This window comes from Diabrotica undecimpunctata, chromosome 8 (assembly GCF_040954645.1).
Source record: "Diabrotica undecimpunctata isolate CICGRU chromosome 8, icDiaUnde3, whole genome shotgun sequence".
NCBI lineage: Eukaryota > Metazoa > Arthropoda > Insecta > Coleoptera > Chrysomelidae > Diabrotica > Diabrotica undecimpunctata.
In genome coordinates, this window is record NC_092810.1 from 18,375,212 (window position 1) to 18,497,107 (window position 121,896).

At 33.0% G+C, this 121,896-nt stretch overlaps 3 protein-coding genes across 6 annotated transcripts; 2 read left to right on the forward strand and 1 right to left on the reverse strand.

Annotated features, from left to right (window-relative positions):
- The first annotated feature begins 20,688 nt into the window (after positions 1 to 20,688).
- On the forward strand, positions 20,689 to 40,962 carry WDR79 (Telomerase Cajal body protein 1 homolog). 2 transcript variants are annotated; one of them, XR_011951588.1, is made up of 6 exons: positions 20,689 to 21,318; positions 24,009 to 24,286; positions 34,699 to 34,871; positions 34,955 to 35,119; positions 40,487 to 40,631; positions 40,689 to 40,828. XR_011951588.1 is itself a non-coding variant. In XM_072539776.1 (5 exons), the coding sequence occupies exons 1-5, from the start codon at positions 20,951 to 20,953 to the stop codon at positions 40,902 to 40,904; spliced, it is 1,200 nt and encodes a 399-aa protein (XP_072395877.1). In that variant the 5' UTR covers positions 20,690 to 20,950; the 3' UTR covers positions 40,905 to 40,962. The 2 variants fall into 2 exon arrangements, 1 of the variants encoding a protein (XP_072395877.1); XM_072539776.1 differs by lacking the exon at positions 40,487 to 40,631 and having other exon boundaries at positions 20,690 to 21,318; positions 40,689 to 40,962.
- Positions 40,963 to 47,777: 6,815 nt separating this feature from the next.
- Positions 47,778 to 84,869, reverse strand: bel (ATP-dependent RNA helicase bel). Its single transcript, XM_072539777.1, has 8 exons — positions 84,529 to 84,869; positions 74,067 to 74,443; positions 70,703 to 71,048; positions 64,377 to 64,714; positions 62,485 to 62,839; positions 62,043 to 62,386; positions 61,641 to 61,954; positions 47,778 to 57,210 (listed from the first exon to the last, which is right to left on the reverse strand). The coding sequence occupies exons 1-8, from the start codon at positions 84,571 to 84,573 to the stop codon at positions 57,119 to 57,121; spliced, it is 2,211 nt and encodes a 736-aa protein (XP_072395878.1). The 5' UTR covers positions 84,574 to 84,869; the 3' UTR covers positions 47,778 to 57,118.
- Positions 84,870 to 85,397: 528 nt separating this feature from the next.
- LOC140447241 (uncharacterized) lies at positions 85,398 to 121,491 on the forward strand. Of its 3 annotated transcripts, none has more exons than XM_072539780.1 (3): positions 85,398 to 85,667; positions 93,104 to 93,265; positions 120,496 to 121,491. In XM_072539780.1, exons 1-3 carry the CDS (start codon positions 85,580 to 85,582, stop codon positions 120,606 to 120,608), a joined length of 363 nt encoding a protein of 120 aa, XP_072395881.1. In that variant the 5' UTR covers positions 85,398 to 85,579; the 3' UTR covers positions 120,609 to 121,491. The 3 variants fall into 3 exon arrangements, with proteins under 3 accessions (XP_072395881.1, XP_072395879.1, XP_072395880.1); XM_072539778.1 differs by lacking the exon at positions 120,496 to 121,491 and adding an exon at positions 96,262 to 96,563; XM_072539779.1 differs by lacking the exon at positions 120,496 to 121,491 and adding an exon at positions 96,262 to 96,563 and having other exon boundaries at positions 85,398 to 85,541.
- Positions 121,492 to 121,896: the final 405 nt, after the last annotated feature.

Here is a 121,896-nt window from a genome sequence, read left to right on the forward strand (position 1 = left end):
ATCTGAGAACTTGAGAAGAACAAGTAGCAAATTTTATGTAAGAAATGTGCACCGGCTTGACTCTAGAACCGGAATTGACGCCAATATATCCGATTAAAGGATGTTTAAATGATGAACAAATATTAAAAAAAATTATAGTTTTTTCCATTTTTCGGCCAAACGGTGCATTTTCTCATAGGGGTATGTATATCTTTTTTGAATCAGTACGTCAGGCTTAATTGAAATAAATTAAATTTGGAACGAAATACAAAGTTTTTATTTTCACGAAATTTGCAAGACATGTAGACCTCCAATTGGAATTTTTTCTCACGAACCGTAAGACGTAGAAAAAATCTGAGTACTTGAGAAGAACAAGTAGCAAATTTTATGTAGGAAAAGTGCACCGGTTTGACTCTAGGACCGAAATTGACACCAATATGCCCGATTATTGAATTTTGAAAAAAATCCAAGGGTACCCCCTTTAAACATTTTTGGGCAAATTCCAATTTTAGGAAATTGTTTTTTTAATGTTAATATATACACTAGGTCTAACTTATTCCAAATATGTGTTTTTTTTCTATCCCCTACCCACAGTTTGGCAAAAATAATGGAAAAATCGAATTAAAAATTTTCAGTTTTTTCCATTTTCCGGCCAAACGGTGCATTTTCTCATAAGGGTATGTATATCTTTTTTAAATCAGTACGTCAGGCTTAATAGAAATAAATTAAATTTGGAACGAAATACAAAGTTTTTATTTTCACGAAATTTGCAAGACATGTAGACCTCCAATTGGAATTTTTTCTCACGAACCGTAAGACGTAGAAAAAATCTGAGAACTTGAGAAGAACAAGTAGCAAATTTTATGTAAGAAATGTGCACCGGTTTGACTCTAGGACCGGAATTGACGCCAATATATCCGATTAAAGGATGTTTAAATGATGAACAAATATTACAAAAAATTATAGTTTTTTCCATTTTCCGGCCAAACGGTGCATTTTCTCATAGGGGTATGTATATCTTTTTTGAATCAGTACGTCAGGCTTAATCGAAATAAATTAAATTTGGAACGAAATACAAAGTTTTTATTTTCACGAAATTTGCAAGACATGTAGACCTCCAATTGGAATTTTTTCTCACGAACCGTAATACGTTGAAAAAATCTGAGAACTTGAGAAGAACAAGTAGCAAATTTTATGTAAGAAATGTGCACCGGCTTGACTCTAGAACCGGAATTGACGCCAATATATCCGATTAAAGGATGTTTAAATGATGAACAAATATTAAAAAAAATTATAGTTTTTTCCATTTTTCGGCCAAACGGTGCATTTTCTCATAGGGGTATGTATATCTTTTTTGAATCAGTACGTCAGGCTTAATTGAAATAAATTAAATTTGGAACGAAATACAAAGTTTTTATTTTCACGAAATTTGCAAGACATGTAGGCCTCCAATTGGAATTTTTTCTCACGAACCGTAAGACGTAGAAAAAATCTGAGTACTTGAGAAGAACAAGTAGCAAATTTTATGTAGGAAAAGTGCACCGGTTTGACTCTAGGACCGAAATTGACACCAATATGCCCGATTATTGAATTTTGAAAAAAATCCAAGGGTACCCCCTTTAAACATTTTTGGGCAAATTCCAATTTTAGGAAATTGTTTTTTTAATGTTAATATATACACTAGGTCTAACTTATTCCAAATATGTGTTTTTTTTCTATCCCCTACCCACAGTTTGGCAAAAATAATGGAAAAATCGAATTAAAAATTTTCAGTTTTTTCCATTTTCCGGCCAAACGGTGCATTTTCTCATAAGGGTATGTATATCTTTTTTAAATCAGTACGTCAGGCTTAATAGAAATAAATTAAATTTGGAACGAAATACAAAGTTTTTATTTTCACGAAATTTGCAAGACATGTAGACCTCCAATTGGAATTTTTTCTCACGAACCGTAAGACGTAGAAAAAATCTGAGAACTTGAGAAGAACAAGTAGCAAATTTTATGTAAGAAATGTGCCCGGTTTGACTCTAGGACCGGAATTGACGCCAATATATCCGATTAAAGGATGTTTAAATGATGAACAAATATTACAAAAAATTATAGTTTTTTCCATTTTCCGGCCAAACGGTGCATTTTCTCATAGGGGTATGTATATCTTTTTTGAATCAGTACATCAGGCTTAATCGAAATAAATTAAATTTGGAACGAAATACAAAGTTTTTATTTTCACGAAATTTGCAAGACATGTAGACCTCCAATTGGAATTTTTTCTCACGAACCGTAAGACGTAGAAAAAATCTGAGAACTTGAGAAGAACAAGTAGCAAATTTTATGTAAGAAATGTGCACCGGTTTGACTCTAGGACCGAAATTGACACCAATATGCACGATTATTGAATTTTGAAAAAAATCCAAGGGTACCCCCTTTAAACATTTTTGGGCAAATTCCAATTTTAGGAAATTGTTTTTTTTAATGTTAATATATACACTAGGTCTAACTTATTCCAAATATGTGTTTTTTTTCTATCCCCTACCCACAGTTTGGCAAAAATAATGGAAAAATCGAATTAAAAATTTTCAGTTTTTTCCATTTTCCGGCCAAACGGTGCATTTTCTCATAAGGGTATGTATATCTTTTTTGAATCAGTACGTCAGGCTTAATAGAAATAAATTAAATTTGGAACGAAATACAAAGTTTTTATTTTCACGAAATTTGCAAGACATGTAGACCTCCAATTGGAATTTTTTCTCACGAACCGTAAGATGTAGAAAAAATCTGAGAACTTGAGAAGAAGAAGTAGCAAATTTTATGTAAGAAATGTGCACCGGTTTGACTCTAGGACCGGAATTGACGCCAATATATCCGATTAAAGGATGTTTAAATGATGAACAAATATTACAAAAAATTATAGTTTTTTTCCATTTTCCGGCCAAACGGTGCATTTTCTCATAGGGGTATGTATATCTTTTTTGAATCAGTACGTCAGGCTTAATCGAAATAAATTAAATTTGGAACGAAATACAAAGTTTTTATTTTCACGAAATTTGCAAGACATGTAGACCTCCAATTGGAATTTTTTCTCACGAACCGTAAGACGTAGAAAAAATCTGAGTACTTGAGAAGAACAAGTAGCAAATTTTATGTAGGAAAAGTGCACCGGTTTGACTCTAGGACCGAAATTGACACCAATATGCCCGATTATTGAATTTTGAAAAAAATCCAAGGGTACCCCCTTTAAACATTTTTGGGCAAATTCCAATTTTAGGAAATTGTTTTTTTAATGTTAATATATACACTAGGTCTAACTTATTCCAAATATGTGTTTTTTTTCTATCCCCTACCCACAGTTTGGCAAAAATAATGGAAAAATCGAATTAAAAATTTTCAGTTTTTTCCATTTTCCGGCCAAACGGTGCATTTTCTCATAAGGGTATGTATATCTTTTTTAAATCAGTACGTCAGGCTTAATAGAAATAAATTAAATTTGGAACGAAATACAAAGTTTTTATTTTCACGAAATTTGCAAGACATGTAGACCTCCAATTGGAATTTTTTCTCACGAACCGTAAGACGTAGAAAAAATCTGAGAACTTGAGAAGAACAAGTAGCAAATTTTATGTAAGAAATGTGCACCGGTTTGACTCTAGGACCGGAATTGACGCCAATATATCCGATTAAAGGATGTTTAAATGATGAACAAATATTACAAAAAATTATAGTTTTTTCCATTTTCCGGCCAAACGGTGCATTTTCTCATAGGGGTATGTATATCTTTTTTGAATCAGTACGTCAGGCTTAATCGAAATAAATTAAATTTGGAACGAAATACAAAGTTTTTATTTTCACGAAATTTGCAAGACATGTAGACCTCCAATTGGAATTTTTTCTCACGAACCGTAATACGTAGAAAAAATCTGAGAACTTGAGAAGAACAAGTAGCAAATTTTATGTAAGAAATGTGCACCGGCTTGACTCTAGAACCGGAATTGACGCCAATATATCCGATTAAAGGATGTTTAAATGATGAACAAATATTAAAAAAAATTATAGTTTTTTCCATTTTTCGGCCAAACGGTGCATTTTCTCATAGGGGTATGTATATCTTTTTTGAATCAGTACGTCAGGCTTAATTGAAATAAATTAAATTTGGAACGAAATACAAAGTTTTTATTTTCACGAAATTTGCAAGACATGTAGACCTCCAATTGGAATTTTTTCTCACGAACCGTAAGACGTAGAAAAAATCTGAGTACTTGAGAAGAACAAGTAGCAAATTTTATGTAGGAAAAGTGCACCGGTTTGACTCTAGGACCGAAATTGACACCAATATGCCCGATTATTGAATTTTGAAAAAAATCCAAGGGTACCCCCTTTAAACATTTTTGGGCAAATTCCAATTTTAGGAAATTGTTTTTTTAATGTTAATATATACACTAGGTCTAACTTATTCCAAATATGTGTTTTTTTTCTATCCCCTACCCACAGTTTGGCAAAAATAATGGAAAAATCGAATTAAAAATTTTCAGTTTTTTCCATTTTCCGGCCAAACGGTGCATTTTCTCATAAGGGTATGTATATCTTTTTTAAATCAGTACGTCAGGCTTAATAGAAATAAATTAAATTTGGAACGAAATACAAAGTTTTTATTTTCACGAAATTTGCAAGACATGTAGACCTCCAATTGGAATTTTTTCTCACGAACCGTAAGACGTAGAAAAAATCTGAGAACTTGAGAAGAACAAGTAGCAAATTTTATGTAAGAAATGTGCCCGGTTTGACTCTAGGACCGGAATTGACGCCAATATATCCGATTAAAGGATGTTTAAATGATGAACAAATATTACAAAAAATTATAGTTTTTTCCATTTTCCGGCCAAACGGTGCATTTTCTCATAGGGGTATGTATATCTTTTTTGAATCAGTACGTCAGGCTTAATCGAAATAAATTAAATTTGGAACGAAATACAAAGTTTTTATTTTCACGAAATTTGCAAGACATGTAGACCTCCAATTGGAATTTTTTCTCACGAACCGTAAGACGTAGAAAAAATCTGAGAACTTGAGAAGAACAAGTAGCAAATTTTATGTAGGAAAAGTGCACTGGTTTGACTCTAGGACCGAAATTGACGCCAATATGCCCGATTATTGAATTTTGAAAAAAATCCAAGGGTACCCCCTTTAAACATTTTTGGGCAAATTCCAATTTTAGGAAATTGTTTTTTTAATGTTAATATATACACTAGGTCTAACTTATTCCAAATATGTGTTTTTTTTTCTATCCCCTACCCACAGTTTGGCAAAAATAATGGAAAAATCGAATTAAAAATTTTCAGTTTTTTCCATTTTCCGGCCAAACGGTGCATTTTCTCATAAGGGTATGTATATCTTTTTTGAATCAGTACGTCAGGCTTAATAGAAATAAATTAAATTTGGAACGAAATACAAAGTTTTTATTTTCACGAAATTTGCAAGACATGTAGACCTCCAATTGGAATTTTTTCTCACGAACCGTAAGACGTAGAAAAAATCTGAGAACTTGAGAAGAACAAGTAGTAAATTTTATGTAAGAAATGTGCACCGGTTTGACTCTAGGGCCGGAATTGACGCCAATATATCCGATTAAAGGATGTTTAAATGATGAACAAATATTACAAAAAATTATAGTTTTTTCCATTTTCCGGCCAAACGGTGCATTTTCTCATAAGGGTATGTATATCTTTTTTAAATCAGTACGTCAGGCTTAATCGAAATAAATTAAATTTGGAACGAAATACAAAGTTTTTATTTTCACGAAATTTGCAAGACATGTAGACCTCCAATTGGAATTTTTGCTCACGAACCGTAAGACGTAGAAAAAATCTGAGTACTTAAGAAGAACAAGTAGCAAATTTTATGTAGGAAAAGTGCACCGGTTTGACTCTAGGACCGAAATTGACACCAATATGCCCGATTATTGAATTTTGAAAAAAATCCAAGGGTACCCCCTTTAAACATTTTTGGGCAAATTCCAATTTTAGGAAATTGTTTTTTTAATGTTAATATATACACTAGGTCTAACTTATTCCAAATATGTGTTTTTTTTCTATCCCCTACCCACAGTTTGGCAAAAATAATGGAAAAATCGAATTAAAAATTTTCAGTTTTTTCCATTTTCCGGCCAAACGGTGCATTTTCTCATAAGGGTATGTATATCTTTTTTGAATCAGTACGTCAGGCTTAATAGAAATAAATTAAATTTGGAACGAAATACAAAGTTTTTATTTTCACGAAATTTGCAAGACATGTAGACCTCCAATTGGAATTTTTGCTCATGAACCGTAAGACGTAGAAAAAATCTGAGTACTTAAGAAGAACAAGTAGCAAATTTTATGTAGGAAAAGTGCACCGGTTTGACTCTAGGACCGAAATTGACACCAATATGCCCGATTATTGAATTTTGAAAAAAATCCAAGGGTACCCCCTTTAAACATTTTTGGGCAAATTCCAATTTTAGGAAATTGTTTTTTTAATGTTAATATATACACTAGGTCTAACTTATTCCAAATATGTGTTTTTTTTCTATCCCCTACCCACAGTTTGGCAAAAATAATGGAAAAATCGAATTAAAAATTTTCAGTTTTTTCCATTTTCCGGCCAAACGGTGCATTTTCTCATAAGGGTATGTATATCTTTTTTAAATCAGTACGTCAGGCTTAATAGAAATAAATTAAATTTGGAACGAAATACAAAGTTTTTATTTTCACGAAATTTGCAAGACATGTAGACCTCCAATTGGAATTTTTTCTCACGAACCGTAAGACGTAGAAAAAATCTGAGAACTTGAGAAGAACAAGTAGTAAATTTTATGTAAGAAATGTGCACCGGTTTGACTCTAGGGCCGGAATTGACGCCAATATATCCGATTAAAGGATGTTTAAATGATGAACAAATATTACAAAAAATTATAGTTTTTTCCATTTTCCGGCCAAACGGTGCATTTTCTCATAAGGGTATGTATATCTTTTTTAAATCAGTACGTCAGGCTTAATCGAAATAAATTAAATTTGGAACGAAATACAAAGTTTTTATTTTCACGAAATTTGCAAGACATGTAGACCTCCAATTGGAATTTTTGCTCACGAACCGTAAGACGTAGAAAAAATCTGAGTACTTAAGAAGAACAAGTAGCAAATTTTATGTAGGAAAAGTGCACCGGTTTGACTCTAGGACCGAAATTGACACCAATATGCCCGATTATTGAATTTTGAAAAAAATCCAAGGGTACCCCCTTTAAACATTTTTGGGCAAATTCCAATTTTAGGAAATTGTTTTTTTAATGTTAATATATACACTAGGTCTAACTTATTCCAAATATGTGTTTTTTTTCTATCCCCTACCCACAGTTTGGCAAAAATAATGGAAAAATCGAATTAAAAATTTTCAGTTTTTTCCATTTTCCGGCCAAACGGTGCATTTTCTCATAAGGGTATGTATATCTTTTTTGAATCAGTACGTCAGGCTTAATAGAAATAAATTAAATTTGGAACGAAATACAAAGTTTTTATTTTCACGAAATTTGCAAGACATGTAGACCTCCAATTGGAATTTTTGCTCATGAACCGTAAGACGTAGAAAAAATCTGAGTACTTAAGAAGAACAAGTAGCAAATTTTATGTAGGAAAAGTGCACCGGTTTGACTCTAGGACCGAAATTGACACCAATATGCCCGATTATTGAATTTTGAAAAAAATCCAAGGGTACCCCCTTTAAACATTTTTGGGCAAATTCCAATTTTAGGAAATTGTTTTTTTAATGTTAATATATACACTAGGTCTAACTTATTCCAAATATGTGTTTTTTTTCTATCCCCTACCCACAGTTTGGCAAAAATAATGGAAAAATCGAATTAAAAATTTTCAGTTTTTTCCATTTTCCGGCCAAACGGTGCATTTTCTCATAAGGGTATGTATATCTTTTTTAAATCAGTACGTCAGGCTTAATAGAAATAAATTAAATTTGGAACGAAATACAAAGTTTTTATTTTCACGAAATTTGCAAGACATGTAGACCTCCAATTGGAATTTTTTCTCACGAACCGTAAGACGTAGAAAAAATCTGAGAACTTGAGAAGAACAAGTAGCAAATTTTATGTAAGAAATGTTCACCGGTTTGACTCTAGGACCGGAATTGACGCCAATATATCCGATTAAAAGATGTTTAAATGATGAACAAATATTACAAAAAATTATAGTTTTTTCCATTTTCCGGCCAAACGGTGCATTTTCTCATAGGGGTATGTATATCTTTTTTGAATCAGCGCGTCAGGCTTAATCGAAATAAATTAAATTTGGAACGAAATACAAAGTTTTTATTTTTACGAAATTTGCAAGACATGTAGACCTCCAATTGGAATTTTTTCTCACGAACCGTAAGACGTAGAAAAAATCTGAGAACTTGAGAAGAACAAGTAGCAAATTTTATGTAAGAAATGTGCACCGGTTTGACTCTAGGACCGAAATTGACACCAATATGCCCGATTATTGAATTTTGAAAAAAATCCAAGGGTACCCCCTTTAAACATTTTTGGGCAAATTCCAATTTTAGGAAATTGTTTTTTTAATGTTAATATATACACTAGGTCTAACTTATTCCAAATATGTGTTTTTTTTCTATCCCCTACCCACAGTTTGGCAAAAATAATGGAAAAATCGAATTAAAAATTTTCAGTTTTTTCCATTTTCCGGCCAAACGGTGCATTTTCTCATAAGGGTATGTATATCTTTTTTAAATCAGTACGTCAGGCTTAATAGAAATAAATTAAATTTGGAACGAAATACAAAGTTTTTATTTTCACGAAATTTGCAAGACATGTAGACCTCCAATTGGAATTTTTGCTCATGAACCGTAAGACGTAGAAAAAATCTGAGTACTTAAGAAGAACAAGTAGCAAATTTTATGTAAGAAATGTGCACCGGTTTGACTCTAGGACCGGAATTGACGCCAATATATCCGATTAAAGGATGTTTAAATGATGAACAAATATTACAAAAAATTATAGTTTTTTCCATTTTCCGGCCAAACGGTGCATTTTCTCATAGGGGTATGTATATCTTTTTTGAATCAGTACGTCAGGCTTAATCGAAATAAATTAAATTTGGAACGAAATACAAAGTTTTTATTTTCACGAAATTTGCAAGACATGTAGACCTCCAATTGGAATTTTTTCTCACGAACCGTAATACGTAGAAAAAATCTGAGAACTTGAGAAGAACAAGTAGCAAATTTTATGTAAGAAATGTGCACCGGCTTGACTCTAGAACCGGAATTGACGCCAATATATCCGATTAAAGGATGTTTAAATGATGAACAAATATTAAAAAAAATTATAGTTTTTTCCATTTTTCGGCCAAACGGTGCATTTTCTCATAGGGGTATGTATATCTTTTTTGAATCAGTACGTCAGGCTTAATTGAAATAAATTAAATTTGGAACGAAATACAAAGTTTTTATTTTCACGAAATTTGCAAGACATGTAGACCTCCAATTGGAATTTTTTCTCACGAACCGTAAGACGTAGAAAAAATCTGAGTACTTGAGAAGAACAAGTAGCAAATTTTATGTAGGAAAAGTGCACCGGTTTGACTCTAGGACCGAAATTGACACCAATATGCCCGATTATTGAATTTTGAAAAAAATCCAAGGGTACCCCCTTTAAACATTTTTGGGCAAATTCCAATTTTAGGAAATTGTTTTTTTAATGTTAATATATACACTAGGTCTAACTTATTCCAAATATGTGTTTTTTTTCTATCCCCTACCCACAGTTTGGCAAAAATAATGGAAAAATCGAATTAAAAATTTTCAGTTTTTTCCATTTTCCGGCCAAACGGTGCATTTTCTCATAAGGGTATGTATATCTTTTTTAAATCAGTACGTCAGGCTTAATAGAAATAAATTAAATTTGGAACGAAATACAAAGTTTTTATTTTCACGAAATTTGCAAGACATGTAGACCTCCAATTGGAATTTTTTCTCACGAACCGTAAGACGTAGAAAAAATCTGAGAACTTGAGAAGAACAAGTAGCAAATTTTATGTAAGAAATGTGCCCGGTTTGACTCTAGGACCGGAATTGACGCCAATATATCCGATTAAAGGATGTTTAAATGATGAACAAATATTACAAAAAATTATAGTTTTTTCCATTTTCCGGCCAAACGGTGCATTTTCTCATAGGGGTATGTATATCTTTTTTGAATCAGTACGTCAGGCTTAATCGAAATAAATTAAATTTGGAACGAAATACAAAGTTTTTATTTTCACGAAATTTGCAAGACATGTAGACCTCCAATTGGAATTTTTTCTCACGAACCGTAAGACGTAGAAAAAATCTGAGAACTTGAGAAGAACAAGTAGCAAATTTTATGTAAGAAATGTGCACCGGTTTGACTCTAGGACCGGAATTGACGCCAATATATCCGATTAAAGGATGTTTAAATGATGAACAAATATTACAAAAAATTATAGTTTTTTCCATTTTCCGGCCAAACGGTGCATTTTCTCATAGGGGTATGTATATCTTTTTTGAATCAGTACGTCAGGCTTAATCGAAATAAATTAAATTTGGAACGAAATACAAAGTTTTTATTTTCACGAAATTTGCAAGACATGTAGACCTCCAATTGGAATTTTTTCTCACGAACCGTAATACGTAGAAAAAATCTGAGAACTTGAGAAGAACAAGTAGCAAATTTTATGTAAGAAATGTGCACCGGCTTGACTCTAGAACCGGAATTGACGCCAATATATCCGATTAAAGGATGTTTAAATGATGAACAAATATTAAAAAAAATTATAGTTTTTTCCATTTTTCGGCCAAACGGTGCATTTTCTCATAGGGGTATGTATATCTTTTTTGAATCAGTACGTCAGGCTTAATTGAAATAAATTAAATTTGGAACGAAATACAAAGTTTTTATTTTCACGAAATTTGCAAGACATGTAGACCTCCAATTGGAATTTTTTCTCACGAACCGTAAGACGTAGAAAAAATCTGAGTACTTGAGAAGAACAAGTAGCAAATTTTATGTAGGAAAAGTGCACCGGTTTGACTCTAGGACCGAAATTGACACCAATATGCCCGATTATTGAATTTTGAAAAAAATCCAAGGGTACCCCCTTTAAACATTTTTGGGCAAATTCCAATTTTAGGAAATTGTTTTTTTAATGTTAATATATACACTAGGTCTAACTTATTCCAAATATGTGTTTTTTTTCTATCCCCTACCCACAGTTTGGCAAAAATAATGGAAAAATCGAATTAAAAATTTTCAGTTTTTTCCATTTTCCGGCCAAACGGTGCATTTTCTCATAAGGGTATGTATATCTTTTTTAAATCAGTACGTCAGGCTTAATAGAAATAAATTAAATTTGGAACGAAATACAAAGTTTTTATTTTCACGAAATTTGCAAGACATGTAGACCTCCAATTGGAATTTTTTCTCACGAACCGTAAGACGTAGAAAAAATCTGAGAACTTGAGAAGAACAAGTAGCAAATTTTATGTAAGAAATGTGCCCGGTTTGACTCTAGGACCGGAATTGACGCCAATATATCCGATTAAAGGATGTTTAAATGATGAACAAATATTACAAAAAATTATAGTTTTTTCCATTTTCCGGCCAAACGGTGCATTTTCTCATAGGGGTATGTATATCTTTTTTGAATCAGTACGTCAGGCTTAATCGAAATAAATTAAATTTGGAACGAAATACAAAGTTTTTATTTTCACGAAATTTGCAAGACATGTAGACCTCCAATTGGAATTTTTTCTCACGAACCGTAAGACGTAGAAAAAATCTGAGAACTTGAGAAGAACAAGTAGCAAATTTTATGTAAGAAATGTGCACCGGTTTGACTCTAGGACCGGAATTGACGCCAATATATCCGATTAAAGGATGTTTAAATGATGAACAAATATTACAAAAAATTATAGTTTTTTCCATTTTCCGGCCAAACGGTGCATTTTCTCATAGGGGTATGTATATCTTTTTTGAATCAGTACGTCAGGCTTAATCGAAATAAATTAAATTTGGAACGAAATACAAAGTTTTTATTTTCACGAAATTTGCAAGACATGTAGACCTCCAATTGGAATTTTTTCTCACGAACCGTAAGACGTAGAAGAAATCTGAGCACTTGAGAAGAACAAGTAGCAAATTTTATGTAGGAAAAGTGCACCGGTTTGACTCTAGGACCGAAATTGTCGCTAATATATCCGATTAAAGGATGTTTAAATGATGAACAAATAATACAAAAAATTATAGTTTTTTCCATTTTCCGGCCAAACGGTGCATTTTCTCATTGGGGTATGTATATCTTTTTTGAATCAGTACGTCAGGCTTAATCGAAATAAATTAAATTTGGAGCGAAATACAAAGTTTTTATTTTCACGAAATTTGCAAGACTTGTAGACCTCCAATTGGAATTTTTTCTCACGAACCGTACGACGTAGAAGAAATCTGAGTACTTGAGAAGAACAAGTAGCAAATTTTATGTAGGAAAAGTGCACTGGTTTGACTCTAGGACCGAAATTGACGCCAATATGCCCGATTATTGAATTTTGAAAAAAATCCAAGGGTACCCCCTTTAAACATTTTTGGGCAAATTCCAATTTTAGGAAATTGTTTTTTTAATGTTAATATATACACTAGGTCTAACTTATTCCAAATATGTGTTTTTTTTTCTATCCCCTACCCACAGTTTGGCAAAAATAATGGAAAAATCGAATTAAAAATTTTCAGTTTTTTCCATTTTCCGGCCAAACGGTGCATTTTCTCATAAGGGTATGTATATCTTTTTTGAATCAGTACGTCAGGCTTAATAGAAATAAATTAAATTTGGAACGAAATACAAAGTTTTTATTTTCACGAAATTTGCAAGACATGTAGACCTCCAATTGGAATTTTTTCTCACGAACCGTAAGACGTAGAAAAAATCTGAGAACTTGAGAAGAACAAGTAGTAAATTTTATGTAAGAAATGTGCACCGGTTTGACTCTAGGGCCGGAATTGACGCCAATATATCCGATTAAAGGATGTTTAAATGATGAACAAATATTACAAAAAATTATAGTTTTTTCCATTTTCCGGCCAAACGGTGCATTTTCTCATAAGGGTATGTATATCTTTTTTAAATCAGTACGTCAGGCTTAATCGAAATAAATTAAATTTGGAACGAAATACAAAGTTTTTATTTTCACGAAATTTGCAAGACATGTAGACCTCCAATTGGAATTTTTGCTCACGAACCGTAAGACGTAGAAAAAATCTGAGTACTTAAGAAGAACAAGTAGCAAATTTTATGTAGGAAAAGTGCACCGGTTTGACTCTAGGACCGAAATTGACACCAATATGCCCGATTATTGAATTTTGAAAAAAATCCAAGGGTACCCCCTTTAAACATTTTTGGGCAAATTCCAATTTTAGGAAATTGTTTTTTTAATGTTAATATATACACTAGGTCTAACTTATTCCAAATATGTGTTTTTTTTCTATCCCCTACCCACAGTTTGGCAAAAATAATGGAAAAATCGAATTAAAAATTTTCAGTTTTTTCCATTTTCCGGCCAAACGGTGCATTTTCTCATAAGGGTATGTATATCTTTTTTGAATCAGTACGTCAGGCTTAATAGAAATAAATTAAATTTGGAACGAAATACAAAGTTTTTATTTTCACGAAATTTGCAAGACATGTAGACCTCCAATTGGAATTTTTGCTCATGAACCGTAAGACGTAGAAAAAATCTGAGTACTTAAGAAGAACAAGTAGCAAATTTTATGTAGGAAAAGTGCACCGGTTTGACTCTAGGACCGAAATTGACACCAATATGCCCGATTATTGAATTTTGAAAAAAATCCAAGGGTACCCCCTTTAAACATTTTTGGGCAAATTCCAATTTTAGGAAATTGTTTTTTTAATGTTAATATATACACTAGGTCTAACTTATTCCAAATATGTGTTTTTTTTCTATCCCCTACCCACAGTTTGGCAAAAATAATGGAAAAATCGAATTAAAAATTTTCAGTTTTTTCCATTTTCCGGCCAAACGGTGCATTTTCTCATAAGGGTATGTATATCTTTTTTAAATCAGTACGTCAGGCTTAATAGAAATAAATTAAATTTGGAACGAAATACAAAGTTTTTATTTTCACGAAATTTGCAAGACATGTAGACCTCCAATTGGAATTTTTTCTCACGAACCGTAAGACGTAGAAAAAATCTGAGAACTTGAGAAGACCAAGTAGCAAATTTTATGTAAGAAATGTTCACCGGTTTGACTCTAGGACCGGAATTGACGCCAATATATCCGATTAAAAGATGTTTAAATGATGAACAAATATTACAAAAAATTATAGTTTTTTCCATTTTCCGGCCAAACGGTGCATTTTCTCATAGGGGTATGTATATCTTTTTTGAATCAGCGCGTCAGGCTTAATCGAAATAAATTAAATTTGGAACGAAATACAAAGTTTTTATTTTTACGAAATTTGCAAGACATGTAGACCTCCAATTGGAATTTTTTCTCACGAACCGTAAGACGTAGAAAAAATCTGAGAACTTGAGAAGAACAAGTAGCAAATTTTATGTAAGAAATGTGCACCGGTTTGACTCTAGGACCGAAATTGACACCAATATGCCCGATTATTGAATTTTGAAAAAAATCCAAGGGTACCCCCTTTAAACATTTTTGGGCAAATTCCAATTTTAGGAAATTGTTTTTTTAATGTTAATATATACACTAGTTCTAACTTATTCCAAATATGTGTTTTTTTTCTATCCCCTACCCACAGTTTGGCAAAAATAATGGAAAAATCGAATTAAAAATTTTTAGTTTTTTCCATTTTCCGGCCAAACGGTGCATTTTCTCATAAGGGTATGTATATCTTTTTTAAATCAGTACGTCAGGCTTAATAGAAATAAATTAAATTTGGAACGAAATACAAAGTTTTTATTTTCACGAAATTTGCAAGACATGTAGACCTCCAATTGGAATTTTTTCTCACGAACCGTAAGACGTAGAAAAAATCTGAGAACTTGAGAAGAACAAGTAGCAAATTTTATGTAAGAAATGTTCACCGGTTTGACTCTAGGACCGGAATTGACGCCAATATATCCGATTAAAGGATGTTTAAATGATGAACAAATATTACAAAAAATTATAGTTTTTTCCATTTTCCGGCCAAACGGTGCATTTTCTCATAGGGGTATGTATATCTTTTTTGAATTAGTACGTCAGGCTTAATCGAAATAAATTAAATTTGGAACGAAATACAAAGTTTTTATTTTCACGAAATTTGCAAGACATGTAGACCTCCAATTGGAATTTTTTCTCACGAACCGTAAGACGTAGAAAAAATCTGAGAACTTGAGAAGAACAAGTAGCAAATTTTATGTAAGAAATGTGCACCGGTTTGACTCTAGGACCGGAATTGACGCCAATATATCCGATTAAAGGATGTTTAAATGATGAACAAATATTACAAAAAATTATAGTTTTTTCCATTTTCCGGCCAAACGGTGCATTTTCTCATAGGGGTATGTATATCTTTTTTGAATCAGTACGTCAGGCTTAATCGAAATAAATTAAATTTGGAACGAAATACAAAGTTTTTATTTTCACGAAATTTGCAAGACATGTAGACCTCCAATTGGAATTTTTTCTCACGAACCGTAAGACGTAGAAAAAATCTGAGAACTTGAGAAGAACAAGTAGCAAATTTTATGTAAGAAATATGCACCGGTTTGACTCTAGGACCGGAATTGACGCCAATATATCCGATTAAAGGATGTTTAAATGATGAACAAATATTACAAAAAATTATAGTTTTTTCCATTTTCCGGCCAAACGGTGCATTTTCTCATAGGGGTATATATATCTTTTTTGAGTCAGTACGTCAGGCTTAATCGAAATAAATTAAATTTGGAGCGAAATACAAAGTTTTTATTTTCACGAAATTTGCAAGACTTGTAGACCTCCAATTGGAATTTTTTCTCACGAACCGTACGACGTAGAAGAAATCTGAGCACTTGAGAAGAACAAGTAGCAAATTTTATGTAGGAAAAGTGCACTGGTTTGACTCTAGGACCGAAATTGACGCCAATATGCCCGATTATTGAATTTTGAGAAAAATCCAAGGGTACCCCCTTTAAACATTTTTGGGCAAATTCCAAATTTAGAAAATTGTTTCTTTTAATGTTAATATATACACTAGGTCTAACTTATTCCAAATACGTGTTTTTTTTCTATCCCCTACCCACAGTTTGGCAAAAAAATGGAAAAATCGAATTAAAAATTTTCAGTTTTTTCCATTTTCCGGCCAAACGGTGCATTTTCTCATAAGGGTATGTATATCTTTTTTGAATCAGTACGCCAGGCTAAATCGCAATAAATTAAATTTGGAACGAAATACGAAGATTTATCAAATAAATTCCATGGGCTTAACTGTCCCAATAAAAATTGTACCACATAAAATAATTTTAATTTACCAAATATTTATCGGTTTGTTTTTTTTATAACATTGATAAAACAACATAAACAAGAAATTTGGATATTCGTAAAATAATTACACTTCCTAAGAACATTTTGAAATATTGGAATCTTTGTTCATATGTTTTTGTACTCAAAAAAATATAAAATTCTGATTATTATAAAAAGAAACTTTTTAAATTTATTAAGCAATATTAATAATTATCCTTTGACGTAAAAAAAGTTTATAAAATTTATGGTATTTTAAAATAGCGATAATTTTTGATCTTCTGATGGTATAGAGTCTTTTATTTGAAACATACAAAAATTCTGTCACATCCCAAGCATCGCTTCTAAACATCTTTCTTTGAAAATGATAACGGTTTTATCTTATACTTTCTAAATACAATAACTACCTGGTGGCTTTGGCCTTTCAAGCGAAACAAAACAAAAGGCTTTTAAAATATAATATCTACAAGTACCGGGAAACAATTGTCTATTCACATTTAAGTATTTACTAATGTTTTTCAGTCCTTCAGGGTAAAACTCATTATGGATAAACCCACTGCTTAAAACAAACTTATAACAAATATTTACAAATCGATGTACAGGGCGTTGCAAATTTATGTGCCCGCGTTCTATAACAAAATAAAATTTTTATTCTATCTTTGATTGATAAAATGAACCACAACAATATATATATATATATATATATATATATATATATATATATATATAATGTTCGGAAAGATTTCCGCGGTTAGTACAATTAAACTTAGAGCTAAGATTAATATTATTATAAAAATTAATATTAAACTCACCAGTCTTCCGGGTTGAACCGCGTCGATATCCATTTTGCCGAGCTTTCGACATCCTCTCTGATGTCTTCTTCAGGGCTTCCGAGGTCTCAGTCTCCCGAGCCCCCAGACACTACTACACTCACTAGTCACTTCTAGTTCACTCACTAGTTCACTACTACGACTGGGACCAGGGGACGGTTCATTTATACCGTCGATGGTGACGTGGCCTAGGTGGGGGTTAGGGTGGGGATTGGCGCGAGAGTTGGCGCGAACATTTCCGACAGTGGGATTTTGATTCGAAGATGGAGGGGGCGATATTTTGTTTATGAGAGGTCTCCATGTAGAAGGTAACCGTATGGCGTCATCTCTTTTATTAAGGCAATTTGGTCTTTTTTCTATTTCTATGGCTTCTCGGATAATTCTTGGTTTATAAAAGCGGATGGGGGCTATGGTTCTGGAGTTTTCGAAATCAATTTTGTGACCTGTATGAAGATGGTGTTGACCGAGAGCTGAAATTGAATCGGAATTGCGAACAGAAATGGAATGTTCATAAATCCTATTTTGAATTCTACGATTTGTTTGGCCTATATAGGATCGGGGACAGTCTGCACAAGGAATTTCATAAACTCCGTAACTCCGGACCATAAACTTACATTTCCAACTCCCATATCACTGCAAATTGCTACTACTATAAAATTTGCTTTATATAGTTTTGAAATTATTTCATTTAAAATATCTTTACTCATAGGCTGGTCAAATTGGTAGTAGATTGGTTGTTTCCAGTTGGAAAATAACCCTCGTACCATACTGGTTTGAATGGTTCTATGGGGTCCTATAACTTGTTGTTCTTTTTTGTCGATGTCAATTTTGTTACTTATATACTTATAGTTCGTCAAAAGTTAAGACACATATGCGATCAACTTCGGTAAGTTCTGCAGATTTTCTTTTCATTTCAAAAGTAGAAACCCACTTCCTCAAGGTAGATAATGCTGGTAAAGGGAAATTATTAGCTCTTAAATACCTGTAGGCTTTTGGGCTGACACTACGAAGAGAAACAGCAGAAGCAATATCTTCAGATACTCATCGAACTTTTTTATTCTTTTCAGGATCCAATAACATTTTTATTTGTCCAGGTGTAAAAACAGTTGCTAAAATGTTTTCATACTTTTTAGATGTTTCACTTACTTCATTTAGGCGTTGAAGAATATGTTTGTTTTCTTCTTCCAACCGTTTGATTTTTTCTTGAAGGTTGAGTATTTCTTTATTGTTTCTAAAATAAAAACAGATACTTTTAATGTATTAGTATATTAGAATTTTTTCATTTTCCGGATAGAATTGTATAATTACGGATACCTAATAATAATATAAGTTATCTCACCTATTACGTTCACTTTCAGTTTCATCATTGCTTTGACATTGCAGGACTTCCTCCGTATATTCTTTATTGCTAGTTGAACATTGCATCTCTATATCAGATATTTTTAATAAATCTCCAACTATGCTTTTTTGTTCTTTTTTTATTCTTCGACTTTCTCTCTCAGTATTAGTAATTTTCTTAGAAGTACCTGGTAGATGTAAAACAGGTACAGCATCAGATTTTAAATTGCGAGCGTTTTTTGGGTTATACTGCAACAATCTGTGTTTAAGAGATATCTGAAAGCTATTTGGCTCAAAATGTTTTGAACAAATTCGTGCTAAAATAAAGAACAAATGGATGAAAAACTACCAAATTAAATGTTAAACTATTTTATAAAGATAGGACATGACGTTGCATAGTAGATAAAACAACGGGAGTCAGTTGGACTCCAATTTCTCATTTTGTAAGCATTCCTTATAAAATAATAATTGTAAATCTACATAAATATTTTAAACAATATCGATTTTTTTAACCCATAAATATAGGTGCATATGCTTCACATATCCATATAAATTTTGAAAAAAGAAGGGTTATGAAAGCATAACTACACATATTCTCTTTAAAAATATGTTTATAAATAAATAACACCTTTATCTTAAAGTTTATAAATTTAACAGAAGTTTTGTTAGAAGGACCTAATTTTGTGGATTAAATTTTTCCGTTTATTTTATTATATTATTTTTTTAACTGTACTAACCATTTTTCAAATTAATTTTATCTTCTCTCCGACAAGCATTTATCCACTCTTTTAGTAAATCTTCATTTGCAGGAAATCTGTAGTATTTCACATCTGTACCTTTTGTATTTTTGTTTGAATTTTTACAAGTAGCCACAGCACAGCCCGGCATTATAGTCTCGGTTTTAATAAACTACTAACTTAAAAATACAAAGTATTAGATAAGTACTAATAAACAACAATTTGCAACTAAAATAATATTGAATTATTAATATTTTAAAACGCCACCAAGTACGAATTAATGTTTCAAAACTCACAAGAACAAACAAGGAGCAAATAAATTTTAGGTTCCCGCGGTTCTATAATGACATAAAGTGACAACCACAGCACATTTCCGACAGGTTTAATTAGTCTGTGGTGACAACGAAGAACGCACAAGAATGAGACTAGCAGTGCCACCAAACGGAAGGGTGCACAAATAATAACATGCTTTGACCTTGTTACCAATCTTAATTTATCTGTGATCCTAATCCGAATCACGATACACAAATACCACAGTATAGATAACAACAAGTTGTTGTCTATACTGTGCAAATACTGAGCAGAGTATATATTTGTAGTATATACTCTGAATAATGAGGGAATACAGTTGCAACTTACAGTTCGGAAATGCCCGAAGCACAGAATACTGTGCCCGAAGTAATAGTTTCATACGCGGCGGATTTTTTTAATTTAGGGGTGTTTATTTTAAATAAAATAGTTCCACGTTTTAACACTTTCCATAAAAAGGGCTGAGACACAGTATATTATCAGAGTATATATATATTTTTATGTACTACTATACTACTTTTTATGTACTACTGTACATACTATACTCCATTCGCTTAGCTCGGGCATATTTTGACAGATTCATTGTCGGAAACCTACAACACAGCAATTCCTACTTCTCAGTATTAATAGCTCAAGTATCCTACTATTGCAGACTTCTATCTTTAAAAAAGAAGAATTATTTTAAATAGTGGAAGTGTATACTAAACCCATCGAATTTTGGGTAGTATATATTTAAAAAATATATTTTAGTTGTTATAATTTAACATAACTATTATTTATTATATGGTGCAGATTAAATATTGATTATTGGTAATTTGCAAAGTTCTATTTTATTTACTATTTAGTTTGTTTACTATTAATATTGGCTATGAGTACGTGTGCTTGGTTGTATAGTAATTTCCAGCCACTTTTAGTCTGTCAAAAAGTAACTAACTTCGCAAAAAAATAATTTATGTTGTTAATTGACAATTGAAGTTGACTTTTGACTTACATGCAGTTTTTGTAAACCAGTAGACCAGTACCGTAAATAATTTTGAGTTGAGGTTTTTCTGTTTTCGGTGCACATATATTTGAATAGAGGGATTTATGTATTAGTTTTCAGTTTGACAATATAAATATGATTGCGGAACAAACTAAATTTTATTAACATCCCAGATATTTCTTCCGATAAATACAACTCTAGTGAAGCAGTTCTGTCATAATTACTTTGTAGGCTCTTAATACCTTTTTTAGGCGTATTCAATGACTACAATGACTGAAACTGTTTATGAAAGCAGTGCTGTCCCTTATGCTTCAACGTTTCAGTATGCTGAATACAATTTTAAAAACTCTGCTTTAGAATTAGCCAGAGCTCAGTGGCCAAACTATGATGATCAACATTATCTTAGGGGTTGCAAGTGGTCCCCAGACGGTACTTGTTTACTCACAATAGTTAGGGGAGCCGGTATGCATGTTATGGAGTTGCCCAATGATTTATATACCGGAGAAACAGTTGGGAGTTGTAGGCCTATTGTTCCTTTAATTCCAGCAGTTAGTGTTCCTGAAGCAGGTCTTATATATGATTATTGTTGGTATCCTGGTATGAATAGTAGTAACCCAGCTACATGTTGGTAAGTTAATGATCATTTACATTTAAATGGGAATGTAACAACTATTTTACATTTGGCTAATCTATTTTTGACAATTATTATTTATTATAATAGGTGAGGTGAAATATATATGCAGTGCTCTGATTATAGGAGAGGTGATGATGAATGCTACTGCAACCACCATAGACTTATAATAGATCACTGATTGTTGCAATACCAGCCTGTTCCCCTAGTGCAACAGAGAAAACTGACACAAAGTAGTCCCTGTATCTCTTTCTAATGTGCCGGTTTTATCTATCATGTGACCTTCTCATTGGTCATCTAGCTCACATGGTCGATAAACCTAGTAAAATAGAAAGAGATGCAGGGACTGCTTTGTGTCAGGTTTCTCTGCCTCACTGGGGAAACTCCATTGTATTACAACACTCAGTCTATTTTGTATTATATGTCTATGACAACTAGATTTTGTTATGTATGTACATACACAAGACTCCCTCTTAACCGGCCACCTGGGGACCAGAGCCTGGCCGGTTGACCAAATGGCTGGTTAATCCGATGTGTAGGCATTTTTATGAGAAAAATCAAGTACATACATACATATATCAAACACATGTACAGGAAGGTGTATATTAATAAAGATCATAGAGTATACAGTTGAAAAATACTATTTATTTGTATGTACATATATGTATACATATTTAAATATTTTACAAACTTGTTTTAAAAAAATTGGTAACTTTTTTCTGTTATGACATTAAGTGAATTTTTAAAAGCTATATCTCTCCATTTTTTAAAAACCAAGCAATACCTTTTCCTCTCCGTCAACATCAAAATCATCAGTCTCCCCATTTTCATAGGGCTTTTCATGTGTTGCTAGTGTAATTATTTCGTTGTCTGTCAAAAATTTTCAAGTTCCCCATCACAGTTCATCCATTCTTCAATATCTTCGGCCTACAATTGTACATTTTCAGATAACATTTGGATATCTTGAAGAATGGTGATAGAATTATCTTCTTCTTGTTATTGTTGACACTCAACAAGTTCCTTAATGTTTACCCAAAGTTTTCACCAAGGCTTAACTAAGGTAGAAGCAGGAATTTCTTGGAAGGCGGAAGCTAACATGTAAATTACCTCCTTTAAGTTAATTTTTTTGATGATATCAAAAGGTTGACATCTTCACTTTCTGCGCATTGTAAAAGTTTGGACAGTAATTTACACCTGTATCATCTTTTCAAGCTTTCATTGATCCATCAGTTGCACCAAGCTTGTCACGTTAGGAGGAAGAAAGATAATTTTTATACCGTTTGTCTCATATATTAGATTTCCCTGATGAGTTGGAGCATTATCCAGAAGTAGGACTGCTTTAGTGGGAAGATTTAAGCTCTTAAGATGGTGTGTTACTCTCGGAACAAATTCATGCTCAAACCATTGTTTGAATAGATTAGCGCTCATCCATGCTGATTTTTGTATCTTTAGAATACAGGGAAGGACGATGGATGTATTTGAACAAACAGCAACTGTAAACTGTAATGCACTCTTTATTCTTTTTAAATCCAGAAGCTGATTTTTCATGACTTCCCAAAAATGTTTTTTCTGGAAGCATTTTAAAATTGAGACCCGTCTTATCCATGTTATATACTTGTTCGGGTTTTAATTTTTCCGTTTTTATAATTTCTACAAACTTGGAGGTAAAATAAGTTGCACCTGAAGCATCCGCAGACATTTTTCCTCTACTTCGTCCTCCGTCTATAATTTTGGGCCGCTAATAGAAGTGCCCCTTCACCGCTCTTGAAGGAAACAAAACCAAAGAGCTTCATCAACTATCTCGTTTTTTTTAGTGCATCTAGTTTTTAGATTTTTATCTGATTCTATTTGGGAGCAGAAATCCTCGATTGAATGTCGATGCCTTCGCCAGTCATTCGCTGTACTTTTCCCTACATTCAACTCCTTTGTCGATCCGTTTAAGCACACTTAGACATTTTTCCATCGCCACAACCACACGTTTACGCTTCTCACTCATATTCGCACAAGACGAATTCAATCCTCCTCGAAAGCAAAAACAGAACTGACAACCGAGGGCGAGAGGCTACGTAAAACAATAGGAAGGGGGAGTGGCTGGTTAATACGACGGCCTTTTAATGCGAGACCGGTTAAGAGGGAGTCTAATGTTTTATGTAAACAAAAGAAGACCAATTGCTGAAACCAAAAACTGATTACCTTTGGTGGAACTGTTAAAAATAGAAATAAAAACAAATATAAGAAATCCAACAAAAAAAACTATTGCCAAAGAGAATGTTTCCAACCATCAAAATAAGGATAATATGTCACTTTTCTGTAACTCATTTTAAGTTGTTTTGAAATATTGTTTAAACTCATGTAAAAGTATATGCAACTTCATGTTTTTTTTTCTCAGTTGTTTTATACCTATCTGTATCAAAACTTATGAGGGAATACTTAGGGGGAAAATTGTATATTAGACAAAATATCTGCATTCTTGCGTTATCTCTGTATAACTTACACATATTTAACATTACATACATATTAAAGTTTGTTAAAAATATTTAAACAAAACAAAATAAAATATAATTGACTTTATGAACGATTTTCAGACTTGGTATAACATGGAGAATTTTCTAAATTCAAAGTCTGGTGTAGTAGGTACATCAATTACCTGTCTATTTCTAAAAGTATTAAACCTAGTTTTCTTTTAGTTGGTTATCTAGTGGTCATAGTGGGCCGATACATCTGTGGGATGCATTTTCTGGAGATCTAAGATGTACCTATAGAGGTTACAACAATCAAGATGAGGTAGAACCAGCCATTAGTGTCACATTTTCCGCAGACGGGCAGAATATATTTTGTGGATATAAGAAAAATGTTAAAATTTTTGCCACAGGTAGACCTGGTAGGGATTTCGTCGAATATCCAGTATCACACCAAGTTTCTTGTCTAGTAGCAAGTCCAGCACAACCTGGAATAGTAGCCATAGGTAATGTAATATAAACAATAATAATTGATATTGTGCTTATGAGAATATTGCAGATGTGCTTATGAGAATATTGCAGAAAGATTAAAAAATTTTATTGTCCACAAACAATATATATATATATATATATATATATATATATATATATATATATATATATATATATATATATACAGTATACTCCCTCTATAACGAACACGGTTATTACGAGGTTTCGCTTATAACGAGATACATTAGATGTCCCGTGAAATTTCTATTGAACTATAACCATCTATAGAGAGGCAAATTTGGTTATAACGAGAGATAATAAGATCCAAAAACGTTTTTTTTACCTTTTTAGTCCGGTCGTGGCTATAAATAAATACATCCTTTCAAACAGCCCCTCAAGAAACTTAACTGCAGCCCGCAATAAACTTCTTTACAATGAATAAATACAACTGTTTCACATCTTTAGAAAATATAATATGATAGAATGATACTGGACCATTTAAAGCAGTTAAAAATAACAGAGTTCTTAAAATTGCAGAAGCAATAGTTTATGTTATCCTTGAAAATACAATTTATGCATTATGTAGTTGGAAAAAATATAAGTACAGCTTTTCTGTTTTAACGTATATCATTGATAATAAAAGTAAACAACTCTTTTATGTTTTAATATATTTCATTGACAATAAAAGTAAATAACTTTTTTTCAAAAACGCCATTCAAACAATATTTATTAGCATCTTATATTGCTCCGAATGGCTTCACTATAGGAAGTTAATGTTTTAGAAAACTACAGATTCATATGTATGCACAGTATTATGAATGTCTGATATAACGAGATCGGCTTATAACGAGGTAATTAGTCTGTCATTTCAGTTCTCGTTATAGAGGGAGTCTACTGCATATATATATATATATATATATATATATATATATATATATATATATATATATATATATATATATATATATCCATGCTTCCTTTATATACAATTTTATTTACAACGAATTTACTTGTACAATACAGCTTAAACCTAAATCTAACTGCCTCTCACCTACAATTTGTATACAGTTAAGGACCCCTCTAACTAGTGACCATCTCTTTGGCCATTTCCAGATAAATTTCTTATGGTTTTTAATATAATAAAACCTCTTTCTAATGGCAATTTCAAATAAAAGTTACATCATGTTTTTATTCTCAAAATGATATATAACCTAAAATAAAGACCTCTTTTAATCTTATATCTCTTATAATACCACCCACTATAGCCAAATGTGACAGTTCAGTGTTGTTAATAAGAGTGTAATCAGTTAGATTTTTAAAAGTTAGAATAGAACTGTTAGGAAAAATATAGTCGTAACTATAAAAAAAATTAATGAAAAATCAATCACCGGGAGAGAAAGCTCAAAAAATTGTAAGGTGTTTCGATCAAAAAACAATTCCTGATCTTGTTAGTACACTAGAATTGCTTTTTAGCACATACACCAAAGAATTATTTTTTACAATTTGAAAATTCGAAATTGTGAAGTATAATTTCGGATTTTTAAATTAAAAAAACAAATAAGTAATTCTCAAATAACGCCTCACTAGAGCTCAACAAAGAAAGATGAAAAAAAAGGCAAAAATTGTTGCTGGGACATGGACCATAGTAAATTCCAAGAAAACCAAATCAGCAACACCCGAGGATAAAAAGAGACTTCAGGAGAATACCATCACACCCTTCGTAACAGAACACTTGCTACAAGGGGTTCTAACGAGCAGACTAGGCCATAAAGCACCGTGACAAAAGTATTCAGAATGGTGGTAGTACACAGACACCATCCTGATACTCAACTAGATCGGGCTCGGGCACAGAATTGCTTTTTTGTCATTAATATTTTAAAAAATTATTATTTTTCCTTTTACTAATACCCTTTTTGTTCAGAAATATTTGACAATATTAAAAAAAAAACATACAAACTAACAAATCAAAAATTATAGTATAAGAATTTATTTTTATGGCAAATAAGCCATTTTAAAAGCGATATTCCTCTTGCATGTATACTGTATATATTTAATTGCCAATAAGTTTCTTTCTTTAATGATATTTCTGCACATATTTAATCAGTTTAATTTATGATTATATTGAACAATTACACAGGTCTGCGACATAAAAATTGTTTAAAATTGAATAAGTGATTTTTATAGTATTTTCAACGCTAATTTTGGGAAAAATAGTGAAAACATTCCATCACGTACAGTTATTCCACAAACTGCTTGTCTATTTTTAGCTTTTTTTCGATATTTTTATACATAGTTCCGTACTCTAGTGAGTTTGAATTTTTGTTTTTTGGATCTTTATGAACTGTTTATTAAGCCCATAGTACTTTTAATAAGTATAAAAAATACTTTAAGGTATTTTCAGTTACTTAGCTGTTTTTTTAGTATACAAGTTGTATGTAAAATAAAGAGTTGATTAGGAGAAACCAGCATTATTTTCATGTCGGTACTTGTCCATTGCCTCCCCTCCCTCGCCATCCACTTACTGACTCACTGAGCATATTTCATGTCAGTGCCTGTCTGCCACAGTGCCCATCCCCCTCTCCATCACCAAGCAGTGAGCTTCTGCTACCTGTTCTTCAGTTCACAGTATCTCTTCACTCTGTGCTGTTCACGTGCTGTGGTTACTAGTGATTTGTAGTAGTGATTGTGAGAGTAGTATTAAATGATATCTCGTGACACACGGATAGTTGGCAATAAAGTGTGAATCAAATAACTTTCAGTGATTTTTTATCGAACTACAAAGAACATAAATTCAAGGCATCAGCCTAAACAGATTGTTTTCTTGTGGTGTGAAGTTGTTTTATGAAAAATGGTTACCAGAGGATGTATCAACTCACCAGATTGCTTCTGCTACATTTGTGGTAACTATACAGTTAAAAAGCAACATAGAAACATTTCCAATTTTGTTGAAAAGGTATATTTTGCCTATTTTGGTATAAAGTTGGGTGATCAAGACAAGTCTCGGGCCCCACACAAAGTTTGTTCAGTGTGTGTTGAAGAACTGAGACAATGGTTTCAAGGTAAAAAGCAGTCATTTCGTTTTGGAATACCAATGGTTTGGAGGGAGCCCAAAAACCATAGTGATGACTGCCTTTTTTGTTCTTGCAATGTTCAAGGTTTCAATTTGAAAAACAAAAAGGATATTTCTTACCCTAACATCAAATCAGCCATTCGCCCTGTTCCTCATGGACCTGAAGTACCAATACCCTCTCCTCCAGTTTCTTTGGATGGTATTTTAGATGACCACGAGCCATTGGCTCAGCTAGGTGAAAGTGAAGAAGACAGTGATGGCTACGATCCTGGCACAACCGATCCCTTTCCATTCTCACAATCTGAACTGAATGATTTAGTTAGAGACCCAGGTGTTCCTAAAGACTCGGCAGAACTTTTAGGGTCTAGATTAAAAGATAAAAATATGTTGGCTCCGGGTACATCCTTTTCTTGGTATCGTTCCAGGGAAAAGAAGTTTGTATCTTTTTTCTCTCAAGAAGGTGACTTGGTGTTTTGCAGTGATGTTCCTGGACTTATGGCACGTTTCAAAATAGTATATGCTCCTGATGAGTGGAGACTTTTTATAGATTCTTCCAAAAGAAGCCTTAAAGCAGTGCTTCTACACAATGGCAATAAGTATGCTTCTATGCCAGTTGGACACTCTGTTCACTTGAAAGAATGTTATGAAAACCTCGAACTGGTTTTAAACAAACTCTGCTATTCAGACCATAAATGGACACTATGTGGTGATTTGAAAGTGATCTCAATGCTGCTTGGTCAACAAAGTGGTTATACAAAGTTCCCTTGCTTTCTCTGTGAATGGGACAGTAGAGACAGAAAGCAACACTACATTAAAAAAGTTTGGCCGTTGAGAAAAACCTTACAGGTGGGGGTTAAAAATGTTGAGAGGAAAAGCCTTGTGGATCCCAAAAAGGTATTACTACCACCACTCCACATTAAGTTGGGGTTAATGAAACAATTTGTAAAGGCGTTGCCAAAAGAAGGGGAGTGTTTCAAGTATCTTTGTGGACAGTTTCCTGGTTTATCCGAGGCAAAACTAAAGAAAGGAGTCTTTGTCGGACCAGACATTAGAAAACTGATGAGAGATCCCAATTTTATGGACAAAATGGAAACAAACGAAAAAGCAGCATGGACATCTTTTAAACTAGTTGTTACCGGTTTTCTAGGAAACAAAAAAGATCCTAACTACAAGACAATCGTCGCAGACATGCTCGACAACTTTAAGAAGCTGGGATGTAACATGAGCATTAAAGTTCATTTCCTCCATTCACATCTAGACTACTTCCCTGCAAACCTTGGTGATGTAAGTGAAGAGCAGGGTGAAAGATTCCACCAAGATATCAAGGAAATGGAAAGAAGGTATCAAGGAAGATGGAACGTCAACATGATAGCGGACTACTGCTGGATGCTAAAACGAGATGACCCTCAACGAGTACACAGCCGGAAAAGCAATAAAAGAAGCTTCGACGGAAAGCAAAAGCGTTACTATAAGGACATGAGCTTAAAGAGAAACGTAGTGTATTAGATATGTAGTTTATAACATGTATTATACATGAAATAAAATCCTTTAACTTAAGAAAAAATTTGAAAAATTGCTAAAATTTTGTTATTATACCAAAAAGTAATTCCTTTTTTGTGAGAAAACCTTACGTGATAGAAAAAAATGGATTGCATTTTTGCAATCAGCGCTGAAAAATACATAAAAATCAGTTATAAAATTCCAAACAATTTTAAAAAATATTTTTTTTGTAAACCTGTGTTACCCTTTACATAGAAAGGCCTTCTCTCCTTTATTATCCTTACATTCAGAGTTCAAAAGTACACATCGTTACGCAAAAAGTATTATTTGTTTAATTAATACATTTCGTGAATTTATTTGGAAAATCTTCTTTTTTGGATCTTTAAAATATCGAAAAAGTATTAATCCATCGTTTTATACTTTTTTAATCCACTTGGCTAATTTCGAAAAAATATTAGTTAATCAAATAGTACTTTTTATATACATATGTTGCCTACTTTTGGACTCATGAGTATATTCCTTACCATTCTGGTGGGAGATAACTGCTACGTTCTCGCTTGGTTTCCTCTGAGTAATATTAACTTGCCTATTATTACAAATTAATTAATCATTATTAACATTGTTATAAACAAATTAATATTAGCTAAGAGCAGCAATATTTACAATAAAACTATCTACTATTCTTACCTTTAAAACGTTTATAATTTCTCATATATTTTTATTTTACTTTTTTTGTTTTTCAATATCTCTGTAACATTTATTTAAACAAATGACGGTAGTATCTAGGTTCAATATATATATATATATATATATATATATATATATATATATATATATATATATATATATATATATATATATATATATATATATATATATATATATAGAGAGAGAGAGAGAGAAAAGAAATTTAATCTTTGCAGATTAGTTAAATAGTAAACTCTTAAATATTGGGGAAATCTGCAAGAAATACTCTAATGTGTATCAATTGTTTCGCCGAACGTTTTCGCCAAAGAGAATTAATTTGGCTTCTTCAGGGCTGAAAGAGAATAAATTAATTATAATTAGCTACCATATATTATCTATTAAAACATTATTGATCTTACCGTAACTTAGAATTGTAGAGTTAGAATATTAAAAAACTTTGCTAGTAACATAGTGGTGTTTTTTGTTACTATGTGCAAAAAAAAAGTTTTTTATAAGGATTGAAATGTATGGTAGCTTTGAACTTGACACGCAAAGGCTTACCCAAGGTTAATCGAAAAACCCAATGTAACTACATTTAAAAGGAGGTAATTCTTTGAATTGTCGGCAATAACTAAATTTTTGATTTTTAGATAGTTAAAAGTGAGGTTCTGTTTAAGCCAGAACGCAAGCGCTGACAACTTCATTAGTTCGTATGAATCTTTATGTCGTTAAGGTTCATTGGTAAAAAACGAATGAATTTAAATATCCCAGTAAAGGGAAATATTATTTTGATTTTCTTTATTTATTTATATTATATTGTTCATGTATTATTGAATCTTATTGAGACGTATCTAAGAAAAGCAAGGGAATGTTATATATTTTTTTGTTAATGAAAATTAATTATAAAGGTATGTTAGTTGTTAATGGATATATCAGTCAAGTTAGTTATCTGTGATATAGTATTGTTCTTGGTATCTGATTTCAGTAACAGGTGGTATATATCGCTTAGATTCTTGATGTCACTCTTAACATTAATGGAGAAATCGTTAAGGAAAATATAAGACATTTCAATGAACTCTCTTTTAGATTTATTGTTCTCACGGTGGAGAATTGTGGTGTTAGTATAGTGCATGAGATGACCAGTGGAATGGACATGTTTGGCTAATGCACAACGGTCAGGGTGAAGTCGAGAATCACTTTTGTGTAGTGTAATACGTGATTTCAATAATTGAGATGTTTGACCGATGTAGGAATTGTTGCAAGAGAGACATGGAATGTTGTTGACACTATTACTAAGCCTATCTATGGGAGTCTTATCTTTTATCTTAGAATAAAGATTATTAATTGTTAGGGCTGATCTACAAGCCACATTAAGTTTAATGTTGTTATTATTATTGCCAAAGCTATTTTCAACACTTTTCAGAATCCTTGTTAACCCCGGAGTGATATCTCTGAAATATGGTAATGAAAAATATTTGTTTATAGGAGTATCCGAGACTGGGTTCCCACTTAAGACATCAGGATCAGCATTGTTAGTCGCGAAGGAAGGTGAAATATCTTCGTCATGGATAGTATTAAACAAAATCTTATTAACTAATGGTGTTGGATAAGCGTTTGAAATAAAAAGTTTCTGTAGGATTTGTAGGTTTTTTGTATGAAATGAAGGATCTGATAGTTTTGTTACTCTAGTTAATTGTTTTGTTACTCTAGTTAATTCTGTTACTCTGTTGAAATAAAGAAAATCAAAATAATATTTCCCTTTACTGGGATTTAAATTCATTCGTTTTTTACCAATGAACCTTAGCGACATAAAGATTCATACGAACTAATGAAGTTGTCAGCGCTTGCGTTCTGGCTTAAACAGAACCTCACTTTTAACTATCTAAAAATCAAAAATTTAGTTATTGCCGACAATTCAAAGAATTACCTCCTTTTAAATGTAGTTACATTGGGTTTTTCGATTAACCTTGGGTAAGCCTTTGCGTGTCAAGTTCAAAGCTACCATACATTTCAATCCTTATAAAAAACTTTTTTTTTGCACATAGTAACAAAAAACACCACTATGTTACTAGCAAAGTTTTTTAATATTCTAACTCTACAATTCTAAGTTACGGTAAGATCAATAATGTTTTAATAGATAATATATGGTAGCTAATTATAATTAATTTATTCTCTTTCAGCCCTGAAGAAGCCAAATTAATTCTCTTTGGCGAAAACGTTCGGCGAAACAATTGATACACATTAGAGTATTTCTTGCAGATTTCCCCCAATATTTAAGAGTTTACTATATATATATATATATATATATATATATATATATATATATATATATATATATATATATATATATATATATATATATATATATATACCAGTATATATACCAATAAATTTATTCATTCATTCATATATGAATAAAAAAATCAGTTGTCAATGTCATAAATTTATACATAAAATTTATTTTAATATTAATTAATGTCATCAGTTTATTTTCAATTAAGTATAAATCAATTTAAGACTATATTGTAATAATTTCACGAATATTTATTCATTGTGAAAATTATGTTTTACCAGTAATTGTTATTTTAACACAAGATTACATAGTACCCATACAGCGTAAAAACTTTCACATAGACTGTTCATTAAAAGTTACTGTTAAATGTTTCAAAAATAATTCAGGAATGCTTTTTTTGTTATTCAAAGATTATGAATGAAATGGAAGTTTGCGAGTTTCGGCGAAATGGAACATTTCAAAATTTAGTAAAAAGTTTTATTGAATACTTTTTTGAACAGGACAATTATTCAATGAAATAATTTCGAAAATTGTCTAAAAAGTTTAATGAAAAGTCTTGAAAAAATGAAATTTTTGGTTTAATATATTTTGAAAATTTTTTAAAACGTTAAGTAAATCTTTGGGCAAGAAAACAGTATAATAAAAAGTTACGTGGCGGTTTTTCGTAGTGTTGGAACAAACCTATTTTTAATTCAGTTATAAAATTTCATTTAAATGTAATAAAAAAATAAATATTTTGAATATTGTAAATTTCATACCTTTTTAAGTTTTAAAATTAAAAATTTAACAATTTAATATATTAAAAATAAAGATTTTATTGGAAAAAAGAGACAGTTTGCAAATCAATGGTATCGAATTTGATTAACCGTGGATGAATAAGTTAAATAAATAGCTCCGTTGGTACTTCTTTCCCACTTCCCCCTAACTTCAACGGTTTGAGTTTATGCAGTCGCCCTCTTATAGGCGAGCGGTTTACCCCTCAAAAGACGCTTAGAAACAGAATATACCGACTAAAATTCTTTTTGCATTTCTAATGCACCAAACGTTTTTTATTCGATTCTATATATTTTTCCAAGATGAAATGTATTTTTTTTTTAATTTTTACAAGTGGGCCGGCAATTGTTATTAACAATTAACTAATACAAAAAAGCAATTTCACCGAATTGCTTCGGAATCAATTTTTTTAGGTGTATCTCATCAAAATAAACACTTTTTCTTTCTTGATAATTTTTCGAAAAATGTTTCCTTTCCGAGTTATTTGCAATTTTTTGTTGGAAAAATGCCTTAATTAGTGATTTTTGGGATTTTTTTTCTAAAAAACTACTAAATGAATTGTAATTTTACAAATAGCTTTATAATCTTTAAACCGTCGAGTACAAGTTAGAATATTTTGACAAGGATAATTTTTTTCTATCTTGCTAAAAACGTGCACCCAAATATTTCGAATATGCCTTTCGAGCAGTCTACCGCTAAGTGTGTACAGCGGTTGCGGTGATACAGGCGTGCGCCGTGTAGAAATATTTGTTTAAATTTAAAAAATTAATTTAATACAAATATTATGTACAATTTATTAAAAAAAAAGATATTTCTAATTATTTTTATATAGACATATTATAATTAAAATTTTTTACAATGCTATAATAATGTAATTTTTCTTTTAATATACGTGGTGACTATATTATTGAATGTTTTATTACAGTGAAATACATTAAGCAATATATAATTAATTTTCATTGAAAAATATAATATTAATTATACATCGTTTTCATTGTCAATAATTTGAAAATTTTCGTCAACAGCAACAGGATTTCCATCTAATAAGCTGATTTCATTGTCTTCAATAGAGTCGTCTTGAACATTTTTACAATTCTCTGGTGTACATGCACATACTGCGCAGCACTCTAAATTATAGGAAATACAATTACAATTTTTCGTAGAACATTTTCCGGTACATGAGCAGAAATACTTTTGTAACATACCTAAACTAGTTTCGCCTTCAAAATAATTAAAATCGAATCGAGTTAAAACAAGTCTATATCGTTGGCGCTAATTTAGAATTGTATAAGAAATTTGTAGTGAAATGTAGAATATTTAGTAATTGTAACCTAGTATTTACTTACCTACGTAGTATTAAATAAAATTAAAATTTCATTTAATCAATTATTAGATATTTTTCATATATATATATATATATATATATTACATTATTAAAAAAGTCGAAAAGATTCGAGCTACTACAGCACCTCAAACGCTGTACACGCGCTTAGCGGGATACTCTCGAAAGGCATATTCAAAATATTTGGGTCCACGTTTTTAGCGAGATAGAAACCATTTATCCTTGTCAAAATATTCTAACTTGTACTCGACGGTTTAAAGATTATAAAGCTATTTGTAAAATTGCAATTCATTTGGTAGTTTTTTAGAAAAAAAATTCCAAAAATCACTAATTAAGGCATTTTTTCAACAAAAAAATGCAAATAACTCAAAAAGGAAGCATTTTTCGAAAAATTATCAAGAGAGAAAAAGTGTTTATTTTGATGAGATACACCTAAAAAATTGATTCCGAAACAATTCGGTGAAATTGCTTTTTTGTATGAGTTATTTGTTAATAACAATTGCCGGCCCACTTGTAAAAATTTTAAAAAAATACATTTCATCTTGGAAAAATATATAGAATCGAATAAAAAAGGTTTGGTGCATTAGAAATGCAAAAAGAATTTTAGTCGGTTGATGCTCTGCTTATAGGGGTAAACCGCTCGCCTATTAAGGATTGTTTTGAAGTATAGTAACCAACCAAATTGTCCATTTGAACTGTGCTTCTATATGCGTCTATACTCTTTGTTAAAATAGTACCATTAATTATTGAACATTTTCAGGTACATGGAAAAATACAATTGATTTGGTATCTCAAAGCGATGGTTCATTCCGCCATCTTTGCAAGTTAAATGGTCACAAAGGAGGCATCACCACAATGGCTTTCTCATTAGATGGTTTTCGTTTGTACAGTGGAGCTCGAAAGGACAAAGAAGTAATTTGCTGGGATCTACGTGTAAGAAATAAACTTCTACTGCACTTAAAGAAAGATAAGTCCAATTTTTAACATTACCCAAAACTAATCCTTTATTCTTTTAGGTACCCGGTAGACCTATGTTCTGCTTAGCACGAGAAGTTAATACCAATCAGAAGATCAATATTGACTTGAGCGTTGATGGTAAATGGTTGGTATCTGGCGGGACAGATGGTAAGGTCCAAGTGTGGAATGTCAGTGAGGAAACATATCCTACAGTTCATATGCAAGTAAGTTCAATAACCATTTCAAATATATTATTGCATTTGAATGAAAGAAAGATTTATTTACTTTTAGTTACTACAACCAGTATTAGTGTTAGTTAAATATATTTTTTTATAACATTTTGGGATGATTGATTAAAACTGGATTATTTTGCTTTTGGAGATTGTTGTGAGTAGTCAGGAATCAAAAATAAATATGTCACATTGTCTCAAGAGAATAGGTATCATCAACCTTTTTATTGTAAATGCCGAAGCATTAAATGTGCATGCGAATCTGGCCAGAACTTGTCATTGATATAATAAAAAAAACAAAATGTAGAAAAACTCTCTTGCTGGGTGCCATCTCTTTTGAGATCATCGATTATTACGCCAAATGCATCTAATTTAACTACTATTTAGGTAGTATAGGTGTAGACAAGACAGGTTTAGTTAGGAAAGAACATTTGCAACTAGATTTCGTGTTCATGTTAAGTTGTAAGTTAGTTTTAAGTACATTTTACATACTGTTCCACATTTTCAGAATCATCCTCTGAATCTATTTTTGGTACTTATAGTTTGTCAACCTTTCTTCACTTGCCTGTTCATTCTGTAATTCTTACTAGTGCCCTTAGACCTTTCTATGAGCTTTATAATATGTTCAATCTGGAGCTCTTCTCTGATTTCCCCAACATGGATATAGTGTCCTAAGGTTACACCTATTATGCTTCTTAACTCTCATTTTATTTTGCTTGCCTAAACGTGGCATAATAACTTGACACTTTTTTTTCTGAGGAACTCAGGTTTTACCTACAACTCGCCTACAGTTCCAGAAGAGTCGCGTAGTCTCTTGGTTATGCTTATAATATTAGTTCTGCAAGTTTGAAATTCAGAGTTACCCCTAAATACTTGACCTCATTGGTTATTTCTAGTTCACAGAGAAATTCTCTTTCAGACACAATTATCTATTTAATAAAGGGTATTTTATGGCAATTTAGTATGTATCAAAAGGTAATGTACACAAAAAGGTAAAAGAAATAACGGGTACTTTTAAAAAGCGAACACAAATGAAACTCATAGACACCAATGGAAAATTAATCATTGACACCCAAGAGATGAAAGACAAATGGAGAATATATTTGGAGACACTTTTTCAAGATCAAAGAACGGATTATAGGCATCCAATTTCAGAGAGGATGACGGGCCCGGACATACTTAAATCCGAGGTAGAAGAAGCAATAAAACGGATGAAAAGCAGGAAAGCTGTAGGGCCTGATAATATCGAAGCTGAATTTTTAAAACTCTTGGAGGAAGAAGGAATAAATTGGATCACGGCTGTCTTCAATAAAATATACAATACAGGAATCATCCCTGATAAATGGCTAGAATCAGAATTCATAGCGATACCTAAAAAACAGGGGGCTAAAAGGTGCGAAGAATATCGAACAATCAGCCTAATGAGCCACATGTTGAAACTGTTTCTTAGAGTCATCCATGGAAGAATTTATAAGAAGTGCTAGGAACAAATATCGGACAGACAGTTCGGCTTCATTAACGTAATGGGTACCAGAGAGGCACTTTTCGGAGTACAGGTACTGATTCAAAGATGCAGGGACGTTAACTGCGACGTATAGGCGTGCTTTATCGACTATGAAAAGGCATTTGACAGAGTTCAACATCAAAAGATGACAAACATTTTAAAAGAAGCAGACCTGGATGACAAAGAACTCAGAATAATTTCAGAACTATACTGGAATCAGACCGCATATATGAAAATTAACGGAGAAGAAACAGATCACATAAAAATACTACGTGGAGTTAGACAGAGATGTATCCTATCGCCGTTAATATTTAATATGTACTCTGAGAAAATTTTTAACAAGGCTCTTTACGGAATAGGCGAAGGCATCCTTCTAAATGGTGAAAGAGTAAACAATGTTAGATATGCCGACGACACCATGGTGATAGCAGATAGTTTAGAGGGACTTCAGAGGCTAATGGAAAGAATAAACGAGTACAGTCAACAGTACGGACTAAACATTAATACCCACAACACGAAACAAATGATTATCAGCAAGGAGAATATAAATGGGGCTCATCTATACATTAATGGGACGCAGATAGAGCGAGTAAAACAGTATTGCTACCTGGGAACTATTATAAACGAACAGTGGAGCAATGTACAGGAAATAAAGTGCCGCATAGGAAAGGCAAGAACGGTCTTTAACAAAATGAGCGCCATCTTCAAAAGTCACAACATATCCCTAGATACAAAAATGAGACATTTGAGATGCTATGTTTTCTCTGTGTTGTTGTACGGGGCGGAGGCATGGACGCTTACAGACACCACTATTAAAAAACTTGAAGCATTTGAGATGTGGCTTTATAGAAGAATGCTGAGAATATCATGGACAGCAAGGATCACGAACAAGGAAGTTCTAGAAAAAATGAAGAAGGAACCAGATATTGTGTTTACGATCAAACGCATAAAATTGCAATATCTGGGACACGTTATGAGAAATCGGCACCGTTACTCCCTGCTGCAGTCTATATTGCAAGGTAAAGTCAAAGGTAAGCGAGGACCCGGTAGAAGGAGAATATCATGTCTGCGGAATTTGGAACAAGGTCATGATTGCCAATATGATTTCCAACATCCGAAACGGATAGGAACCAGAAGAAGAAGTATGTATCTGTGGATATTATTCTGATCTGAAACATTTGAAAACTTTTATAACAATATAGATGAAATAAAGGGGACAACATAGGAGCATACAGTCTCGGTACCAAAACAATAGGGGAGATAGACTGGTACAATTCTGCGTATAGAACAACCTGTTAGTAGCAAACACCTTCTTCAAACAACATCCTAGAAGGCTATACCTTGGAAATCACCTGCAGACAGAAAAGATAAAATTATTAGAAATCAAATTGAATTCATTTTGCTCGATAACAACTTCAAGAAGTACATAAAATCTACTAAAACATATCCTGGAGCTGACATTCATAGCGATCACAATCCAGTTATAATGAATTTTAGACTAAAAAGGTTTCTTGAAGTTAAAAGGAAAAAAAGTGTCAAAAAAATAGACATCTCACAACTGAAGAACCCTGAAAAGAAAAATGAAATAAGTATCAAGTTGAAATCAGACAGACGTTGAAGTAACATGGACTGCTCTAAAAACGAAAATAACAAAGATACAAGAAGACGACATCGGGTTCACGTACTTCCATAAAATATTTGGGAGCAAATATCAACAGCCAGTGCAATCCAAAAAAAGAAATCCTATCAAGAATCGAACAATCGAGGAAAACACTCATGAACATGAAAACATTTTTTACAAGATCAGACCTTAGTCTAGAGCTCAGAATTCGAATGATCAGATGTTACCTTTTGTCTGTTTTGCTGTATGCCTGTGAAAGTTAAACAATGGACTTTAAAACAGAAAAAAGAATAGATGCCTTTGAAATGTGTATATACAGACGGATACTGAAAATTCCATGAATACAAAAAGTTACTAATGGTGAGGTACTTCGGCGCTTAAGTAAACAAAAAGAATTAGCATAATTAAAGAGAGAAAAATACAATACTTGGGTCATGTGTTGAGAGGTGATAAATATGAATTAGTCCAAATCATTTTGGAAGGTAAAGTTCAGGGCAAAAGATGAGTTGGAAGACGCCAGAACTCGTGGCTGAAAGACCTGAGGAGATGGTTTGACAGCTCATTTACACAAATCTTTCGTGAAGAAGTTTCCAAAACTACAATTTCCATTTGGATCGCCAACCTTCGAAACGAGACGGCGCAATAAGAAGAAGAAACATTTGAATCCACCATTTGCATGTTGTGTTATTGATTTTCTTCCTCATCAATTCTTTTTGTATTGACTTAGAGGTATTATCAAATGCACCGTCGATATCTAACAATGCAGCAAGACCGACTTCTTTCTGGTATAAACTCCTTTCGAGTTCCAACACCAGTTCCTGTACGGCGGTTTCACCTGATTTCTCTGCTTGATACGCTCATTGCCGCTGGTGCAGTGGGTTTTTATTAAGATTGATTTTCTTTTTATCAATTATCCCATTTATTGCATATTATCGTGAATATTCATGATTCCAACGTAGCATATTTGATATAATTCCATCGAGAACTGCTGCTTTGTACCATTATAATGTTTTTGTACATTGTAAATTATTGTTTTAATATGTGCTTCCTTTTCTTGCTCTTCCGTGTTTACATTATCTTCACTGTTTGGGAGTAATAAGTTAGTTTGTTCAAGTATTAACAGCCCCTCAAAGTGTCATTTTGACATGTCCATTAGGATTTCGTTTTCAGTTAATATGTCACCATCTTTATTATCAAAACCACAATTGATTGTAATAAAAATTATATTTTACCTTGGTTTTGACATTTCGATCTCCAATCGGATATAGTTTTCAAAAAAGGTTATTATAAAACAACAAAGGCATATAATACAAGATAGACTGATTGTTACAATACCAGCCCGTTCCCCCAGTGCGACAGAGAAAACTGATGCAAAGCAATCTCTGCATTTCTTTCTAACGAGCCAGGTTTATCGACCACGTGACCTTCTCATTGGTCACTTACTTGGAACGCTACTGTATGGCAGCAGTCAGTCTATTTGTATTATATGTCTATGTAAAACTTGTTTTATATAGACATATAATACAAATTTAACCTGTAATTGTTTACTAATTGGCACTTGTTTCAGCCAATTTGACAGATGACTTATTGGACCTCGATGTTGAGACAAATAGCTATGTTTTTCGTTGAAATTCTGAGGCTGATATTGTGCTCTCAGATTAATATCAAATTCTGATTTTTGTGTCTTTATGTGGTTAGTTGTAGATGGTGTGTCTCTCACCATTTCTTAATCTGCTAATGTTGGTATATTCTTGTTGTTGACTTCTTTTAGTATTGGCAACCAGAGCCTGCTATATTCTGCTAATGGGGTTCCTAGACATTTTTCTTCATTAAGTAAGATGTATAGCAGAACAAACACGCATGGTCAGACACGATGGAAGGCGATATAACAAGGGCCGTAACTCTTCCGCTAGTTAAGGGTGCTTCTGAAGAAAACTCCAAACAGAAATAATTGCAGATCACAGCTTATAAATTCGGAAACAATGTGTCGTTACAACACATCGCACTCATTGAAAGTTTAGAACAGTTCTGAGGGAACTTTAGTTATTAAAAGGATTCTTAATTTTTATAAAAAATAATCCCGTCATCGTAAACCAGTTTTAATCATTAATAAGGAAAATAATGCGAATCGTTAGCTTGATCTAAGCATTTTAAATTTTGATGTGCACAAATGATCCAGTTTTAAAATATTTTAAATAAACTTTTTTGTTTTGTAATAAGTAAGCCATATTTACAGGATATCTTGTATCACCGTTTCGTTACCGAGGAGTTAAAGCCAGGATAAGTCTTTTTCTTAATTGCTACCTAAACAATAAAACACTTTTATCTTTAATCTAAGTAGGCCAGGGGAACAGTGACAATTTTCCTCAAATCAACGATTGGTAATTGTGTTTTTATTTTTTTTTAATAACACTATTGATATTTTAAACCAATTTCAGATGGCATTGCACAATGACTGTTGCAATGGAGTGAGCCTTCATCCATATCGACCAATTTTGGCTACAGCTTCCGGACAACATCACTCTTTGGATCCGCTCCATCACAGCAGGAGCTCTTCGCAGTACGAGAATGCGCTGTGCATGTGGTGGATTGGTACCCAGCAGGATGATGCTGATTTGTTTACTGCCATTATTAAAGCTGCGACACATTCTTAGAATATCTTAGTTTTGTTAACATTTGTATTTAATTTATAAATATATTCCTGTATTTTTATCCATGTTTTATTTTACGACCCATCAGAACATCAGGGGTTAATGTTAAACTCCACCACAATTACAGCAGATGAATTGAATTAGAGCCAACATTTTTTTTTTCCTTAAAGTCGGCGTACAACAAAGAGTGTACAAAATATTTGACAAGCCATCTACGTGAAAAAATTACACCGGATGAAATAGCCGAACTGTTTAATATTACCTTCGGTAAAGTACGAGGCATGTTTTTTAAGTAAGTACCGTTTTGCGATTCCGCCGCCGCAGCGCTACTGTCGGCGTTCCGCGCATGAGCGCTGGTTACCTACATCTCTTGTCTACCCACTGACGCCATTACAGTCTGATTCTTCATTGTATACTTGTTTTTATACAGTGTTTAAGATGCCTCCAACAATCGTGAGTCACGCTGATTGTGAAGTACGGGCTGTTATACGATTTCTTAGTGCTAAAGGCGTAAAACCGATCGATGGTCATCGTGAGATCGTTGAAGTTTACGGACAAAATATTATGAGTGATGGAATGGTAAGGAAATGGGTGAGAGCATTTAAGGATGGCCGCACAAATGTGCATGATGAAGAACGGAGTGGCGTCCTTCGGTCGTTAATGAAAATTTGGTGCAGAAAGTGGACGAAAAGGTGAGAGAAAACAGACGCTTTACAATTTCATCATTGTCCGACTGCTTTCCTCAGTATTCTCGTAGTGTTTTGTATCGCATTGTTACCGAGAACTTGAATTACCGGAAATTGTGTTCACGTTGGGTTCCAAAAATGTTGACGGATTTGCACAAAACCCAACGTTTAGGCAGTGCATTGACTTTCCTTGAGCGGTACCACAGTAAAGGTGAAGATTTTTTAGACCAAATTGTCAGACAAAAGAGTGAAGTTTAAGCAAACAATTTCTGCCCGGAAAATCATGTGCACAGTTTTTTGGGACAGAAAAGGAGTATTGCTAGTGGAGTTTCTGCCTCGTAATGAGACAATCAATGCAGCGTCTTATTGTGAGACATTGAAAAATCTGCGTCGTGCAATCCAGAACAAAAGACGTGGCAAGTTGAGTAAGGGTATCGTTTTGCTGCATGACAATGCCCGTCCACATGTGGTTAATCAGACCAAAGATCTCATCAAATCATTTAAATGGGAAACTCTAGATCATCCTCCATACAGCCCTGATCTGGCGCCCAGCGACTACCATTTGTTCCAGCACTTGAAGAAACACCTGGGCGGTCAGCGTCTTCAAGACGATAACGAAGTCAAAACATTTGTGATGCAGTGGTTAACAAGTCAGGCGGCAGAATTTTATCAGGAGGGTATTCAAAAACTGGTGCCACGTTATGACAAGTGCCTTAATATTCACGGAAATTATGTAGAAAAGTAGATTAAGGTACAGGCTTTCATGTAAAAATAAAATTATTGCCATATCTTTGCACGTCTTTTTTTAATTCCAAAACGGTACTTACTTAAAAAACACGCCTCGTAGTTACAACCGAGAAAGCTAGAAAGGGATTTGAACACACTTGGGATGCTTTTAAATATGAAGATTTTGTTCCGACAGAAACTTTACAAAATAAAATCCATTCATCACCTGAAAGACTACTCTTATTATGTATATAATGACCCCATTGAACATAGGAGGTGATAAAGGTATGTCTTTTACAGAATAATTCCCATCCCCTCCTGCTCCAATAAGCTGAAGCCCCAAAGAAAATCAACCAAATAGCATTTTATAATTTTATTATCACTTCCACACCATTAATGTAAAGTTTAAATTTTTGTTAATCTATTTTAAAAATATTTTTGAGGTGCTTACAAAATTAAATATTAATATAATTGAGGCGATCGCTAGAATAAGGGCTATGGGCCCTTCTTCCGGAGAACACAGAATTGAACTCTTTATGTTGTTCTCTGTCAGTCTACCAATTTTGGTACATTTTTTTAGTGCAGTGTTGGCACAGTTCTAAAGCAACAGAGGTTATGTTATATTGCAACTGTAAGTTTAAGTGTATTTTAAAGCAATGGCTAGTAGTAAAGCTATTTTAGATAACGCGGTGTCAAAAAGAACATTGGAAAGAAAACGTGGCAAAATCTAAGAGACAGTAGACAGGAGTATGTGTCAAAATTTACGGGAAAAACTGTACAAAGTAAGGTATTTGCTGTTGTCCGTAAGTTTTGTGTAGAAAAATGTTTTGCAAAAATAACTTCGCAAGATCAAAAGCGTTTATTTGACTCGTTTTATGATAATGGTTCAAAAAAAGAACAAGACACTCTTCTAGCAGCTTGTAAGGCATTAGGGGAGCCTCCAGAAAGGTATAGAAAGAAAGAAAATTCCAAAATTGGCAGACAGTATCACTGGAAATACAAGCTTAAAACTTCTGGTTGTGATATGCCCGTGTGCCGTTCTTTTTTTGTTGACTTAGTAGGAGTGAAGCGTGTAAGAATATTACAGAAAAAAATTGTTGAGAAAACTTCACTTGATGGAAAACACGGAAACCAAAGAAAAATTTCAGATGATGTTTATTGTATGGCTTTATAACATTTAAAATCTATTCCACATAAACCAAGTCACTACACACCTGGAAAAACAAACAGATTGTACTTCGACAACCCAGGCCTAACGATTAAGAACATTCTTGAACAGTTTCAAAAATTGTTTAAAGACACTACTGGGAATAACCTTACCATGAAATACAAGACCTATTTTAAGTATTACTAATAAAGTAATAGTATAATAACTATACTAATTTTACGTTAAAAAAACCGAAGACTGATACATGGGATTATTGTCGTTAGTGTGAAATCAAACTAGAAAAGAACCGGAATGATGAATGCCTTGTTGATTACAATCTCAATAAAAAGAGACTCGAGGCATATTCCAAGCTAAAAAATGATTACTTGAGAAAGACAACAGATGATAAGCTCAGCATAACAAAAGACTTCTATGGATGTACGTATTTAATATGCACCATAATGATGGATCATCATATGTATATTCCTTCATAGAATCTCAATGTAAAAAAGAAGCAAGTAGTGTTGTTTCATTCATCTTTGACTGTATCCACAATAAATTAGCAGATTATCCTAATACCAAGCATATTGTTCTTCTATCAGATGCAGCTGGAGGCCAAAATAAAAATCAGACTTTATTACGGTTTTGTTCTTGGATATCAAAACTATACAGAGTCGAAGTGACACATATTTATCCCGTTCGTGGACACTCCTTTAGTCAGTGCGACAGAAATTTTGGGGTTCTAAGACATGCTTTAAATAGAGTTCAAGATGTCGAGGAACCCAAAGTCTACCTAGAAAAAATCGTACAGTGCCGTCAAACTCACTTCTTCTTTTTGCCTCAAACATGACTCTTCTATAATATATGACTGAGACGCAGTACTCCTTCCTTATTTTTTGAAGAAGCCTGTGAATAAAGATTGTGAGTTTAAAATACAACAGTATCGCGTGCTGAAGTATAAACCTTGTGGGACACTTGCTGCTTCTAAACCCTACTTTGAAATGTATACTCCTTTTAAATATGCAAAAAGGTTGCCACTTGACCTTACTCTTACACCTTTGCCTCGAGTTTCTATTAATCAGTCTAAAATAAAAGACGGTAGAGGCTTGTTTCAGTATTTAAGAGAAGAAAGTAGAAAATTCTACAAACTTTTATTTCAAGAAAGCGCACCGGCTGAAAAGGACAATGAGAGTAGTGTTGATGACTCAGATGGTGAGGAAATTTAGCATAAAATTATATTAAATATAATGTGTAAAAAAATAAAAGTTTTCTTGTTGTACAAAGGCCTTGATTATTATTTTAAACCTTTGTATACTATAATATGGACGTAGTTATGCAAGAAGGAACCAACTACCAAAACACAAAATTTGATATTATTGCTTATATAGCCTAAGGAAGATTCAAACTTTGTTTAGCAAAAACTAACCAAAATATTCAGCTTCAGCATCAATATTTTGTGTTATAATAGTTTCAATCAACTATCGTTTTGAGATTTGCATTCAGGATCCAACCACATAAAGTCAGTCATGTATTTTGCAAGAGGGAACCAAGTCCATCTGTGTTTATTAAAATGAATCAAAGGAGCCATATTGTATTTTACAAAAAAGAACCAGTGTTGTTGACTTCTTGCTCCATGTTGTGGCTAGAGTAGAAATATCAAGATAGTTCTTATGCTGAAAAGTGTGTTGGAAGTCCACTCTAGCCTTCAAAATTATACTATTAAGTTTTTAGTCTCTTGGCACAGTTTTCTGTCAAACGACAGTGAATTCGGTGACATTGATTCTGCCCTAAAATTCCAGCAAAAGCTTTACACACCCGAAGACTATATCCGTGTTATGAAGAATGCTAGAAGTAGAAATATTTTAAACGTAGTAGAAATTGAATCTTTTGATTTTGTCTACAAGTGATATTGAGAAAAGTATTCAACAGAAAGAGAAAAAAAAACAACAAACACCACGATAAACTGGTTGAAATTTAAACAAATCCGCATTATTAAAAATAAACCAATGTCTATTTACGTCAGTAATAATTATTACAACAAATTTGTTGACATAAGTCTGCAAAAACGAGGAGTTGGCAGACCCCCTTCCATGTCATCTTTGTTGAAAAGTCTCTGGCCAGAAGGAAAACCAATATCGCCTGAAAAGCTGTCTTTTTATACAGCTCCGTCATATAAACTTTCAAAAAAACTGTTAGAGATTATTTTAGAACACACTAAATTTTCACCTAAATTTACCATAAAAAATACAATAGAACTAGTTAATAAAATACAACATTTTCAGTTACCTAACAACTCCAGATTAATTTCATTTGACGTAAAAAATCTTTTTCCTAGTATCCCTCCTACAGAAACTTTTCTAGTAAAAAACCTTTTAGACCAAAATAGTACAAATCCAATCATTACATCTGAAATTTTACATCTTCTTGAAGTTTGCATAAACCAGGACTACTTTGAATTTAATAATGAATTATATACAAATAACAGTACAGGACTTATAATGGGCAATCCTCTAAGCCCATTGCTATCAGATATTTTCATGGATCATCTAGAGACAAAGATTTCAAAACATCCCATATTCAAACAGTTTTTATATTGGTGGAGATACGTAGACGACGTACTGGTATGTTTCACAGGAACTAACAGGCAACTCGACCAATTTTTATCGTATATTAATTCTCTTCATAGTCATATCGAATTTACAATAGAAACAGAACAAAATCAATCCATAAATTTTTTAGATTTAAAAATTACCAGACTTAAAAACAAACATGACTTTTCCATATTTCATAAATCTACCCATACTGACACGACTATTCACAATTCATAATCCCATCCCACACAACATAAACTGGCAGCCTATCATAGTATGTTACATAGATTAACAGCAATTCCTATGTCAAAATTCAATTTTGAGACAGAATTAAATATCATTAAGCAAATAGCAGTAAACAATGGATACAACGAACAAACAATTAATAAAATGTTAAATCAAAAACTACACAAGAAAGCCCTGAACTTAGTATTTCCACCACCAGAGAAAAAACCCAGTACCTTCTGCTCGATTACATATACAGGCAAAATATCAACAAAAATAGCCAAACACATAAAAAAGAAAGGAATAACACCAGCTTTCAGAACAAATAACAACCTAGGCAAATATATTAAAAACAACAAGAGCCAACATAAAAAACACTTACACAGTGGTGTGTACAAACTTAAATGTGGCGACTGCCCAAAAACTTACATTGGCCAAACAGGTAGAAATTTTAATAAACGAATAGCAGAACATACAAGGGCTTTCAATAATAGAAAAACAGATTCTACATACGCACTTTACCTTCTAGATCATAATCATTCTTTTAATGACGAATTTAAAATTCTACACATTCAAAATAAAGGCCTTAAGCTATCTTTGTTAGAATCTATAGAAATCAACAAATTAAAAAACACAGATATAATTCTGAATGACCAGCTTGAGACAAACAGTTCTCCCCTTCTCAACCTATTTCATTAGAGACTATAAAGTGTAAACCCATGCCAAAAACAGGTCACTTGAGAAAGGCAATTAGCCGAAACAGCTGTAGTGATAAGAATTTAAAATAAATTTTGTGGAAGTTTTGAAAACAAAGTTTTCAGTGTTTTATTGTTACATCAACAATAAAAATACTATCTCTTTTCAACACGGTACAACTTTCAGTAAGCTTGTAACTTGTACCTGTAATTTACAATAGATAGCTTTGCAAAAATGTCTTTCTTGAAAAACACACTTTTTGGAGTTGAGTCCTTCTTGCATAACTAGGTCCATATATAATTGTAGTATACTATGCAACAGTAAAAAGTTATAGGCCTTTCTTCTGCAGAAGACGTTTTAATCTGCCAAATATGTTCTCCAAAAGAAGGGCTTATGTAAACTTGTTTTAATACTCTTCATTTCAAAAGAAAAAAGGTCAGATTTTATAAAGGTGTTCTCTATTATTTTATCAATGGATCGAAAATTCTTAAAACTAAAACACTTAAATAATGCAAGTGTTGGTTTGCCTTAGGCATGGATGTTAAATATTTAAATGCTTGTTTCTCAAAGTACATTTTTAGCAGATAGGCCCTTCTTCTAACTACAGCCTCAATTGTTGTCAATATTTATCCAAAAACCTCGACGCCTATGGTCTTACACACGTCCTTCCGCTCTTACACGTAACTGCTCATACTTTAAAAATTAGTCACTCCGTACAATTTCCAAATCGTAGTATAGTCTACAGTACCGCTTGATGTACTACTTTTTTTTAGATAACTTGTATATGATAAATAAAACAACAATGGAACTTTAAATATTTTATTAATTGATAAATGCTGTAACAGCATTTCTAACAGAACAAATTGTGTAAATGCATTAAAATTATAATGCTCTATCAATTTTATAAAGGATTGTGGAGCATTTTGCCATCCCTTAAACTCATATATTTCCACATTGTATCAACGAAACCAACCTGAAGAAATGAGACAAACTTTTAATAAAAAATACCCTTAGCTGGATAAGTTTGTATCATAACAACCTCCAGGTAACAGTATATCAATAAGTTGCAGTCACAGCTCCTCGTTACGTTATATCAAATAACTTTTAAATGTTCAAGAATGTGATTATGCTCACATCCAGTTAGAATAGGCACATATTTTTCTAACCGTATCACAGGTAATTGATGAATGAATCGAGTAACTTAGTTAAATTTATTAGCAAACCAGTTGCTAACCTGATTTATAGCTGACAGGTAAATGACATGAAGGAAATCTAAATGTTCTTAAAGTATGACGTTACAATATTTGGTATATCCATACACTTACACTTATTTATTTCACGTATTCATTCACTCAATTGTTACTCTATTCAATCATATGAATCTATCACTCCAATAAATAAATAAAAAACTAGAAAGTAAAAATAATACAAAAAAAGAAATATACAAAAATGCCCGTAGTAAAACAGTGCATTCGGGGAACACCTGGGAAGAGTGTAGTTAGAAACGGACTGTACTCAGTCGAATATCAAAAATCTACATTGATCGTAGCTGTTTACAAAAATGAGGAACCCTGTATTATAAAGTTTAATTTCATGATATTAGACCCAGTACCGTCGAGACACAAAAGAAAGAACTTGTTCAAAACCTAACAGTGAATTCTATATTACGTATGACCACATTGAAAGAACTGTATAGATTTGATTGCGGAGCGGATTCGAATAAGCATTTAATTTTTCCGCGTTTGCTGTGTAAAATTGCCGACAGATTGAAATTTTGTCATTTGCTATGTTGGGAAAGTTTACGATCGTTTCCTTACTGATAATCGACGAATTTTAGCATGTATAACTTACTCCAAAAATGCTTTGTTTTTGCAAACATAATATTTACTGATATACTTATATTTGGATATAGGTAATTAGAAATAGATTCCAAAAAATCTTAAATTTTTAGAATAAAGATTGAACCATTGAGCTTTTGCTATGTTTTAGGTTATATAGAGGTTAGAGAAGTTACAAATGTATCTGATATTGGGATTGAATATGCGCGTTATAAATATTGTCCCCAAACCAATGATTTTGGAATCAGCTTCGCAAACAAACCTAAAAAAGTTAACAAAACAATTTTTTTGTTAATATTTGATCAGATGTGACTATGACAAGTGGCCAATGCGATGATAAAGCTTTCTAAAACATGCTTTGATATGTTTGCTGCAGAAAGTGCTTAGGAATAAAATATTTTGTTACAATACCATCTCTAATATATAGCTAAGTTTTCAATTCTTTCGGATTTAAGGAAATAAAAATGCAAAGAAAACTACTGGCTGTTATCAAGAGCACAGGATTACATGCTTTCTTGATAAAGTTTAATGAAAGGGAACTATTTGGTACAACGGTCTAACGACCAAATATGAGACAAAAGAATCTCACTGGAATCAAAAAGAAGTTTATTGCCACATATATCCCCAGGACTGAGAAGATTGGAAAGACATGGAAAAATAATATTGATCAATAAACGAACTATATAAAGAAACAGCTAAATTATGTTTTGGCAAAAGAACAACAAGAAAATGGTTACAATTAGTACAATAGAGTAATATTTAAATTAGAAGACATGAAGTTACAAAAGGAGCTCAAAATAAAAAAATTGTGATAGATCAGAGCACAACAAGGAATGGAACATAACTAATCAATTTAATGACATGACATAATTCGCGTGATACAAAACAATTAGAAAGAGCAGAGCATTCTTCCGCCAGAAAAGTAGAATCAGCACAACTTTTATCATTATCGGATCGGTCCAACACGACACTGTTAAAAATATAATCCCTCAGTGGCTTCTGCGTAACATTCTCAAATACTCAAGATCCGCTGTGTAGATTCTTTTTAGCTGGCAATTGTTTGTTTAGTATTGGCCAATATTGGCATCTAAATGCGCTATAATATTGTAAATCGTGGACTCAAAAATATAATAGAGAATGATATTTGCAGCAAAATTATTCAATTTTGTCATTAACTGAAGATAGCATGTTTTGAATCTAGAAATGGATTTTAAATTTATAAAAATATAAAACCTATGTGGAGGTTATAAAAATTAACTTACATTGTGTATAAAAGAAGAGCATGCGCAGTATAAAAACCATGTAAAGGTAGTAGTAGCTCCCTAGAGGAAGACCGTGCCCACTCTAACATTTAAATTATCGTCCTTACAAACTATTTTGTTTTTTTATATAAAAAAAACTTAACTCTCTTTTTTTTAAGTATAAATAAAATACGCTAAGATATATTCGTCGCATAAGCGTATGCGTTAGTGTCACGTGACTGTACTTTTATCTACGTCTCTCATATTTCTCTTTTATCCGTTACAGCTTCGAACTATATAATCGAAAATTATCGATTTACTTAGATTACGTAAATATCACAGTCAAACGTATATAATTCTTAGCGCCCTAATAGCTGTAACTGCAACGCCATTTGAGCCCTCTACTCGCAAATTTTCGACATGTCTAAAGACTTTACAATTGGCAAACGTCATAAACAAGGTTTTTTCTACATTTTAAAATATCTCTATGCATTTCGTATTTCCTGTCAGATATGAGAGTGTAATAAGTAAAGTCAAAATTAGTGAGACCTAAAACAAACAAATAAATCGAGAAAAGATCGACATATAATCGAATTAATCACAATGCTAAATTGTATCTTATCAAACCTTTTAGGGAAAATGCATAGTGGATAGCATTTTCAGTGCTATTTTGTTAAACATTGCCTCAAAGCCGTCATTGTACCGCTATCTGATTAGGGCAAAAAACTCTCCAAAATTCGTCAAGCTATTAATAAAAAAAGGGTCAAAATGGGAATCAAGTTAAGGTATAACAAAATACAAAGGAATAAAACGAGAAGATTTGTAGACAGATTTAAGTATTACAAAAGCTTCTGAGCATGTTATGTAAAAATTGGACCCTAACTTCATATGTGCACAGTCCACATAAAACTTTTTCTTATCGTAGATTGAAAGATCCTAATGGATCCTTAGCTTGGTGTTGGCATATCAAAGATCTTAAACCTTCTTATGCAGGCAACAGTGATTCTCTCGATGACTCTTAATGAGAATTATTAAATATGTTACCAACTAAGCAGTCTGTCACTGAGAGGTCTTGGACCCAATTTAATTTTTTTTTTCTAGTGCATTTTGCAAATATTTAGAAGAAAAATTAAAATGGTCAATAAATCTCACGCGATCAACTACGTGTAAATCAAAATATTTTCAATATAAGGTAACTAATAATGCTCCTGCTTCAATCTCCTTAATTTCACGATTGTTTGGACAGTCGTTTCGTATATATACTTTTTTATTCACTGTGGTAAGCCAGAGCTTAGTAATAACAGACAACGAACATGATATGCAGTTGATGTTAAATAAAATAAACACCGTAGGAAAAACATATGGTTTGAAGATAAATGCTGGAAAAACTAAATGCATGGCAATAACAAAAAACGCACTTTTAAGAATACAATTGCAAGTAGATAATGCTCCAATCGATCAAGTGAAAACATTTAAATACTTGGGAATGATGATAAATGACCAATGGGATCCTCAACAAGAAATAAAATGCCGTACCGAACAAGCAAAACAAGCTTTTATCAAATTTAAACCGCTGCTATGTAACCGCAATCTTTCCTTCAATCTCCGCTACAGGATGGTTAAATGCTATGTATGGTCCATATTGTTATACGGCATGGACATGGACGTTAACAGTACCTTCCATTAATAAGTTGAAGGCCTTCGAAATGTGGACGTTGCGAAGAATGTTCCGCATACCACGGACAGATAGGGTAAGAAACGAGGAAGTCTTAAGAAAGGCAAATACTGAGAGAGAACTACTCAATTTGATCAAGGTACGAAAAATTGGATACCTCGGCCATGTTTTGAGAGGAAAAAAATACGCAATCCCTCAACTAATCATTCAGAGAAAGATTGAAGGCAAGAGAAGAGTAGGTCGCAAACAAATGTCGTGGCTACGGGACATAAAGAGCTGGACAGGCATAAATAACACTGGCGATCTTTTGCATATCGCAAAAGACAGACAGACGACCTTAAGATAATTCGTCAATGCACTATAGGTGCACGGCACTATAAGAAGAAGAAGGTAAGCCAGAGACATGAATGTAGATGTATATGCATGTTTTATTGATTATAGAAAAGCATTTGACTGTGTTAACCATCAAAAGATGATAGAAACAACTGGAATTGACGAACAAGGCTTACGAATTCTATATTCGGAATCTATACTTATTCAGTATACATTCAGTACCTATTTATATCACCTATTAAAGTCATAGGTGAAGTGCGTTCTATAGTATCGTAAGCTATTTCCCTTTTTGGTTTTTTCAATATATGATGAATAAGAGCGTTCTGCCTTTAGTTATTTTTTGTGCGTTGTTTCAGTCGCTTGGGTTAATATTGCGACTACTATATATCGCAGTACCGATTAAACATCAACGATGGTTTCACTCTCCGTAAGACCAACTTTACGGTACATGATGACTATCGAAACATTAATTCCGATGTGAAGCCGGCAAAAATTCAGCAGGAAGATTATATTCCTGCCAAATTAGCGGTAAATAAAGTGATCCAAACGTTTACCGTTACTTAATCAAAAGCAGAAATGTTTACCTTCGTTTGTTTATATTAAAGTATATAAAAAGTATAAACTATGAGAACTGCACGGTAAGGAACTGCTTCTAAAGTGTCTATATACGCGTAAGGCTCACAAGGTTGACATTAATACATAAATGAATTAAAAAAGTTATAATTATATGAATATAATAGATGTTTATCAAAAAAAAGAAACACTTCTCAATAGTTTTCATTGCGTAGCTAAACAGGAAACATCGACATATTTTATGATTTTTATACGAATAAACCTTGTTTATGAAACTTGCTTAAAACAGTCGCAAGGTAGAAAGGGCATCGCTGACAATTTCCTTAGCACTAAAAAGCATTTTATTTACAGACTACGTAAGAATTGATCCCAACATATTCTTTCAAATATCGTAATCATAAAAATATATTTTGTAAATTTTCAGTTTTGTATTTTTTTTTTAAATTATTTTTATATGTATGAACTAAAAACTGTCAACCAGACCCTCTCCGCCAGTTGTTGACAATTATTTAAAGAGTTATTTATATTACATTTTTGATACACACTTCTAATGTTTAAAAAGACGAGAACTTTTTGTGATAAGACGACCGTCAAAGGTCGGTAATAATTTTAGCAGTAGTAGTACATTTTGAAATGGACGAGCAAGAAAAATACACTGATCTACAATATTAAATACACACACATATAAAGAAAGGCGTTAAACACGCCATTTATTACTCGAGGTTTGGATTACGCCACCTGGACAATAATATTTTTGTTATTGTCAACGGTTTTTATGAGAAAACAACGTTAATTAAAAAAATCAATTTGATAAGTTCCTATATACGATTCGGAAGTAATTATTAAAATTAAAGTCAAGAAAATTTAACAATTTTATTTTTTTTCTAACCTAATTTGTGGTTTTTAATCTTCGGTATGAAATCATAACCTCACTTAACCTATCTTTATATTTTTTTGTTTTTTTCATTTTTGTTTTAACTTGGTAGTAACACCTTCATCGATATGAAACGAGTGAAAGAAAGGCCATGAAAAATATAAGATGGAATAAAATTCAAGGCTCCTAATAGGCTACGATTTTATTTACTATGGTAGAAGTCACAGATAGAATGCAGTGCAGGTAAGATAGGCAATGTATTTCTTACGGGAGAAAGGACGACCATGTTGCCGGTTTGCCCCGAGCGGCGCATCAGGACCGGATTTAAGAATCGTAGCAATGGAATATACGCGCACACAATTGCCTACGGTTGTATAAAAGATTATCATTATTGTTTCAACTAAAGTGGAACTTGTGGAACAAAAGGCAAACCAAGGACTGGCTAATCGAAAAGAACATTTTCTTCGAGTAAATTATCTAAAAAGTGAATTTCTGGATATTGCGTACGCAATTGCTGAGCCCGATTGAGATGGTGTGGAGTCAAGTGAAAATTGTTTATTCTCCTATTTAACTCAGTTAAATTAACGAGTAATGATTTTTGAAATGAAGCGAGTACGGTCCTGATTTCTCAGTCTATCGCCAAACTACCACTGTGCCGACATGAGCGGCATCGCTGCGCGCCGTAAGACCAACACTGCCTTCTAACTGTGGCATCTACTATAGGATATTGTGTATCTAACCGTGTACGTCATGTCTCAAAAGCAACCATGACCTTGTAAGATTTTATAAAGATGTATTTTTTGGGTTGCGGTTTGTTCGAAGTCTCGTTTGTTTGTTTTGTGTTCTAAATTAATTTTATGGATGTTTAAAAAGCACGTGAAAATAAAAAGCAGAAAATTATGGAATTTTTCGTCAAGAAACCAGTATAATAAAGATACAAAATTAAAGAAATTCCACAAAATTAATAAAAAATCATAATATATATTGTATTTACATAAGAAATATTAACTGGCTTATTGAAAGGTTGTTTTCCAACTAAAAATATCGTGCCGCAAACTGTCACATCATGTTTTATTAATTATAATTTATATAATCCACCGACATACTTTTGAAGTATGTACATATTCATATTAAATTGACAATAGACCATGGTGAAGATGAAGTTGCGTTTTTCTTAGTGTAGGTATTTCAATAACCTACCAGTATCATTTATTTGGGTTGAGTTTACCGAAAGTAAAGGGTGATTCATTTAGAAGTACTCTTTTTTGCAAACTAACATTTCGCTTTTGTTCAGTACTGTTTGACATTTCATGATGAAAAGACTTGCCCGGCACAGCGCCTAGACATTATTAAGTTGTATTTTGAAAATGGGAGTTCTGTGAGGAATGTGTTTCGTACGCTTAGAGCAATTGATGGTCCACATAATCGGCCTACCGAACGCACAATTCAAATAGACCACATTCAGCACGTACTGAAGAACATATAGCGCCGGTAACGGATAGTGTACTCGAAAACAATGAAGAATCGATTCGTAGCCGTTCTCAACAGCTTGGCTTGTCATATGCAACAACCTGTGACATCTTACCTCTAGACTCTTTCTTTTGGGGCTACCTAAAGTCCAAAGTCTACATGAATAAACCAGATACGACTGAGGCATTGGAGGCCAATATTACTCGAGTCATTGGTGAAATATCAATCGAAATGCTGGAACCAGTCATCGAGAATCGGAACTTCAGAATGAACCAACTTAATCGTAGTCATGGCCAACAATTAAAAGAAATTATCCTTAAGAAGTAATTGTAAAGAATTACTTCTTATTAACTACTTTTATTTTAATAAAAACTTTCGATATTAAATCATTTCATTGTTTTTTACACAAAAATCACCCTTTTAATCACCCTTTACAAGCTGATTATAGCCTCAAATGTCAAACATGGAACAAAAAATTTCGTTTTAACAGTGTTGGCATGTTTTTATAATGTATACAGCCGGAAAAATGGAAGATTACCCATGAAGGATCACATCAATCAATTATTTTGTATTTGCTGTATTTTTCTATAAGTAACAAATGTTTGTTATAGAAAAAGACAGCAAATACAAAATAAGTGATTGATATGATCGTTTATGGGTAATCTTTCATTTTTCCGAGTGTATGTTGTATGCTTCAAATATAAAGAGATAAAGCTTTAGAAAAGTACATTTTGATTATATTATGAATTCTGCAATTTTTGATTTATATAAATTAAGAATGAGTAAATATTTTCTTTGGAGATTAATTGCAGTTAATTGTTAGAAATTTTTTTGGCAATTACCCTTTGACAGATTAGGGGATAGATTTAGCAATCGTCAAATCAGTAGTTATCAGATGTTTGCAATTAATCTCGAAAGAGACAAATATTTACTCGTAAATTGTTTCATATAAATTAAAAATTCCAGAATTCATAAAATGGTATAATAAAATGTACTTTTTAAAAGCTTTCTATTTTTGTATTTGAAGCATACAACATATGCATTATAAAAACATTTCAACACTGCCAAATCGAAATATTTTATTTCATGGTTGACATTTGCAGCTATATTCAGCTTGTACTTTCGGTAAAATCAACCTTTATTGTTTACTTAAATAGTATTATGGCCATTTACGGAAGTATATCTCTTCACTATTTTTAAATGTTTTCCTTTTTACATATAATACTATATTTGAAAAAGAACAAGAGTTTTTGCGGTTTTGTTCTCAACATAGTTATTTTTGTGAAAGTATATTGGTCAAAAACGATTAAACACATTCACCAGTGTTTTTAAATCTTGATGTGAATGAACTTTTAGATCTTCAAATAGCCGTAAGATGGCAGTTTACCAAAATATCAAGATTTCTAAAATCTACTACGATAATAAAATAATTCAAACGAAAATTACACAATTATTTTTAAGACCTTATCGTTTTGCGACTGCTGTGACAGTGAATATAAAATATTACAAGAACAAGTTATAAGAGTAAGCATTTTTATACGTTTTTTAACTACTTTTATTTTAATAAAAACTTTCGATATTAAATTTTTAAAAATGAAAATGTCAAATGGAATAGCTACAGAACGAACTTTTAATTATTTACCGTGACAATTCAATATTTAAATCGGTGAAACATCTACGCATTTTTTATTATCGTTAATATAAATGTAAATATATTTTGCAATATACGAGATTCACAAAAAGAAAACACCAAACTTATCTGCTAAAACTATTTTTCTTAGAATCACAAACTTCTCGTAAAAAATAAAAAAAACATACACGTACTCTTAACGATACTTTCCCTATTATTTCCATTAAGTTTCCTATACAAGAGACATAAAGTTGTTTGAAATTGAAAAAAAAAATAACACATTATCACTCACGCAAACGTAGTGTGTGTGTTTGTTGGGATTACTAGAAGCGTCAAGGAAATTGATTTCTGATAATAAATAAAACTTCGGAAAGAATAAATATCATCGGGGAGAGTGCGGGAAGGGTAGAAGAAAAACACGGACATTGAAAGTTATTGGATTACTAGATGTACGAATTGGTGGTAGTAGGTACGTGTTAAGTAATTTTATTCTAATCAATTATTGAAGTGACTTATTCTTTCTCCCACCAGTCATCACGATTATTAGAGTTGCTGTAGTTTCCTCCAAAGTTGCTACCTCTATCCATGCCTCCATAATGGCTACCTAAAAATAAAATAAAAATATGTATTAGTGTCTATAGTCAAATTCACCCTTAACCTTTTCACTGCGGGAACCGTATATACACGCAAAATAATTTCGTGCCCGTACAACGGGAACCGGCTAAATACGCGTACCCTTTTTCGGCATTCGCTGCGGAAACCGTATGAATCAGATACTGCTTACGTATTGTATGTTGCCTATAGAAAAGAGTTAAGCATGTTACATCAAAATTTACAATACATTTAAAAATTTTATGCTTCACTGCGGGAGCCGTACAAATCCGCACCGTTTTACACAGGCACGCACTATAGGGATTTACTTGTAAAATCTTAGGATTCCCTTTCGCCGTATTTATGTACGATAGTTTTTAGCAGTGTATTTTAATTTATTTTCTTTAAGAATTTACTTGTGTGAATTACAGCTGCTGATAAACCTATTTGAAAAATAGGAAAAAAACTGTCGAATTATGAGTTTTAGTAAATACAATAGAATTGTATCAAATTTCACAGAATGTTTAACAGGTAAGAAATATTCAAATTGAAATAATTTTATTACCTATTGCATTAATTAGCTAATAGTAAAGATGGTTCGAGACAGCTTGTCATATTGTAGGGTACCTATTGTTAAAAGATTTTTATTTACTACCTGAAATTTACGATATATTTTAATATTATTCAAGTTGGACCGAAATGAAAGACTTATTGTTGTCAAAACATATTTTTTTATTAGTTCTATACCTAATATAAAGAATTTATAATACTTGACCATTTGAAAAACCTTTTAGGATATTAATATTTTATGAATATTCAAAGAAGACGGAAACTACAGACTTGATAATGTTAAGATTATTTCTTTTATGCCACAAATGAACTCTACATCTCTCCTCCGGTTTGCGTGCAGCGTCTATTTCTATTATGATCATATTGTTGTACACCATTCTAGTAGTAGTGTATTTTTTTACAAAAATAAGTGGGTGCGTCTTAAATTTAGATTTCTTATACAATCTTGACTAATAAAAGCAATTGCTGAGTGAAATGGCTCGTATACGCAAATATCTTAGCAAAAGTGAACTATTTGAAATTTTAATGGAAAGTGACTGTAAGAATGAGTGTATTCTTCAAGAATCTGATGCAGAAAGTGATGAATCTGGAGAAGAAAATGATAATAAAGAGACTCTGACTCTACCATCATCAACACAGGTTAGCGAAAATAGTGCTTTAACTTTGGAATCTACTTCTCTTCAAAAAACTAAACGTCGCGTCGTAAATGTGAAAAGATTCCATTATATAAATGGGAAAAGGGAGACCTACAACCAACAGTTCATAATTTTAACGACAATACATCAGGGTGTTTGAATGAAAATTTAAAATGTAATCCAAGTGTTTTAAGTAGTTTCAAAACTTTTTTTTCTTTGACTTTTATGAAAGCAATTGTTGAAATTAACAATTTTTACAAATACGTTGTGGAACATAGTGATATTGAACAAAATTCTTGTGTCACAAATTGGAAAGATACTGTTGTGGATGAAGAGTATTGTTTTCTAGCTTTTTCGTTCCTTACATTGTTGTTGTTACGTTTTTCAGATAACAATACCGTTGGCAAAGAAGACTCCCTTTTTAAGCTGCGAATCGTTATAAACCATTTAAAGACCGCTTTTCGTAGATTTCTGTATCCATTCAGAAACATTTGTATCGACGAAAGTTAGATGCTTTATAAGGGAAGGCTAGCATTTAAAGAATATATACCCTCTAAAAGGCACAGATTTAGAATTAAATTCCACGTTTTATGTGACTGTGAGACAGGCTACAATTTGAACTTTATCATTTATACTGGGTCTAATACTGTCATTAAAATCTTCAATAAAGACCTAAAAAAAAGGCATAGCCTGTAATGTGCCTCTATGCACTACGCCATGTTTTGAAAAATACCATTGTATAAAAAAATTTTAATTTTCCTTTTAATTTAGTCAAAACTTTTATTTATATTTTGCATTTGAATGTTTTGTGTACCATTTGTTTGTTGTTTTTTACCTTGTTGCTACAATTACTAATAATAAATAAATAATGATAATTTTTCAGTATATTTACTTTTTTTTATTTTTCAAAAATCTAACAGCAACAAATTTATAGTTACTTGTTACTTCTGCTAAATTTTAAATACAGTCCTGAATAGACTGTATTGATACACTGCGTGAACCGTATTTATACGCCATAGTACTTCATCGACTGAGTGCGGCAACCGTGTTGATCAGCACAAGCATGAAACAGCCGTACCAGAAACCATACTACTTTTATAACTAGCCGCAGTGAAAAGGTTAAAGTGCAGTACAGCTAAGATAGGGCAAGGCTATTCTTATGGAGAATAAATGCACGGGGTTGTCGGTCTTCTTCAGCTGTTGATTGCTCACTCACAAGTTCGGCTTGGTTAAAATGCAACTAGTATGACTTAATTATTTCCAGAGTTAAAGCTCTGACAGTGTTGTGGTAACTGTTCAATGGAAAACGGAATCTTGAATTCTTCCAGTTACTTGTTGCTTAATATTATTAGGACTTCCCGTGGTTTTAGTAAAGAACTAAAGACCGTAAATGAAACTCTTCGCTTCATGTATATTGCCTTCTTCTGTCAACTTTGTTAATGGCTTGGAGATGTTCGCAAATCCTTTGACAAAACGTCGGTAATATGTACATAGACAAAGAAAACTTCTAATTTCGTGTTTATCTCTTGGTACTGGCCAATCCTTAATTGCGTCAAGTTTTTCAGGATCAGCTGTTATACCATTACTTGCTACAATATGTCCCAAGTACTTCACTCGTCGAAACAGGTGACATTTCTTCGGACTTAACTTCAAATTCACTGCCCGCAACCGTTGAAAAACTTCTTCCAGATTGTTGGCATGTTCATCGAAGGATCTTCCAACCACAATTACATCATCCAAATAAACCAGGCATGTTTTCCATGTTAGACCTCTTAAAACTGCCTCCATTAATCTTTCCAATGTGGCAGGGGTATTACATAAACCAAAGGGCATAACTGAACTGCCAAAGCCCTGATACTATCGAGAATGCGGTTTTTTTCCGATCAGCTGGCTCCATGTCTACTTGCCAATATCCACTTTTTAGATCGAATGTGGAGAACCAACGAGAACCAGAAAGAGTATCCAAAGTATCATCTATTGGGGGCAAAGGGTAACTATCTTTTTTAGTTACAGCATTGAGCTGTCCGTAGTCAATACCAAAACGAGTTGAACCATCTTTCTTCTTTACTAGCACTACTGGTGATGTCGACGGACTGTTTGATAGTTCAATTACCCCTTGTTTGTTCATATCTTTGATGATGTCTTCGGCTTCATCTCTTCGCAAATGCCCCTATCCTTCTTATCAATGGCAAAAACATCTTCAAATTCTATCAGCATAGACTTCACTTTTTTAGTTCGTTCATCATTAAGATCTCGGCACGTTTTAATCACCATCTCAACAAGCTCTTTTTGATACTTAGATTTCGATGGTTTCTCGTTAGTATTCATAGAACAAATCGAAGCCACGGGAACACACTGTCCGATCAAAGTTCTTTTACTTAACTTAATAGCAGTTCCCTTTAAATTCATAACTGTTACAGGAACGACATCTCGAATTCCCACCAAAACTTTTGCCGTTAGGAACTCGGCACTGTTCACATCTTCGACCAAACTTCCCTCTCGGCAGTAACCATCAGGTCTGGTCATCAAAATTTTCTCACTATTACCGGGTATTGTTACGTCACAAGTAGTTATTAAGCTGATAACATCTTCTTTGTCTTCATGAAACGGCAACTCTTCACCACTGATTCTATAACTCCATCTTTGACATTCAATACAGCCCCAACTTTCCTTAGTAAATCCATCCCCAATATGAACTCGTCGGAGATATCTGCAATTAATACTCTATGTTTCACTGTGGTCTGGCCAATGGATACTGACATATTAGCCTCGCCATATGTATTAATTATCTCACCAGTTGCTGTTCTAAGCTTTACTGTTGCAGGCGATAATTTAAGATGGTCTCGTACTAGTTCTGGACGTGCAATAGTTCTTGTTGCACCTGTATCTACCAAAAACGATCTACATTTAATATTGATACGACCCTCTATGTACAAGCTATGAATTCCACCGGAGTTTTTTTTAAAAAGGTTAAAAAACAAAAATAAAAATCGATCTATCATAGCTTTAACTCTGAAAATAATTAAGTCATGAGATAATAGACCGTTTCCACACTTTATGAATGCACTGTATATACAGTAGAATAAAGAAAGCATTGTAAAAGTTGTAATAATTGAATACTCCATGAAATTTACTAATAACACTAATTTTTTTTTTAATGTTTTGTACTTGAAGTAGCAAATTTAATCAGTCCTCAACTTTTATTAATATTATTGATAAATATCTTTTAACCACTCACCTCCATTACCGTATCCATTATTTCCATATCCGCTACCACCGCCAGACCTTTGACCTCTTTGGCTGCCGCCACCAGATGTTTGACGGTAATCTCTGCTACCGAAACTACTTCCGCCACTGCCATATCTTCCTTTGCCACCTCTTCTATTGGCGCTGGGTGCTCTTCCATCGGCTGCTACGCCTTCCAGCCAACTGGGGTACTCCTGTTTTGCTTCGATCAAAATGTCCAGCAAGCCACTGGACAGGTTTCTGTTGCGATCGTTGAAAAATGATGTCGCAAGACCGAGGTTGCCCATACGACCCGTACGACCAATTCTGGAGGAGAAATGATTAATTATTGCCCAATTAAAAATAGATGTAAACAAAATATTTGTTGGGATTTGGATGGGAATGATAGACTTACCTGTGTACATATTCTTCAATATCTGACGGTAAATCGAAATTAATAACATGTTTAACGTGTGGAATATCCAATCCTCTGGCAGCTACAGCAGTTGCAACTAAAATTGGAGTGTTTCCTGATCTAAATTGTCTCAGAGCGTCTTCTCTTTCTCTCTGACTACGGTCTCCGTGGATTGATGTCACTGGATATCCTTCAATATGTAAAAATTCTTCCAAAGAGTCGGCACCTTTCTTGGTTTCGACGAAAACCAGTGTCAAACTTTCTGGTGAAGGTTGTTGTAAGTCTGCAACGTTGAGTAAATCCAATAGGAACGATCTTTTGTCGTGTTCTTCTACCCAGACCACCTGAAATAACACATTTAATATTGATATAATAAAATACCTTAAATAAAAATTATAATCGAATAAATTTAAATTTTTGTTTCCATTAATATTATATTTACCTTTTGTGTAATATTTTCGGAAGTACTACCAACTCTTCCTACAGCCAAGAAAATATAATTGTCCAAGAAATCCCTGGCTAGCATTTGTATAGGTGAGGGGAAAGTGGCTGAGAACATAAGTGTTTGTCTCTCTCCAGTTTTGGGCATGGTTTCTTTTTCGACGATACGTCTAATTTGCACCTCAAAACCCATATCCAACATTCTGTCAGCTTCATCAAGCACCAAGTAACGGCAATAATCCAGACCGATGCGTCCTCGTTCGATCATATCGAGCAAACGACCTGGGGTTGCGACAAGGAGGTGACAGCCGCGGTCCAGTTCGCGCATCTGATCACCGATATGTGCGCCTCCATAACTGTAACAAAAATATTTATGAGGCCAAATTAATAGCAGGTTTTGCCCACAATGTCAATAAGAGAATTTAAGCGGAAATAAGTTTAAGGTACTTATTTATAATAAAACATCAAAATCATAAGTCTTGCCGACCAGTAGATCTGTTTGTATTGATACTTTTTGTACTTGTTGAAAGATGACAACATTCAAGTTAGTCGCAAATATACTAGGAGCTACTCTGAATAGTTTAAAGTGTACTGAACTGTTATTTTTCTGAAATACTGTTCTTTTTACAGACAAGTGCCATTTATAGTTATTTTAGGATTTATATTACTGGCTGTCCTGTGAGAAAACTTTTCTTCTTCTTCTTCTTCCTACTTTATAAATAGGCAAAATGCCTGTTTTACTTCGGTTTTTAGCCTCAATTGACGTTGTCTGACCATCTTTTCCTCGGTCGTCCCAATGATCTTCCATTTGGCGATTTGTCTCTTGCTATTCGTACTATTCTGTTTTCTGTCGTTCTTTCGATGTGTTGATTCCATTCCACTTTTCTTCTTTTGGTCCACGCGTTTATTTCCTCTATACCACATCTAGCTCGTATTTCCTCACTTCTTACTCCGTCTCTTAGAGTTTGGTTTGTTATTTTTCGTAAGACTTTCATTTCTGTTGTTTCCAGTAGTCTTTGTGTTTTCGCCGTATCTGCTCTTGTTTCCGCTGTGTACGTCATTATCGGTCTTATTGTTGATTTATATATCCTGGTTTTCGTTTCCGTTGTGAGGTATTTGTTTCTCCAGATTGTGTTGTTGAGACATCCTGCTGCTCTGTTTGCCATGTTCACTTGTTTTTGTACTTCTTCTTCCACTTTTCCGTAGCTTGACAGTTTTATTCCCAAGTATTCAGTTTCCATCACTTGTTCTATTATTTTGTTATTTACGACTAGTTTACATCTTCTCGGTTCCGCTGATATCACTATCGCTTTAGTTTTCTCTGTTGAGATCTCCATGTTGTATATGAGCGCCGTATCTTCGAATTCTTTAATTAATCTTTGTAGGTCATCTTCATTTTCGGCTGTTACTATGGCGTCGTCGGCGTAGCATATTATCCTTATTTCCTTTTCTCCCATTCTATATCCTCTTCTTTTTTTAACTTTCTTTATGATTTCATCCATTATCAGATTAAATATTAATGGGCTCAGCGAATCTCCTTGTCTAGTGCCAGTTTCATATTTGATAGGTTGTAATAGTTTCATATTTGATAGGAAGTGATAGTAAGAAAACTTTTGTCAACAGAAAAGTTAAAGCCACCCACTGAAGGCCATTCAGGCAATTGGCCAGTAGCTTTTTGAACAAGTATTCAAATGCCAATAGTGTCTTCTTCAGCAGAAAATTAATAAATGTAAATGTATGTAAGTTATAAACTTACATATGTATATTTATACATAAATATAGAAGGATATATTCAGCATTGTCAGCGACACTATGACTTACAAAGATCACTAAACTGTTTTAATATAACGATAATAATAATAATATTATTCTTAAAAAAAAACATGTACTCACACTACACATGGTCTAACTCTTGATCTATAAGCAAATTTCTTGCTTTCGTCATAAATTTGCGTAGCCAATTCTCTCGTCGGTGCAAGGACCAATCCTAGAGGGAACTGCTTGCGTCTACTTCTTCCGTGTTGTATGTTTGGCGGACCATTTTCGAACATCTGATTCAAAATTGGTACCAGGAAAGCGGCCGTCTTGCCGGATCCGGTCTGTGCACACGCCATAACGTCTCTCTTCGATATGATTATCGGTATCGCGTACTTCTGCACAGGAGTGGGGGAATCGTAACGAGCCATTGTAATGTTGCTGCGAATTATTTCTGTCAGCTGTACTTCCTCAAACTACAAAATAATAAAATTTTATATAGTTTTTTATTTTGTAACAAAAATAATTTATAAGGATTCTAACAACCTATCTATATAAAAGGTTAAGACGACAAGCCACACTGTTTGTCCGGTACGATAACTCCTAGCGCCACCTAGGAAAGAAATCTGAACTACCAACATCTGACATTTCAATCACATTTTGTTCTTGAAACGAGACGTTTAATTAATAATACTAATAATACTAATTACATATTAATATAATTAATAATATGATTGTAAATAGAATAAAACCGCACAATCCCTCATTTACGTCCGTTTTTCGTATTGAAAAGGTTAACAATAGTAATAAGTCTAGGCCATTAAAGGTTAAAGTTGCAGATAATGATAGTCCATTATTTATATTGAGCAATAAGAGATTGTTAGGAACCAAATTTTCCAGGTTTCAATTGAAAGATGACTTAACTAAATATCCAATAAACTATTTGAATAAGAGCGAGAGGAACTGGTAAAACGTAAAGTACTTATCAATGGTCTAACAGTAAAGTATATTAAATAGTAACAGTTCACACGGATACTACTGCTCCTACTGGCAGAAGAATGGAAAGTTTATCAACAAGGGACATTTCTACTGGATTGGTTAACCCTTGTGTCCATTGCAAGGGACATACATTTACGTAAACCCTACAACAAAATTAAACTCCTGTAAATTGCTGAAAACTACATATTTTTATCTACTATATATCTCAGTTACTACTTCATAAAAATTTTCAATTTAGTTTAAATCATAGCCGATTTAAGTGCTTTTAAAGATAGTGTGACATAGCGAATTCACGATACCCCGGAAGGCGTAAGTAAATATCATGTTTCTTCAAGTCGTAAATTTATTTTATGTAACCAAATATTATTTTATATAATAGTAGACAAATCAATTTTTATACTGCTTATTAGACATAGATGATTTATTGTTGTTTTTTGTCGATAACAAACATTAAAATATGATGTCCATTGCAATGGACTACAGGTCTATATTGATATTTTTGTTTTAGGTTTTAATCCGGATTATCCAAAAGACCAAGATTCTAAGGTCCTTTTTAGATGATGACGATGAATTTTAACAATTAGCTAATCATGTTTTATCTCAAATTGAAGATCAATCATACAGAGAAGATGTCTGTAACGAAGAAATTGATGCGGACATTCCTGTTTTGTCTATGGGCGATGTTCCAGGCTCTTCTCATGAATTATCTAATGTAGGTAAAAAATATTAATTAACACTAAACAAAATTCTAACCTTTGGTATTTTTAGGAGGAGCAATTAATATACAACCCTATTGATACCTTACAGAAGAATTTAAAATCATCATAAAAGAACAAACCAAAACTAGAAATGAGATGGAACGAACGCAAGTTTAGTACAAGGAAATTTCATTCAAAAGCTGTAGTAACAACAACTTCAGAAACATCAGGTACAGGAGAAACAAAGGATCCTATAAATTACTTTTTAAAATATTTTCCTCATACTTTTTTTGATAAAATGGCCAAAATGACCAATATCTATAACATCCAAAATAACAACCATTTTCAACCAACAAACCGATGTGAAATGGAAAGTTTTGTAGGGATGCACATCCTCATGGGATGTTTATCTTTTCCAAGAATCAGAATGTATTGGAATAAGGTATTCAGTATAGATGTACTCCGCAATTTTATGAGCGGAGACAGATTTTTTAAGCTTAGGAATATTGTACATATTGTTAACAATCTAGAGAAACCTATAGATTGTACAGATAAATTGTACAAAGTGAGACCATTTTTTGAGAGTATCTGAAAACGTTGTACTGAGTTACAAAAAGAAACAAACCTGTGTGTGGATGAGCAGATTGTACCGTTCACGGGAAGACTCAATATTAAACAATATGTAAAAAATAAGCCATCTCCATGGGGCATTAAAATTTTTGTTCTGTGTGGAGAAAGTGGAATTACTTATGACTTTATAATCTACCAAGGTCCAACAACGGAAATTCCAAAAGAGTTAATCGACGAGTTTGGTTTAGGTTCATTAGTTGTTCTGCACCTGGCCAAAGATATTCCAAAAAGCAAAATATCTTTACTTCGACAATGTTTTTTCTAGTTACAAACTTTTTGAAGAACTCTATAAGAAAAATATATACTCTGTTGGAACTATAAGAATTGACAGATTCTAGAAACCTCCACTCACAACAGATAAACAATTACAAGAAAAAGAACGGGGATATAGCGAAGAAGTGGTAAATGATGAAGGAACTGTAGTTTTATGCAAGATATATATATATATATATATATATATATATATATATATATATATGTGCTTGTAGGTTCGAATTTTGTTGGAAAAGGAAAAAAAGACTCAGTAGAAAGATGCTATAAGAAGCAAAAGAAAAAAATAACGATTCAGAGACCGCAAGCGATTCAATTATATAATAAATCGATGGGAAGTGTAGATTTACTAGATCAACTATTGTCATATCAAGTCATCTTTATCAAGTCAAAAAAATGGACATTGCGTTTAATCTTCCATGCCTTTGATTTTGCTTGTGCCAATAGTTGGCTATATTATAAAAGGAAGTAGCTTAGTTCACCTTCCAAAGATCAAATGGATTTGTTAGATTTTAAAATACAAATTGTTAAGGCCCTGATTAAAGTGGGAAAACCAATAAAAAGAATTGGTCGTCTCAACATGCCAAATGAGAATTCTTCCCACACTCCAAAGAGACCCAGAGTGGAAATTAGACCATTGAAGGAAATAAGGATGGATAAAATAGATCATTTACCCGAGTATGACAACAAAAAGGAAGCATCCAGATGCAAAAATGTTGAGTGTAAAGGGAAAACGCATGTTTTTTTGTGAAAAATGTAATGTACATTTATGTTTTGTAAAGAACAAAATTTTTTTCAAATATTTTCATTTAAATTAACAACATTTGCTTGATACAAATATATATATTTAATAAAAATATCGTATGAGATTATTTTCCTAAATTCGTATAAAGTCCCAATGTCCATTGCAATGGAAATTCTGTCAAACGACTACCTGTTAAACAAAAATGTCAAAAATATGATTTTAGCCTATTACAAGCTTCCATTAAGAAGATTCAATAGAAAAATATTTTTTTTCTGCAGAGAAAAAGTGAGGTCTGAAAGGGTTAGAGGCATTAGGTTCTTTAAAGACTAATGCCTCTTATTACAATTTAACATAAACTTAACCATTTCAATAGTTACGTCCAGGTCAACATGGACAATTAAATGTCAAATGAATAAATGTTAAATAAATATTGAACAGTATTCTAAAAAAAAACTATTACTTTGTTTCTAGACGTCGCTTATGATTGACAATGCCGCCGAAAATTGGCCGATTTTATGTTTGTTCAACTGAGGTCGTAAAACTTAACACATGTTTAAAAATGCCATATGTCACAGGATAAAGATTTCAGAAATATTTAGAAAGTATTTCCTAAAGTCAAAGCACCTTCACTGGTAATTCATTAACACTAAATATATCATTAATTATTGTTTATAATTATACAAAGGTGAAATTGCTGTAACTACAAACAATAAATAAAGTATACAAAATATTACAGTAAGGTTACAAATTCTCACAGACAAATTTCGATGTTTATAAATATTTTTTTAAAATATTGTTAAAACCAGTTCAAAGCACTACATATTTATATTTTTCATTCCGTTTTATGAACGATCTATTTTTATAACAATTTAAAAAGTTAATATCTGAAATTAAGAGTTCATATTTGATAAAATCGAATGACCTAATTTTTTTATAAATAATTTTAATCCTACATTTTTCTAAATAAAAAATTGCGTTTGATTATTTTTAATATATCACATCGTTCTATTATCACTACAAATTAAAAAAATATATTGTGGCTGTTTGTGAATATAGCGACATTACTTCCATACTTGGTTCGGATGAAATCATTTCTTTGCTAATTGTTATTCAAAATAGTCATGCAGTTTATAAAGAAAACCATCTTTTGCAGATTTCCAGTAATAAAATATTATGGAAGAAACTTTCTAGAAAAATGGTACACAAGAGGTTTGAATGGAAGGACATAGCCAGACAGACAAAGGCCCATCCAGGGTTATAATGCCAAAATAAGAAAAACTTTAGAAAAGATATGAAGCTTACTCAGAATACTAAATTGAAAATTTAGAGAGCAGAAATTAGACCAGTAATCTCATATAGTACAAGAGATAAATAATTTGGAGAATAGCAGGCCCAATAAAACTTAGATAATGGTGCATTTAGAAAATTGATGAACCACGAAATAAGAGAACTTTTGAAACAAGAAGACATCATCAGATTTATCAAGGCACAAAGACTCAGCTGGACGATATATCTTGAAAGGAGAGATTCAGAAGTGGTTATCAAGAAAACCATCAACTGGAAACCAGTAGAGAATGGAAATCCATATGCAAAAAGAATGGAGAAATATTGTGGAGAAAGCCAAGTCACACAACCAAAAAGTTAATGCGGACTGATTCCCCGCGAATGCTATGCTATGCTAGATAGAGCATTATCTAGCATTAGGAGAATATTTTACATTCAGTAAAAAATACATATAAGGTACAGCATTTTCCTCCAGCCATTTCGTAATGTACCTATCAGTATTAAGGTCAACTCCTTATAGAATAACAAGGTCTGTATGCGCTTCTAAAGAATTGCCGCCCCATTCCATTATACCTCCACCACCAAACTGGACTCTAGGAGAGCGGGAACATTGGGCATAGCACTCTTAAGGCTTTCACAAATCCACACTCTTTGGCGACCATCAGTTAAATATCCCGTAAAACGGCATTCGGTTGTAAACAGAAAGTTCCTCCAATCTTCCATATCTCAATCATTGTCTTCGATGGGCTGTGTCCAATAAAGGGCAAATAGTAGGTTCATAAGATAAATTTTGTTCGCTTAATCTTCTCCGTACGGTATCAAGTGAACAAAGGTACTATGAACAGCTGTCACGTCTCCTAGTAAGCAGTAACTGTATTCTGCAGTAAACCGATCTTCCACGACGCTTGTTGTCCTTGGTATATTCCCTATTCAGGGCTTCTTGCGTAAGAACCAGATTCTCGAAATTTAGCATCGGGTATTGTACTTCACAGGACTCCAATCAAGCCAAACATATTCGATATAACAAACAAAACGCTTATCATTTGCACAAGTTACAACTGACCTAATTGTAAATTATTCTTCGTTATTAAAAATACTTTTCTTTCCTAAAAAGCTAACCAACAAGCCTTGCTACGCCACTGATACAAAATAATCGATTCTCGAAAGAGAAATTAAAAGATAAAGTAAATTTGTAGGGTTAAGTAAATCAATGTTATAAATTAATCGTGTTTTTAGTGTTAGTAGTAATTATAAGTCTTAATAGAAATTATAAGACTAAATAAATTAAAATAAGCAAAAAGCATTGTTTTATAAGTACATATTCGATTTATCGAGTGCACCTTAACAACAACTTTTTTTCGGCCATAAAAAATGACAAACTTTCAAAACCGAATGGATAAAGACAACTTATACGCTGTATAACCTCAAATAGACATACGTATGTGACGTGGTTCTTAGTAGTTGCTTTAACTTAATCTACCTTGTCATTGCTGGCATCTTATTTTGTTGGCATTTCTTGACATAAGATATTACTGAAGGTGGGAATTTTGAAATTCTGTGATTAATGTATTAGAGAGGTATTAATAGCCAGAGCATTAACTGTCCAGTTGGGTAAGTAGATAGCGAGGATTGCTGATTTTGCGAAAGAGTTTAGCAACGTATATTAATGAGATACCTATTTAATTTTCTTATAAATAAAAGCGGTTCGTTTAGTGTAGCTTGAAGACTTGCCACTGGACTATAACGGAAATCACCTACCAGAAGCTTTAAATATGTGCTTTGGTAAATACAGTTGATTAGTAATGTTAAAATGTAGAATATAAAAAATATATACTTACAGATGTAATGTGACGCGGCACTTTGTCTCCCGTCGCCTCCACCGGTATATCTTCGTATTTACTGAAGTTGATTCCGGTGTTCCCAGTACCAAAGAGCTCTTGCTCAAGACGTTCGTCTCTGGATAAGGGAACAGTCCAATCGTTTTCGGACGAGATGTTGCGGCGGTTTTCGCTCCAGCGACCACCGCCGCCTCCGTTGTCGTTCCATCGTCCTCCGCTACCACCGTCTCTGCTCTCGCTAGTCCTCGCAGGACGCTCCGGCTCCTGCCAGCGATCGTTGCGTGGTTGAACGTCGGCGTTACGGTCCCTGTCCCTGTCGTTATTGCGGCTACTACCCCATTCATTCCTATCAAAATAATTTATATATATATATATATATATATATATATATATATATATATATATATATATATATATATATATATATATATATATGTTGTATTGTGGAAGAACGTGCTGCGTGCATCCTACAGTTTATTAATAGACCGTAAGTGACATTAAAGCAGGTTTTATTTTTAAATAATTTACTAATAGGTGAGTTTTTTTAAATATTATTATAACTTAATACTTTTTTTAATTTAAATTTGAAGTTAAAAAATGTTTCTTTTTAAAATTCGATTGCAAATAACTCAAAAACTTTTTACTGTACCTAATGAGATTAATACATGTAACTGGCTGTATGGCAAACTGCCGAAGCCAAAAAAAAAATAAAAAAAAATAAAATGGTGTTCAAATTTTGCCTTGTTTTAGATATGGAAAAAAAAGATTTATGTCACCTAAAAAATTGGCGAAATTAAAGCACTTTTCTCCAAATAAATATTTTTCCAAAATATCTGTGGCAAATTTTACACGAAAATTACAGAATGGCGTAACCTTAATGCCGAAACTTAAGGGTAAATGAGGGAAGAAACATGTTATTACACCATGTGAGGTGTGAACTTAAACACAAGTTTGAAACAAGATAGACCAGAGCAGATAGTAAGCCACTTCATCTCACTTTCACTTTTGACCCCATTTTTTAGTGAAGGCGTGTATGTCACACTTTATGTCAAATGCCACGTGTTATGTCACTTAAAATTTTGTGTGACATTTGACATAAAACGTGACATTTGACATAAAACGCGACATAATAGACGCCTCCACCAAAAAGTAAATGTCAAAGTATGATGAAGTGGCTGACTATCTACTAACTACAAACGAATAAAGCAATTAAGCAAAAATTTACTGAAAATGGTGTCCAATGGTGAAAAAGTTTTCAACACGTATAGTTCATTGGAGATTAGATTAACGGAGTTGGGGTTCAAAAGTCGATGTCCATCTAGGAAGCCTCCTCTTACAAAAAATATGAAGAAGAAAAAAACTAGCTTAGGCAAAAAAATACGAGGACTTTACCGTAGAAGACTGAAAAAGGTTTGATATGTTTAAAAATTGTGAAAGATGATTAAAATAAAATTATTTTCATACTTTTTTTTACAGGTTTGCTGCAGAGATGAAAGTACTTTTGAAATTCTTACCAATAAAGCTCAGTATATTAATCGAAGGACTGCAACAAAATATTTACCTGTATGTGTTGTTAAAACTGTAAAACATCCAACAAAAATAATGGTCTGGACTATCACTAGCGGTAAGGGACTTGGCAGACTTAAAATTGTTACGGGGATAATGCGACAAGATCAATATCAATTTTGAAGAATAGACTGATATCTCAAGTGCATGAATTGTTTCCTAACGATGAACGCATACAGTAGGTTAAGTTTTGGATTAGATATTGCAAATACATAAAACGCTAAAATCGGCAACATTGCCTCGTATGAGGAAATTGTAATTCTCCGATCCAACACCTAGACTCCTAGACAGAATACGAGAAAAGAGAAAACTATTTAGTAACACATAACGCAAGGGATATGCAACTCCGTCCGTCGATTTTTGTTTTGCTTAGGTACACCCAGTTACATAAACTCGACAAAAATACACTGACCATTTGCAGTGCATTTGTATCGGTTTTTAATAATGTGAACAATTTTTTGTGGTTGAATTAAAAATAAAAGCGCATTTCTTTAAAAAGATAAAACAAAAAATATACTCTTATTGAAAATAAAAAATAATTCCTAATAAAATGAGAAATAATTCTTTATGCCCTACAGAAATGATTCAAATATTTGACCTTCTACGGCTGAACAGTATCCCAATCTGTCATAAAAATTTCTACGGACAGGTGTACGAGTTTCTGCTGTAATAGAATTGGAGACTTCTCTTATTCGGTTTCTTAATTCATCCAAATTTTGGGCTCTAGCCTCAGGATGATCGTAGATGATGCTATTTAAATGTCCCCAAAAAAGAAGTTCATGGGTGTAAGATCTGGAGATCGCGCAGGCCACTTAATATGGCCTGTTCCACTGATAATTCGATTCGGGAAAGTATTGTTTAAGTACTCCCTAATTCTTCGAGCGTTGTGAACTGAACAGCCGTCTTGATGGAACCAAACATTCTCCAGATTTACATCAGGAAGATTGAGAATAGCGGGAAGAACATGATTATATAACAAATCGAAGTACACTCTACTATTAAGTTGACCTCAATAAAATATGGACCTATTATGTGGTCTCCTAAAATGCCAGTCCAGTTAAACTTTTGAGGACATTGAGTTCGGTAAACAACACTTCTGTGCTGGTTTTCCCGCGCCCAAAACTCCATTCTTCGCAAGTAGTCGTCTGGATAACGCTGCTGCGTTTTCGAATATTTAAAATTCTTGTAACCGTGCTTTCTTTTTCTCTTATTGCTTTAAACAACAATTGTATAATGATAAATTATTGGCGATAGGGCAACGGATGTTCGTGGAAAGACGACGGAGCGCAGTGTTGCCATTTATAGTGTGTATATCTAATTTAAAACTTAACGCAGTGTATTTATACAAGAGCACCGTTATATCATGCTGCTAAATCACGGAAAAACTTTCTGGAACATCCATATAAAGAAAAGGAAAGACCCAATATCAAATTTAGAAAAATCTATCAGATGCTATATTTAGATAGTCTAAATATTCATCGATGATCAACAGTTGATCTATAAACAATTATTGGGGGATGCGCTAACAAGAACAACATTGAATGTGAATCCAACTTCTAAAAAACGAGAATCTAGAAAGAAAACTCGAAGAGAAGAGAAGAGAACCGTTCGAGTGTGAAATAAAGATCAGTGAGTGGAAAGCAGAGCACAGGAAGTTTAGTGGACTAGTTTAGTGGAAGGTAAAAAGTATTAATATTATTGTAAGCAGGCTCGACATACATAGAAACATCTTTAAATTATACTAAAGTAGAAAAGATAGATCATATGTTTTTTAAATCGTTATTAATCTAACTCATACCTTTCAAAAGACTCTCCATTTTGAAAATCTCTTCTATTTCTTGTGTTAAAACTGGAGAAATCTCCACCTCTGCTGTCCCTACTATCTCTACTATCTCTATTTTCTCTGGTTTCTCTACTATCCCTATTGTCTCTGCCGCTGCCACCGCCGAAGCCTCTGTTGCTTCCTCGGCTGCCACCTCTATCTCTTGAATCTTGTGCGCCGCGATCTCGGTCTCTGTCCCTGTTGTCGTAACGATCTCTATTGTCGTAACGATCCTTATCGAAGCTGTCGGTAGATGGCGACTGTTGTTGACTTTGTTGTTTATTACGCAAATGTGGGGGCACGTAACGGCCGCTGCTGTTTGAGCTGCGACTCTGCAAGTCCAGACCAGCAAACTGAAACAAGACAAAAAAATATATATACTAAAAATATCAGTATGCAAACTGGTGAAATAAATGATAATGAAACAATATCGAAGCTTCTTCTTCTTTTTATATAGACATTACTGTCTGTTTTTCAATGTGGCTCCAGTAAGTTATCGTTCCATGCTTTTCGTGGTGTTCCTACTGATCGTCTTCCTATTGGGGAACTGTCTCTTGCCGTCTTTACTACTCTATTTGTTGTCATTGGGCTTATATGATCGTTCCAATCTACTCTTCTATTTCTTTCCCAGTTCTTGATATTCTCCACCTTGCATCTACGTCCTATATCTGTGCTTCTAGCTCTGCCCCATAGTATCTTACCATCAATTTTTCTAAGTGTTTTCATCTCTGCTGTTTCTAACATCCTTTTTGTCCTCTCTGTGTCAGGTATTGTTTCTGCCGCGTATGTTATTATTGGTCTGATGACTGTTTTATAAATTCTGCTTTTCGTTTCTTTGGCGATATTTTTATTTCTCCATATTGTTTCATTCAGGCAGTCTGCGGCTCTGTTTGCTCTATTCACTTAATCTTCCACTTCAGTTTCGAGCTTTCCGTAGCTAGATAATGTGAGGCCTAGATATTTGGCCCTTTTTGAAGAGAGGTATTAGGATGCTTGATCTCCATTCTTGAGGAATTCTGTTTTGTTCTATTATTTTTTGGATTAGTTTTAATATGTTTGGTCAGATCTGGTCCTCGGTACTTTAGGAGTTCATTCGGTATTCTATTCAAACCATGATGTTTTCTTTTTTGATATATTAGTGTTCGTTACTTTCCTCTCTCAAAGTGATTTTGTTGCTGCTTTAATTGTGTTATTTTGAGTTTTTCCCCGCTTTCCTTGATGTTATCGTTTTTTAATATTTCATTCCCAGCGATCTTCTCTGATATTCTTTTCCTGTAGAAGTAAGCCAAATTGGTAGATTTAACTTACCCTTCACCCTATTGAAAGACCCTGTATATATAATAGTGATACATTCCAGAATCATTTTAAATGCCTGTTTGTTACTTTTAGTGATTTCTGTTAAATTTTGTTACTGTTTTGAAGTATCTTATTCATAAGCCCATATATTGTTTCCAATAGTGTTATCGTAAATATTAAAAATAACTTAACATTCTATTTACAATATAGATTATAAGTTTACTATAAATTGCCAATAAAAATATATTATAAACTTTATAATTAACTTTTTAAATTATTTCCTTAGCTGTTGCTTTACCAATTTAATAAGTCTGAATAATATAGTTATTTAATGGCTGAGAGTTTTTATTTGTAGGGAATATTTGGGGATTAGGGAATATAAAATATCATATCCCATGATATTTTAATTTAATTATAGTACATTTTTCATTTTTGTTTAGTGAAAACTACACTCACTAAAGGTAGAGGAAAGTACCTACATTCGGACACGGCCCCAAAGCGGACCCTCAGCCTTCCTGATTCACCCATGTGCTGCACTCTGTTGATAATGCCACTAAACATTAGTTTACGCTTTCGCCGCTATGTATTGAAGCGCTTTCGTCATTCGGTCAAACTGTCTCACAATGAGACGACAAATGTTTTGAGCACCATCACCTACTTTTTGATTGTGCCGACAGGATGATACTCTGTAATAATCTCTATATTCATTCTTTAATGGGAAGGATTGAGGATCATGTTTATATCCAAGTTATTTTATTTCGACATTTATCGAAAAAGTTATTTTAATTATAAATCTGATAGTATGGTTGCTCAAATCGGACCCCATACTTGTTCGTGAATCAGACGCCTGGAGTCAATAAAAAATGAAAAAAGCTATATATGCTATTAGAAGTAAAAAGGGGATGGAAAAAAGCAAGTAAGCCTTATAATGTACCAAAAATTACGCTAATGAGATTATCCAACATGAAATACGGCGTTTCAGTGGAAGCAGTGAATGTTAAAAGGACAGACGTACAGTTTTAAGCAGAATGAGCTTGTCAACTATTGTCTTGCTATGAAGGCTTCGTTTTTTGGCTTACTTGTAGTACCCTGAGGAGAACAGCTGTTCAATTGGCAGAAAAAAACGGCATCGAACATCCGTTTAAAAATGACATCACAGGAAAGAAGTGGTTTCGACTTTTTTTAAAACGTCATCAAGCTAAATTGTCAGAAAAAAATCGTCTGGTACATCTTACAGCAGGGCGCTTGGTTTCAGCAAAGAAAATACAAATGAGTTCGACAACCTTTTACTGGATGTTTAAGATAAAGGAAATAAATAATGATAGTGATAAATCACTGGTACAATCCAAAGGAAGTAATCGGTATGAAGGAGAAAAAACAAATAGGTCATTAACTTCAGAAGAAAGAGGAACTCTTGTAACTATTGTCTGTTGTGTGAATGCTGCTCGTTCTTTTGTACCTCCTCTATTAATTTTTTCGCGCACAAACATGAGTGAGCAATTGAAAGAAGGTACACCTCCGGGAACGGTATCTGCGGTTGAATCCTTCTGGTTGAATACAATTTAATCTTTTCAGCCAATGGTTTCAAAATTTCATAGACTGGTGTCGTCCTAAAGGGGAAAAGCCAGCACTTTAGCCACACACAGAACATTGAAGTCATTGATGTAGCCGCCCCATTGTTCACACAAATTGAAGCTTTTGGATAGGATGTTCATGAGACCAGGAAAACCTACGTCACATGCCAAACAGCTCAAATTGCTATCAACGGATTTAACTTATCAGGCATTTGTTCTCAGATGCAGAATATATTGTTGAAGAGCCAAATAAAAACCCATTGTCTTCTTTGTATAAAACCGCTGACAGACAACCGTTGCCATCAGGCGAACATTCGCCATCTTTTGCAGTACAGGCAGGCGAATCGTCAATATCTTTGGGGTTGACTACACCACCATGTCGCACATCACCAGAAATTAGCTCCTCGAACGCAACAAGTCCATTCGTCATATTTATGTCCTGTTCCAAAAATAAAAAGAGGACCTCATTAGGCACCAATTTTTCAAGATGAAAAACTTGAAGCTAAAAAAATAGTGTCTAATGTATACATATTTGAAAAAAACAGTGTCTCAGTCGAAGGCAATAAATCGTTGTGAATGTGTGACAAGAGTATCGTCATCCACTGTTTACAGGATTGTCCGTCAAAAACAACGTTCGGGTGAAGTTCAGGTCCCAAAGACAAATCTAAGAGGTCGAAAATCAATTGAATTTAATGAACATAACAATTCAGAAATAAGACGTACAGTTTATTCTTTTTATTTTAATAAGGAAATTCCTACTCTAGACAAACTCTTTTCTGCAATAAAAACTAATGAAGTAATTCCCCAAATGAGTCGTAAAACTTTGCGTCAACAGTTACATAAATTGGAATTTACTTATGATATACAACAGGAATCCAGCATAGAGAAACCTGAAATCTGTACATGGCATGGCGTCGCAACTATCTACGTAAAATGTCAGAGTTCCGTGAACAAAATAGAAAAATCTATTATTTAGACGAAATTTGGGTCAATGCTGGACATACTGTTAAAAATGTGTGGACTGACACCACTACTGTAACAAGTAATCGGCAAGCTTTTGTTGAAGGTCTATCTCAAGAATTCCGAGGACCGACAGGTAAAGGACAGTGAATCATAGTGACATATTGGAAGTGACAGGGGCTTTCTAAAAGACAGTGGTTTAATTTTTTATCAAAAAAACCGGTGATTATCATGAGGATATGAATGCAGATCGTTTCAAAAACATTTTCTTAGGCGCCGCCAATGATTGAATTCAAAATTTCCTAGAATTCATGAAGAGCACGTGATTTCGGCTACATTTGACGATTTACGGAGCGTGATTTTTGATATATAGTTTCATTTAATATTTGCCAGACTTTAGTGTATTGCAATCAGCACAAATTCTGTTCGTGCGGCAAGAATTGCGGCCACTTTAGAAGATGACCGCGGTCAGCGCGAAACTGCAAGAAACATTGATGGAAGTATCTCGAGTGTACAAGTATGAGCATAGTATGGAGAGACTGATTTGTTCAATCGAGGACCTGGTCCAGGATGAGACAAGACAATAGCTAGAGAAGACCGTTTTCTCGTTTATAGTACCTTAAGAAACATAACGGTCACGACAGTTTCCATTCAAAATCACCTCCAAGAAGCTAGATTTGAGAGAAGAACAGTTAGGAGGCGAATTCATGCTGCTGAAATATCTTTTCTAAATAGAGCTACTGTACCTTGCTTTCCCTTGAACATTTAACTGTCAGATTGCACTTTGCATATGAACACTTGGCTTCCGAAAACAAAAAAAATTACTAAATTTCAGTTTACACGATCAGTAGCCTTTGATTTATGGGTGTAAACTACTAAAATTTTGTGTGAAACTTTAGGGAGTGCGCTTGTTACTGTCAGTTGATTATAAAGATTCTTATTGGTGTAGGAAGAGGGTTTTTGATTTCAATTTGATTTAGAAATACTATACCTAAAAATCTATAAATATTAAACAAATACTTTTAGTATTAATATTAAATTAATATAAAGTACTAATTTACAAAAAAATGTATTATTTAATTTCTACTGCCTTTCGATCGATGTAAATATGTAATAATGTAAATTTTACAAAAAAAAAAAAAAAAACACCGACATTCGGCCGATTTTATTATTGTCCAATTGGTTTGATATCTCATGTATAATCCATTTTTAAATTTTATTTACACTAATAATTGGGCTGCCTTCAAGGATATATAGTTTACTATTACTTTTATTAACCACATTATCCTTATCATTTATGGTGTCCACTTAAAATATTCAGTTGTATTGTGATTAAAAGTAATAGTCTCGTTTTAACTTTTATTGCAGAGGCGTTTCCTGTTTAGAAATGTTTTAAACTGCAAATATAAGCATTATCATTCAACTTAAAGACATATCAACAATTTTTCAATTAAAAAAAATGCAGAAAAGCAAGACCTAGGTAGAAATGTACAGTAGATTTGGCAACTTTCCTGTTTACCTATTTCTGGCTATATTAAATTTGCCTTATAACATCAATCAAATGTATAAAAGTCAAAACGTACATATTTAAGAAACACAAACCAAGTTTTCATCCCTATCAAGCTGGAGAGTTGCTCGATCAGAGGATCGAGAAACCATTACAGAATAAATAAAATCACGGTGTTTAAGACGAAGAAGCGTTGAACCGAGTGGATGGACAGTTTAAGAACGGACACGATTCCAAATCACGTAGGCGTGTCAAAGACTCAGAATTATAGAATTCTAATACCAGTATACTGTCCGTTTTTCACAGTATTCGATTTTAAACATTAAGTAAACAAGAAGTTTACACAAACATTCTTCATTTGGACAAAAATCGAATACTTCTACCGCAGGTAGAACATATGATTTTGATTTCATCCAATAAACTGTAAAGCAGAACGAACCAAACATTTCAAAAATTCTATGAAAAATTAAGAAAGACAAAAGTAAGATGTTTGAACGTTTTCATAGTTTCACCAAGAACTAACTTGTTCCACTAAAAAAAATAATCAAAAATCTATTCAGTAAATTCGATTATATATTATATATTCGATATAAACTTAGTAAGGCTAGCCCTCCACTTGCGATTGTTAGTCGCGACGACAAAAAAATCGATGTCGTAGAAAATCTTGTACCTTGCCTCCACTGCGATTTAAAAATCACTGAATACATCAGTTTTCTAATGGATGACATCCAAACTACTTAAGTGATCGCCCTTTTGCTCCAGGTGAGAACTAAACTATGAAAGCATCCTTATTGGATTCATCCGTTAACTAATCAAAGATTTTTTAAAGGACAGTTTTACATGCTATTTGAAGATTTATGTGAGCATCCTGAAATTTTTTTTTTAAATACTACCGCATGTCAAAAAGTAGTTTTGATTAATCATTTGCTCTGAATCAATAGTACTCAAAATGCCCCCAACATTTCCAGCATATTCCTCATTGTCTGACATTTTAAAAAATTAAAAATTAAATATTGTTGAAGACACACCAGGCTTAGCTGGCTTTTCAGAAACGCCACTAAACAATGGTAAGTGGATGCATGTATATGCTTGTCCATATGATTCAGTGTGGTAGGGCGACTATCGCATCGAGGTAAATATAAGATGAATTTAGTCGATTATTTTAGCTGGCGTCTGTCCATGCGTCAGCGAATGCAGCGATTTTAATGGCAACCTAGATCAAGAGGAACGCTTGAAGACAGTGATTGGCAGTCACATGATACCACTGTTGCGGCTGTAGCGCAGTGGCTATGTTACTGGCTTAACACGCTGGAGGGCCTGGGTTTGAAATCTGGCACTGACAAAATTTATGAATTTTTAATTTAATTTAACCGCCATCGTGCTTTGGTGGTCCCGGCTACATTAGTGGTTGTTAAAATATGTTAGGAGCACTTACGTGACCTGAAAACCCTAACATTATACCTTAGCCAGAAGGTTACACAAACTTTACTTTTACATGATACCACTAATAGTCTAAGATCCCACTGCAAGATCACTACATTCATAACGTAGTTAATCACTCACATTTTTAGATGTATTTAAGAGTAAGAGAATAAATTAATTCACGGAAACAGACACAAAGTTGAATTATAGGACGATATTAAAACTGTAGAAAGTTTCACATATCTGAGAGTTACATTAAAGGCTGATGGAACAGAAGAACCAAAAATTCAAAAAAGGATAGTGAAGGGAAACAAAGCTTACTTTTCACTTGCCCATGTGTTCCGCAGAGACTTCTATGAGCTAGTCATGTAGTGGGAATAGAGACCAGAAGATTGCTAAAAGAGTCCTATATAGTAAAATGCAGAGCGCAATACCAAAATGAAGACCACAGAAAAGGTGGAAGGATGATGTGGCAGCTGATGCGCAAAATTTGTTACGAGCACTGAAAAGCTGGAGAAGATTGTCACAGGACCGGCAATGATGGAGGCGTAGTTTGGAGGAGTCCAAGGCTCCATTTGGGCTGTAGCGCCATTGGAGATAGAGATAGAATAAATTGATAACAGGTTGCCAGTCAAAAAGTGCCTGCAAATGGTTTTAAATCAATTAATGGTAATTAATTTTTGAACAAAAATGTTATTTCATTCATTTATTTTTTAAATAAAATGCACTGCTCATGATATGCATGCATGTTTTTTTAAATCAAATTAAAGCTATTTTTTTAATAATATGTGATATCAGTTGTGTGAGTTTTTAAAGCATTAGATCTCCAAATCTTCTATCGTTACAGAAATATTTTTCATTGTCTCATTCCTTGTAAGTCTTATGAATGTTTGAATCATTTGCAATCTACATCTCTTTTCATTTCGTCCAACATTAAGTAAGCTGTTAATAATTTTACAAACAGGTTCTGGTCTCATAAAAATATATTTCTAGTTATGAAGGACAATTTTCACAATATTTAACCTATATTATCAGATCATTAGCCAGTATTTACTCTTATAGCAGTAATAAAGTGGAACATTACATGCGGATGGCACACATGTGAGCTACATAGTGCATCCACCAAATGTTTGGATGGTTCCTGTGTATGCCATTGCGTGTATGCACTTAAGCTAAGATGTAAATAAGTTTCAGTTCAAAGAATAAGTCTTAACTCATATATATGCATACAACACGTTAATACATTTGCATATATTCCAACAACTATAAAATCAGCATAATATATACTTATTAAATAAATTTATTTGAAAGAGTCGTTTACTAACCGCCTATTAGTACTAACAAAAATATGGATACCTACCAATAGTCATATGTTTTAGCTAACTAAGTCACAAATGCAATATATTATTTATCTCTTAAGTTTTTCATAAATATGGTATAGTCAATTCATTAAACTTGGGAATATTTTAACAGAGTCACTGTCAGAAACATACTCATTATTAACATGTCTAACCCCATGTGTACATAATATATGAATTTTGCACACAGTATCTTTGTGTTTATATGTGACAATAGTTTGGTCCGAGAAGCAAAGAGCATGCGAAAATGCTTTGGGATACACATGTTAATAGCTGAAAAAACTTACTGTTGTCAACTTATTTAATTAGAAACAGAACAACAATCATGAAGTTATATTCATTAATTTTGATTACAAACTTTTGATTTGTACATACTAATCGATAAAAGTTCAAAAATACACATTTAAAATATTTTTTTAAATATTATTTTTACTTTTAAGTTATATAATACATATATTATATAACTTATATATATATTATATATATTATATAATATTAAGTTATATATATATAACTTCCTTCCACTTCCAGTTATCAAAATTTTACAAACAGCACAAAATTAATTACTAACATACTAGACAATTGGAACTGTGTTCAGTGAACAGACTATGTCATTACATTTGCAATAGATATCAACAAATCATAAACAAAGAGCATTTTCCTGTTTTAAGAAGCATTATTCCACACCCAGGCAGTTGGAATATCGCTACTACATATATATATTTCTCTTTTAATTAAAAATAATTAACATTGCTAAAAATTACTAATGTGTAAAACACAATTTAAGAGCGTAGGCGCAAAATTTCCGGCCAATGCTTTTTAAATGCAATCATTTTTTTCGAATCCTGAGAAAACTAACAAATATTTTTGAAAAATTTAAACGCAGAATGAAAGATTACATTATTACCGAGGACCGAGGGACTTTCGGCCCTCAGTAATAATATATTCTTTCATTCTGCGTTTAAATTTTTCAAAAATACTTATTAGTTTTTTTAGGATTCGAAAAAAATGAATGCATTTAAAAAGCATTGGCCCGATATTTTGCGCCTACGCTCTTACAGTAAACTAGAAAATTCGAATGAGAATATGTCAAACACAGAAAAACTTTTAGGTTTGATGCAATTTAGGGGAGTGGTTCTGAAACTATTTTCTTGTGGAATGTTTGAAATTCAATTCACAATTTGTTTGAAATGTTATTTCAGAATTTTTTGAAAATGATTTCTGAATTCAAAATCAAAATGTCAAAAGAAAATAAATCATCAAATTTTCATAAGAAACAATCCATAAGAGAGTAAAACAAAGCCTAATTACTATTACTGATATCCATAAAACTGCCACAAAATTTACTAGTCTGGATATGAGATAACCCAAAAAAACCTATAAACAAAAATGTTATTATGGTCAGAAGACCATAGGAAGTTTGAAAGGCTAAAACAAAGAATAGTAGGTAAAGCAGAATCAAAGAAGAAAAACCAATTATAAATATTGGCAACATCATATAGACAAACTAAGTGAAAGCCTTTTGATGACTCAAGAGAATGAACTTGAACATTTTAAATTATATTTATAGATTATTCTATGCTATATTCTATGCATACCCTACCCTATTCAGCTTCTAATGTCCTAAAATGGACCTTTATGAATTTAACCTAGTTTAAAAATTTATTGTTTTATCAGTAGTTTTTGCATCAACAGAAATATTTAGTGTAAATATCTAAACAGATTAACAATATAGGTAATACCACAATTCAATTATTGCTACTGTCTATTTTAATTTTAAACAAAACTGTGACAATGACTTAACTGGTCTATATTAAGAATAATTTACAGGAAATGCTTTGAGTTGTAAAACAATATATGGCAATTTAATATAAATTTAAGTAATGCCCATAGGTTTTGTTTGTAATAATAAAATTAAAATTGTGAGCTACTAAACATTTTTTATCTACTGTTTTTAATGGATAAAAAGTAGAAATATATATTTAGTTTTTAAATTCCCCATGAATTTTACGTAACACTTATCAAATACCGTTCGAAATTAGGCAAGAAAATTTATGACTCGGGAAAGACCTTTGTTATTTTTGGCAAAAAATTAATGTCAAAATTAAAATTATTACTAGAAATTTAAAGTTCACTGACACAAGAACGTTTAGTTGTGGTAATTCCACACATTAAATTTAGTAACATCGAAATTATTTGCCAAATCCTTTGGACAGCTACGATCAATAGTCAGATCGGAAGAACCTACGACCTCCATTGTCAGGTCTTGTGGTCACAGAACGTGGTAAATGAAGCGAAATTTTTTATAAAATATTGCTTACCTGCTGCTCTAGACCTGATCCATTTTGGTTGGGTGCATTACTCATATTATAACAATTCAGGACGTGTGATAGAAGTTTTTTAATGTAAAAACTTCCAGTGTAAAATTCAGGAAAAGCGTCTTTAGTGAATCACAAAAGCCGTACATTCACACACGACACACAGTTGTGAAATGTCAGAATATCAACGACTGCGCAAGTCACACGGAATCCTGGTGGATTTGGAAATGTTTATAATTTTTTTTTGATTTATGCAGGGGAATTGTTGCGATGAAAATGAACGAAAATTTGAAGAACAAAATTTATGAAAAATATATAAGTGACATTATTTTTACGTCAAGGTGATCACTAGATGTTTTTAACTCAATAATGGTTTGCTTGCTAAGACCTGATCTTTAAATTTGTCAAAAAATTTTAAATATATTAATCTTCTTTTTCAATATCCGACTATTAGTAGAATAATCAAAAACTGCATAACCAATTAAAATATTAGATTTAAATTTCTATAAACTTATTTTCTATGATATTTAAAACGAGTGTCTATTATTCAGTATTATGGACTTCTTCTATAAAAGGTTATTTTTATATATCAAATAAGTTTTATATGCTTAATACTTAATATAATAATTTTAATGCTATTATTTGTATTATCGTAATATTAAAATACCATGATTTAAATATTCCAACTATAATTTTTAATGGTAACACTGTAACACAGTATCACCAACCTGATTAATAGCTTATAGTAAAAGTCCTTTACTTTTATAACATCATTAGATAGAAGCAGATAGCAATATAATTGACGTATATCTCTTGCAGAGTGGAATCAAATACAAAATGAAATGTCACTTGGATGCAGGAAATTGAACGGTTCTAGTTTATGTTGACATTTGTTGACAAGAACTATGTCCATAATGTTTGTTTAGAACTATTTACAGATAATATCCAAAGTAAATTGAAAATTAAAGTTAATTAGTGTAAGACACGTTACTGTGAATTCTAAGCATTCGCACATGGTAGGTGTTTCTCTGTAGTGTCAAATTATCTAGTAATAATGCAGCAAAGAAAGTGCGTTTTGTTAAATCCCAAAGCAAATATCCAAATAAAACGTAATCGAAAAAAGAAATTTACAAGAAACTCAGGTAGGGAGCACGTTAAAAGTGTCTTTTAACATCAAGATTTGCTCAATATTTAAAGCTTAGTATGGCTTCTTAAATCTAAAAGGTTTATTAACCCCTGAGCACTTACTACTGCATGTATTGGACAATTAAGTTCTGTGGGTAATTTCACGAAAGATGGGTTGTAACAGTTCATTATTTTCATTTAGCATGTAATTTCTAATAAAACACTGCCATTCTAGGTAATAGTATCCCTACATCCATTGTTCAGGTATCCTTGACCAACATTTTGAAGGGTTTTGTACTTGCTGCTAGTGTTGAGTGAAAAGTATCTATTAATAACCTTATTGTTTTCTCTAGAGTGAATACAGCTTTATTAAACTTTTATCTGTGGTTTTAGTCACATTTAGCTTTTATAAAAGATAATGGTACTCAGACAATTTTACCATCTAAGTCAACATTATAAATTATCACTAATCTTTGGATATAGGAGGTAAGTCTCTGTTATTTTGTAATTTTGAAGTTGTGAAGAATATAATTTTTACTTTATTCTTGTGACAACAGGAGTCATGATAGGACTTAAATGTTGTTAGTACTGCAAACAGTTAAAATAGAGAAAATCAATTTAATTGTATAGCAAAAGATTTCTTGTACATTAAACAATTAATTTTAACAGATGAAATAAGTAGATTCAGTAATTGTTTATTTGTGTCATCTAAGTTTTACAAGCTCATATTAAAATATACATAATATATTTAATTAATATCTAGGCTTTCATATCAGTTCCTTAGGAGAACCTAGCAAATTTAATGTAGATACTATTTTAATGGGAATTAGCCACAATTGAAGGTTAAAATAAGTTTATTGATGTTTCAATTTCCACTTCAGAATTACTTCTCAAAATACAAAATATTTTATAGTTTGAGAACAAATTCCAAATATTTAGAATAAAAATAGTGAAATAAAATAATTATTTAAAGAAAAATAACAAACATGGGACATTTATAACCTTACAACTAGTGAGAATAAATATGGACTTACATTGAAATTTGATACAATCCTTACTACAAAATAAATTTATCATACTTCACATTTCTATTTAGGGATCAGTTGGTATTCCATTATATTTATATTTTGAAATTTTCACATACTCACCTGGAATTCCTTTTTCATTCAATGTCCACCACAAAACCTGTAGAGGAGAATGAAAATGGCTTATTTTATTGATATATCTGGCCTGGTATAAATGTATATCATCTAGTTATTAAATTGATATTAAATATTAATTTTTTTATTAACGAATCCAAAGAGGTATTTCATCTGATATAATATGAATTATAGTAACATCTACAATGACTATTTAATTTAATTGAAATTACAAAATTACAGAGATTTATAATAGATAAAAAACACTTGAAGCAATTTCCTAAATTTTAACAAAATTTATTAACAAAATCGTTACAGCCATTTTATTGAAGCGAGAGAAAATTTTTCTCTATAGTAAAATTCTGAGGCGAGTGTCATAAAATTTGCATCACAAAATAGCATATTTTGATTGCTACTTCTACCAACAGTAAATTATTTCAGTTTTAAATCTATAAGTAATAAGGATATTACTTAACTAAAAACAGTTTTATGTAATTTTTAAATATTATTTTTTTTTTGTATATTTGAATAAAAATGTCCATAAGATAACCAAATTGTCCATTAAAATGAAAATATAACTAAATGTTTGTTATATATTTTGAATTTTGTCCATTGAGTATGAGTGAAAATATCTAGGTATATTTAAAATATCCATTGCACATTTAAAACGTTTCTTTGGTGTTTTTGTATTCATGTTTTATATTGTCCTTGTTTGAATGTTGATCTCTTTTCTATCCAATATTTTGTATCATAGATTGAATTTTGGTTTTTACCAAACATTCTCATTTTCCTTAATGTTTCTACCAACATTGTTACTATCTTGGTGCCAAATTGATTTAAGTCATGATTATTGCCTGTAATATCTTAAGTTCCTCTATTATATCTCAGATATTCAATTTTCTACTGTTTAATATTTATTCTTATATTGATCTTCTGCATTTTCTCATTTTAAAGATATTCCCAGTTTCTTGTTACCTCTATTTTCGCTCCAACTAGATGGAGGTCACTTCCTATATTAAAGTGGTTTAATTCTAACATTTTTGTTTCTTTGTGGTTGTAAGTATGTAATCAATTTCATTTTTCATAATCCTGTCAGGGCTAGTCTATGTCCATTTTCGTTTTGTGTTTTTTTTTGTAGGAGGTATTGATCACATGTTATTTATATTGTCTCAGGATGTTTCATTAACATTTCTTCTCTACTGTTGCCTTTGTCCTAATCCAAAGTTTAATATGCTCTTCTGTTTCCTCTCCAATCATGGCATTAAAATCTCAAATTATTGTTATTAGTTGGTATTTTACTTTATTAGTTAGTTATATGATTGTCTCATGATACAAAAGTTCAGTGTCCTTGTTAGGATGTGAAGATATCAGAGAACTGAATTCTATGCAACTTGAATATTTGGAATACAACATATGTGACTTTGTCTGATATTCTCTTGTGTGTTAAGAATCCTACATCTCTTTAGCATTCTTTTGTGACTTTTGTAAAATAGAATTCATTTAGAATAGAATTGATTTGTGTTTCCTGAATTTACTTTAATAATACTTATATCCTCCTGCTACTCATACTTTTGATAGACCACAATGTATAAACCTGGAAAATAATGTATCCTTCAAAATACCAACTGTAAATACCTATATATGTTTAATATAAGACCTCGTCATATATATGTTGAAGTAATTTGCTTAATAGAAGGGCATTGGTTCTGAAATATTGCATTGAATTTGTTAATAAATTTTGTGTAAATGAAAAAATAAGTAGCTTTCGGAGTTTTATTCATAAAAATAATTTTCATTCAGTGAAATCCATCGGGCTATTGACTGTCATTTAATAATGAACTAAGTTGTTAAAGGAATTATTTATTAATTATTAATTATTGACCTCAAAAAATGATAAAATCAAAGAGTGCTACCAAATAGTGCTAGATTTTGAGGTCAGGATAAATTTTTCCACTTTTCCACCTTTATACAAGATTTTTTGTAGAGAATTTAATTTTTTGTCGAAATGATATCTCTTAAAGTAAATTTTTTTTTTAGACAAAAGAAATACAAAATACAATATTAAAAATTCGAATTTTTGATTTTTTTTTAATATTACCATAATTTTTTTCTGAGTATATTTAGAGTATATGTATTACTTCTAAAAAAAAGACAGCTTATATATTTTTCCGTTAAAATTGTGGTTTATTAAAGTTTATACGATAAAAATTGACAGATAAAGGCATTTTAAATTGGCCATTTTTTCTATTTTGTTAACTTTTTTTTTTTTAAACGTATTATCGGGTATTTTTATGTAATAAATAATTTATTTAAGTGTAATTTAATGTTAGAAATAAACTTATTTATTTAAAGTTAGACTCTTATATGTTTAATTTAAAGTTGAACTATTTTTAAATGATATATCTATATCTACATAAATATCAGTAACAATATTTTCCTTAAGGCCTTAATTTTATCACAATTAACACCCATGCATTCTTTGCGAAACATTGAACAGCTTATTCCTAGCTTTCTGCATCCACAAGTTTTTTGACAACCTTTAGGGGAGCAGGAGGGCTAGTAGTACGAATTGGCACCAAGGCATTTTCTGATTTTTTTCCAGCCCCAATCAAGTGGACTTAAAAATATGTGTTTTCGCTGTTCAATTTGATGGTACTTCCTCGATCCATGCTCTTTAATGGCATTAGCAGTAGGAGTTAATTGAGCTAGAAAAAATTTAGCATTTTTTTATAATCTTTGAATTTTATTTTTTTTTTGATACCTTACAAACACTATTAATAGTAATTACATGTAAAGTGTTTAAGACAAAAAAATACAATAAATGAATGAAAGAAATGAACATTAATAATACAATAAGAAAAAAATACAATAAACCCCTTAAACCTAGCGCTGATGAGCAAGCGATGTCTTAAGTTCACAGCTTTTTACATTAAATATATCCACATGAGTCAGTCTATTAAATACTTCATTACAAATTTTTAACATATTGTTTATTGGTGATATGTTTCTATAGTAATTTGTAAAGAATAGATCTAGGTTAGTTATCCTTAACCTACTCTTGGGTACTCAAATAAACTCAATTAAACCACAGTTTGTGTACTTAATACTGTTAACAATCAAATATATGAACATAATGGCCTGACTGTTTCTTCTAGTGGCAAGTGACTGCAACTGAAATGAGTCTAACATTACCCTGTATGAGACCACATATGAATATTTCTTATTTTTCCTTATGTATAGAAATCTTAAAAATCGTTTTTGCACTTTTTTAGTTTCAGAGTTTGAAAATGCAGTAGGAGACCAGGTGATTGAAGAATATTCCATAATATGTGGTCTCACCAGGACATTATAGAGTTTTATAATTGTGCTTATTATGAAATTTTTGCTATTTCTACTGACAAAACCTAAAGCACGATAAGCTCTGTTAGTTATTTCATAAAAGTGTATATTGAACTTCAGGTTGATTTGGAATTTAACTCCAAAATCTTTCATAACACTCACTCTCTCAGCTCAATCATACTACTACTACTAAGGATTTCCACAGTTTTCACTGTCTTCCTTCACTCAACCGTTTTCTCCAATTTTCCCTGTCATTCCAGTCTCCATCTCGCAGGGTTCTTTTCTCCATAGCCTCGTCGATTTCATCTCTGAATGACCTTCGGGGTCTTCCTCTCTTTCTTCTTCCAATCGGGCTCCATTCTGTGATTTTGTTTATCCAGCGTCCTCTGTCCGCTCTTCTGACGTGGCCGTACCAGGATAGTCTCTTCTCCTCTATATAGTCGATTATGTCTGATTGCACTCCCATTCTCCGCTTAATCTCTGCGTTTTCAATTCTGTCTCTTTTTGTAAGTCTACAGCTTCTCCTCAGGAACTCCATTTCTACTGCTCTTATTCTACCTCTATTTCTCTTGTTTATTGTCCAGTTTTCGGACCCATATGTCAGGATACTTCTTGTCAGGGTGTTATATATTCAATATATATATATAACTCAATCATCATTAATATAATAGTCTTCAATAAAACTATTGAGTTTTCGCGTATATGAAACTGTTGCACACTTTTTAACATTAAGAGTCATTTTTGAATAGTTAAACCATTGAATAACTGATCTTAGATCATCTTGCAATTTGACTGCATCTTTCTTATTAGAGATTGTTTTAAAAAGTTTAAAATCATCGGCATATATTAAGCAGTTACAAGATTTGATAATAGCAGTAGCTTAAACTATTTGTTTGCGTACCAAACAAAGCAATTACGATGCTTTCCGCATCTGAAGCAATATCCTCTGAATTTGCATCATCTTGCAGAAATATTTCAATAGTTTTTATGAATGAAAATAGTAAAAAATACCTAATCGACTACTTGATCAACAAATTTAAAACATCTCGTATTGGCTTTGTACAGTCACAAGAAAATGCATACCTGTGTGTTAATAGGGAAGACTGCAACTTAGAAGATAAGTATATCTGCTAATATATTTTCTATATTTTCTGAGGAATATTCAAATATTTTTATTATAATGAAATATTGGGAATGGCTCATCTACATTATATAACCGTAATAACTATCATCATTATCCAGCTCTTTGCGTCCACTGCTGGACATAGGCGTCCCTCATTTTTGTCCATTGTGCTCTATCTTGAGCACTTTTCATCCAATTTCTTGACATTTTCTTGAGATCGTCAGTCAAACGAGTAGGGGGTCTGCCTCTACTTCATTTGTCTAACCTCGGCCTCCACTCAAGCAATCTCTTTGTCCACCTTTCGTTACTGATTTGGGCGACCCAGTTCCATTTCAGTGTGGCAATTCAGGAAATTACACTTTAAATTCCTGTTCTTTGTTTAAGTCTTCATTTCTAACTCGGTCACGAAGCGATATACTCAGCATTGACCTTTCCATTTTCCTCTAAGCTATTTGGAGCGTTTTAGAAGTTGTGGCTGTCAATGTCAAAGTTTCGGTACTATGGGTCATTACAGGCAACACACATTTGTCAAATGTTTTACATTTTAAAGAAATTGGTATATCGCTTCTAAAGATGTCTTTGAGTTTTCCATAGGCTGCCTATGCTTGGTTTATTCTTCTTCGTAGTTCACATGGTTGGTTGTCTCTTGTGATCTTTATTTCGTGTCCAAGGTATATGTATTTTTCCACCAGCTCTACTTCGTTGTCTCTACTAGGTTTGTCATGAATTTTGTTTTAGAGATGTTTATTTTAAGACCCACACTGGCACACACTAACTGAAGTTCATGTAGCATTGTACACATCTCCTTTTTGGAGCATTTCAAATTATCTTCTACCGTCAATGTTCATGCCTTTCTCTTTCCAGTTAAGTTTTTTTCAAGCTTATTCTAGAACTGCGATAAACAGTTTAGGCGATAAGATATCACCCTGCCGAACTCCTCTGCTGATTGGGATATGATCCGTGTTTTTATGTAGTTTTGTAAATTAACCTTGTATATTGGTAGTCAATGCGGCAATCTTGTAGTGCTTCCAGGATTTTGTCAAATTGTACTGTGTCAAAGGCTTTATGGAAATCTACAAAATCCAGAACGAGTGGTCGATTATATTCGATAGTCTTTTCTATTACCGTTTTAATGCTCTACAGATGATCATATGTTCCAAATCCGGTACGAAATCACGCTTGCTCTATTGGCTGGTAGAAATCAAGACGATTTTTTCTCAAGACGATCTTTTACTATTCTTGTAAGGAGTTTGTATAGGTGACTAAGAAGACTTTTAGGTCTGTAGTTTTCTAATTCATGAGGATCTCCTTTTTTGTACAATATCATTGCTACAACTCAGCATTGTGCCATTTGTCGGATATAAGTAGGGAGAAGCCTACTTAAGTAATAGCTATAACTTTCCAAAAATTAAATATTTATTGGCGTTATTCACACTTTTAGTAGTTTTTATGCTACATCTGTACTTTTTAACATTGGAAAGAAGAAATTTCTGAGATTTGTTTGTAAAAATCTATTATTATTGCAAGATGAAGTATGTTTAAAAAAAAGTTATAGTCAAAGTAAAAAAAATCATCGATTTTTTTGTAATATTGTTTTTTGGATGTATTTTGTTAAAAAAATAATAATAAAGAAAATAATAAAAAAAATAAAGTGGACAAATTTACCTTGATTTTAAAAACGCAAGGCTCTATTTGGTATCACTCTTCGATTTTATAATTTTTACAGATCAATTTATCATATGAAACAATAAAATTCCTTGAACGCCTTAGTTCCTTGTACCACCGTTTTTTATATAGTCAATAGCCTACATATCGTGTAATTTATAAAACATATTTTTTGTTGATATTCCAGTGTTAAAAATGCTAGCAGTGATGGAGGCATCTCAAAGTACTGCAGGTCCAAGTAATACAAATCAGGTTCCTGCTGTGACACCAGAAGAACAGGCTGCTAATGAAAAAGACTTTTTATCTTCTGGACGTACTGGAAGGCGAAATGCCCTAGCTGATATTTTAAGTAAGATTATTTTTTGATTATTTTATAAAAGCAATGCAATTGTTGCACAGATAGTTTAACAAATCACGACTTCTTGTAGACGTCCAGTATAACGGACTTTTTTTTTTCAAGGGTGATAATGAATCAGACGGTTGGTATGAAATAATACTGATACTATTTACGCAAAATATCTAAAACATTTTACGACAAAACATATATAGTAGAAGCCACAGTTAGAATGCAGTGTTGGCGTTACGGCGCGCAGCGATGCCGTTCATGTCAGCACAGTGGTAGGGGTGAGGTAGTTTGGCGAAAGACTGAGAAATCAGGACCGTACGCGCATAGGAATGGTTTTAAATATTTAAGATCGGTATTACAGAGTACTTTGGATATGGTAGAAATGCCTTCAGTAGAATTAGTCAAGTTGCAAAATGGACAAAATTTAAAGAAAATTTCCAATGTAAATGAGTTTTTGAAGTCCTAACTTGAATTCGGAACATACCATTAAGTAAAGGGATCGTTTTAGAATTATTATTGATCTTTGACGTTTGGTGCTAATATATACTCTACAAGTAATAGTTGGAGATGTAGTGGAGAAAATGTCTAGAGGAAATGGTATGCGCGTTAGCCACTTATGACCTAGTAGCTATCGGAAAATGATTCTTTACACGTTACCTCTGGAAAAATCGGGCGTCTACTAGATGTCTATTAGTTAATTTTCTTTTGATATGTCTTACATTAAATATATAATTAATAATAGCGAGAATTTCTTCTTGTGAGGCCATTTATTTTTTAAGTAAAGAAAACTTTGATTCGTAGGTATATGGCCGCTTTTTATATAAAAAAATACGAAAGCTCTATCAGTTGGATTCTACTTAATTTTTAATGTGTCATCTGCAGTTAAATAGATTCCATTTGGTTTGAATTCCTTTTTCATTTCATCTTATATAAATGAAATGTCCAAGTAATGATAAGTATCTTTGTTTTCAATAAGCCAAGAAGCATTAACAGAACGTTACTCCAGCACATTTTTTGGAGTAAAAACTCTTTTGCTTCTATGGGAAGTTTTTTAATAAATTGTATTGGTATATCGTCTGTACTGGTGAAGTGTCTTCCATGCTATTAAGTGCTTCTTCAAACTCCCCATAACTAAGAGGTGTATTGATAGGGTTGTATTCGTCGGAAATTGTAACAGGTATTGCCTCCTCCTGTTGTTTATAAGTCAGGAACTCGTTACTGTAATTTTGGCTGGATGAGAATTTTTGATAGGTATTAGCTAGTTCATTTATTATGTCCTTTCACATCCTATAACATCCTTTATTTTTCTAGACTTACAATTTGTTGGTACGTATGCTGTCCTGTTATTTTTTAACTTTTTTTTAAACCGATGATATATTTGTGCTGCTGTTAATGCTAGATATGTATTTCTTTCAGAATTCTTGTTTGCTTTTTTTACTTTTTTATGTTCTTGCTTCAGCTCATTTGTGATACATTTTTTGCATTCTGTTAATAGATCAATATTTTTGTACTTTTTGTATCGGTTCCAAATTGTTTTACTTAATTTAATAGCTGCCTCACATTGTGTATTCCCCAGGAAACTGGTATGTTTTCTTCTGAAAAGTTGAGATTTTCCTCAAAAGTGGTCACTACTATATAAATCTTTTAGATCTGTCCAATCGAGTTGGGTGAGCAACGAGCATATGGAGAGATCAATGGTGGAAGATGTTCCATGTAGCCATATTGAATCTTCTTGGAGAGCTGTCGTTTAGTAGGCATAGGTTCATACTGTTAAAAACGTTTTCTAACATATCGTATTTCCCATCGGTGTTGTTTTATTTGATCCTCATGTAATGTTATCACCATTAAAATCTCCCGTGATTATTTTCGAGGTGAGGGAATTTGTTATAGAAGATTAAGTAATTCAAATTTAATTAGAGTTTCGTCTGGTGAAACATACATGCTACAAATATTGTAACTTTTAGAGGGACCAGTACTGCTATGGCGGCTGCTTCGATATTAGTTGTGAGGTTTATATTTTGACAGGTATATTTGACTTTATATATAGAGCTAATCTTCTTTAGTTGGATCGGTTGATACAAAATCCAGTGTAACCTTTCATTTTGTGCATTGAGTTATTTTTAAAGTGCGTTTCTTGTAAAGAAATAAAATCTGGTACATACTCTGAGAGAAGAAGCTGTAGCATGGTTAAATGGGTAGAAAAAAAAATATTTTTTTACGTTTTTTCAATTTTTATATATTTTTTTAAATAGGAATCACGTTTTTTTTTATTACATTAAAAAGTAGATGTTTCAACGAAGAAACTGAGCCCTAGCAGAAGTAGGTACAAATAGAAAATTTCACCACGGAATTTTTCTTTGAAAAAAGGAGTAATTTTTGGTAAAAAACGCGAATTTCCCGGAAACTTGTGGATTTTTTTTAATTATAATAATAAAGAAACTATTAAAATATATTTTCACCAACATTCTTCATAATTAAATAACTTTTACAGAAATTTAAAATAAAAAACGAAAACATTTTCTTCATTTTCACCGGTAATTTTGAGGTTAAAAAATGGTATATAACAAAAGTTGTAAATTTTTTTATTATCTACAACTTTCGTATTTGAAATTTTTTGTTAGGATGTCATATTTCGCCAGAAATTAAAAAAAACTTTTTTCGCCCACTCAACCCTTATTCCCATTAAAATAGTAATTACTCAATTATTTTTATCACACTTTGTCTCATAATGGTATCAGAAATGAATAACTTTTATATCTTTTCTCGTATCCCCTTCTTTCAAGTGCTTGATATTAATATGTATTTACAACCATCTATATTTCTTTTTAGTTTCTTGTCTCTGCTCTTCCACTTCATCTGCTTCTCTTCATATTCCCGCTTCTTTATTTTTAAATATTTCCCTCATTAATTAACAAAATAGTCTGTCACTTCTTATAAATTCTGATTTGGTTATTAATTTAATTAATGTTTTTATTAAACCTTGTTTATTTATCGTTCAGATCCTGTTCAAATCATTGAATTAAATTCAATTTCCCAAAACAGTGTCGAAAGTAACGAAAAATCACACAAAAGTGAAGATGATGAAGAAGATAAAGAGAAAAATTCACTCGGAGTGGAAGATATTTCAAAAAAAAAGAAAAAGTCGGCCAAATTGAAAGATTCCAACAAAAGTAATGAACTGATATTTGAAACTGATGCTACTGACCTTCCCGATTCGATGATCCTGATAAACGATGAAATTTTACAAAAAACAAAATAATTTATTTTTAATATTTTATATCAATAAATTTTTCAAAAGACACTGTTACAAGCTGTTTAATTTTAGTAGTGGTACATAGAAAACTAAGCTATAATTTGAGTCTCTTTATTATTGATCTTTATTTTGTTTAATGCTACCTAATGGAGATATGTTGAGGTTTCTAACCCAAACGATCACATTATATATTTTTCCTAGGGGTATTCTGTGGCAAAATATTGGTATGTAATATAAAATCTATATCGTTTTATTAAGTTTATTAAAAAAACAATCTAATAAACTACTAACAAACATAAAAATTGAATTACCAAAATGAAAAAGAAAAGAACGAAGAATCGAAGGTAATAAATTGAAGAAAAAAGTGAAGAATTTTCATTTTATGTGCTTTTAGCAGTGGCGGCTGGTGTGGTAAAATTTTGGGTAGGCCAAGCCAGCAAATTACATAATAGCTATGTGTAATCAGTGACGGATCCAGAGGGAGGGGTCACGGAATCATGACCCCCGCCTAACTAATTTTTTAATGATTTCTCTGTTCATTTTAACTTCTGCGTTGTATATAATTTTTGCGATTTTTGATTTTTCATCTAGCAAATCGCGAACAGAAAACACTCTCTTCTGTACATCCTTAATTAAAGGACAGGAAATTACTTAAATGTTCCTTGCAACTGGAATGTTTTTTTTTAAGGATGCAGGCATATTTTTTAAATCAAAGTATCCTTCACAATTCTATACACATTTCTTATTAGAAAATAACAAACACGGCCAGCAATATAGTCTGTTTTTCGTAATACTTCCAGAAAACCATTTGTAGACATCATACCAAGAGCAATTAAAAGTACGCACCTTTTTCCCATCTTTTTGGTCAATACGCAATGTTGGAGTAGGCCTTTCATTCATAATAATTTTTTTCTATCATTTTTATGTATCAGTTATAAAACAATCTCACATATATAAGTTGCATACAATCAGGAGATATAGAAATCATGCAAATGAGATTTTTTTCTTCGAATTTTACGAATTTTTTAAAATTTATTTGGGCAACCGTGCACTTATTTGCAATTGTGTTGTTTGTTTAAAAATATGTTACAATTATAGATTATGTTACATATTTTTTTATCATAATTTAAAAGAAAATTTATATTACAATTCGATAATTACGTTACAAGTGACAATGATGGTCGGTGTAGGCCCGATCGTCTGGTGCCTAAACAGCAAGCATAAACACGACAATATAAATCGTTGTCTGGCAAGCTGCGTAACTTCAAACGCTATTTGTACGGGGATCTTATGTGAGCTGGGTCGGCCAGTTCCGATCGGGCCTATTAATGATATTTAAAATGCCTGAATACGATTCAATGCTTTCTTTGGTAATATAATAACATAGTTGTTTTAACGGACACTAATGTATTGAGTGATTTAGTACATTTAAAAGTTATTTACATGCATTAACATAATTTTTGAATATATGTTTTTCAATTTTAAAGCTCTTAAAATTATTGGGTAGGCCCGGCCTATCCTGCCTACTCCCAAAAGCCGCCACTGGCTTTTAGTATCGTATATTGCCCTCTCGTGCTTGAATAACTACAGCAATTCGTCTAGACATACTTCGAATTAGGTTATTGCCGAAGTTTTAATGGAATTCTTTTATTCGTTAAACAACTTTTTACAGTATATCTGGAGGATGAGAACGATTCAGTCGCTTCTTAATAATATAATCTTGGTGAATGCTCCAGACATAAGAATTTTGATTTAAAAATATCTGCCGAATAACAAATAGATCAATTTTCCTTCTAGCTAAATACTATCCCAAAACATTAATAAGCAGGCCAGAAGTTCGCACTTCCACATCAATAGCTGGAGCAAATCTCTCCATTTCCTAACTTTGGGGCGTCCTTCAGATGATTATTTTCTCTCGGGGGATATAATTCCATGTTTTTTAGGTATATTGCGGAATACTCATCCAGATTCTTATGGCATGCCACAGGTCTTCTAAGTTTGCTGGAGGACGAGGCAATCGATTTAGGTTTCGACCTACCATATCCCACACATGTTCGATGGGTGACAAATGAGCTGATCTTGATGGCTACTCCATGGTCTCTATACCATATTCTTGTACGATACTTCACCAATATATCGTTGAGCTGTCAGAGTGCCGTTAATAAGAACTAGAGTTGATCTGCTTCCTAAACATATATCATCTCACACCATAATACTTGGTTGTCTTGCGGTATGACGTTCAACAGCCAAATCTATATTTAGGTTTCGACCTACCATATCCCACACATGTTCGATGAGTGACAAATCATCTGATCTTGATGGCCACTCCATGGTCTCTACACCATATTCTTGTACGATACTTCACCAATATATAGTCGAGCTGTCAGAGTGCCGTTAATAAGGACTAGAGTTGATCTGCTTCCTAAACATATATCATCTCACACCATATTTGGTTGTCTTGCGGTATGACGTTCAACAGCCAAGTCCATATTTCGCCTCTCACCTCGAAAACATCTTACCCTTATGAGCCCATCAAAGCCATCCAAACAAAACCTAGATTCATCATTGAAGCAGACAAAATTGCATTAGCCATTCCAGTTTTGTTAGCTCTACATCATTCTAAGCGTCGAGCCCTACGCTGTGGTATCAAAGATAACACCAAAAGTGGACGGTAAGCTCTCAGTCCCATTCCAAGTAATATTTGATTAACTGTTCTTCATTAAACTACCCTTCCTGTAGCTGCAACTAAATCATCTCTTACTTGATGTACACTGTCCTGTCTATTTTTAAGAGCAAGAAGTCTAAGATGGCGCAAATCACGGCCTTGTAATATTCTAGCACGTCCAGATCCTCCACGACGCTGATAAGTCTTATCATTGGACTCAAAATTCCCGATAAAAACGACAACAAAATACCTTGAAATACAGTAAAAAGTTTTAATCAAACAATAACATGACCTTAAAATATGAACATTCATAGTAAATATATTAATACTTTGATATTCTCACAAACAAAAAATTCACAATTCACAAACAAAAAATAATACCAATCGCACAGAATGAATGTTCATAACCAAAAGTCCTTATTTATTCTTCAAATACAGTGGTACCTCGACATACGAGTGTAATTCGTTCCGTAATCTTTCTCGTATGTTAAATTGCTCGTATGTCAAAGCAATTTTCCCCATTGAAATTAACTGAAATGTCATTAAATCAACAAAAAATACATACATATTCTGTAAAAACATAAAAAAAGTGAAGTGGTTACGGAAGCGCTTAATTTTAGTCAGTGGTCTTCGCTTTTTTCGTCACACTTTGCTCATTTTCATCTGGAGATCATTTAAAAAAACTGTCCAAGGAGGTTTGTTTCTTCCTCCCTTTCAGAACATTGCGGAAATGTGTTACGCAAGTTTCGTTGAACAACACCGTATGCTGATGCGAATGTAGTTCGCCTAACTCGTCGGTTGTCAGTTCCTGAGACTGTTCCTCGACAAGTTCGTTCACATCTCTTTGAGCTCTTTTCCAACAAGCCCTCGGATTAGCAAAGATCGGACCAATCGAAACGGAGATACGGTATAGTGCCGTTTTGGCAATGTCTTTGTCTCTGTTTTTTGTGTTAACGTATTCGATATTCCCTCCTCTTTCATTTAACGTGTTACACGTAGTAATCTGACTAATAACAAGAGAGATACGATATAGTGACGTTGTGGCAATGTCTTTGAGTTTGTTTTTAGTCTTAACATATTCGTTACCACCTCCACTTTCCATCGATACCTTGCACGTTGTTGTATGTTGAGCTGTTTAGACGTTACAAGCTTACTGTCCTTTTGGCAATGCCATCTTTGACGCAAAGCGTCAAAAACGTCAGAATGAACCTTAGCGATTTCTTATGGGATTTTACATGGGGAAATACGCCGAACTCTTGTTGCCCCTTTATTTGGATAGGTAGAGGAGGTCCATATAATTGGCCACCTAGGTCACCAGTATTGACCAAGATGGATTTCTTTATATATATATATATATATATATATATATATATATATATATATATATATATATATATATATATATATATATATATATATATGTATATATATGTATATATTTATTATGAGTTCGAATCTCGGCACCAACAACGACATTTTCTAAACTGATACGAGTTGTTCACCATGATTCGGAGGGCACGTTAATCCCCCTGGACTAGTGCATCGACACTAGCTACATGAAACAGGCAGCTTACAAGATGCAAACGGCACCGGAACCTGTCTCAAAGGATATCCCCGGCAAATATGCCATATGATATTATTTTAATCTCAAATTTGCATCTTATTAGGTCTTTTTGTTTTTTTTGTGGCTATATTTTCATTTTTGAATTCCTTATCGTTAGTATTGAACATGCATTTATTTGGAGATAGTTTTATTTTCCTCAATCAGGACTGCGCCATCTGCATAGCATACTATTTTTATTCGTTTTTTTCCCATTTGGTATCTAGTTTTTCCTTTTACCTGTAGGATACTAAATGAGTCTCTCTCTCAAATTCCAGTTCCGTCTGGTCATTTCCAAGCGTTCTCCTGTTTCTGTCTGTAATTTTATTTCAGTTTTGTTGCTTTTCTAGTGTTTGAGGTGTTCCGTGTTTACGTGAGGTGTTCCGTGTTTTCTAGTGTTTAAGACATTGAGTTTATTAAGGCTATATACTGGAACCAGAAAGCAGTAGTAAAGGTGAACGATATAGAAACAAATAATATACCGATTGCGAGAGGGGTCAGGAAAGGATGCGTCTTGTCTCCGACGCTTTTCAACGTGTACTCACAGGTCATATTCAGAAAAGCCTTATGGGAAAGAAAAGAGGGAATAAGAATTGGTGGAGAAATCGTAAACACCATGAGATCTGCAGATGACACGGTAATTATGGCTGAGAGTATAGAAGAACTACAAACTTTACTAGATGCAATAAATAGTGAATGCATTCAAATGGGACTTGACATCAACACAGATAAGACCAAATTTATGATAGTATCAATGAGTCCAATAAATAATGAACAACCCACTCTTGGTGGACAACAAATAGAGAGAGTGACAAAATATAAATATCTGGGAGCTTGCATCAACACAGAATTAGATCCAGACCAAGAGATCAGGATACGAATAGAAATGGCAAGGGCAGCGTTCTTAAAATTCAAGCAATTGTTCTGTGACAAAAATCTGAATACTGCGCTGAGACTGAGGTTTGTTGAATGTTACGTCTGGTCGCAACTATTGTACGGGGTAGAAACATGGACGTTAAAAGCGCAAATAGTTAAGAAGCTTGAAGCCTTTGAACTTTGGATATACCGGAGAATGTTGAGAATTCCATGGACTGCCAGGGTCACCAATGAGGAAGTGCTGAGAAGGATGGGTCGAGACAAAAAATTGTTGAGAACAATAAAAGTACGCAAGACTGCATACCTTGGACACATACTGAGGAATGATAAATATAGTCTTCTGCAGGTCATCATGCAGGGTAGAGTCGATGGCAAAAAATGAATAGGTAGAAAGAGGAAGTCATGGCTGCGAAATATTCGAGACTGGACAAACATGACTGTAGACGAATTATTCCACGTTGCAAAAGACAGAGAAACTTTTAGAATTGTGGTCGCCAACCTCCGTTAATGGGGACGGCATAGGAAGAAGAAGAAGAGGTGTTCCGATTTTTTGGTATTAGGTTCATTTAAGTGCTGTGAATCCATCTTTGGTAATATGTTTACCTTCTACCAAGACTTTAATTTCCTCCTTTTTCTTTTTATCAATCTCCATATCTCTCTCTGAAATATATAAAATTCATATTATATTTTTTCGGGAATTTTTCCCATTGTTTTGCTTTCTAGTTTATTATTAGCGGATGTGTCTCATTTAGGACCCTCTTCTATATTTTATAAGCCCCCGGTATCTTTTTTTTATAGAGAAAAACGCGCAAAAAGTTAAAGTGGTTGACTCAAAAAGGTAGTCATTATTTAAGGATTACAGTTACTTATAAAAAAACCGATCAATTCAGTCGATGAACATTCTGATTTGAATGTAAAGTGGGTGTAGAGCTTACAAGCCTGTCTTTCATAACGAAAATCATGTTTCTGTAAGGTCTTAATTGCATTTTGCGTAACTACTTCCTATTGGGATTTGTTATGAACATATCATATATGTAGTTGTTTACATATTATATTTAATTAGGAGGTCTTATCAAAATCCACGTGCAATATATCATCGAGTATTAAAATTATTATTAAAACGTAGCAATTTTACACAAAACAACATTATCTTAAATGGTATAATTGTTTAATAAATAATATATTACGCCTAAATACAAGTACGTCGTATTTGCATAAGCTGTAATTAAAATTTACATAGTATGAATGGATACGGGCAAATTATAATGATATGGAATTAATGTGCACTCATATTCTGCATTGTTCACTTACTTTTCAAAGACTAACGTGTTTTCGAAAGAAATATTTTATGAACTGTATATAAAATATTTAAATATTGGTCGTATATAGCTCTATTGATTTGCATGAGATCGAATCAGTAAATACTGGGTTTGTTCCATAACTATGTGGCTAACACGCGAATTCGTACGAATCTTCACCATTCTGTAGTACTATAATCGGAGATCTCAGGCCAGTTTTCACCATGTTTCATCCGTTTCATGTTTAATTCAATCATAGTAATTAATTGTTGACAAAAATTTTATTTCGATCATTTTTTTAATAAAATACGCTGCTCATGGAGTATATGCATGTTTTTTTTATATCAAATTAAAGCTAATTATTTTCTTAATATGATGATATAAATTTGCCTGAGAAAAAATGGTCGAGAATTGGGGTTTCCAGCTGTTAAAAACACGAGGTATCAAAAAAAAAGAGCTAGCGCGCAACGCTACTGGTTTGAAGTGTCAGTTGTGTGAGTTTTTAAAGCATGCTTCGATAGATATATAATAGTATATATATATATATATATATATATATATATATATATATATATATATATATTGTGACAATTAGGGTTTATAGAAAATAATTTATAAGTTATATACTACATAATATTAGATATAAAAAAGTATTTGATTATTTTAAATAAGTTATATACTAGAGAATTTAATAAAAATTATTTATGTGAGGGCATTTTAAGAAATTAGCATATAATAATTGTAAAAAGTTGTATTTTAGTAGTTATGATTTTGTAGATATTTTTAAGTGAGCCATGTGACTAGGCAACACACTATACCCTCCATTCCTAAGTGTCATTTTAAGAATTTTACGAATATAAGTGGGGTTATATTGTTTGAAATGTGTATTTTATTAAATTAGAGTGTTAGTTACTAATTTGAATGTTTATTCTGATCTGAAAAGCCTAAATGTCAACAAAATTATCAATGGAACTCTCCAGAGTGCAGAATTTGACCTGTGTTTATGTTGGAACATTCTGGAATAATGATTATGGCGGTGGATCGAACAGATATTTTTCGAGAACATCTATATAGAAATTAAATAGAATTAAATAGAACATGATATCTTACGAGATGGTTCTAGAATATCCAAAAGATATAAATACCCGTGATTTCGATTCAAGATGGAAGTTTTTAGTTAGAAGTCAAGCAGTTTTGGGCAGTTTTTAGTCAGAAGTCAAGCAGTTTATTATGAAAGTTAGTAGATTAGTGAAGTCAATTGTTCACAGTTTTAGTAAGTCAGTCAAGCAGTTTAATAAGAAATATGAAAGTTAGTTGGAGATAGTCCAATTGTTTAATATAGTGAGTTAAATGAAGATTAAAAATTATGCATATATTTAATGCACATTTATAATTATACACAAATAATTATTGAAGATTAAAAAAAGTATATTGGAAGAAATTAAATTATATTATGGTTGGAGATTAGTATAAATCAACTTATAATAATTGGATATTGGTATATTGAAAAGAAGAATAAATATAAATGGTGTTTGCTGGTTTGTTTGGTGGTGTATAAATGCTGGTGAAGAAAACTATATCTTAAATTGGTAGAAGGTGATAATTGGAAAAAGTAATTTCACAAAAACAAGGATAACCGAAGTACGAGGACATTCAGTGGTGATTAGAATCTATATAGTGGAAAACAGTTCATTTAGGCATTCAGTGAAAGAAAGGTACAAAATTTTGTTAATATAATTTAGTTAGTGTTATAACAATTTCAATTTTGAAGATAGTTTGTTTAAATTTTACATTGTCTATAGAATTTAATTAGTTTTATAAGAGTATCAATTTAAAGATAGTTTATTTTAAATTTACATTGGCTAGGTTAGATATATATGTGTGTTTCATAATAGTTATAATAAAGATAATTTAAAAAAGTACTTACAAACTAATTCTTTGAGAACCGCGATAAAAACCCTATATTATTAAAAATACTCATTGCTCATCATTCAAAACAAAAAACACATCATAACAATATATATATATATATATATATATATATATATATATATATATATATATATATATATATATATATATATATATATATATATATATATATATATATATTATCATGAAAACATGCATAGAAAGTATTTTCCACCTAAGAAGACCGCTTTGCAATTAAATGCTGGTAACTTTAATACTACCGGACCAGATAAGGCGATATATTTTACACTACCTTTATGAATAACATTTTATTGCTATGTTGTTTCAATCAGCACTGCTCAACAAGTTATCGTTTATTGGTTTTAATATTTTATTGCAATAGTACGAGTACGGAATATTTATTTAAACAGTGAATTTATTACATGTTAATTTTTTTTAATTTCTTCTGACGTATCGTATAAAGTAGGTTTACCCAATAATCAAAGTTATGCCTTTACAAAAATATATTATTTGAAAAATAAGGAGTACCATGTTTCATAAGTAGTCATAGTAGTAGGTTTAGTAATGTATTTCTTAAATCCACACAATCATTGAAAAATTATTTAAAAATATCTTTTTTTTAACGACACTGTTATCGACAAAGTAGATCAAATTCAAAATTGTCATCATATTACACTTCTGTTTATCGTTAAAAATTAATTGATGATCGTAGGTTGTATTGGTGGTATTTAATAATTTAGCAAAATACATAATTAGCAAAAATCTTATTTAAAACATGCGAACGGTTTTTGCAATCACAATCAATGCAGTGTTTATACTTGTTTAGCATTGGCTGTTAAATAATTTGTATTCGATTGTTTCGTCTTTTGTACAACCCTCGTCCTTTTTAGGGTGTAGTAGTTGTATATAAGTACCTATATACAACTTAAAGTAAAATGAGTAATTTGAAAGAAAATAAAATACAGTCGAAACGTAGAGTGTTATCTCCAGAAGAACGGCGTTTAGTTCTGAAAGTCGAAAGTTATTTCAATTTGAAAAAAAAAGTTGGTCCATTGACATCTGTTATGGCAGTTCAGAAACGCACATGCGATGCTTGCGGTATCTCAGAGAGGATATTCTGAAGAATTAATAACATGAGTGAGGATGAAATAAATAAAGTAAGCAAGAGGAATCGTCGACATCCAAAAACTTTAGATTTGCACCAGTCAATTAAATTTGCAATTAAAAATATATACAGTATGGTGGAAATGAAAGGAATAAATTCGTTATTTCGTAAACCGGAGACTTTAAGGAAAAATCCTGAAACCCGTCGATTTTTATTTTTAAATAAGCTATTCGTAAGAATACATTTTTATTTTTGACGTCATCTATGTGAGCGTGATGACGTCATTGCTAAAATTTTTGAATAGAAAGGGGGGTATTGTAATACATAATTTGAAAGGTCTTTTAAATACCTATTCAGCTATATCAATATGTCTAAGTAATTAAAGTTTGTAATTGTTTAAAAAAATAATTAAATTTTTATTATTACAATAAATATTTATTAAGTATTATTCAATAAATACAACGAAACCTAAATTAAGTGCTCAAATTGTTTACCTTCAGCTAAAATACAATGAGAAAGGCTGGCCGCGAACTCTTCTCTAACATTCTCTAAAACTTCCCGAGTTATTTGAACAACCTCATTACGTATTCTTTCTTTCAGTTCATTAATATTTTGTGGTCCATTTTGATACACCTTACTTTTTAAATATCCCCATAAAAAGAAATCAAGAGGAGTCAAATCAGGTGACCTAGGCGGCCATTCTATTGTTCCCATTCGACCTATCCATCGATTTGGAAAGACGTTGTTTAAGTAGTTGCGTACCAAGACAGCATAGTGTGGAGGCGCACCATCTTGCTGTAGCCATAAATCATTTCTGTTTGGAAATAACCGGTTCAATTTTGGAAGCAAGAAATTTTGAAGAAATTCTAAATATCGAGGACCTGTTAAGTTTTCTTCGAAAAAGTATGGTCCAATACACCTATTATCTATTATTCCCACCCAAACATTAATTTTCTCTGGGTATTGAGTACGGTACTCTTGCATCCAGTGTGGATTTTCCGTAGCCCAGTACCGATAAGTTTGACGATTGATATGACCGTTTAGTAGAAATGTAGCTTCATCAGAGAAAATAATCTTTTTTTAAAAACATCGGATCTCTGTTATTTCGTTCCATTATAATGTCACAAAATTCAATTCGTCAATTCCATCAAAATCATCTTCCATAAGTTCTTGTACTAAACTTACTTTGTAGGGATGCCACTTTTCCTTCTTTAGCTGTTTAAGAACTGTTGAATGGTCCATGTCATTATCTAATGCTACTTGCCGTGAACTGTTATGAGGATTATCTTGAAAAGCTAACAGAACGTCTACTTGTTGGTTTTTAGATATTGGTTTTCTACTACCTTTAGGAAGGTCTTTAACATGACCCGTTTCTCTAAATTTTTTCTCAATTTTGCTTACAGTGGATTGTGAAATTGGTTCTCGACGGGGGCATTTATTATTAAATAACGCACATACTTCTTTCTGCGTACGTGTTTTATCTCCATAACCAATCATTATGAGAATTTCAATTCTTTGCGTTTCAGTTAGCTTCATGTTCAAAGATACAAAGACTTTTTGAATACGTTTACTACAATAATACTATTAATCACTTGACAGAAAGATAATTAAGTTTGAATGTCCAACTATCAATGTTCATATTGATAAGGTAACTAGTTTTTTTAAAAAGGTAAAAAGTAGATAAAAAAGATATTTCATTACCAGTGATGGCCTTTATAAAATTTATTTTTGGGTGTCAAGAATACATGATATCAATACTTAATAAATATTTATTGTAATAATAAATATTTAATAATTTTTTTAAACAATTACAAACATCAAATACTCAGACATCTCAGACATATTGATATGGCTGAATAGGTATTTAAAAGACCTTTCAAATGATGTATTACAATACCCCTCTTTCTATTTAAAAATTTTAGCAATGACGTCATCACGCTCACATAGATGACGTCAAAAATAAAAATGTATTCTTACGAATAGCTTATTTAAAAATAAAAATCGACGGGTTTCAGGATTTTTCCTTAAAGTCTCCGGTTTACGAAATAACCTATTTATTCCTTTCATTTCCACCACATTGTATAATATGTATAAAGCCAAAGAACATGTAACAATTAGTGCTATGTTACAAAAAATAAAAGACAAGGAACTGTGTGATATTAGTTTAACAAGTTTGTGGAGAGTGCTGAAACATTTAGGTTTTGGATATAAAAAGACAAATAATAGAATAAAGTATTGTGTGAACTCTCTAATGTTGTTTCAAAACGGTGGCATTTTTTAAGAAAATACATGAACAATAAAACGTCTGATAGTCCGAGGCAAGTTGTATTTTTAGATGAAGCTTGGATTTTCGCTAAAGGAAATATGTCAAAATCATCCTGGCAAGATGGCACCACGAAATGTTATTCTTCGTGTACACGAAATGGTAAACGCTACATTATACTTCATGCTGGAAATGATGAGGGTTTTATTCCTGACGCTAGTTTAATTTTTTCGTCCACAAAGAATACAGGTGATTACCATGGAAATATGGATGCAAATATTTTTGAAGAATGGTTTGAAGAAAATTTGTTAAAAAAATTGGAGCGACCATCCATAATAGTGTTGGATCATGCATCCTACCACTCAAGAGTAGAAGAGAGATTTCCTTCAAGCAGCTGGACAAAAGAAGAAATAAAGTTGTGGTTGACAGAAAAGAAAATTTATCACAGTGACATATTTTTAAAAGTCGATTTACTTCAAAGGTGTGGAGAGCACAAAATTCAAAAGAAATTTGTTATTGACCAAATGGCTCTTAAATATGGCCATGAAGTTCTTCAACTACCACCCTACCATTGTCACTATGAGGCAATTGAGTTAGTTTGGGGCATAGCCAAAAATTTTTATGATAAACATGCATCCAAAACAACAGATGACGCTAGCGTTCTTAGTTTATGGAAAGAATCGCTTGAACAAATACAAGGCAGAACAATGGCAAAATTATATTAGACATACGGAAGACATAATCGTTCAGTCTTCAAACCGAGCTAGTTATGGATGAGGTCCGGCCTCTAATTATTCGGATAGACAATTCAGATAGTGACGACTCTGATAGTGAAATATCAGACAGTGAATAGGACAAATCGTTTGTTAAAGAGAAGTAACAAAAATTGTTTCGGGAATTTAATTCGGACTTTGTGGTGTGTTTTAGTTAAACAATAAAGTACCTTCAGCCTAATTACTGGACTGCGTACACTTAATAGCTACAAAAAAGGTAAAAGGACTTTACCATTAATTGAATTAAAAACATTTGCTGCCACTTTTTAAATGGCAACCGATTATCAATGTTTTCTCATAATTTTAAATGTATGTACAAATATAAGTTTGACAGTAGGTTATGGTAGACCCGTATTCTGAAATATTTTAATAAGAGGTCGTCCTTGTAGATCGTGATCTTACAGATCTGTTATTTTAATTACTGGATGAGGAAGTACTATGCATGTATCATTATACTGTAAATTAATTTTTATTCTCCGGTCCGTCCATTTATTTTTAAAAGTTTATACTTTACATACAGTAATTTATAGTATCCTCTTACGCTATCTTTATAACTTTTAAAGTTAGCATCGTTATTCACGCTCCAAAAAAAGTTTATTAAACCAATGTTTTTGCTCATTAAATTTTAATTAGACTGAGCATAACGTTTAATGTTGCCGTAAAGTTTTAATGGGAAAAGTGTGCCGGGAATTACTTATATTACTTGTACTTAAACTATGAATTGTTTTTTCGTACCTGGTTTAGATAAATCCTACAGTAATTCCGGTGCGCTAGGGATTCTAAACAGTACAGGTCGGATTATAAAATAATCCACATTCCCACATTTCACACTCATTTCAGGATAAATGTGCATTGCATAAAATTAACAAAAAGTGTACAATAACATGTTTTTTGAACGTCAATTTTAAATTAGAGCAAGACTCACTTTAATAGAAAAAAAAATATTTTTTCAAAATGACAAAATTTGAAAATTACAAGTTGTAGTGGTTAAAAGGGCTACCAGTTAAAATGTCATAAAAATCAAACTACTAATGGTCTAAATAGTATTTTAAGTCTATTTCTTCCTTAAAAATGTAAATTTCTTAAAAATAGTCTATACACGGATTTCATTTTAGATTTTGTTTACAAAAATCGCAAATATAATGTTCAGTTTCTCAGCAATTGTGAGCCGACATTTCACACATTAAACCTTGAACCCATAGTTCTCCTTTCCTATCATTTGAATACAACTTATCACAGAAAATACAGGAAGCGTCTTCACTTGTGGGGATTTCAATTCTAATTGGTAACTCTAAAACTATTGTTCTTTCCTCCGAGCTAACTGGGCATTGTTTTAGGTTGAGCTTCCGCTTTACTGTCTGTGTTTTAGATCCTTGTTTCTTCTTTCCATGATCACCTTGCTCTTGTTTTATAATTTTCTTTTTCCCTAAAACTGCGTTACTTTCTTCCATTTTGCTCTTTTTATCTGCTTCTTTTTCTCCACGGATTTTAACCTTTCTTTGCTTATTAGCTTCCTTTTCCTTACTTTTTTGCTGGTTTGGGTCCTTTATTTAGCAACCTTTTCTTGTTTTTTGGAACAGATAAAATGTCTCTTGGTGAAACCATTGCTTTTTTCATTGACATGGATAACATGCCCGAAGGACCAGCTTCTGCTAGGTCTTTAGCACAGGGTGTGTTGCTCTGGACTGCGCTAGTTTTCTGAAGATCTGAAGGTTAGTTCTGGGGTGCGGTCCCTGGGCGATCGATAATGCCCTCTTGAGTCGCAAGACGTGGAGTGTTTGTGGATTTCTTCCTACCCTTATGAACCTCAAGAGTGTCTATGTCCAACTCTTCCATATTAGAAGGACCAAAGTCCACATCTGAAAAGATGTTTCGGTTGCATGGATATGTTCCACAAACTTCGGAACAATGGACTGCTATTTGTCCAAGTGATTTATTTCCATTTTGCTCTTTTTATCTGCTTCTTTTTCTTCGCGGATTTTAACCTTTCTTTGTTTATTACCTTCCTTTTCCTTACTTTTTTGTTGGTTTGGGTCCTTTATTTGGCAACCTTTTCTTGTTTTTTGGAACAGATAAAATGTCTCTTGGTGAAACCATTGCTTTTTTCATTGACATGGATAACATGCCCGAAAGACCAGCTTCTGCTAGGTCTTTAGCACAGGGTGTGTTGCTCTGGACTGCGCTAGTTTTCTGAAGTTCTGAAGGTTAGTCCTGGGGTGCGGTCCCTGGGCGATCGATAATGCCCTCTTGAGGCGCAAGACGTGGAGTGTTTGTGGATTTCTTCCTACCCTTATGAACCTCACGAGTGTCTATGTCTAACTCTTCCATATTAGAAGGGCCAAAGACCACATCTGAAAAGATGTTTCGGTCGCATGGATATTTTCCACAAACTTCGAAACAATGGACGGCTATTTGACAACTTTGTCATCTTAGATAGGCTTTTCCAGACAGCCCAGCTATGTTATACGGTCCAAGTGATTTATCATTATGGAGTATCCATTGCCTAACGTTTTCACTATAATGATGTTTGAGTGGAGACATGAATGATTTGTCCAGTGGCTGCATTTTGTGAGAGGCATGGGGTGGTAAGCTAATTATTGTTATGTGGTTTCCTCTTGCAATATCTACAACATCAATATTTTTAGTGTTGGTGTTATGCCCATCAAGGATAAGAAGAATGGGACTTTCCTTTGTAGGATTAACTTTTTCGATGAAATGGTTTTACCACTCAGTGAATAAATTTCCTTGAATCGAACTAGATGGATGGGCTCTTCCTATGTTAGAGTTAAGTATAGTTAAGGATGCATAGCTTACTGCATACAAATATTTTCGGATGAAATTTAGCCATCGCAACTGATGAAATTTTCGTTTTGGACATGCCACGGTAGTGACATTTTGCGCACTTAAAGCGTATCTTGTAGAATATTTTTTTAATGATATACATGATGGAAGTTATAGAGTATTTGAAGTATATGCATATGCATAATCTACTTGAAGCTATATCAGTACAGGGTAACCATAGTCAAAGGGGACACGCAAAATCTTCCTATCTTTTAAATTACCCATATATACCTGAATAATTTGCACATCCAGATTAAAATCAAAATTTTCCTCTTATTCTACCTTATTACAGTGCTGCCTGTAGGGAAGGATTGTATTGATGCCCAGGAGAACAAAATGCGAGTGTTCACTTCCGAGATATTCTCAACCTCTGTCTAAAAGAGCAGAATTAAAGATAAGCGTTGAGAAAATTAAACTTATCACAAATCTTGTACTGAGCGGAAATATAACTATTGATAATAATACCATACAACACACAATATCGAATTAAAAGCACTCTACAATGACGCCGATATTGTCCAAGAAATTAAATCACAGCGACTAAGATGGTCAGGTCACGTGAACAGACTGCATAACGAGAGACTTGTAAAACTGGTATGGGAGGAGATTCCCTCAGGAAAAAGGCCACTCGGACGTCCCAAAATGCGATGGAGAGATAACATCCAAGCAGATCTCCGGAAAATGAACATTCCATTTGACCCTAGGTTGATGGAAGACCGAACAAATTGGAAAAAAGTTGTACAGTCAGCCAAGACCCACGCAGTATTGTAGCGCTACGTGATGATGATGATGAACACACAGACACACAGTCAGCAAAGATTACTTTGCTGACACGGGCAGCAAAGTAAGCTATAGTGGAAGAAGTTCAATTCCCATGTGTCTTAAGTTAAAGATTTATAATCGATGTGTTTCGCCCATACAAACTTATGGAGCAGAGACTTTAACCTTCAGGTAGTGGCGCTATAGTTTCTTACAAGTTTATACCGGTGTCATAGACCAGGTGGGTCTAAAAAAATGGAAATAGAGGATTTTTCTTTTTTATTTTGTAGAAATTTAAAATAGGTAAATATATTAAGACGTTTTAGTAAAAAAAATCATTTAAACTTTATTAAACTAGTTAATCTGTTTGTTCGGGCTTTTAGGCCGTTGAATGTTACTGCTTTGCTTGTAACCTAAAACTGACGCGGCGTTGTACTACGGAGGCCATATTGATATTTTCTATCCGCCTCCCGTCTACTCGTTTCGTCGTGAGGGGGCGTGTCGTCGTTCGTAGCTTTTCTTTTTTCGTGATTTGCGGGAAGGATGTTTGTGGATTTTAATATTGGTATCCATGTTTCGTTAATTTTTAGTCCTTCTTCTATCCGATTAAAATTATTTGGATGCTTATATATTTCCACCGCTTCCCGATATAACCATGGGTAGTACTGTAATTTTTTATCCAGCATCTGCGTTTCTTTCTGCACCAAATTCACAACATAATAGTCAAAGTCTGGGAAGAAGAACAAATGCCAGAGGAATGGTGCACTGGAATCATATGCACAAAAAGGGAGATTTGTTGGAATGTAAAAATTATAGGGGTATAACTCTTCTGAATACAATGTACAAAATATTCTCCAACACCCTGTACAGCCGTTTAAGTACGTACGTGGAAGAAATCCTTGGTGAGTATCAAAGCGGTTTTAGGCCAGGTAGGTCAACAATTGACCAGATTTTTGTGCTACGTCAAATCTTAGAAAAAACCAATGAATTTAATATTGACACGTTCCATCTCTTTGTGGACTTTAAGTCAGCGTATGATAGCGTCCTAAGAGGTAAATTATACGAAGCCATGAATGAACTTAACATTCCCCATAAATTAATAAGGCTCGTAAAAGCAACTATGAGTAAAGTGATCTGCAGAGTGCAAATACAAGGTGATATGTCACAAGCGTTTGAAACATATGCAGGGTTACGGCAGGGAGACGCGCTGGCGTGCCTTCTCTTTAATATAGCGTTAGAAAAGACTATAAGAGATGCCGAGTTACACAATAGGGGAACAATCTTTAATAAATCAACGCAGATTATGGCTTACGCTGACGATCTGGATTTGATCGCACGTACTACACGAGGACTTAAAGAGATGACTTCCACCTTCTTGACAGCCGCACAAAATATGGGCCTTAAAATAAACGAGGAAAAAACCAAAATGTTAGCATCTATTCCAAATAACAGAGATAGAGCTAGAAACGCCGAAGAAAACTTCAGTATAGACCAATATAATTTTGAGGTAGTAAATAAGTTTACATATTTGGTTCTCTCATAACAAACGATAATGACACATCTGAAGAAGTAAAACGGAGGGTACTGCTAGCAAACAAATGTTATTTTGGACTAAACAAGCAGCTAAAAAACAGAAATTTAAGCCAGAAAACCAAACTAATAATATATAGAACACTCATCCTACCAGTGCTGACATATGGGTCAGAAACATGGACCATCTCCAAAACAGACGCAAATCTTCTGCTCGTCTTCGAAAGGAAGATACTAAGAAGAATAATGGGCGCATTCTGTGAGAATGGTATTTGGAGAAGGCGATATAATTTCGAATTGTACGAGAAGTATAAAAAAATAGTAAATGGTAGAGATGTAATATCCTTCATAAAAATAGGTAGGCTTAGATGGGCTGGACATGTGTCAAGAGCAAATGAAAATTACCCACCCAGACGAACTCTATTATCGGTCCCAGTGGGAAATAGGAGTAGAGGCAGACCACGACTGAGATGGAGGGACGGTGTGGACGAGGACGCAAGGAAAATCGGCGCGGCAAATTGGCAACGATTGGCGATGAACAGAAACGATTATTGGCGAAATAGACTGGGAAAGGTCAAGGCTCAACTAGAGCTGTAGCACCACTGATGATGATGATGATCTGCGTTTCTTCAAAGAGTATCCCATGTTCTCCGCTTCCCAAAGCTTGTTCGGCAACGGCAGATTTGTCGATATGTCCTAAACGACAATCTTTTATATTCGTTTTTCCTTGTGTTTGTGTGTCTTTTCGTGGTTCTCACATATACCATTCCACATGTGCATGGTATTCGGTATACTCCGGCCGTTGCTAATGGGTCGCGTTTGTCCTTCACCGATCTTAAACAGTTCTTGATTTTCTTTGTAGGCATGAAAATGGTCTTTACATTGGCTTTTTTAAGTATTCGCCCAATTCTGTCCGTTACCCCCGATATATAGGGCAAGAACGCTTTGCCTATGCATGCTGTTTCTTCGTCCTTTCTTCTAGACTACACCTACGTGGCGTAGGCGTTCAAGTCGCAATCGAAAGAATTACGATGCTAAAGTGGAACTAGGCAGGACACTTAAAGAGAATACAAGATGTACACTGGACAAAACGAATCATGGAATGGAGGCCCACAAACTTTAAAAGTAGCCGAGAATGAACACTGATTACATGAAAAACGACGGGAAAAAGTAGCGGGAAACTGTCTACAAGCTGCACAGTGTAGAAAACATTGAAAGAGACTGAGGACACCTATGTCCCGCAGTGAACATGATGATGATAACAACAATGAACCAGCGTGTTCCCCAAACCTGAATCCAATCGAGCATGTGCGGTACATGCTAGGCAGAAGACTTGAGACACGAATTTAAAACAGTGAGGAAGTTAGAATGACTTCGGTTGGGGAATGGAAGACTGTCTCAACACTTGATCAATAGCCTTATCATAAGTATACGAATGACTGCAGTTGTAAGGGCTCGTTTGGGAAACACATAATTGAAGCAAAGAGAATGCATTTAAGTTCAAAATATACGTTCAGTAAAGTTATTCTCTTTAAAACCAGTATTTTGTTTCATTCTGATATCTTGGAGTTGTTTTCTCTTTGACAGGTTACACATAGTACCTACCTACAACTTTTATAAAACCCATTTCATCCATTCCAACATTTTAAAACAATAAACATCGTTCTAAGAGATTATGTGTAAAATATTAACAGTGTGTATTTTATAGAAGAAAATAATTATATTTTATATCTGTTCCTTAAATTTTCCGATGTGTTTATATTGACCTTTACTCTAACTCGTATGACTTGATATTCGAAATCACCTCTCAATCTATGGATTAAAACAGATAGGTAACATTGGAGAAAAGATAGAATATTGTCAGATACTAATTTATCAGAAAAACATAATAACCTTTCTTACTACTTTTTTCTTTCTACTTTTAAATGTTTTTAATCGACAAAACCAGTTTTGTCGTTTTTTTCTGTTAAAAACATTTGCTATCATACCTTTTTATACCTTTCAATGTCCTAGTTTTTCTATTTAAATGTTTACGTATTTTAATATTCCTCGTTAAAAGATAATTAAAATTAAAAATAACCCTTTACATCGTTAAACATTTTTCTATGTGCTGCGTGAATTTAATAAATACCTATTAGAACTAAAATAATATATACGTAAATAGAGTGTCAGTGACGCATAATGCTATAACAGATAAACAAACGTCACGTAGTTGGTGACGTAATATTTGAGTGGGTAACGGAAAAAGTTTTTATTCCAATCTGAGATTGTGTATTTGCAAAAGAAGTTAATTTAAAATTATTTAATCTGCAAATTAATATAGTTTCGGTCGCACGTACACCTACAGGGTTTTTCATTATATTTTGACCCCCTTATTTTCCTTAATTTCGGGAATACAAAAAAAGTTTCAAATAAAAGTTGTATTATTTTATCTGTAACCAACAGTGTGGCAACAGACCAAATTTTGTATACAGGGACTGCCCAATAAAATGCATCTTCAATGTTTCAAATGGGACACCCTATATTTTTAAATAATTTTGAGTAGGCCAGCATTTCCTGATTACAAATATATAACATAGTGTAGCATTAGTTTTGTTCTATAATGGCGTATGGTACTACCATACTAAGATAAGAAAAAATATATTTAGAAAGTCAACAAAATTAATGACTTACAATACTAAATTTAAGATACAATACTACATTTAAAATTACAATAGATGCTCAAATTGTCCTCCATTGTTATCAATGCACAAGTAATATCTTCGTCTCAAACTTTCTAATGCGTCAGATAATGTGTTATGATGACCATTTAAATTTTCAATTTCCGCGCGAACTTTTGCCGTGATAGTGTTAATATTTGTATTTGAATCAAAATACACCCATAAAAATTTTCTTTTAAAAACCCCCATAAAAGGCTATCACATGGTGTTAAGTCGGGACTATTTGGTGGCCTTGTAATGGTACCCTTATTGTCGATCCACACATTAAATTGATTATTTAAATGTTTTTTTCTGGAAACTTCGAATCGTAGGAAACCCGTCGATTATTACCTGGGGTTTCTGCCGGCTGGTGTATGATCTAGAAAAGACTTGAATAAGAAAGGATGTTTACAGTTTAGATATTATCTGGGACTGGAACTGGAACGGTATGCTGGTATCGGCAACTGGACCCTCTTTTACAACTTCCAGTTGTATAAAAATTACAAGGGACTGTTTTTTCTCTGCACCAGTAACTATGCGGATTGCAACAGACTAACACCTGGACTTCGATGTCTTTAAAGATCTCCTCCACCATACTTCGGATAATCCTTCAATCTAATTGGCGGCACTCTAACTTTTTCATGGCTAACTTTTGCACGTCGGACTCTAGTGCGTGCTCTCTCAATTGAAGTAAGGCTTCGCATACATCTCGGTACGTAGGTTGGTCACGGGCAGTGTCTTTTATTACCAGGTAGAAAAGGTAACGTGATGAATTTTGGAGTTTCAAGGCTTTCCCGGGAGCTGGCACTTGGCATGGAAGTTCTGCAACTCGACCGAACTTCCTTCGAAAGACGGATGCCAACCCTGGTGCGTCTTTGATACTGGCCGGGATGGCAAGGGCCAGCGAGTAGTCATCGGGAAGCGCTAAAAAGGAGCTCTCCTTTTTCGGTAAGGCCCGTTACTCGTAGCATAAATAGTACATTTCTTACACCAGTCTTTTACGTCGTCGGAACTGTTCATACAATAAAACTGTTCCTGAATTCGCTGAAGGGTCTTCTTTGCACCAAAATGCCCTCCTGATGGACTGTCGTGTAACTGACGAAGTACTTCGGCTATTCTGCTCTTTGGGATCGCCAACTGTCTTCTCTTCTCCGAACCGTCATCATTGTCCAGTACTCATTTGAGCAAGATATCTTCCATGATAAATGAGTCCCACTGGCCCCTATACGTCTTAACTACTGAGCATAGGTTTGATATTTCTTGCCAAGGTGGTCGACGGTTTTCCTCTTTCCATTTTCGAATTTTCTGTATAACTGGATCTCTTTCTTGTTCTTCCCTGATCTTAGTAGGCGTCCAGTCGTCGTTGACCATCGTTGTTCTTAGCTTAGCACTGCTGCTTCCTTGGATTCCGTTTTGTTGCAGTGGGAACACTCTGCTGGACATGGCCTTCTGGAAAGAGAATCAGCATTTCTGTGGCTAACTCCGGCCCGGTGCTCAATATTGAAATCGTATTCTTGGAGTCGTTCGATCCATCTGGCTATCTGACCCTCTGGATTCTTAAACTGCATCAACCACTTAAGGGCGGCATGGTCGGTTCGGATTAAAAACTTCCTTTCATAGAGGTATTGATAGAAGTGCTCTACTAATTTCACTTTCAGAAGTTCTCTTCCCGTGACACAATAATTCCGCTCAGGTTTTGAAAGAACTTTACTAAAACATCCAAGGACTCGTTCCTGTCCTCCTTGAATCTGAGACAGCACTCCTCCAATTCCCACATTACTTGCATCTGTATCTAAGATGAACTCTCCTTCTGGCAGTGGATACCCTAAAATTGGTGCTGTGATTTTAAGGTCCCAAAGCATTTTGGTATTCTGTATCCCAGCGGTAGTCTCTTGCTTCCTCTGTAAGTCGCGTTAATGGCTTAGCGATATCTGCAAACTTCTTAATAAACCTCTGTTAGTAGTACATAGTCCAAGAAAACTTCTGATTTGATGTTTGTCCGTTGGTTCTGGCCATTCCTTATCCAAAAGTAGAAAACAATTTACTTCCAGCCAATGTGTCCAATGTGTCGTCGAGGCAGAGGATAACTATCTTTCTTGGCAACGTTGTTCAGCAAACGGTAATCCACACAGAACCTCGTCGTTCCGTCTTTCTTCTTAACCAGGACCACCGGAGAGACCCATGGGCTCGTAGAAGGTTCTATCACCCTATCTTTGTTCATTTCCTGAACAATCGTTTCAGCTCCCTCTCTTTTCGCCTGTGGTAATCGTCGAGCTGTTTGACGAATTGACTTAGCATTACCAGTATCAGTTTTATGCTTAACAACGGTTGTTCTTCCCGTCTTTCCTCCTTTCGGTACGAAAATATCACGATACTACTCTTCTTCACGAAGAAATTCCCTTAATTTCCTTTTTTCCATCTGAATTAGAGACTGTCCCGCAACTGCTACCATTTATGAATTATCAGATGTTGTCGCCTGACGGATTATGGATGTCATAGGTACACAAGTTCCTACTTTTGTCTCTTTCTTGATGGTCACTGGGTAGTCATTGACATTGATAAGTCTCACAGGAATTTCTTTAGCCGAAGTCACCAATTCGTTTCCAATTATGATTCCACGACTAACCTCGTCGTCATGGTTCCAAGGCTCCATCATAACAGGTGTCCCTTCGTCCACAATTCCCTGTAGCCGCGCTACTATGATCGTTTCGCTTCCCGCAGGCACGACTGTATCTTCTTTAATGGCTGCTTGCACAGTGTTGTCATTATGTGGATGAAGAAATACCTCCTCGTTGCCAACTTTGATTACCTTATTCTTAAAATCCAATTGGAATCCATGCATATTCATTACGTCCATTCCTAATATAACATCCTCTTCGATGTCAGCAACTGTAACAGTATGGACAAACTTTTCTGCTCCAATTCCCAATTATACCTGGATTTCTCCATGAATGTTGGCATTTTCAGCTGTAGCGGTCCGAAGTCGCAACCTCGTTTGTAACAGTTTCCTACGGCTGTTTATAACTGTCGGACGTATAATGGTTCTGGTCGCTCCGGTATCCACCAACAACGTATGCCTTTTACCATTTATTTCTCCATTTACATATACACTATCTTCACGACGTTTCAAAGAAGCTATTAGTATGAGAGGGTCTTTGGAAAAGTTCCGGGTCGAAGCTGCCCACCTAAAGCAGACTCTAGTTTTCCTGATGGTGAGTTTCTTGATTTTATGGTCTTCGTTTTCTTGTATGTCGTACTTTTCATCATATTAACGAGCTGGTCAAGTTTATCTTCATCTCCTTCCTCTTTTACAGTCCTAACTTTACTGTAACCGCCAGAGGCCTGCGTAGCTGACTCGTATTCGAGAGCGTCTTGTGACGAGCTAATCGCAGTGTTCTCTGCATTTCATGATCACGAAGACCATCAATAAACGTTTGAACGGCCAATTTTTCCATCATGTCTTCAGGAGCTGTTGGTTAAGCATATCGTACTATCGGCTGTAAGAAAAATAAATTGTAATAAATTTTGAGAAAGTGTAGAAAACAAAAGTTTTCAGTGTTTTATTCTTAGATAAAATGAACTTCCATCAAGTAACGGTCGAATTCATCACTTATTACTAAATTTGTTGTTTTATTTCAGGTCAACATGCTGTAGTATCTAGTGGAGATTTATCGACGAAACTCCAAGCTTTAACGACAAGTGACGGTGGATCAATCGACAAAAGAGACCAGCCAGGTTGTAGTAAAAGCTGAAAAAATTAATTAGAAATATTAAGCGAGCAACTGGTAAAAAAATTAGTCAAAATTTCACTTGTATTTTGTATTTCTTTTAAGAAAGTCGACGTAAAGATGGTAGTTTTGTAGAATGTTTCCTATGTACAGAAAAAAAATACTCAGGAGAAAACCTTTGCCGTATAAAAAAGATCGTTATTTTTTGAAGATGTTTTTGCATTGTACAGGAAACTTTTTACGCGGTATGGAATTGCAGATCTGTAAAAGGAATTTGGGAATTGGCTTAGATTTTTAAGTGTAATGTGGCTAATGTACAAAACGTATATAACTAGTTTTTTAACATTGCAACGGTATGCATATGCTATGCATACTATGTACGATAGCTTTAATGTAAATCTCACTTCTTTTTTAGACCTTAAAAAGGTGTTTTATGAAAATCCAGATATTCTACAGATTTATCTGAAAGTTCACTTCTTATTAGATATTTTTGTGCTGTGTAAAGCTGCCAATTTCGGGCTATGCTCAAATTTTGACAAGTATTTAACCATTTTGTACGTATATCACTACATTTAAAGACAAGTATGTTGAACGCAGGTTTTAATGGTATTTGGTAAGTGAGCTAAATAGTTTATAGTTTTGCTTGGTAAATTGGTTTCTATGGTCAGAAAATTCATGTAGAGGAAAATGGTGAGATTGAATACTTAAGAGGCAGAACCTTGTTCGCCTCGTTCTGCAATTAAATGTAAAAACGAAGTAAAAAGAGGATCTAATACAATAGACTAGGCGGGATCTGTAGAAATTCAGACCATAATGGACATTTTCCATAGGAAGTTATTTTTTTGCCGAAATCCCTTCAGGATGTACCCAATATCGATAATCACGATATGCGCCAGTCGCAAACCCTGTGCTAAATTTTTTATTTAACAAAATCTGAAAACAATTGAAAATTTCTCATTTTTTTGCTCCTATTTTCGTTTATAATTCGAAAAATATTGATCCTAAAGAAAAAATTATAAGAAGTTAAAAGTTTCGTTATTCAATTTTACACAATATTTCGTTAGCTAGAAATTGAAAATTTAATGTTTATTGTTGAAAAAATAGCAATAATTGAAAGATAATGCAATTTTTAGCGCGCGCTATGATTTTGAACTCGCCGATTCACATTTCGAGTGAATGTCCCCCACCACCACCTCTCATGCATTCCGAGCGACAGTTTACGCGAAAACGGTTTTTTATTTGTCTTTTTTATGGATGTTGGCATGAAGCGCATTACGTAAAACTTTTCATATAAAAAGTACTTGATAAGACG

Coding starts and splice junctions, on each gene's coding strand:
- WDR79 (XM_072539776.1), top strand. CDS start 20,951: ATGACTACAATGACTGAAACTGTTTATGAAAGCAGTGCTGTCCCTTAT. Junction 21,319..24,008: donor AGTAACCCAGCTACATGTTG/GTAAGTTAATGA, acceptor GTTTTCTTTTAG/TTGGTTATCTAGTGGTCATA. Junction 24,287..34,698: donor ACCTGGAATAGTAGCCATAG/GTAATGTAATAT, acceptor GAACATTTTCAG/GTACATGGAAAAATACAATT.
- LOC140447241 (XM_072539778.1), top strand. CDS start 85,580: ATGCAGCAAAGAAAGTGCGTTTTGTTAAATCCCAAAGCAAATATCCAA. Junction 85,668..93,103: donor GAAATTTACAAGAAACTCAG/GTAGGGAGCACG, acceptor TTGATATTCCAG/TGTTAAAAATGCTAGCAGTG. Junction 93,266..96,261: donor TGCCCTAGCTGATATTTTAA/GTAAGATTATTT, acceptor TTTATCGTTCAG/ATCCTGTTCAAATCATTGAA.
- bel (XM_072539777.1), bottom strand. CDS start 84,573: ATGAGTAATGCACCCAACCAAAATGGATCAGGTCTAGAGCAGCAG. Junction 64,715..70,702: donor TGCCGCGTCACATTACATCT/GTAAGTATATAT, acceptor ATTATTTTGTAG/TTTGAGGAAGTACAGCTGAC. Junction 62,387..62,484: donor CCGAAAATATTACACAAAAG/GTAAATATAATA, acceptor GTGTTATTTCAG/GTGGTCTGGGTAGAAGAACA.